Below are 120,874 nucleotides of genomic sequence, written 5' to 3' on the forward strand. Positions count from 1 at the left end.
GGTCTGCGCTGTATTTCTGGTGTGTGATTCAAGGTATTTTTTTTCAGTCCTTGTGGGTAGGAAGCTGTAGTAAGTGCATTTAGAACCCAAGAGGAGCATTGGGGTTTGTATACAGCCATGACTTGGTGTTGTTCTTGTTCTAAACAGTAAGCGCCCCAGGAAGATCACTCTTCAATATTTGGGGCTGAAGCTGTGAAAGTTTTCAACAGCAATTTAAAGATTTTTTTTCTTAAAATCAAAAGCAGAGATGCATCTATCCATACATTGCTTTAGCATTCATATACTGCAAGAGGCTCAGCTCCTGTCTTAGGAATGACTGTCTACTATAAATATAGCCAAAATGTTGCACGTTCATACTGAGTTTACAGATAAATACTCCTATAGTTAAATGACAGGAAATAAAAGTGGATGGTAGTGGATCCATTAGTGACGCTCTGTAGCTATAAATGAGAAACATGCTTTCATACATCACCTTGGGACATACTGAGACAAAGGTGTATTTTGTTTCCTTGTCTGGCGCTGGGTCAAAGCAAAAGAGTAACAGCAGGTATTTGGTGACTGTGTCATGCATGCATTTAGTTTTCCAAGGCTGGCTTCATTAGAGTTAGTCTGTGAATAAAACCCAACCAAATCGTACAACAACAACATCAAACAACCAAACCCCAAGCCAGAAGAGGGAAGCAGTTTCATTTGGTAAGCCATTAAAATGATCCCCATATGGTTTGGTTATTGAGGCCTTAAAAATATTTTTACATCATTTTAGGTTGTTTGTAATTATGCCAGTCGAGCTTCCCTCCAGTACTGCACATACAGGTCTCGGTCACTCCCTGAAGCCAGCAGCTGGGACCGAGGCAGCCCAGCACCCTTCCTCCTGCCCTGGGTGCTGAGCGCTGGTCCCACATGTGTCAGACGGCCTGTGTGACATGTCCTCTTGCAGACAGAACTCTGCTGCAAGATGGGACCCAGTCTTAGATTTTTCAGTAACCAAAACCTCCAGTCACTTTCCGCTGCTGTAACGGTGGTGATAGCTTGAACAAAGAAATTAAATAAAATGGAGAGAATAAATAAGGAAAAAAATGATTGAAAATTAAGAACTACCCCATTCCATGTTCATGATGGTTTTTAATACTCATCTTGCTAAGATGCAGAACAAGGACTATTGAATTTCCATTCATTAGCAGCCAACAAGATATGAATGAGTATTAACTTCAAACAAAAACTGATTTACAACATCAAGTTGTGCACTTAAAAAAATAATTACAAATCATTTTAAAAAGAAAGAGTAATAGTGGAAGCAATAATGAATATAAAACATGACTGATTAGGCTTAAAACATAACTTCAAGTATTCTATGGCATTTCCTCAGACATTTGTCTTGAATTTGTTTGTGCAATAGCCATCTTTGCATAGTAAAGAAAAATAGGTTAAACTCCAGCCTTAAGTAATTGGTTTCTTTTAACATGCACCTAATACAGCTGTTAATTTGCCTAGTAGACTTCTCTTTTAGGAGGATCAGATCAAATCAGTGAGATCATGCAGCAAACTGGAACGAGCTATACAGTTACCACAGTTTCTTGTCCAGATGATTAGATAAATAATGGAGCAAACATACAGTGAACAAAATGGAGGCAGAGCTGACCAGGTCATCATTTGATAACGCTGTGTAATGAACAAATTAACTCTAAATGGATACGTATTTCCCAAAGCACAGCAATGGTGGGATATAGAAAATCAAGACCCCCTAAACCCGGGTTTTTTAATTGTCCACTGCCCCAGAAAACACTTCAGACTGCACCTACTCTGAGCTGTGTTGTTACTTGTGTTCTGTACACGCAGGGCAGAAAGCAAATGTGCGGGTGGTGAAGGGGGAAGCATAAATTCAGTCAGGAAATCATAATTCCTATGAAACTGCTGGTGTAAATAAAAAATTACCCCAGCACTGAACATATGTACAGAGTAGTTGGGGACCACATCACATCACACGCTAACGATGTTGTTTGTGAAATGCTTCCCAAAGGTTTATTACACAGGTAGTTTATATCTATATGTACCAAGTTGGTTTAGTTTTTGCTAACCACTTGGGGGGGGGGGGGGTGCGCTTGCTTTGGAAGCAGAACCCTAAGAATGTTGGGAATTATGTTCCCAAGCAAAGTAATTGTAGAGGACAACAACGCAGTTGCAAGTATTTTTGGTTTGCCATAAATGTATTCTTACTAACAGGCAGGAATTTTTCAGAATCAGGTTTATAATGTATTGATGTTAACTACCTGTGTGCAGCACCTTTAACTCCTAACGCAGTACATGTGATTATTAATGACATGTTAGTGTGATTAAAGCTATTTAAAAACATTGAACAATAACTGTCAGCCAAAACCATATATTGTAGTTCTCTTCTGAGACTGTTGGATCCAACACTACCACAGTAAGAAGTATGATTGAAGTGAGATTTTGTAAGTCACAGGAAATCTGCAGCATTTAATGTTTGGCTTTTAAAGCTAACTTGGGAGGTGGCTTTCCCCTGAACAAAGGTAGAGTAAGTAGTGTAACTGGACTGCCCTTGTTATTAATATCCAACCTTTAAATGAAATCCATAATTACAGAAGTTTAGGATTCTGATCAGATGCAGCAAGGACATTTTCAGGCCACTTTCACTTACATACACTGAATTACCCAAGTTTTAAATCTAGGTGAAGAGGATGAGCCAGGCATCTGCATGCCTTTCAAGCTAGATGCACCCAGGCCAGCCTCATTCCTGGGGCAACAGCTCTGCTGCCAGCCTGTCTCTGCAAAACTCTGTGTTTGCACACGTGGAGCATCTAACCCTACCTACACCACTGGAAATCTGCACACTTTGTGGTGGTAGCCAAGGGGCAAAGCATTACTCTTGCAGTGTGCTTTGAAGAGTGAGATGCACCAAAGAGCCACAGGGGCTGCGTTAGAAATGTCAGTCGCCTTTACAAATTGGTTTGGGGACCTGGGCTGAAGGCAAGAGAAAAATAACTCGTTCCAAGCTTTTAGCATTTTCTGAGTATTTTAAGGCTTATTTAAGTTTTTATTTCACAAGATCTAAACAGGAAAGAAAAGTAGCTGTAGTTTAAAAAAATAAAAAGCTTGGCACTTCTGTGATTAAAGACGGTGTTGCTTATGTTACATTATATTATGGAAAACCTGTATAACAGCCAAAAAAGTAACCCAGACTTAAAGTCAGTACATAGATATGCATTTATACATTTTAATTGTTTTTGGTTTCAAGCATACAAACTCAGATCACATCTGTTTGGTGTCAGAACTCCCTGCATCTGCATGCTATTACCTGCCTTTTTTGAGCAAGCCCAGAACATCTGCTGTACAACATGCTACAGAAAAAAGGGGAGCAAAAAAAACCCAAAACCAAACCCAACATCAAAAATAGATTTACATGAAGAATAGAACCTTTTTCTATGGAAATCCTTTTCTCTCATACATATATATTTATATATAATCTGTGAAAATGATATGTCAAAATCTTATTTCTGTATTTACACTTTTTCCTTCTTGGAAGAATTGCATCCATCACTCGATAGCTTCCATCAGACTCCTGGCCCAGGAGACCAAAACAAGTTGGACAGTGAGCTCACAGAGCAGGGAGCTCTGAAGTCCAGCAGCAGAATGTACTGCCTGGCTGGAAAAGCTATTGGAGCCTGGTATCGGCTTCCCGGTGGCTTGTGTTTATTAGGCTGCAGATTCTGCTTGGGGTCAGCTCGCTAGCTTGGTTGGTTGTATGTGAGCCATGCAGGTTACCCTTTCAAATTTAGCTCCTCATGCCACTGGAGTTTGATAAGAAAAAGGAGGTCATGCGAACTCAAGTGAAGTTAGAGTGCCAGCAGGCTGGGAAAAAAATAATAATCTTCTGCTATTTTGTTGGTTTGGAACAGTTCTCTTATTGCACTTGGTCTGTGTGTCTCCTCCTTCATTTGAGGAAAGAAAAAAAAAACCCACCTGATTTTGAAACAGTTTGCTTGTAACACTTGTCAGGTAATGTTAACAAGAGAAAGGTGAATGGAGGAAGTATTTCCAACTTATCTCCAAAAAGGACAGTCTTCTACCACCTCAAATCCTAACATCCCAACTCTGTGTGTATGGCTACTGTTTCTCATGTTCCTCCTTACTGATTGAGTTCCTGTGCCACTACAGCAAAGACATCATACCCAAAATCCAGTAGTGCAAGAAGAAGCTTTTTGAATCACGTTTCTTCAGATAGGGCCTTGTTGACTTGGATCGAACCTTCGTTTTTTGACATTTCTTCCAGGTTGCATCAAAAGGAGATGAAAAGAGAAAAATGCAAGATGTTAGTTAGATATAACAGGAACAAAGCCGTTGCCAAGGTCATAGTAAAGTAAAAGGCTCACACTGAGACACTTTACCACGCAACTTTTCCAAGGGGTAACAATTCATGGAATTTAGTCGCATGCTTTTGGTAGCACAGTATCAAGTGTTGGTTTTTTAATGCCGTTTAAAGATCACACTGGCATACAGGATTCAATTATTTCTGTAGTGCTTCGAGTGGTGCTCCAAATTTGTAGAAGACTTCAGCCCCCAGTAACATGTGTGCCCGCTAGGCCACATGCGTGCATGTACCTAAGGGGAATGAGTCACAAGTGCCAGTACTGGAAACACACAGGCCTGTGGACACTTGAGTGCTCAGCTCGGGCTAAAGCACAATTTAGCTTACGCGTTCCAGCATGACAAAAAAGTGAGCGCCTCAGTGAGCTCTTACCATACTACTGACCATAACTGCTGTGAGTCTTAGTAAGGTGCAAAATCTAGCAACAACATTGCATTCGAAGGAGACTGGACAGTTTTGTAAATTGTGAATTTAATGTTAAGAGTGGGTAGCAAGCTGGTCAGTGATATCCAGTCTCCTGCGATACCGATATCCTATGTCAAACAGCAAGACATTAGGAAGCGACAACAAAAGTTGGGTGCAACCTCCCCGGTATCTGGCTTCATGTGGGGCATCAAGCAAAGGGCTCATGCATTTAGTTTGTGTCGTTGGGCATATGCACCACTACCGCCACCAGACTGACATGCAAGAACTACAGAACAGGAATTGGTACATTCCCTAAAGCTACATACCAACCCCCGGACTTCCTGTTTTCTGCAGCCCTGCCAACTGCTGCCACTGCTACAACAGTTATTGATACTGCCGGGTAGTTTAAGAGACTAATGGATGAATACTAGGGCAACTTCTTTTTGAGCAGACTTCCAGAGACTGGTAATTCTTGGGCATTCTTTGTTTTGCTTTGTTTTTCCTTGGGTACCAGTGCCCTATGCTTTTACAAGGTGAATGCTAAAGAATTGCTGGGTTCTGAAAGATCACTGCATTCATCTTTCAGTCATTTCCCCTGTATGGGTACTGTACTACCTCTCCTTTTGACCCAGGCTGACATCACTTCAATATCCCCATCCATCCTCCTCTGTGCTACACGTAAATTTGGATAAATTATCTCTTCAGGCCCACTTTAAGAGCTGCACGATAGCAAGTAGGAGTATAACAGAACTTGGTTAAAAGCGAGTTAAACCTTGCTTTGTGTCTGCTTGTCCTGCCAGGCTTAATGAGGAAGGGACATGTTCTGCTTATCTTCCCCTTCACGTGCACCCCACCCCCCCAATACTGTCTAGTATACTTGAATTCAAACACTACTGATGAGCAACTAATTAGTCAGTCCCCTTAAAACAAATCATCAATGCATGTAAAAAATCCAGATGACGTAACTTGTCCTTCTACTCTAGGGAAAGTACTGTATTCCAGCTCGCTTGAAGAGGACAAGTCATTCAAACATACGCTGAATTATGTTATCTGAGCTTATTTTAATTAAAGAGATTGGCTTTAATTAAATAAAAGGTACAGAGGACAGATGATCTGCTAGCTTCCCAGTACAACTCTTGAAACAAAACTCTTTTGACTTTTTGTCCTGTCTTTACCTGATCTCACCAGCAGTGTTCCAGGGAGGACCACCCGCTGTACTACAGCTCAGCCAGCATCTGTGCTATGGAGCAACAGGCAGGCTGCTGCACACCCACCATGCAATCTGGCATCTGCCCAAACCCTCAATTTCCTCACTCATAGCTTTATCCAGCAGAAAGACAGGCTTCAAGGAATAAGATACTAACGAAACCACTGCCTTTCCTCACTTAGGATATTCTGCTAACAGTGCTGCATGAGGCAGAAAGGTGAAGAACTAAAAGAACGCTTAACACACCCGCAAAGCACGGACAGCCTGCAGCGTGTCTCAGCTGCCGTCACAGCGCTTCACAGAGGTAGGCAGTCAGGTGTTACTCTGCAGTTAATTCTATTCCAATTCTCTGGCCAGCTTTTCACAACTTAACTCCAATTGCCAACTATTTTAATACTAAACAACTGCAGACACAGTAGTCTTACTTATATCCACAAACAAAGCAAGTGTCCCTCTTCCCAAAGAAGATTGCAGTCACTTCTGCATTCTGGTATAACAAGCAGCAGCTTTTCATATGCATTTGCACATCACTTTTACTAGCAATGCTCCTTAGCAGTCTTGCTTTATTACCAAAAAGTGTTTTTATACACTTAAAGTCAGCAACAAGGTGAGTAGCAGGTCCTGGACACCTGCACCTCTCTATAGCTGTGTGTTACAGGAGTTCAGGGTTCCTTTCAGTATGCTGCTGTGCTGCACTAAGGTGGGGGCAGAGGAGAGGAGTCCCCTACACAAGGACACATAGCATAGTTCTATGTTGTCTACATGGAAGATCTCAGAACATCCAATTCTTTTTGCATTTAATATTTTAATGCTGCCTTAAATTATGAGAGTCAGCCTTCCAGAAGAAGTGTCTCTAACAAAAGTAAAATTACAGGTGATTCTGATGCAAAAAAGCACACCATGCTACAGCACAACACTGTCTCTGGTCATCTGTACAGACAAAAAATACTGCAGAAAAGAAACCTGGCTCTAAAATGGTTGGATGCATATAACAGATACCTTGCTGCAGTCCTCTGCATTTTTTCCCAAATAACAGGAATGTGGTTATGCAGTGTATCACCTGCAATCCTATGCTTTTATCTGTGATCACCTAAGTAAAGCTTTGTATGTAAAAAACCCAGTATTTTAACCACTTCAAGTAGCCAATGTTTTCATAGGCATTCCTAAAGCATTGTTCAAAGGCTGAAGAAGAGATTAATAAATGTCCTGTTACTACAAAGCTGACTGAAATTAACATGGGACTAAAATTAGCAGCTTAAAATAAGCCATTAACTTGCCATTTATTCCAGTAGCTTGAGGAAAGTGAGAAAATATCTGATGTTTGATTCTAATGCTGATGTTTGTGCAGCAATGACTAAAGTCATGAGGCGTGCTTTATGGAAGAGCTGGTAAGGGACCGAACTGTCCTTCCTCACAGAGTCACCATTAGCAAAAACTTCTGGAAGCTAAATGCATCTGCACAGACTTAGTATCTTTAAGGATGAGGTAAATCTTTGGTCATCTATTACTGGGACAGAAAACCCTGCAGCTCTTCAGCTAAGAAGCAGTTGCTGGAAATAGAACTGTGCCTACAGTCAGCCTTTCTCTGTCAGTCACTTCTGCATTCTGGTATAACAAGCAGCAGCTTTTCATATGCATTTCCACATCACTTTTACTAGCAGTGCTTCTTAGCAGTCTTGCTTTATTACCAAAAAGTGCTTTTAAAGTCAGCAACAAAAACATTTGTCTGCTATCACTGCAACAGTTTTGCAAGAGTAAGAGAATATACGCTAGGGAAACGGTGAGCCTGGCTCCTGAGGCTGCAATTGCAGTCACTGCCCAGACCAACTCCTCTAACAGTGAAACTGTCCTCCCCATAGAGGTCCCCTATTACATGCTGTATACTGAAATCTTGCTTGGACTTGCTACATCAAAACAGAATTGACATTCATGAATGCTGTACTGCTGTGCATTACCCAGCAGGGTTCAGGAAGAAGTGTGTAGGACTCCCTTACTGCAGCCTGAACACCAACAGCTTTACAAGTAGCATGCAAGGCTCAGCAGAAGTAAAATCTTCAACCTAGCAAGGTTTCCACCCACAGCCTTTAACTCTAAGCCACCTGAAACATGTAGTGAGGCTCTATACCTCCTAAAATTGTCAGTTTGCTTTTTTTCTTTCTTGTTCTATCAACACATTGACTTGGTTAGGAAAATTAACCTGGGTCGTTCCTGAAACTGAAAGTTGTTGTTTTGTGTTATTTTGGGGGGGTTCTTTCACTTTGTTTCTCCAAACTTGCATCACACCTTCTTTTACACTTCCCCTCCAACCCCCCACCCCCACCTCAGTTCATGAACAAAGTTTGCTTAGTTGCAGCTTACGTTTGACATGGACTTGACACCACAGTACCGTATGTTCATATGAACATCTGATAACCTGTGAAACAGAAATCACATCTCCCAGTTTGTAAAGCATTAGCTACCTTCTCTCATATTCGCAGAGACTAAACACATCACTTGCTTAAAGAGGATTTCAACTTTTCTTTTTTATCCTCCTCATCTGTCCCTCCAAACACATCTGAAGCAAAGTATCAGAGGGTCTGTAAGTGCTAGCCCTCTTTTCTATACAAGCTGAAAGCCTTTTCAGTTCCCCTCTGACCCCCAGAAGAAGCATGCACTTCAAGCTGTGAGCTAGGCCAGGCCAGTGTATTTGAGGTTCTGCTACAGAGTAAGTCTTTGTATCTTGCTTGCTCTTTTGAGGAGAAGAGACATTTCCAATACAGAGCCTCTAGAGGGGAAACAAACTCTACGTTTGGGAAAACAAATGACACCAGGATGCAAAGCTGAAGGAGTAGTTTGAGAGCTGTGGAACACAAAGGAGAAATATGCACTCCATTCAATACTGCCGTTTCAGACGGGTGTTCATGCAAGGTACTGAGCACAGGTGTCCCCAGTCAGCAGCAGATGCCCATGGAGCTGCTAGCAGGTGCTGCAGCACTGATGTGAGGCACAAGACAGATTAAAAAGACTCAGAGGATGAAACTACCCAAAGTTCTTACTTTTCAATCACTTGTGCTGTGCTTTCAACAACTTACCTTCTGCAATATAAAGGTGGTGTTTAGGGCTAAGCACTCTGCGTCTGGAAAGCACGTGAATTGCCAAGTAATGGCCACATGTCTCTGACAGCAGAAAACTGGTCCAAAAGGAAAATCTGACATTTTTTCTAACAAAATCTAGCTGGTTAATTCCCATGGGAATGTCCACTGTCCGTGTTTCTACATAGGTGTGCATTATTACACCCAATAAAACAAACACTTTAACAGAAAGGTTAATGCAAGGCTTGCAGAAAATTTGGCTGCATTGATTCAAAAAGCTAATTGCAGTGAAGCAGAGGGGAAAAGCCCTCAGTTCTGCAACTAACTGAAATCTTTCTGTATTGCTTATCTGCTTTATTTCAGGTATGAGACAACTCTCTCCTGTAATTCTGCATCTAGTAGGAAAAGGTAGAAAAACTGTACCTGTGCTTGGACTGATGCTATAGAACATGCCCAAGTAACAAAGCATTCTTTCCAGACTCTGCCCTTACACAGAAACAGTCTCTCACTCCATCAAATGATGTATCCCAGCCAGTTCCTCCTTGTGTTGCCACCACGTGTGAATCCACATCTGGCACTGCATAGACACCTCATCTGAATTTGCCTTTGAACGCAAATTTGATAGAACACCACAACAAACCCAAACTGAATATGGAAAACACAAATTTCAGCCATATAGGACACAATGCAAACCATACAGGACTGAATTAAACTCTCTTGTTTAGAGCTGCCCTGTAGTAACTTAACAATACTGAGGCTGATCTAGGGGTATTTATTGTACAAATAAGTGGATTTAATTTAACAGAGGAGCTGCTGTAAGAAAAAATAATATTGCAGCTGAAGGTAAGTATCAGCAGGAATGAAAAAGGCTTATAAAGATCACACCCCGTGCTTTAAGATAGATGTTCTGATACATTTTGTACTTGATCTTTTCTTACCAAAGCAAATGCAGAGCACTGACTCCAACAGCTGGTGCCTGCAGCTCAGTGTCAAGGGGAAGTGCAGGCAGTGTCACTTCCCTCCAAAAAAGCACTTAGAGAGAAGTTAATGTGGCAGGAGCTGAGCCAGCAGTGCAACAGGCAATCACCCGGGCCTTGTCCAGAAGAAGGGGAAAAGTCTGGGTTTTGTTTTTGGCAGGGCTGCTGTGAAAACGCAGTCTGAACCAGAAGTAAACATCTGAATGTGAATTAACACATAAGTATGACCTGATCACTACATTCTACTTTGGTATCTGCCTTAATCAATTAGGAATCTTTTTTTCCCCCTTCTCAGCTTAGACAGGGAATATGAATCTGGGCCATATAAAGTATTTTGCATTATTGTTAAAACCTGATTGGGGAATTATGGCTTATTGGTTTATCAGGGTTTGATCTTGGTTTCTGTTACTGACAACAATTAAGGTTATGAACATTGATTCTAAATTTAGATCCTTTCTACCAAATACTGAGTAGCCTGTATGTAGATTTGGCACCTCAAAGGGGCAAGACCTAAATGCTTTTGTATTAGACTCCGCTTTAACAGTCACCAGCAGAATGACTGGATGTTGCTCTGCATAGTTCTAAACCACACTGAACTAGAATTGGACAAGAAACATTTTCATCTTTCAGGAGACAGTGCAAGATTTCTAAGCGTTGTCTCTAAACCCAATAATAATTCACTAACCACAAGAGTTAGCCATGGTGCTTCTCAATGAACTGTGTCAACACATTTGTTCCCCAAAATGACTCAGCTACAGCTGTGTGAACTTACTGTTTACACATGGGGTGTTTTAATTATAAAAAAGTTTACCTGTTTGCATTCCAGCTATGTGCTCCTCAGGACACCTCTTGGGGGTTTTAACCGCTGCAGCCAATTTCTGAGAACAATGCTACTAACTGGAGGTGAAATAGAGCCCTTGCTCCCTAAGCGTTAGTGGGAACTCATGGCAGTTACATTCATTCTTTTATTGTTCTTCAACTTTGCACCCTGATGACATCTGCTAGCTTCAAATCCATTTCCTCCTCTTGCTCAGTGCATGCATCACTCTTTCTTTACAGCAGTTTGTTGCAGTTTGAAGGGGAGGGGCGGTTAACTTAGGAGGTCTTGTAGCAGGAGCTCAAAATTTAGTGATGTAAGCAAGAAATAGAAATGCCATAGCCACTGAAGAGAAGACATGCGGCATTGCTTACTTAAAGCCCCATCCTGTCCCCCCAAGGACAATAGCTGCTACCAGGATGGCACCAGCGATGGAGCCTATTATAAGATTGGTGGCACTAGGACCTGTGATAAAGGATTATGGTAAGAGATGTAAGAACCAACCACTTTATCCACATTAAGTGACACAACTGAAGGGTCATCAAACAATTCAGGGAGGAGAGACAGCACAGAAGGTGATGTCTCTAGACAACTTCAGCAAGCCCAACTTTTCTTTAACAGTCGTACTGAACAAAGCTGTTGGTCTCTGCGTTGTGCTGTGCTGATTGCTACCACAGAGAAAAATCTAGTATAAAGGCAGTAAATTCCACGGTGAGTTACTCCATTACTTAGTGAAAGAACCATCAAGTGAGGACACAGGCATATTTGTAATTCCTCAACTTAAAGGAAAAAGTCTGAATGCAGACTACAGACAATGAGAAGAAAAACAATAATCCAAAAGCTTAACTTTTTGCAGGGACAGGTCTGAGAAGTGGTAGAGATTGTAAACTGAGCTGAGAACATCCAGCACCACTTGCTAATCAGAGTGCAGACTCCCTGCAGTTACGCCAATGCTAAATTTACAAACCTGCCTTTGACAAAAGCAAAGGATTGCTACACAAGGAACAAAAGTTGAAATAAAAGCTGTATTCCCATTAAGCTTTCCAAACATCAAAGCATCTCTCTGACATCCTCAAGAAGCTACTTAACAATAAAGTGGGGAGTGGTGGAGCAGGAATAAAGAGCAACAAAAAGCAGCAGCACAAAATACATTTGTGCAATTTTCTGAAGAGTGCAAGAGAAAACCTAAAGAAGATATTTGTAATTGACCCTTAAGTGCTTTATTTACACAGGGTGGAGGAAACGGACAATAGTCTTGGGTAACATTTTAATTGCTCTATACTAAAGTTTCCTATTGAGCAGTCTTTGATGTAAAGCTAATTGCACCTGAACTCAAGGCAAAATGAAACCAACCCAACAACAGATCTTTGGCAGGATATTGCATACTTTTTGTTTAAACATTTACCTGTTTGGGAATAGCCTTCAAAACCCACTCTTATCTCCTATCCCAGTTTCCCCAACCCAAGCAATTGAAGTTTTCCTATTTTAAGTGTTCTGAAACTGAGTTTGGAAACCTGTCGATGGCTAACGTAAGGAAGGAGGAGCAGCCAGAGAACAGCAAAGGAAAGAGCAAGGGCATCTGCAACAACTGAAAGTTTTAAGTTGTTTAGCCAGTAGCACAGACCCTTCTGCCCCGTCCCAGACCCTACCATAAGTACATGCCCTAAGTTTTAAGATTTCCCACAGTCGCCTAATTTCATCGCATTCATTATGAGTTTCCCATACCAGGCTTTTGGAGATCAGATTAGCTAAAAGAATACCAAACTTTTAAAACTGCTTTCTGTGATTCCTGCATAAAGAATATTCAGGAGTATTAATAAAGACTTGGACTGAAAAGAAATGCAGTGAGTTTTACAGATACAAGCAGTGTACCACAAATTTTATAATTCAAAGCTAATTTTTCACAATTTAGAAGTATGTAGCTCATTTGGACTTACCTTTAAAGTCACACCTGGCTCACACCAGGAGTGAGCATAGTGCTTTCAACAGCAGCCCAATGAGCTGCTGTATCTGACACAGCTCTACAGCTTACTCTGTATTTTATCACGGTTGCACATGAGACTGAAAACACGGCAAGTAATTTATCTGTAATAAGTTTTAGAAGCCCTGAAATACTCTAACACTGCACAAAAGAGGTACAGAGTTAAACTGACAGGAAAGAGCGATGACTTCGATAGGGAAGTTCCAAGTGGCTGCTATTCTACATCCCTCCTCTTGCTGTGCTCCCTGGTTGTCCAGTGTTTGGAGCAGGGGAATACAAGTCTATTTCATAGTGCAAATCCGTTCAGCAAATGCAGTGTGTTCTTTCAAGACAGAAAATCAATACTGGTTTAATTTACTATAAATACAGAAGAACTAAACCAAAGTTGAAACAGAAGAGGATAATGTATGGCTGTGGATAAAGGCATGTCCCTTCTACTGCAGTGGTTTCAAAACTGTTCCACAGTAAGCTGGAAGCGGCAGTTCCTACGCATGCAGAGAAACAGCCCTTTTACCTCGTAAAGAGCCTGGAAAGGCTACAGTCAAGGTAAAATTCCACTGATAATCATCAACAAGGCTATCATCTCATTTCTGACTTCAGTATAAACCCAAAGCTGGAGGAACCCTTGTGATTACTAAACAGCAACCACTTGTTTGTGAGAACGGAGTCCTCCAATTAACAAGATCCAGTTTCTCAGTACAGAGATTTAAGAGGATTATTGGTGAGCTGTTTGTAAGGCTAACAAACCCTGCAGATAAAAGTATGCTATTACTTTACCTTAAAGATGTATGCTGTGTTTTATTAAGTGTTATCAAGGAAATTGAATTATTAATAAACCAGAATTTTGCTACAAGAGTGCAGCCCACTTTGCATCAGCTCATTTTAGTTAGTGACATTTATGAAGAACAGCATAAATCAGGATGTTTCAGCTAAATAAGCTTCTCCAGTCACTGGACTCGGGTGTTTGACTTACATATGCACAAGCTGAAAGTCAGAGGAAGGTTTAAAACCACCACCATACTGTGGGGGTCATTTCCCATCCAGGCTATCCCAAGAGGCAACACTTCCCGAATACTTGTTCTTTCCGCTGTACAGCCCCCTTTCCTAAGGCACCACCTGCTTTGGCACAGCTATCCTACCATCTCCAGTCATCTTTTAGGATTCTGATACAAACAAAGGGGTTAGAACACACCTTTAATTTCAGTGGGCTTCAGACTATTCCCTAAACCTTCATCAGTATCAGGTAGCATCTAGAAGAGTTAAGCTAGCTGCAGATTGTCATCTTGCGGGTAACAACACACTGGTTTGATGTTTTCTTGCCTGTCACTTTGCCAGCCAGACCCTTTGATTTAAGTTAAAGCTAAGTACCCCTTTGGGAAACAACTGCTCTGCCATTTTGTCCCTCATAATTTCTGCAATAAATCCATGAAGTATTAGGAAAGTGAAGTTACTTCAGCACTTTGAAGAGAAGTTTATAATTTGCAAGTGAAGTGGCAAAGAAGTAAGACGGGCAGAACCTGCCGTCAGGTTTTGATGAACGCAACCTCCCTTGCAGCCATTGATGGACGAGCCCGAGAGGGCATTTGTGTTCCCCCTCTGCTTTCTTGAAGCCAGGGAACAAAAAGCAGCAGCGGCTAGCCTTAAGCATACCTTTGCATCTGAAGGAACCAGAGGAGAGAAACAAAACAAAGAATGAGTCAGGTAGTGAGAGATGGGAGGAGAGGACAGATGAAGAAAAGCTGGAGCTGGAGCAGAAGGATATAGGAGCCAGAACAAATGGTAAGAGACATTGGTCAAAGCCAAGTGGACAGCTGGCAAGGGAAGATAAAATCAAGGGTGCAAGGCAGAATGTAACCAGAAGGCAAAATCATCCTCAAGCTGTAGGTGAATTCTCTGCTCCAGAAGCTGAGTCCCAAACCTCTCAAATCTTCAGTGTCTTTAGTTTTTACCAACCAGCTGTAAAAGCCACCAGTAAAGCACCAATCCGATCTTTCTCAAGCAGATAATCTAGTACCTTCTTCCCTCCACTTGTTTTTCTATTAGTTGTGCTCTGTGTGTGCAAAGGTCTCCACTCTGCTGAGAATTTGTGATGAGTTTCATGTAACAGCCCAGCTCATCGAAAGCTAAAAAGTCTCTGTCTGGGGCTGCAAACTCAGGCACACAAAGCACTGCCTACCAGAAGACCGCCTGTGTGGCCTGAATAAGAACAGCCTGACTGCTGCTTCACACAGCCTGACTAGAAACAACAAACTGCCTGGTTACGGTTCCCCCTTCAGAGAGCCGATACGCAGTGCTAGAAACACGGTGAAGTTGGAAACCGCAGAACAACAGCAACTTATTCAATAGCTTGCACAGTGAAGGCAGAGTGAAGAGAGTTCTTATACAGGCATTTATCTAGGTGTACACATACACACACACAGAGGTAGATAAATCATAGCCACTATTAAAATTGAGTTAGTGGGCTAGCACTTAATATTACAATTTCCTAAAACTATGAATAGAATAAAAATTGGTTGTACCTATTCTTGAAGTATGAATTCTGTACTTCAGCATTATAGTGCCCTGAGGTAACAGAACACACAGAGCTTTACTGTAAAACTGGCTGTCTATACCCTTATCATCAGCTTTCATCTTCCTGCCTAGATTGTGTGACGTACTATTAGACTGAAAGCCCCACAGACTGCAATAAACAACACCTGCATTTTATGAAATAGTCCAGGTTACTCCGTTTATTTTGCAAAATAATCAAACTTCCATTTCCCCCCATTATTTTTATAATTTGGTGTAATGGAAACATTCAGACATTTATTTTTACTGTGACAATGTAGAAGTTCACAAAGTTATTGGTATATGCCCCACATTATCCCAGACAGGAGAAGGTTCAACACTGCATGAGCAAACCACATGACACAGACACAGTCAAATCACACGACAAATACGGTCACCACATGACAAAGCTAATGGGGTAATACACAAGAGGGCTCGGGTGCATACGGTTACCTCACACACTAGGCACCAAACATAAAACTCAAGCTAAGAAAAATGCTTACTCTATTCCCCACCCTGTGCCTCCAAAAATCACCCCCAAGGCCAGAATGGTCCCTGCCACTGCACCTATTAGCCTGTTAGTGGCCATGCTCACTGTGTGGAGGGAAAAGGGAAGATTTTTTAAGGAAATGATCACATATACGTCTGAAATGAAAACATGAAGTAATTCCTCAAAGGAGTATTTTATGCTGTAACCCAACATTGGACAAACAATTCAAACCTCCTGACAAACCTTTATTTACCAAATACCATGGTTTTAAACATTCTGAAACGAGCTGTATATTTGGTTTTTTTGAATGCTTGCAAACATTTCAATGAGAAGTTTTCATGTAGATGTGCGACTATTCCTTTCAGCCCATCTCTATTTACTTTAAAAGGGAACATCCTCAACTTCCTGCTTACTTAAACCAGCCAAAATGTAAGTAAAGCACCAATCAGAAAACATCCTTTTGATCATCAGAAACTTACTGTATCCATAACCTAACTGAGCAAATTAAAACTGTTTGGAAACAGTTCCATTGCAGGGAAGGAAGACAAATGCAACTTTGTAATTCATTCCTTTTCTAGCTAGCAATACCTTCCTTTGAGAAACGCAGAAACAATAGCACCCTCTATTTATCTATATGAGCTAAAGACCTGTTAACAGGAAAAACCTACCCTAGAAGTGTGCTCCAGGTAACACGTCAGTACGTTCACATAGTCTCTCAAAACATTGAGCCCTTATTTTTCTTTTTTTTAAGGAAGCTCTTTTAAGGAAAACATCTGTACATTTCCTGTGTTTTAAGAGTAAAAGTTTGATAGGTTCATTGAGTCATAACAGACCACAAGCAAGCAGCAGAATTCCTGTCTAACGGGAATTTTTCCAAGGGACAGGAACTTTACAGTCTTCATGCTGAATAAAGCCTCTCTTGAAATGGTTTCCTATTCCTGTTTCATAAATATACACACACAAACACACACACACACACACTTGAGACATAAGTTTTATATAAAAAAAAAAAAAAAAAAAAAATCAAACAAACACCATTCCACTAGTCAAACAAAGGCATAATTCTGCAAATGAAATTGCAAAGGAAGAGTCTTGCGTGCATACGGAGGCCTGACGATTTCAAAACTACTGGCCAGCACTCTGAAGTAATTCAGAGTTTCTGCAGTAGCTAAAAACTAACAGCAAGAAAACTTGCTTCCCAGAACTGGTATCACAGTGCGGATGGCTGCTAGCACAGGATATAGCAGGTTGCTAAGTTTAGAGTAATTCAAGGCTGAGGTATTCATACCAACATAATTAAGGACCACTATTTTTTTAAATCCTGAAATACAGTATGGAGCCAAAAGCAATTGATGGATTATGGAAAGGTCTGAAAAGTGCAAGAGAACCAGTCATAACAATATATAGATAAATAGCAATACTTCCTAGCTATACACACACTAATTGTAGTAAGAAAAATGCTTGGCTTTATGGTGTGAAAACTCTTGGTGGTTCTGAGTGTTCTGTTTCTGAAACACAACAAATTGCAAACTTAGGTCTAAGGAAAAACAAGTATTTTGTTTTCTGTCTCAGACTTGTAAATTGACATATGACATAGGAAGCACTACTGGTAATAAGGGGAAGCACTACTGCTAATAAGGGGAAAGAAAATAATGGAAACTACTTGAGTACATTGGATCTTTACAAAGCAGAAAACTACCTCTGTGTTATTCTGACATTTTCTCACAAAGGAATTCCTCTAGCACAAAGAGATTACAGCAGCTGCCAGTGCTATGGCTCCTACATTCACTTCTGGGTGATTCAACATCAATAAATTACTTTAACAACAAAAGTAAAAATCAGTCTTTTGAAATCACTGAGGCACGTTGTACAAAAGCATTTTCTGCCTTTTTGCAGAGGACTCCGTTGAAAAACGGGATCTAACCTTTTTGTGTGAACCTGCTGGCAGAAATCCATGCACATACTATTCATTTAAGAGCTTTTCCCATAATACGTCAACACTGACACGTGAATTTTCCTAAAGGCACTTCCATTCTGAATTAGATGGGCTAATCTGAATTACAAAATTCTAACAAAGATCAGTGTTGCCTTTCCTATAGAACAATTTCCTTCCTATAGGATTTGAATGAGCACTGTAAAATTAATGTACTCTCTAACTGTAAATACTGTTCCCATCCACACACAAGGAGAAGTAACCAGCTCTATACTGCTGTCCTCTGTTAATTTTTTTAAGTCCCTGTAAGCAGCGTTCCACAGACAGAAACAGAAAGGCAGGTAGCTGTGTGAGTCAGGGTGCAAACCACAGCTCCACACTCAACAGTGATAGGGGGTTAGGAGTCCAGAAGCACCTGCACTGATTCTTCAGTACAACTCTGGAGTGTTCTAGAAAGCCTCCTTCACAGTGCCAACTTGTTTTAAGACGATCTCTCCAATACATCTTGGTAAAGGTCTACTGGAATCATCCCACTAATGGGCAAAAGGATAAGGCACACAGGAAGTAGTAGAGCCATACACCAAAATCTGGTCCTCCCTTTAAACCTTGGATATGAGTCTGAGCTCTAAGGAGTACTGCTTTAAATAACTCTATCAAAGAACCAGGAGCTGTGACCCAACAGAAAAAAACCTGTTTGGGTTTCTCAGTTGTTTGTTGGGAATCTTATCTGTGAATGCATAACGCTGGATACTATAGTCTGATGTTGGACAACTACCCGATGACAGAAAAGACATGAAAAAAACCCAGACAGCATAATCCAAAGACATTCTTTGGAAGAGAAGTCAGAGAAAATCTCAAGTGCTTTTCTTCCTCTTTGAAAGACCTTTCTGATGAACTCTTTCCTCAATAGCTTCTCTTTGTATTTATACTTCATATCCAGTGGAAATACCTACTCAGTACATGACAGTAAGTAATAATGATTGTAAGAATAATATAAAGACCTTAAAATCTTAATGTATTTATTTTTTCTCCCATTGAAATCTTGATTTCAAGAAACCATAGCTTTTTTCCCACCAGGGACATTCCACTTTTCTCTTTTTTATGCCACAGCTTCCCGAGAACAACACAGAGGTACAGCAACAGTTGAGAACAACTAAGAGAACCAGAATTTCTAGTAAAGCATAAATACTCAAAATATCATAAATATTAAGAGCTACGCTTACTCAGATCCCCATCACAAAGAAAATAATTGTAAAAATTGGAGTATAAAGGATGAAGGAAAAACTAGAAGCATATTCCATTACTTATTGAATTTTTCCCTAAATTTAGGTTAGAGAAACACAAGTTTCATCAATTTTTGAAGCAGAAAGACCTACATGATCTACACAATGCAGAATTTTACTGTCTGAGTCTATAGAAAGTATTCTCTTTCTATATGCTAATTCTACTACCATGTAGCAACAGAAAAACTTATAAATGTTTGAAAGAACATCAAAACTGAAATCACACAAACCCTTGGGTCCTTCATCCTTCTTGCCACCAGTATCCCTGATAGGATCATCAATGCTGCAGTCTGTCCCAGCCCAGGAGAAATTACAAATGCAAGTGGCTTCATTACTACAAACCTGGAAAGAGAAGAAATTACAACAGTTGTGCGTTTTAGTCAGTTTGTTTAGCATGCAATTCGGTATTGTATTCACAGTTCAAAACTTAACCATTTATATGCTGTAACAGTAGCACTGAGGCTTTAGAACAAGTATAATCTATCAATAACCTTAAAGTTGGCTTTAACACTCTAAACATACTTAGATGCTAGGAAATCAGAAGGATTCCCAGTAGTTCCATCATCACACTACATGCCTGCATCAGATGTAAAAAAATATCAGAAATTCTTATCTTAATTAATCCCTACCTAGACTAATTAGATCTTCCCTAACCAACTAACTGGACTTTGAGCCTGGATGTCCTGAGGGAATAGAAGCATTTGTGTTTAAAATGTTCAAGACATGGTTGTGGCTTTACAACCTCTAATTTACAGCTTGCTCCCACACAGAAAAAAAAAGTAAGATTTTTATTGGTTGTGTTGCCATGTTTTCCTAAGGGGCAGTGAGGAGCGCTTGCTTATCTTCTAGAGGAGAGGAAATAGTTCTTCTGAAGCCTGCGGTCAGTTGAAATGTAAAAAAGGATTTAGGACTCACTGAAACTGGCAGTACATTTATCCAATACAGGAAAACCTATCCAACTGACAAAACCCAAATCAAACACATGAGTTAACAGCTATAAACTTTCCCTATGAATAAGAACATGGAATGTGTTGCTAGAAGAGGCTACTAAGGAAAAGGCTTGATATAAAACAGACATAAAGAATAAAGTTTTGATTATGGGACTAGAAACAAAATCAGTCATTAGGCATCAACTAACAATGTCTTTTGGAGACTGGAACAGAATGTCAAGAAACCCCAGAAAATAACCCTCACACTGATGATTACAAGCAAGTAGTACACATGGGGTTATTATTTTAACTTTTATCTCACTGCTTCTCGCAAGTATTCACTGAAGAATCTTATCTAGGATGCTGAATATAAATACATCCTGTGGCAGGTTTGATCAACTGAAGCATTCTTTGAAAATTACCAACTGGAATAATCCAAAGCAAAACAGAAAGGTAACACTACTCTCACCATCCATGCCACTCTCCCAAAGCACCAAGATGATTTCTAAATCTCCTACATCCTTTACTTTCCAATTTATTTTTTTTCTTCTTGATTTGGAACCTAACTCTCTTCCTCAAGGCACTCAAATTCATCTTTAATTGCACATATGGAGAAGAAAAAAGAAATATTTCTTGCATAAAGTCTAATCTCTTAGGCAAGTGTCTGTCTACTGAATCCCACAGTGGAAGGAGTTAGAATATGGAACAGTGAACGTGTTAATCAAAACATACCTACCATATTCAACAAATAGCCTTACAGCATATATACATATACAAACACACACCAGTATGTAATGTGCCTGAATGTAGAATGCTACACTTTGCATCTGTTAAAGAAACACCTACTATCTCTGTTGAGGGCCAACAGTTTAGAATTATAATTATGTCATGAGATATGAAGGCATTAGTGTGCTGGGAAAAGTTTAACTGAAGATGGCAAGTAGTTTGAAACACAGGTAGTACATTACAGATGTTGTTACAATAACCAATGTCAAAGCTCTTTCTTGCTAGTAAGAAAAACACCACTTTGGATATATAATTGCAGAACTGATTTGACAACTTCGCTTTCTAAAATTTTATCCATGCTCCACAGAATAGCAGTCTTCCCCTGAATCCAACATCGGTGTTTTCAGATCAACGGGTCTTAGGAACACCTTCAGGTAGAGACTCCACAGGGTACATTAAGATCAGAGATAGCAAAGGTAGCTGGAGAAGCCTAGCTGCTGATCCCCAGTACAGACTCACCCCATGACCAGAACAGACTTTTCCATTAGAACCAATGGGACAGCTGCTTATGTTCAAGGACTGAATTGGCAGGCACTTTTTGTCCAGACACATCATTTGAGGTCCACATGGAGCTCCATCCTCCACATAACCTAAATCTGTATCATCATCTAAAAGAACATGAGCACCACTAGGAGAAATAAGATTTAAGATACTATTAGTATTATGACTGGAGTCTTTTGAAAATATTAAACATGCTAGTGTAGATACTAAAAGCCTCCTATCTTTCTCTTATTCAAGCATATAGACAGAGTGAACAAAATTATAAAAGTTTTCTGTCTGTTCACAACGCTGACAAGTTGTTCCAGTTGTCAGGCTAAGAAGAAATCTAGATAATGACTTAAATACTCAAAAAGGGGACATTAGAGTCTTAGAAGGACTGTGCTTCCTCCCTCCACCATCCCCCCCAAATGCTGTAAAATACTATTGCTAAAAAATAACAAAAAACAAACCTCACATGTGATGACAAATAAATACACTAGTGGAATAAAAGAAGAGTTAAGAATCACTAATCACACTCAGGATCTAACTATGTAAGAGAGAATTCTTGGCACGACAGTAGCATTGTCCATTGTCAATGTCTTTAAAATAGAGCGCAGTATTGCACGCTGCAGACTAAAACCCATATACCTGCCCTTTAACTGAACTGTAGTCTAACATCTTACCCTGCCACAACTCTTCAGTTTCTTCCCTCTCAGCCCTCACTTCCTTACAGCTATTTATCTGAAGATATAATACTCTAAACCACTATGGTTAATATATAGGTATTTGGCAATTACAGACTTCTCTCCCACACAAAGACATAATGCTGAGCATTGAACTCAGACTGTGAAGTTCTGCTACTGGAGAGATCAGATAGAATCAGGAGATAACACTCACATATCAGGAGGATATCAGGAGGATAACACTCACATTTCACTGTCTTTAGATGTGGAATATTAGGCTGCTTTTTTAAATATAAAAATAAACACTGCTCATAATAATGACTTTGCTGTAAGATATCAATTACCTAGAGATCATACAACTGTTTATCTGAATTCAACTGGGTTTGACAGGAAAATCACATTGGAATGCTGCATTATCTTTTACCTGCAGTCCACTATTCGTCCTTGATGGTAAAAGGAATTTGGGATAATTTCTCCTTGAACTTGTCCAACTCGTGGAACTTTAGTAAGATTAGTACAGAGTAAAAAGCCACAGAAAACATCACTGTAAAATGAAAACATAAATCAAAAAGTTACTGGAATAATATGAAGCAAGCTTAAAAAGAGAAAGACAGGCAACGATGCCGCTGATCACATTAAGTGATATATTACTATAAGCCACATGACAGAATTCCAGAGTACAAGGAAATAAAATGTTATTTGATATAAATGATAAGAGAGTAATTGTCCATTCAAATGCACCAGTGAACATTCACATGACAAAATAATTAATCTGTGCTCTAAATACAATACAGTACAATTAAGAGGAGCCAAATTATATGACAGAGCTTTGTCTTATCAGGCTAAACTATATTTCCCCTCTTTCTAGCAGCTTGGATGCCATATGTTAATGTGAAGTTTGAATTTTTAATTGAATTTTATTTCCCTTGCAGGACAACAGGAACCATAGTAACATCCATTAGCATGCAGTGTGTGTGCCTGAATTTTGGTAAAGAATCTGCTTTATTTGATGGTATCTGTGTGATCTTCAACAGAAGAATATCAGAGCTTAAAACTCTGTCTCTTACTCGAATTGTCCTAAGTCACAGGGGCAGCTGGATGAATGCTGGAAACTGTATTTGTCAAAATTACTAGACCATTTTTCTGTATCTTTCTATTGACCAACAGAATCTTTCATTCAAATGAGGTTTTTAATATATTTATCAGAACAACACTACTCTCACCTAAATATATTTAAAAAAAATACATTAAACAGCTCTTTTCCTTATGATCCTATCTGAAACGTGAACCATGTCCAGAAACAGGGTCACTTCCCAAACATCAAATAGTCAAAGGGAAAGCACAGTTCTGAGACTCAAATTTTTACATGCATACTGAAAAGTGACAAAGCAGTAACTGTATCAGGACAACTTTAAGTCTATCCACTAATGATTGTTAACTTGATAAGTAAATTTAATCAAATATCCATCTAGTGATGATCACATGCAAATGAATATAGTATCCAATATATAGTATCCAAATGTTTACTTACTGGTCCCCTCTGATCAAAATAAGGGTTGGGACAAATATAGCATAATCTGTTACTAATCCCACAGCAAGCAAAAATGTGTATTTACAGCCTAATCTAGTCCTACCAAAGCTGAGGTGCTTATGACTTTCTGCTGCCTGTCCCCAGCTCCTCCAAAAGAATTAAAGTCACAGTACGTTTTTCTGAGAATTTGGAATTCTTTACAACTGTATTGCTGAGTCACCTGTGGATTTTGTCAGAATGAGCAATGGAATTTTTTCAAGATATAAATCTTATGAGGGAAAGAAGAATCAAAATAATGCAAACCAAGCTGCTGAAACATTAATGAAAAAGCAGACAACATTAAACCAGTATTAATCTATTTAAATTACAAATCATCTCTACCAAACTGTACTTACTGTTTGCTACACTGAATCCATCGGTCTCCATCCTTTCCACAGTTTCCTTTCTTTGTGCCTTCTGTGTTAAGCTTTTCATAACAAAATTTGTCTGACCCTGAAGACTCTGTTGTGGAAGAAAGGAAAAAGGCATGGACGTTCCACTGGCAACATGAGAGCTGACTATTGCAGCAGTTACCTGTATGTTTTAATACAAAATATACATATCTAGCCACACATGTACGTACACAGATGGTATTTTCCAGTGACTGCCATGGGAACCTAGCACACTAAACTTCAATACCTAGAGGTGCCTTTTCTGAAATAACACTGAATGTTCCAAATTTGCTCTGTACTTCTTAAAAAGCAGTCTCCACAGTGTCTGTATCAATGTCTGCTTTTAAATTTATCTGTGGTCTAATTTTGTTCACTTTGTAACACCTGCACATAGATTTAATCTAGTAGTTGTTAACGCAATTATTCCTGATCTGTATTTCAGGAGATTGAAGACTTTGTGTGTGACATAAACCATAAGGATATGTTCTGACATCAACTCAACGTATGTTTTATTTTTTTAGGAGTTCACAGGGGAAATGTTGAACAGCAAGATGTAGTTTCTACTGCTTTTTAGGAGCAGAAATCTTGAGTAAAATATTTAAACCCGTCCTGTCTCTCAATCACGGCACAGTATTATTTACAAACAAGCTTGATTTTTTTCCTATTGATTTTTAGGAAAAAAACAAACCACAATGATTATAAAGAAGATAAAAAAGAACAGTAAATAAGACAGAATAGTTTCAGTAAAATCACTTGTACAGAAGACAAACCCAGTACTTTAAACTAAGTGTGTAATAGACAAAGAAATTAGTTAACAAAAACATCTATTGCCTTAATATTAAATGTGAGGTTGTAACATAAATGTCAAACAGGCATCAGAAGATAAAGAATTGAATTTTACACTTAGATAACATCTTTTCTAATGTACAAGACAATAAATGGTAAAACTATATCCTCCCTTCCGATCTACCCTAGAATAGAAATATTCTTCTGCTTCAAACTATCAGTGGCAGTTATTATTAGACAAAATGCACAAGAAAACATTAAGTGTTAGAGAGTAACAGGACATCCTGACAGTTCTGCTCTGCTGAACTGTCTCAAAGTCATCACACAGAGCACTTAACCCCTCTCAGCTGCAAGAAAGATCCACTGCAACTGCATTTATATTTTATGCAACACCCCTGGGCTTAAATTCATACTATATTTATTCAAATTCACACTAATGTACTAATTTTCCTGACTACAGGATGATATAGCAAAAAGAGGCTAGGTGGAGAAGCTCTAGCGTGAACCACTGCTGGGATAGTGGAACTGATGACTGTCATTAAGAAACCCAAACACATCTGGTTTCAACTATTAAGAAAAATAGGGCCCCCCGCCCCGGCCCCAGTAACTCAGAGTTGCCCATTCTGCATGTTTTCTCACCTAATTCCAGAGCCAACCATTTGCTACCAACCTACATCTGCAACCACATCATGTCATAAAAATCTCAGTGTCATCACTCCTAACATACAACTCAAAATTTTGCTTGCCAATCAAGCCAGTTTCTCACTACAACCTACTCTACTGAGCTGAAAACTTTAACTTGCTGTGGCAAGGACTAAAAATACAAAACAAAGGTAGCAATGAACCAGAAATACAATTAAGGTAGTTAAAGTCAACCTACTAGATCCCCAGATGTATTTGCACTGATTATCTCTTGTTTTGCATTCACCATTATAGCAACGACCCTAAACAAAATACAGCATGTTAGTAATGAGAACAGAACATCATTTCATTGCCTTCCCCTCACCCAACAGATGCCTCATTTTGATTCTTCACACACACATGGGGAAGTATAATGTTTTTTATCAGTTTGGGTAGATGTCCAACATTTCAGCACCTGCTTTATACTTCTCTCTTAAAAAGCTGTAAAGAACATATTAACACGGAGTGCAAAGATACCAAGTAGATGTCACTAAAACGAAAAATTTTTAGTATTCATAGAGTGCACAAAGCACAAGCAACATCAATGTCCAAAAGACAAAATTTATGAAGAAACAGAGAAATCAGGATTAAAATAAAAAGAAAGCTCGTATTTGGTTGATTTCTATTTGCTGATGTGCAGGGATTTTAAAACATTGCATACCTGATTAGAATCACAGGCATATCCGTCTTGTTTATGAAGATTTGGTGGACACTGAAAAAATATAAGACTTTTTTTATTATGAGTACTGGAATAACACATCAAAGGATCACCTATGAAATTTTCCCAGTTTTAAAAGACAATTGCCCAACATATAAAGGGGGCAGATAACATAATACGTGCAGGAATCTTTATAGCTACAAATACAAGTGAAAAAATTACTATCTTGAGCCATGAAATATAAGGTTTGATTCTAACTTTCTGCATATTCCAAGCAGAAATTAAGGAAGGCAAAATAAAAAGTAAACCAAACCTGTTCAGTAACAGGACATTTGGTAACTAATACTAGGGCTTGTTTGCAACATTGCCTTTGCATTCATTTCCATTCCACTGAGAAAGTAAGCAAACACCTATATTCTAAAACTGATATAAAATGAGTGCACACAAACATGGATAGTGTAAGCAGAGAAAGCTGCTGCATACATACCTGGCCAGAATCTCCAGTGCAGAACTCTGCAATATCACATTCATTCACTGCGTATCGACAGTCGTAGCCACGTGGGAAAAACTAAAAAAAAATCAAGAGTACAGTTCAGGACTAATATTATGTAAAAGCAAAGCTGGAATTACTCTGTAAACATTATACTCACACATATTGATCATTTTTCGCTTGGCTAACAACAGAACACCACAATCTCAAGTTATATCAAAGTGTTGAAAAAAAAATTCAGTTTCTTGATCTTTTAATGGCTAAACTGAAGTATATAATACTTTGACAAGTCAGTGCTTTTTAATTTCTGATATATAAATGCAAATAAAAGCCATTTTAGCATTAATACATATCCAGTGCAAGGCATTCTCTTTGTATTTGGGGCAATGACCACATTATTGCCTGGAATCTTACTCTACATAAACTACTCCTTTTCATTCATCAGAAAGCAGACTTTGAGCTATACAGGCTGCACGACTTCCACAGACAACTGAGAACAACAGACAGATGGCAGCAACACTCACAAGACATGATGTATTACAGCAGGGTCCATCACTACAATGAGCTCCATTAGAAAGAGAGCACTTCTTACAGCAGTCTGCATAGCATTCCTGAAGAAAATATTGACATCTTTAGCTTTCCATTTTAAGTAAGTTTTTTCTTCACAAACATTCCAACAAACTATTGTATATCAGCAGACAAAACACTCAATTCCATACTGATGACCTCAAATTATCAGCTGGAAGAATCCTTTGCAATGCTCAAATATCAAAGTAAAGGGAAATCGGTGACATATATGCCATAATAACAAGGGGATTCTGACTTTCTGATGCCTCTTTCAGGTGTGGAATAACAAATGCATGCTGCTTATTCAAATTGCATTCAAAGCAGGAAAAAAAGGTCAGGAAAAGTTATTATGGGTGCATTCAATTGTAGAACCAGGACTGAAATCTACAGGGCAGATTTTTGCAAAAGCTTTATGGAATATTTCTTCAAGAGAGAAGAAACCAACAGTTTCTTACTCTGTCCAAATGCAGGCACCTCTCTCCACAGTATAGATAAGGAGTCTATTACACCAGGCACACCATCCAGGAAAAACAAGGGTATAAGCGTCTCTACAGTGTAATTCAGAAATTGCTGGGAAACAGCTACATCACTCCCTGTCTTCGCACTCATTCTCACTTGAAAAAATGTTTTAAAACAGTCCTTTAATTAAAGCTGCTCCCTAACAACAGGCAAAACACACTGTTTTCTTGATTATATGATTGTTACCAATCATATAATTTATCTTAATATATCTTGTAAGAAAGACTTGTGGAATATGTAACTCTACTTGCCATTCGGAAACCACAATCACATTCTTCTCCTGCTTCTACATATCCGTTTCCACACTCTGTGGTTTCAAAGAGCTGAAAGCAAAAAAAAAATCCAAACCAAATAAAGAATAAAACTAGTATCAAATTACTATTCTGTCACAAACAGCCCAGTTCTCCTCAGGTATCCATTCTTGTTCATGCAATCAACTACTGTCCAACAGTTCCAAGGTACCATGTTTGTGCATGAAAATAATAAGCATTAAGAAACACTGCCAAAAGGAAATTCTTATTGGAAGTTCTTATTAAAAGGAAGGTGCCTTATTAGTACGCTAGAATAACACAACCATATATACATAGTGCTAAACAGTTACTCCTAGGACCAGATGTATACAATAAAGAGAAATTCTGCATTTCAGGATTATATAGGTTCTATACTGGTTTCACATGGCATAATTTTGATTAAAAGTGACTTAAGATATTTTTCACTCTCATCACAGAAATAATTTTGCAAAAACCACCTCTGTTTTTTATAGAATTCTGCTTCAGAATCCAGTAAGAATATCAGGAATCTCCAATTTAACTGGGACATCAATAGAAACACATTCATCCCTAGAATATGGACAAAATTAGAAGTTAAAAGTTAAGTTAAAATGAGAAATCTACAGCTAGATGAGGGTGAAAGATGTGAGTAAACATGTTCATTCTTCATGGATTAGTTGCGGTACAGCCAATGAGGATCATCAAGATATGAAATGTCACACAGAATACAGTATAAATTGTTTATAAACTTGGATGGAATTATTCTTCGGTACCTGGGGTGGGGAGGGAGGGGAATCATAATGCTTAATAAAAAAGAAAACATGATACATTCATTGTATAAATGACAGAGGTAATGAATAGCATCTACTATTTTTGGTGCCAAAAGCAAAACTACACTAAAGCAATGCCCGTACGTATTCTCCTTCACCAGCTATATCAACATGATGTAGAAAACTGTTATTTCTTTTTTTCCCCTCTATAAGCCACTTACTGCTCTGCATCAGTGGCAGCAGTGAGGCCTCTTATTCTGAACCTGAAATTCAGGTCTCCATCAAACAGACCTGGTTATCTGACCACGAGCTCATGCAAAACCAAAAAGGGCTCAACCTGAGAAATGCAAGAAAATAACAGAACACACAGAGATTTCCTACAGTCTTAATCAGGAACTATCAAATGTTCATATACATACAAAGTTTGAATTAAAACTGACATCACAGTGGCTGCTTAGCAGATCCATGTCTCATTACATAAAGTTTACACACATTTTTACCTTACCTTCCAACTTCCAAATAACAGGATGCAAAACACCGTGATATTATTTTGCCCCTAAAGGACTTTAACTTCAAAGCTGTGAAACACTGACATAGATAATGTATAAAGATAATTCAACTGTTCTCCTGAGAGCAATTGCACAAAGTAAAACAGATTTTTATTCTGTACACAGTCTATTTGGCAATTTGTTCACATTACCTTGCTAGACAATCACCCTCAAAAAATGAAACTGTGTTTTTCTTTCTTTTTATTATTTTCTGTAAGAATTCTTACATGCTTCTATAAGACAAGATTGCCACCCTGGGAAAGGATTAAAAAACACTCTGTAAAGCAAAATTTTTGTGGTTAATTGTGCAAGGTGGCAGCTTACCAAAGGATACAGCACAGTAAACAGAACAGCCCAATAGTCTCACGTGGTAATAAATTTTACAAAGACAGCAGGTTTGACAACACTGTGGTTAAATAGAATATTAATATTTTGATTGATCTTACTTTGCAAAAAGAGCCAAGCAGAATATTTTTATAACACTCAACTTCAGAAGGCTGTGATGCTAATATTGCCTCAGAAAAATATTATGACCTTGATAAGTTTTTAGAGGGAAAGAAAAAGCAATGGATGGTACATGGAAACAGTTATATATTAGTTTGCTAGATGTACCTCTAAAATGAAAATAATTTATTTTTGAGAACAACCACAAACTGCTACTGTCTATATGAAGCAAGCTGCTGATTTCTAATTCCTGATGTGGTAAATGGCATTCTTCTTAACAACCTTGGATAGTCCAAGAATTGATTGTATGTGGAGCACGCACTATGATCTTAATTCTGGATTTGTTCTGCACTACTTCCACCTTAATAAGAAGTGCATTTATGCTGAATGGGAATGTATCTAGCTGTGAAAAATCAACTGCAGTATTTGTCATTATTTGAGCAAGAAGAATTGATGAAAACAAGATGCATTCCTCTTAAGATTATTTTTAAATATTATGGGAATGAACAGTCATCTAATTACAAGCTGCCCCAAGAAAATACCCACATAGACATGTGAATAGATTTGAAAGCAGATGGCTGTTAGTGAAATTATTACAATTTCATTAAAATGTTTAGCAGAGGTGCTATTTACCAACATATTTATTACCTTTGTTGGCCTGTTGAAGAGACAGGCACCTCCCCCACGAAGTAAAAATTCTTTGTACTCTGCAATGCTGCATTTGGAGAATTTCCTGGAATGGTATACCCTAAAAGAGCAAAGAATTAGCTGAGTAAATGCTTTGAAATACCAACAGTTACTGGAAGGGGACAGAAGAATCACAACATTTTTTTAATACTGTAAATCCCAGTTTCTTACAACCACTGAGTGCAACAGTTTGTCAGCTCAGTCGCATTCGCAAACAGTAAAATCAGAACAAAAGAAAAAGTTTTTAAAGCTTTTGCATTTTTATATTTCTATTATATGGATCAACAGCACATGAAACTGAAGTCTCCTGATCTTCTTAATAACGTGAAACCACTTTATCATAATAGGTGCTATGGACCCTCTCAATTAGCATGGCTAATCCAGTGTTCTCGGGTTTCTTTCCTCCACAGCTTCAGTTTAAAAAAATGGATTACATTCCAGATCCCTGGTACCAGGCCAGGGTCTTAAAACTGTTCAATTGATCCTGGTTATTTTTTAAAGTAAAACTAATTGCAGCTGTAGGAACATCTATAGGGTCAGACTAAAAATCCCCTTCACACAAATCCCATCTCTGATTTTGGCCCTGAGACTATGACCAAGGAGTAGTAGTAGTACTACTACTACTACTCCTGTACTACTACTTGTAGAATATTTTTCTGACTTCCAACAATTTTCAGCTCAATTACTTCCTTGGAATGCCTTGTTTTGTATTTATTAAGTAATCTTCATTGTATTTTCTCCCATGAATTTTTCCCAAAATCTTTCAGCTTCTACAAGAAGCTATATCAAGATGTTTCATAGCTTAATTACAGACTGGTAAAAGAACAATTTCATTCCATTTTTTGTCACATATTTGCTGGTCTCATTTCACATCTCCCTTGTTCTTACACTGGAATAAACATTGCACTTTTCCCAGCCTGATGACTACTTTTCTTCCAGTCAATTCTCACACAGAAACTGTCTGATATTTTTATTAGTCAAGTTTTGAGACCTGGGAATGAGAACTTTTCATATTATTAAAGATAAGGGTAACCTTGCCATAAGAAGATTCTCCATTCCTTTCCTAGCAGCTCACTGCTTCCGAGCTGACATTCCACCACTGAATTATTCTAAATATAAAAAATGTCATCTGATACTGATGGAGTTATGTGAAAAGGCTTTACACAGCACCTAATTAGACACTCATTTCACTAGCCAGACCTTTTTCAGTTTCTGGGTGTCTATCATCTGCTCCTGGCACTTTCTTACTGTTACCTTAGAAGTTCATTCCACAACCTCTTCTACTGGTGTTTCCAAGACTGATACTTTGATGGAGGAGTATCTATTCTGGATTCCAGAAGCAAACATACTGAATAATTTTCTATTGCATTCATACAGTGGCTAACAGTTACAAGTCTACAGGAAAGCTGCACAGTAATTCCACCTAAGAACCCATTTCCAAACACCATATAGAGAAACTAAGCTCCTTCTGTCTTATTTGTAGCTAATTTTCTCCATGTCTTTTGCAATTGAGCTTCCACAGTGAGCAAAAATTCTGGCAGGAACTGATTTCTAGGACTCAAAACCCCATGTTTCAGGTGCTCTCCTTTTCTAATGAATTGCTTACAGTATAAAGAAAAGAATCTTTGGCAGTGCATGAGGGAAGAGGGCAACGAAACATGGTTTCCTCCCATGCAGATGTGCTTCCCCCTCAGACTTCACAAGCTATTTAGCTAAGGAATGAGAGCACTTGCCGAAAGCTTCAGCTTTCAACTTTTATTCACTGGAACAAAAGCAGAGATATCTGTTCAAAATCAGAATTTTGAAGCAACTGGGGTGAAAATATTTAAAATTAGGAGGAAAAGAAAAATCACTTATCAAAACTATATCAACATTTTTTCCAACTGCATGTAATAAGGATAACTGGATTTATTTAATGAAAAATATACATTCTTTAACTTTCAATCATTGCAAGTATAGCAAAGCATTCTAAATATAAAATTTATTAATATTTTCCTAAAAGGGAATGACTTGCTGAATACTTAAGTAATTGATCTGTATTGTTTGGGTTGTTCCAACTGGTTTAGTACTAAAACACATGGTTAAAACACAATGCATAAATATTTATGTCATAATGTAAACTATGAACTCATTCCAGAGCTCTCAATTACTGATAGTTATGACATACCCTGTTTCCTCCATGATGCAACCACCCCAGGATTCAGTGCAGTCACACTCTTCTCAGACAAGACCAAAATACAACAGAAAAGGAAAGCAGTTATAAACATGCTTACAATAAAATACTTACTATAAAAATGGACCTTGACTAATTATGGTAAGATTAGATGGTTGCTTGGCTGTACAGACTCTAGGCCTAAAAAGGAAACCAGCGGCACTTTCAAATTACCATACGTGCATGCTCTTTGACTCAACGCAAAGTTTCAGGCAGTACAGAAAGCTAAAAATAGCTGACAATGTTCTCCCCTACCTGCTTTCAAACCAGGCAGCACAAGGGTATGTGCAGTACACATGACACTCATGATTAAACATGTTCATATTTCCTCCTCCCTAAAATGTGTACAGAACACCTTAAAGAATTGTTACCGGAGAGGCCTTTTGACATAGAAATATCAATAGTAATATGTAAGTCAGCCAATAGTAGTACATGAATGAGCCAATCAAATATTTAGAAAAAGTAGTTGAGTGAAAATGGATTTACAGTTTACTTACAGCTATAGCATGTAAGTCAACAGTCACCAAATTAATAAAATAACCAAAAATAAACATTTTATGTTCATAAAACAGAAGTTAGAAACTCTCCATAAAAATTATAGTAGTAATAGTAGTATAGTAGTAATATTTTCAAGAAGATTTCTATTTTCTAGTTACTACAGCAAATCCATAGTTTCTCCACAGATAATATTCACAGATTATTTATATAGTTATTTCTGCTCTACCCAGGTCTTTCATTAATCTTTCTATATAAAGGGTATCCAAATAAAATTTTTAAAAAGCTATCATTTCAAAAACTCCTCTCCTAAAATTTAAAAATGTATTGATTTCCAAATTACATGAAGACTGTTTTACCTGTAATCAGAAAACAATCTAGAAAATATTTTAGAAATTTCCAAGTTTACACAATTCAAAAGCAATGCTTTACAAAACAACATTCCATGAACTTTTCCACTTTTTTTTCCCTAACTCACAGATTTCGGAAGTGGTTCCAAAGTAAAGTCACCATTATCACTAACATTTTAAAAACAGAATCAAAGAGTGAAAGTAGCCAAATTGCTTACAAGGTGCGAGTGAAAAAAACCCAACAATTTTTGTTAGCCCCAGAAGAGGCTTTTGCAGCCATTTTTGTACCTACACTCTATGTATGTTAAGGCCACATCAGTCTAATCTTCTGGCTGTGAAGCAGTAAGATACGTTGAGCAAACGTCACCCTGGCCCAGGTTAGAGTGCCTTACCATTTCTTCAATTATAAATCAGGTATTGCTGTACTTTAATAATTTAGTTTTAGTTCTATAGGAATTCCAGATGTTGTTATAATAGACAATGAGTTCTGAGTTAAATTAATGTAATTTTTACTGTTATACTTCTAAATATTGGTTATGGCTCTAACCTCCTGACACAGGACATTACTGACATCATTGCAAAATATGTGCTAAACTGGTGGTTCTTATTTTTCTTAAACTTTAGATGCATACATTTCCAAAAGCAGCAATTCTTGTTCTACAGTTGCAGCAAGTTTCGTGTTGGTTTCAAATACCACAAAGGAAGGGTTTATATTTTAACTGAAGAAGACAAAAGAAGACTCCATGCCCATGTACATACTCGGTTTCCTGGAAGCTGGCTCCCACTGTATTCCAAGGTTCTGAGCAAGACTTTGTGCCAGTTCCTGTGCCATGGCCAAAGGGAGGCCATACTGCATTTCAAGAGGAGTACAATTAAAAAACCAAAACAAAACAAAAAGTTACTGCAGTGAATGCTACATTGGCTCATTCTGACTTACTACATACCTACTACTTCAGTAATTCTGTACAGCCAATCACAATTGCATATAAGGAAAAGAAACACAATCAAGTACAACACACAGAAAAAAAATTACTCTCTGAACCCGAGGGAATCCCTGTCTGCTGGTTAATCTACAGAAAGGAGTCTGGTTGAGATATATATACACACACACCAAATATATTTTGCATAGTATGACTAACTCATGTTAAAAGAGGAGACTTTCATTAATGATTTCACACTGTACTGAGGAAAATTAATAATCATCATCATCATGACCATCAGACAGGGATTACATTTTTCTAGTTTTAATGTTAAAAGAAAAATAAATCAATAAGAATTACATGTCATCAGCACCTCATAAGATCAAGCTTTGTGTGGTTAGAAGACCCAAAAGGATGTTCAGTTCTGTATTTCAAATACTACTGATTTTTTGGGGCCTAAAATTCTGTTAAATATACTAAAAGCCAATTTAGGATCTTAAGAGAATAATGCAGATAGAAGGAATGCTTTTTAAAGAGAAAAACAGAGCAAGCAGTAGCTTCCCAATGATATAAGAAGGCTGGCTCTAAGAATCAAAAGTTTTTATGAAGTAGATTATCTTTAAAGCCCTGAATAATGAAACATGCAAACACCTAAGTACTTAAGTTATAATGTACAGTTTCTAATTTATTTCAGTTTAGTCATTAAAAAGAAAAAAAATTACCTCATTCACTCCTACTCCTCTAGTCACAGAGCAAACACCTCCAAAGTAACTTAAGCTGCTCCTTTTGTAATGAAAAGTCACATTCCTTACAAACAAATAAAAACAGAGAAAATGGAACACATTGACCTTGGACACCAAGAACTTACATGATACACTGCACTCACATTACTCCTCATCTATTAACTGCAAGTTTAGAATCAGAACACCAACACTGAGTCAATTAAATACAACCTAGTCTTATCTTCCAGAATCAGAATCAGTCACAAATCACAAACAGGGTAAAGAAAGCTAGAATACTATATTCCTAAGAAAATACAAGGATAACATTTCCTTCACAAGATAACAATATATTCCAATTTATAATCTGTCAGAAAGGAATTCTGTACTGAATGCATCAGTGTTGAGAGTTTTTTTAATCATGCTCTTAATCCAGACCTATTCAAGCTCTACTTTCAACTCCAAATGAAAAGACTGAGAAGTATACTCAAAGGAAAGCAGTTTAATACTGCTTTTTAATCTTTCATCCTTTCATTTATTGTTAATCACTGTGGGGGGGTTGCTGAACAACTGATAAACCGCATGTTAATTTTATTTAAGAATCTCTTTTCTTTTTTAAAAAAAGAGCAGCTAAACCCCAAATACTTTAGTTAATGTAATCTGGAAGACGTAAATTATTCTATAAAATGTCTATAGACAATTATGGTTTATACCTATTTTAACTTCATAGGCGTAATAATAAATCCATGCAGCCTTGGGCATGCATAGCAAATGATCCTAACCTGTGAAAATTAAATCCTTTTACAATAGCAGAATTGATGGGCCTTTTGTTTTTTTAAAATTACAGAATACTCCAGACAGGTAGGCATTTATTTTTTTTTTCCCAGAGCATTCTAACAGTCAACTTTGAAACTGCAGCATAACTAGGATAAATGCTTAAAGTTGGATGCTTTAGAATAGACAGAACTGCAGTAAGGGCTGAGGTTAGAGTGTCACAGTTTTGCCTGGCTGGATCCTGGTGGAGGACCACAGCCACACACTTCTGTAAATAGTCTTGTTCAACTCCCTCGTTCCAGGGAGGCTTAGCTGGAGCAGGCTGCTCAGGGCCATGTGCCAATGGCTACGAAATATCTTCAAGCACGGACACCCCACAATCTCTATGGGTAACCTGTTTCAGCATCTGACCACCTTCACAGTGTAAAGATTTTTCCCCTCATGTTCAAATTGAATTTCCTGCATTTCAGTTGGTATTTGGTGCCTCCCACTGCACACTACTGAGAAGAGCGTGTCTGCCCACTAGCAAGCTCTTCAGCAAGTGACACAATACATGCATAAAAGTAGTTAAAAGTGCACATAATCACCACTTTGCATATGTTACAAAAAGCTCATTTAGCATTGTGCTGTAGTGCTTGTATTATGGCAGTACAGCTATGACAAGAGGCTGGAGGAAATTCTGCAAAGGAAGACGTAACAGAGGATGAAGATTATGAATGATAGGAGAATTTATGCTATTTATACTATGCTACACAGGGGAATGTACTCTTCCTCTTCTTCACTTATAATGCCATGAGGTAAAGAAATACTGTTCCTCAAGGCTGATGTGCGTAATGATGCAAGTGGAATTTCCCCTCAAAATGTATCGTGTCTCAGGAAACCATGGCAGCTCTAAAGGAGGAGATATTAACAAATTAATATTAACAAATCATCAGTGCAGCTTAATGTGTGAATTCAGTAACTGGAATGTTCTTGTGGCAACACATAACACTGTCCACTCTGCCCTCTCCTGCTTTTCTCTGGGAAAGCAGTACATTACACACCTGCTTAGTGAAACTAACCTTAAGGGCTCATCAGAACCCATTTCAAACATGTGACACTGTCTCCAGGTTGCAAAGACATTAAAATGTCATTATAGATAACTATTAACATGACCATAGTATATACTATGCCTGTTAAAAATAGACCAACATGTTAAAAATAGCATTAGCTTTGTAAGGAAGGCAGATTTTGGTTGGTGTAATGACTACCAAGCAAAAAAAGTAAACAAGAGGAGACAGGAAGACAAAAACAGTAGGCAGAAAAGTGTGTAAAACTGTAAGAGTCTAAGCCACTGTATAAGGGTACATACGAGAGCAGGTGCACAGCATCAGCGTGCTGTTTGATGTAATGCTGTCGATATTTGGAGAAATCATGAAGCATCTGCAGAGGGTCAGGGTGAATATTAATACGATCTCTGTCTGTCCAAGTTTCCACAGCAACAAGAACCACCCTGGTGTTCAGCTGTTCTTTGTATATCTGAGGGCAGAGACAGGACAGGCACAGGAGTAGAACACTGGGTCAAACATGCACAGTTAGCCAGTAAGACTAAAGCGGAAGGACAAGAGGGGTAAAGGAGGAGGGAACATGGGGAAATAGTTAGCTGATAATACCTAGTTAATATTCTGATCAACTTAATTTTTGTTTTAGAGGACAAAAACCACTTGCTGCTCCTTTTTTGAGCTACTCCCTTTAGTTTAAAATTCTCACATCAGTTAATTTCACTACTGAGTTTTGCAGAAAACCTGTATAAAAATCAGCAAAAAAGAAATAAAAAGGTATACCAAGTGATCTCAAAGACGACAAAAAAGATCTCAAAGAAAGAATAGCCAAAGTAAATTCCTAAGTGAAAATTAAATAATTTCACAGTTCCCCAATACATTTAAAAATTAATTCACATGATGCATCATTGTCATTTACAGAATGAAAACTTAATGCTACTCAAGTAATGTGACAAGTAAGAATATTAATTTTCCTATTAATTTTAGCATCACTGTAGCAAGAGACAAGGAAATTGTGATCAGGCCCTAATAATTACAAAACAGCTTTAAAACATCCTTTTTAAATTTCTGCATAAAACTTAATCCTGAAATAAAACTGCTATTCTCTTTAGGTTCATGTCATAAAATGCCAAATTTTATTAACAAAAGTTATTCAGAACTTGCAGATCTACAGAAGATGCATTCCTTTTTGCAACAGTCTGCCCATCAAAAGTCTTACATGGGACATGAAGAACACTTACTGATCAAGCTTAGTTATGATCTAAAAGCACTGGATAATTAATCCATCATTTGCCTAATGCATAAATACACAAAAGGCAAGTTATTTGGTCACTTCCATGAGACGTCATATTAAGCACATGCTTTTATTATCTTTTTGCCAAATTACACCTATAACATACGACATGAATTGAAAATATCCTCCCACAGTTACGACAGAGTGAATACACTACACTGCACTCAGCTTAGAAAAACAGGCAATGAATAGAAGAACAAGATAGAGTAACCAGCTAAAACTGATTTTATTCAAGAATTTGAAGGAAAAATATTAATATGCTTTAATCTGTGGGGGACAGGCAGAGGACATACACACAAAATGGTTAATGACATCAGAAAAATCAATAAAATTAAACCCCTTGAAATTACATATAGGTGTATCATTAAAGTTTTTACTTGCATTTGCTGAGAGGAAAACTATTTCCTGAAGTAAATGGGAAGAATGGAGGAGGGAGCATAGAACCTTTGAAATTCAATATCCTTTCCCCAATACTATAGCACTAAGAAATACAGCCCACTCCCTATTCACAAGGGAATAGCAAGGCAGAAATGCCTGCCCCTTTTCATGCTTTGTTTAAAGAAAAGACCATTAAGATGTCATTTTGCAAGATCTCCATGAGGGGACTGAATTCTACACTGGAGAGAAGCTGAATGTTTCTCTATGCACACATACAGCAAATAAAAATGGAAAAAATGAAAGAATATTCAGAGAAAGGAAAGACAGATTAAATGGCTTTTGTTAAAATGCAGAAGAAATACAAGACAATAACGATAAGAAAAAAAAATTAAGATGCCACTCTTTCCTTGGGAATGTCCAATATAAATTGCAGAAATATTATTTCAACCATTTGTATTTTTGTCTGCTCTTGCAACTTTTCTTTAGACTACTGGCATTTTCAGACCACTACACAAAAATACTCCAAAACGCTTCCAGTATTTCATGTCTTATAAATATATTCACCTAAATTTTCAATGCACATACAGTATACATAATACTTTATATACAAGATACTAAGAACAAATGCTGTATTGCTTCATCCAAACTATAAAACCCGTAAATACTGTTTTGCACTGAATTGTATCACACAGTTCTGTTGGTATCATGTGGAAAGGTCAGAATTTTACTAGACTTTGTATTCATCACTACTAGAGAATCTATTTTGTTTTCACCACACAGTTCTGTGTTTGGTCGTTACATGGATGTCAAAGAGAAAAAAAGAATCACCACAAATTTTACTTTTAGTTTATATGCTTTATGTCAAATTGTTCTAAATTTACTCACATATAAAAGTATGGCTTCTGTGTCAGTGTCATCCATTTATAATGTACTACTGTGGGATTTTCTTTGGTTTTAAGCTATGACTACAGATTTATAAAGGGGAATTTTTAGTCACATTCTCCTTTTCTCCCAATATACCTTTGTATCTTTTGTGAACTAACCTCACAGCTTCAACCGCTTGTGATTGGATTTGTTACACAACTCCAAACTTGATTAAATCTCATTCTTAGGCAGCAAGAGATACTGAAAGCTCCTTCAGGTTTGATGTTGTCCCCCTCCTCAATCTGGCAGTTGCAAGCTTTGAGAAAAATGCCAAGGACAATTTAGTGGTTTTCTATACATTCACCCCAGGCTATTCTGCCAAGGAACTGGAACTGAGTTTTAAAATGTAATTTTTGTAGTTGCTCGGGTTTTTTTATCCTGGTAACTGGCTAACATTAACTTTTTAAGTGCAGCAGTGAAAGGACAAAGTTGGTGATGCAGTTTTCAGAAGAAACATTGATACTCACAGCATCTACAAGGTTTACCACAGACTTTGCAAAATTGTTTGTGTATGCATTTGAAGAACGGTGCTTTTTGAACTGAAAGGAAAGCAAAAAGTAGAACATCATGAGAACTTTAGTATTTATTACTAATTCTTTAGTTTTACAGCAAGAAAGGAAAATTAATATTTTAAGAAAGAGTAAGGAAAACCTCAAAAGCTTTTCAAGCCACAGCTCATATCTCATGTTCAAGAACCCCTGGATGATAAAGGAAGCCATATATGCTAGACAGCCTTTCACATCTATAAAAGGAGGATTTAGCCACAAGAAATACCCTATTTAGAATCATTGTGTGTGACAAATTTACAGGTAAGCATTAACATAAACATGAGGTCAAAACTGAAAATGCTGTACCCACTAAAACTGTGCTTAACCTGATAAGTTAAATATCAGACTGTACTAGCCACATTCCATGACTATGAGGCATGAAGATGAAGCGTTTGCCACTTGCCCTTCCTGCAGCCCTTTGCAAATCATTGTTTCTATACTACAGCTTCAGACTTTTACGACAAGTAGCATTAGTTATACCAAAAGACAGAAAGGAAGAGGGAGTGCATGGTAAAACTGAATATGTGTTTGAATGTTGAAAGAGTTAAGCTGAATATTGTCATTTCTAAGCTGTATTACAAATCCTGCTTCCTAATACCTGTGCACACCATTACAACTGTTTCATGTCTTTCCTCATCCTGCCCCAAGTCTCCTCTGTTCCAAGTCAAATTTTCCAAAGACGCTGCTATGGTATCTGAACATGACTTTCATGACTTTCATGAAGCTCTATTTTTTTTTTTTAATTTCAAATCAAAATTCCATTACACAATGTGACTTGCAGGCAGGAAAATAAGTCTTCAAAATTTCACAGAAAAGGCACAAAAAATTGCACAGAACACAGAGGGTAACAAACCCTGACTTTAAAGCTCATACTAATTTCAACTACCGGTTAACAGCAACAAACCTCATCACCTCATAAGCAAACATTATCACGTTCCATGAAAGTGTCAGCTCTTCCCACTCTGAAACACAGTACCCAAAGAGGCTTTGAAGCGGTCTGATGCTTCTCTGAGCAATTAAGTATCCACTCTTATCAAATAAGTTAGATGATTAACTACCTTCCCAAATTAGAATAACAAAATAGACAAATTCCCTGTTTTCCAGAATTATGCTTTGTGTGAAGGTGAAAATAAAACTGGAAGACACATATGCTTTTAAAATAAAAGAATCTCTTTCTGATGTTGAAATTCAGAAGAATGACACACACTTATACTATTAGATAACAATTTTTCCATCTCTCTAAATTCCAGTTATTGTTGTATAAGCAATCTAGTTTTATATGGATGGAAATGCCATAGAGATTAAAGTCCAAACTTTATGATAGCCGTCATTCATTTCACTGCAGGAAGAGAATTTTTTTTACATATGCTGTTACTCACCAAATTCCACATGCACAGCAGGTTTTAATACCCAGAGATCTTACAACACAGGTTTTCAGAGACTACCTCCCCCATAACTATTCTCAACAAAGCATTTTCAGCTACAGTGCTAGTAGGCACTTGGGCTGTTCATGGAGTATCCATATCACAGGACTGGTTTTGCTCCCTAGGGAACCACAATACTAAAATAAAATAATAGGAGAGAGGGAAAGAGTGACTTTGGTTTTGTTTTGGGATTTTGTTTGTTTTAAGCCAATCCCAAACTTTCACAGAAGTGGAAAGGTAAAATAACATGCTTCAGAAAACGTACTTGGTTTTCATGAAAGTATTTAAATGCCAAAATCAGCAGTAATATTTGACAATGTGTCTAAACACAGCTCCCTAAAAAAATATTAAGCTAAGTCAGTACAACGTGCAACAACCTAATTAAATATGTTTAGCTGTGCATTTCATGTCACAGGAAAAGAAAGTTTTGTGAAAATACATAGCATTAACCACTTAACAACACCACAGCCAAAGAGGTTTGAGATATTTTTTCCAACACAGAACACTGCTGCAGGAGAAAACCGCCCTCTGTTGGTAACCAGAAACCGGTGAAAGCACATTTAGTGAGCTCCTGCACCGGCAGGCTTTAACTCCTAACTGTGAATGCTGCCTTAAGTATATCCTTTTTATTCCTTGGGGAGAATTATCATCTGCTTCTAAGTCACTGACAACTGTGAAGTAAAAATCCTGAATGGTCACGGTCAAAAGTTTTAACAAATAAAGCCTCAGGAAAGATAACAGTCAGTGCCTGTAACAAGGGTAGTGAACAGGATTTGTGATGCTTTTCAAAAAGTGTCTGTAGCACAGTTGTTTAGGTTTACAAAACTTACTACTCTCTTCTGGTTTTTCATAGGGGTAGCACATGGACACTTAGATAGCCTTATTCAGCATAATTAGTGGAAGTAGCAACATTTAAATAATAAATGTCACTCGGTTTGATTTTTTTCCCATTTTTTTTTTTTTTTCTTAAGGCATTACAAATAGGCTTCCTTCTTCCCCTTTTTTTAAAAGAATAAATCAAATGACAAACACTTTCTGAATTAAACAAACAACTTATCTTGCACTTCATTATGAATCCTGTTTATAATTGTGGAAAAGCCAGAAAGAACAATCAAGATAGTTTTGTCTGTATGCTTTGTTAAATTAAAATTGGTTAATAAAAATAAATTCAAAGTAGCAAGTTGGGACCTCTGTTGCTTTAGGAATAGGATGTAATTCTAGATTTTTTGGCATGTTTGTTCTGGACAGAAATGTTTTGTTGCTTCATTTTGTTGGTTATGGGCACATTAAAACATCCATATGATACGAAAGTGTTGAAGATGTATTTTGAATATCTTAGGTAACATTAAGCATTATTAGCTATTATGACCTATACTGTGTTTTACAGCTCCTGATAAACAAAATATCTGACCCAAATGTAGCTGATACAGCACAGTGCTGTACATCAGCCTACAAAAGGAAGACTACCAAAGAATTGATACACTTACCATTTTATGGTCATTGACTATCATGAGCTCCAGATACTTCATCTCTTCAAAGACACCACGAGATACCTGATAGATTAAAGAAATTATTTGAGAAATAATGAAGATTAAGCAATTTTCAAAAATAACTGCAGCTGATTTAATAAGATTACCCAAAAATATTATGTAGGGTCAGATACTCAACTACAGCAAACAGTCATTACTCCAGGAACTTTGTGAGTTATGATAGACACTGGCTTAGAATATGAGTCACATCATTAAGAATACTTACAGTCTATCCTTTTTTGTTCAATACAGAAGCCACCATTGCTTCTCTCCACTCTTATTTTTAACAGAGGAAAAACTCTTAGTCTATTGTACTATTCATTACAGATATAAAGAGGAAGTTACTAAAAACAGTACCCTCAAAAAAGATGCTGTGGATTGTGCTACTCAGTGAAGAAATACCGACTAAACTCCATTAATACAATTATCTCTTGCTGTTACTTTAGAATATTTGGAGAAAAGTCATTCTGTTTTTAAAGGAATAATTACAGATTCACAGAATTGTAGGGGTTGGAAGGGACCTCGAGAGACCATCGGGTCCAACCCCCCTGCCAAAGCAGCTCCCTAGCTCATTGCACAGATAGGTGTCCAGGCGGGTCTTGAATATCTCCAGAGAAGGAGACTCCACCACCTCCCTGGGCAGCCTGTCCCAGGGCTCTGGCACCCTCACTGTGAAAAAGTTCTTCCCCATGTTGTTGCGGAACTTCCTGTGCTCCAACTTGCAGCCATTGCCCCTTGTCCTGTCTCTACAGACCACTGAAAAGAGGCTGGCCAATTCCCCCTGCATCCCACACTTAAGATATTCATAAGCATTAATTAGGTCCCCCCTAAGTCTTCTTTTCTCTAGACTGAACAGTCCCAGCTCACTCAGCCTTTCCTCATACGGGAGATGTTCCAGGCCCTTAATCATCTTCGTAGCCCTTCTCTGGACTCTCTCAAGGAGGTCCCTGTCTTTTTTACACCAGGGAGCTTTTATCATTTGATAATAGTATTACGTGTCAACATTTAATTACCAAAAACATTTGTTTTCTAAATCATATGTTCTCTCAACATTAAAAAAATCTGGAAATTAGTGGGTTTAGTTTTGTCTTTGTATATGGTCTTCATTCAGAGTCACACTCCTACTCACTGCTCTCTTTCTTCTCTTTCTTCTCAGCCACTGTAGTTCAGACAGAAAGGGCCATTCAGAACTAGATTCAGTCTCTGTACAAATTACAAGTTAAGAATTTCATGGCATTATTTTAAATTACTTATGTAGGCTGTTCAAAGCAAAACATTTTATACTGAAAAATTAAATTTAAAAATACACAAAATCTTGTATCAAAACTCAAGTCATTTAGATATCTAAAGTTAGAATTAAAGCATTGAAGGAGAGGTGAAGATAGTAACCTGGGCTTAGAATACTGTATTCTTCTATTCCATGGCCTCAACGGCATTAATACCATGATTAAATTAAATCCCTTGTAGAAGGAAAGCTAAATACACACCTTCATGAATGGAAATCTGTTTAGCTGCTTTTTGACAACTCTAAATTCCATTGCAATAAAGGTGAAAAGAGTTGCATTAGTATGTATTTTTCCAGGTTTTTTCTTAAATAATGATCAATTGTATATAGACTGTTAGCTAACATTCACAGTTTTCAAGTTATTTACACCATTATTTCCAATATAGAAAAACTTATAAGCAAAAACATACCAAGGTCCTGCAACTGCTTGGAAGCTTGTGTTCCGTAAGTCCTTTGGATGATATGTGGCCTACTTTTACTTTCCTGATAAGAAAAATGTGATTTGTTTTTTCTAATTAATAACATCAAGAGAAAAGTGAGGCACTTGTTCAGTATTTATTTTTCTTGTAATTTTTCCATAAAATGCAAGCAACCACATACCAATTTGGCATGGTACTAATTTGAAGCAACTTGTTTGCAGTCCTGAACAAATCATGGAGCCTCTCTGCTTCAACATATTCACTGGCTTACAAAGAGATTACATGAAAAAAATGTTTTTTAAAAGCCTTGATGTTAGAGAACAAAGACCATTCATTCCAACAAATCAAATTAGAGTATATATCTAATTGAAACCTTCCTTCAACAGAGATATTACTAAAAAAAACCCATATCCTTTCTAATTGCAACAAAATGCAAGAAACTAATTAATACATGCAGGATTATTTCATCCTGTTTTATTGGTATGTTCAAACACATATAGGCAGACATCTTTTAATGAATATTTTCTTCTGCAGTCTTATACCCCAAATTATAACATTTTAATATCTGCTGTAGAAAACAACTATCTTTTCTTCTGTAACACCTCCTCTGCAGAGCCTGCCAAAACAAGCAATTCCTTTCAAAGGGTAGGATGCTGCTGTTTTGTAACTTCCATAAGAAATATATAACTCATTGAAGGAAAACACCACCTACTTTTGCTGTGGGGTGGTGGTGTGGGAGAAAAGAAAATGTTTTACACTGTATCTACTATAGTGAAGATCAATCAAGTGGAATAAACTAGATGCTGGAAGGAGGTGTCCAAGATATTTCTCTCACATAGCACAATAAAGAAACGAGCCTCTGAAAGCTCTCTCTAGCTGTATTATTTTGATCTTCAGTAGTTTTGAGAAAAACATCCTTTGTCTTCTTATCATTTACAATTCCACTTAAATCCTGAGTTGGCAGATGGTATGTCACTTTTATAATTAGAACTTTTGCTCTACTTCCAATTTTTAATAAAATAGACAGACATCCTGATTTCCTTTGTCCAGCTAAGGAAGAAATCAGTTTATTCAAATTCTCTGCCTACTGCATGGATACCACTGTATTAATATAATTTCCATTAACTTATTGTATCTGTGCTGCCAGTTTTCAGCCCCACAACCTTTATGAATGTGTGTTACATCAAAATCTATTACATAGCGTAAGGCAAGTAGCACTGTTCCTGAGGAGAATGAGAAATCTTTTTGGATTTAACATTATCCCCGTGTCTTTATAGTTTGTTTTACAGCTCAATAACTGACCATCCAAATGACACTGATTCCTCTGAATGGTGATCAAGTTCCCTTGAAAGTGTCAGGAGTCAAAGATTTTACCGATCTTTCTTTGGACAGTAAATTCAGCTTCACAGTCACTAAAAAAAGCTTCAGTTCTGCAGCATTAAGTTATTTATCATATACTGTTAAGTACTAGACCAAGACAAACTTGATAGCTGTGATATTGTGTCCAGAATACATCCTACAAACCAAGCAGAACACAAAGCTTAAGAATTCTTTATCTGACTGTTGCAAAATAATTTTGCAGAAAATCCCTTGAATCTTTGAATGATTCAAGAGGTACAAATCTACCTGATTTTACGACAATATGAAATTGAGTCAGTTCTCTTAACAGCCAAAGTGTTAGGAACAGCTGTATTATAATACTTCACGTAAAGTACAAAAATAATAATAGGAAGACATTTGCATAAATGCAGTCCTACATGCTGACCCAGCATAGTCATACATTTGAATACGCTGGATCAGAATTATTTAAGCTATACGGTGACCACTGACTTAACACATATAAAGTGTAAGATACACAGATATAAATAGCTATTTCTTCAAGCTTTGCGGAAACACAGTAGGTCAAAGAGCAATCTGATCCAACTATTCAGAAGGATAAATAAATGACTTACACAAATCCCTTCTATGAATTTATAAATCCTTTAGTTCAAGTACTAGAGCAAATTGATACACACTTTCTAACAGCCCATAACCACTTCATATGAAAACAGTAGTCTACTCCCAACATCCAAACCATCAACAATAACTAGGAAAATAAAAAGAAAAGCAGCAAAGAAATTAAGTAATTCATACTTACACATTTCTTGCCTTGAATTCCAATCAAATGTTTTAAAATATTCTTGTTATTCATATGAATGCATGAAAGGGGGCCCTCATTTATTGATTTATCCTAATACTTTTATTTGTTATTCTTTGAGCAATCTCTTCCCCAAATCAAATACATCAGATAAAAATAAACTTACTGAACTGTGGGTCAGTTCCAATGGCTCTATCAAGTACAAATAAGTGCTATCTTCGAACATGCCACTAGAACAGAGAAAAGGAATGAATATTTAGAATTCCATGGCAATTAAGTTGACTCCATGATATGTTTTTTGACAAGACATAACCAAATTTAGCACTGAAAAACTGATCAATATTAAAATAAATTCCATATATATTCATTATTACTTCCATGTGGCTAAAGCTAAGGTGCTGGATTTGGGGTTCTTTTTTAAGAGATCAGACACATTTTAATGAGCTAAGACTGAATGTAATGTCAATGTAATGATAAACCAAAAAGAGTAAAGATTTGACCTTGGAAAAAGGAAGTCCTAAGACCCACATTAATATGCAAATATAATAAACAGCTGAGTTGCACTTAACAGTAACTAATCCTATTAAGGACTAATTTCTTACATCTTTTTTTTCTTGCACAATTTAACAAGAAGATCAATTTTTCTATTGTCTGACAGAATTATACATGATTACCGAGCATGCAAACTGTTAAACTACAATACTTCCGTGTCCTTTACCATTGTATGTGATCTGGTGAAACATTTATTTGTACTTACCATGTACATTTATTTGTATTCAAAGGTTCCATGATACAGCATCAAAAGACTTCAATCCCAATGGCACTAAAAAAACGTGCTAGTAGTTTGTCATAGCTGGTACTGGCATTTCCAGTCATCAAAAATTTGGGGGCATGTAGGGTTTCAGTCCCTCGCATATTAAGAAGTAATAATATTCAAGAGTAATGATCAGTTAATAGCCTTATTTGAAAAAATGAGAACGTGCACTTACTGAAGTCCATTACAAGTTGAAAGAGCAACTTTGGAATCCTTGATACCTCTGATATTTCCATGGTAGTAGCAATGCTCTCCACCCTAATAACATTTGCAAATAAACAAAAAAATCACACACAAAATTACCCTGATTTAACATCTGTTACTTAAAACCAAGGCAAAAAACATCTAACACAGAAAGCAGTGACTGCTAAAGTAAAAACCAATAGCTAGCACTAATTGCTTGTAAAAAAAAAGCTGTGCCTAGTAAAGACTACTTTATATAAGTTTTCAAGCCATAATATGGGTTATTCTTTTGTTGAAGTCAGTGTTCCTGACCTTTTTTAAGTGCATTTCTTTGCTGTCATTGATTCTGTAAAATTGTTACATAATTCAGGTTACTTGAGTACTGAATTTTTTCTTGATGCCATCCAGGTCTGTTGGAACTACAAGTGATACAGTGTTCAATCAATCACCTGGCATGTATTTGGCTTAGATCTGTATTATACCAATTTTGTCTCACTAAAAATGTATCAATTAAATTGTTACATCATTAGACTGTAGGTACCAGTATCACTAATTATGAGAGTAACTCCAGTTAACAACGCTACCACAAACAGTTGCATTTTTACTGTACATACCAAAAGAATACTAAAAGTCAACTCTTGGTTTTACCTGCATAGAATTCCAAATAGAAGCAACCCCCAAATTATTAAAAAAATGGGAGGATTTTTGTGTTACTTAAAGTTTTAGAAAAGGTCCTTCCTTTTATTTAAAAAATAACATTTAAATTGCCTACAAGCATGTTTTAACATTAGAGACTATAAAAAACAAAATTTAGGCAAACTACATCCAAAACTGTGGTCCAAATCCTCAGTTTGCAAAGGCCCAGTGACATGAGGTAATGGAGACCCCGCTGAATGCTGTGATGCATTATTTGAACACATCAGTTGATGCAGGGTTTAGACTGAAAATAATTAGTGCAAAACGTGCTACCAAATAAGCATACAATGAAGCTCTGTATGTAGCCTTCCACTTCTCCATAAGAACATAAGGGAAGCTGCAATATGCAAATATATGAGGAAGGAAATAATGCAAAGCAGAAGACCAAAATAATCTTAAGGTTCTGATCCAAAAAAGCTTTGCTTAGATGCCACTTTCCTCCAAATTAAAAGTGCATAGTAGCTAGACCTGTCTGGTTTTCGTTACACAGTGAGCTATTCTGAGCTTGCCTCTCCACTCCTGAAGCAAGTAGCTCCTGCTTAAGCTCTCTTTAAAGCGGGCAGAGAACTTCAAGCCTCTCTCCGGTGAATAACTATGGCACACATAGCAGGTTACCCAACTGGTAAACAATATCCCAGGTCACCTTGAGGAGAGTCAAGCCACATCTCCCCACCTTCTAAAAGTACACTTTATCTCCAAAGCTGCTGCCTACTTTGTGTCAGAGGACTCGACATGAATCACACTAAAGCAGTCTCATTTTGTAGAAAACAGAGACTTATGAAGTCAGAAGGAAGGATCATGATTCTGTACCCTAGTCACTAGGCAGCTTCTAAAAGGAGGTCTTAACAACCAATTACAATAAATAATTCAGATGAGAAATTCAGAAACAATTGTTTTGTCAACATATCAACTATTCACATATAACAATTACTAGTGTTAAAATAATTTCATAAAGATATTTTTGATTTTTTTTAACTTTCTGTAGCTTCAAAAGTTGTCTCTCTTTCTCTAAAAGTTCTAATTTTCTTTCATGTACTAGATTTGTGTGATTTAAGTTCTCCATGTAACGGAAGTAGAGTTCTACTGCACTATCAAGAGTTTTGTATTATTTAATTGCAAATAGCTAAGTGAGTATAAAACCCTAAAATATTTAACAAATGTGTAGGGTTGAATACTACAGGCAGCCACGTGGCACATTACAAAATACTTTATCTCTATTCTGATACAGAAATTAATTCTATTGCTGTTGTGGGACATAATTGCTAATCCCTAGAATTCCATAAATCACTGAGGAATAAATTGATCAGACTGTTAGAAGCTTACAGAGCTGCTTATCATAACTAAGGGTAAAATAAGATGACTTTGTAGTTATGATTCAGCCAAATAAACATGAGGAGTGTATTTGTTTGCTATCAACAGAAACAAAGCATCACGAGTAACATTTACAGACTGTTCAAGCCATGAATGTTTAGAAAGAAACCAAGAATTATTACCTTTTCTAAAGGAAAAGGCCTCGTGAATTTAGAGGATGTTACATACCAGAAATTCTGCTGCAATAGGTCTATGAAGCTAAAATGAAGCTAAATGAAACTTATTTACCTCATTTACATAGTTGATCTTCAATGTCTATCAACAATAGCCCCAGCTAAACTAAAGAAAAAAGTATTGTCAAAAAGGTTTATTAAAAACCCTTAAATTTAGTTGTCTTTCTCACACATTGTTTGGAAAAGGTACCATTCATCATCAAAATATTCCTAGTTCTGGTCTCAGGGGTCATCTGAATTTCAACAAGTATATTAGATCTTATTCTTCTACAATTTTGTAACTTGAGGAAGTACCAAAAATGTAAATGCTCTTTAAGTATGCACAGCATCACTTCCATTTTGTAGCTTATTTAATGAACTATTCAGAATCTGAATGAAATCCCTAACAGACTATTGTGTATAATTAAAAAAAATCACTACATATTTACCTTTCTATTAGTGAGAATGAATAAGCAATGCTTTTTGACACCCAAGTCATCTGAGTAAAGAAACTATCTCTTCTTTAGAAAATGCAGAATTTTTCATCAAGATCTTACTACTATACATCTACAGAAGGAAACAAAAACATCTTTTCCTTAGTAAGGTCTAAGAAGGATTATCTATTACTGCAAAAGACCAGGATACAGTCCTTAATTGATCTACGCAGATTGTCTGTGTATTGTCTGAAATTAGAATGACTTTTACAGATTAATGTGACCTCAAGAGCTCTATTATTGTTTCTAAATAAATCAGTTCAGAAAATATCCCCTAGGAAGTTTGGATCAAGTTACTGCAGCATGAAAAGGTAGTCCATTTGCTGAGTCTAAAGTTCCAATATAATTTTCCAGTCAGATTCATGATTCAGCAACCGCAGTGCTCAATGCTAATGCTGCAGCTGACAATTGCATGAGCTTGTCTAGATGCCAGAGGGAATTGGTTTTTTGCATCATTTAGCATTTTTGCCTGTTCTGCAAAGTACTGAGTCTTAATAAAATGAAACAACTTCCATAGTATGTTGCGCAAAACCATTTTTCTTCAGTAGAACAAGACAGTATATTGCAATAATTATACTGCAATGTAATTGTTTAAGTTTGCCCTTATCTGCAATATATAGTTTGAGATAATCTGTAACAAAGGCAAAATAAGAGACATCTCAAGGCATAAATGCAACTTGCTTTCCTCCACTCTAATTAGAGATGCCTTTCACATGTAATGAGATCACAGTGAATATTCCAGCATTCATACCAAATATGAAAAAAGTTATTCCTTGAAAATGTAATTTAGAACCTTCCTAGGAACATACCAGTCCTTATTTTGTTACTACAACAAACAAAAAGACTGATCTCATTTCTTTAGTCAGGGCTGAACCATATTGCATAACTTTAATCTCTTTTTCTTTGGATCAATATCCTATGGCACTGAATTTAATTTGGGAGTTAGTTTGACAAATGTAATTAACTGGCTATCAAGCAATATTCTGGTTTTGTAATAAGTGAAATGTTAACTTCTGGAGTTAAGTCCTTAATTTTCTGTTTGAAAACTGTATCATTCTTGCAAAGAAAAGTTACTGCAAATTTTTTGTTTGTTTGAATGTCTTATATCCCTTCTCCTCACACTCCACACTAAGGGCATGTAAATAATTAAGGAACACTACAGTGATGGTGACTTCAACCCTTCCACACACTCCCCTGCATTTTACAGGATGTAATTGTTCTGGCAGTATTATCTGGATCATCTTCAATACTACCACCTACCACTGCCTACCCCTCACACAGCTTTACTTTTTTGTACAATTTTACTTGGAATACTGAGGTAGTCTTACAAGATGAGATCACAATAACCCTGTTTGCGTGGAAAAAGACTTCTGTCTTGCAAAATTTTTTTTTTTTTTAATTTTTAAAACATTTTATTGGCATTATTCCCTCAGAAAGACCATTCTGACACATTTTAAGAGCACAATACCTTAGAAAACTTTGGGTTTCCATCTTCATAGTGAATCTCCACATAATTGGAAGATAGCAAGTCACTGTAAAAGAAAAAACCAAGATGAAGAAAATTTGAATGTTCTTTCTACTGCTATGAAAGGGTTTGGATTTTTTGTCAGAATTTCCAAACAACTTTTGAAAACTAATTTAAAAAGTCAAGCAGCTTGCACCCAGTAAATGTTTTGCTGGTTCACTGGGAATTATACTGTGTTGCAGGATGAAATTCCTCCTCTGTAATCTCGTCCCTGTATTTTAGCTTTACAATTTGATAATAAGCCCTTAAAATATGCAACAAAATATTCCATCACTTTAAAACTTTGGTTGCTGCCGTAACTGGTACTGACAAAATGTATGTTTGGTTCATTATTATTTGTAAATAAGTTTTATATATTATGTAAAAATTTGTTTAATGTAAAGCTGAACAAATACATACACAACTATTCTATAAGACAAGAATGTACAGTTTACCTATATCTACCTGCAAACTCTCGGGTTTTTTTTTGAAAACAGTAACATTCTTCAGAAAACAAACTGCCCCTTTTTTTCCTTTCACCACTTCTCAGATTCTTTTTCCTAACTCTAGTAAAACAAATTTCTGAAGCATGAAAATTCCATGTACTGTATAATTTGGAGTTCAATTTTTATTTTTTAATGTAAGACTAGCTAGCCTGTATATATCCTAGGATAACTCTAATGCCTGTTCAAATCTTCCCCTGTTATAATCATGGTTGCAGCATCGTGGCCCAGGGAGAGCAAAGCAATTAAATGTGTTAACTGACCCCATAGTATATGCAAGATAAGTATTGTAGTTAATGTGATTCATAATACTCAACAAATCTTCAAACCTCCAAGATGCTGTACCCTTGCTGATTTAAAAAAATTCAAAAATTGAAGGGTTTGATTATGGTACAGATATCAAAACAAAAATATTGTTCCAATGAATAAAACCACCATCATTATGGAAGAGTGGTCTGACAAAATAGCTCTGATGGGAAATCACAACTAACAACCACTTTTGATAATGCATATCTCAAACTTGGATTAGGCTATTAGCAATCCTGATAACACTAACTCTTGGACTACTGGCTCATAAAATCAATTCTTCATGCTGCATTTATCAGGCACTACATTTATCAGAGAAGATCCTGCAGAAGACAGTTACCAGTGATTTTCTTAAAAGTGCTTTTTCATGAAACTGAGAAACCACATTATGGGCACTCTGTGCCTGCAAAACCAACACTAATAGGCACGAATAATTATTGAAGTCTCATCATTTGTCTTAACCATCATTTTGATAGCAATATTTAATAGATATATTTTTAAATGCAGAATTAAAAATAAATTCAGCTGCATAAAATAATTTTAAATCTATATCATTGCAAGCTATAAATTTTCTGCAAAATAATACAAATGCTTTATAAATAGTCAAAGTGCTTGACTACAGTGCACTCACAATTTCATTGTGGCAAGGTTTGAAGCTTCTAAAGAGGATTATATATGCAAAATAATTAAACTTTAGTGTGTTGATAATGTCCTTTTCTTCCTTTTTCAAACTTAGAAAGTACAGAGACTGCTGTCCTCAGTACTTAACGGTACACACAAACTTTGATGTAACACACAGGTAGGAATATGGAAAATTCTGATCAGATATTGGTGTAAAAAAAAAAATCACTGGGGATGACTAAACACTGGAACTGTACTCATTTGGAAGAGCCTTTATCACATTCAGATTTTTGTAGACACTTCTATTGAATTCAGACACTGTGTGGCTTCCTCAAACGAATTCCGGGATCAGTATACTACCTTTTTCCAAATCAAGCTCACACTCTCTCACACTGTTTTTTAACCCCTCAATCTTACATGATTGTTCTCAGAACTACTCTCAGTTTATTTGTCAAATAAACTGCAGTTTATTTGTCTCTTACATTTATTCCATTTCATAAGAGCTTCTCAACATTTCTTTAATCCAGCCTTTGCAAAAATCCTTACAGAATTCACTGGACTTTTGGATTTTGTTTGAGCTTCTGATATAACCTAGTTGTTTCCATCTGACAACCATTTCCATTATTCAGCTAATAAATACAGTGTCTCACATGCTTATGATGGAATATTCCTATATATATGTTAAAAGTACAGAGGAAGGATGCAGCAGACAGCAACTTTTTCACAGACTCTACACTTTTCTCATGACTAAGTTTCCAATGCTACTATCCGCTGGGATCTGCTAGATACAAGGCACATTGATGAGACTCTCAATACTGAACAATTTCCCTCCAAAGCAAATCGAAGCATTCTATTTATTATATATTCCCCAAATACCATTCTGTAAACAAAACCTTTGAACCATCCTCTTGTCAAAGGTAACTTGGTATCTGCCACCCAGAAGAGTAGAAAAATCTTTTATAAGGCTATTGTCTTTGACAAATCTGTTCTCAACCCCAAGCTATAACAGTTTCTGATCATTGTTATCTTCTTAAGCTTGCCATAAATAACCACCAACATACTGCAAGGGCATTTTCGCCCTAATAATCCCCACAGGGCAGCAAGGATTTTGAACTTTCCATTGAAAAAACAAACAAACAAACAAACAAAACCCCAAACCAAACAACAGTCAGCTTCTCTTTAAACTGTATGTGTCTACCTTGGTAGGTACGTGATTTTTGCCAGATACCTTGTACCACTTATTCCTATTTCAAGTATCTCCCTAAACGCCTTACTTTCAACCATCCAGAAATCCCTCAATATATACTGCTAATCTGAGACAACCATGATCTTATTCAGAGGAAGAGTGGGGGATAGGAGGGGTACAATATGTTTGCAGGCATTTTACAATATGGTTCTGCTAGTACACACAACCAGTTGATTCCTTAATAGAGCTAAATCTCAGTCTTGTTTTCTATACTCATACCAAAACCAGTACAAGCACGTTCATAACCCTGCTTATAAACGCTTATTATGGAAACGTGATACTCTATAGAGTAGTCTAGGATTGAAAAATTCAGCAGTATTATTCCACTACTGCTGCAAAGAAAAACACAGTATTTGGGTAAGGGAATTAGTTCTATATTTTGTTAAAGCTCCAGGAAAAACAACAGCTGTAACAAGAAGCATAAAACTGTTACCGCAAATTTTCCCTACCAAAACTTTTACCTGTTATTAACACTGACAAATGTGACAAAGGAAAGGAGAAGTTATTTAGGAAAAAAAAAAAGAACAATTAATCATAGTAACTTTCAAACATTTTTTCCAACGTGAAAAAAATATACACAGACCACTGTAACTTCACCAGTAGGTGAGATGGGATCCTTTATGCAAGTGGCATCATAAAGAATGGTCTGGAATACACTGAGTAAGAGCTCATGTAGAAGTACAAGTACCTGAGGAACGAGATTGAGAACTCATGCATGAAGTAGGAGTCTCCACATCACAAAATAACTCTTCTTCCTTCATTGTAATTTACAGAATGCCTAAATTTACCTCTGAAAGCCAACCCTGAAATTTAGAAGATACATTTGTGACTCATCTACACTGGACTATGTTTTGTCACCTTTCAGTTGATCTATTAACATTTTGATTGAGTAGAAACGCATCTAGTACAGCAAATCATTTTTTTCAATATCTGAGCATCAGAAACAGTGCATGTTTTAATTGAAAAAATTGTGCAAGTAACAATGTCATCATACAAAAACATATTTAAGCTAATGACACATTAAGTATGATGTCTTACAATGAACACATTGAATCACAGTATGCTGAAGTAATGCAAATTTTTGTTTGTTTTCTATGTACTTTTCTATAGCTCTTCCCACATTTTTATTACTGTCCTGTATCATGAGCTCTTCTGTGTGAATTACATTTACAGAAGCAAAATAAGCAGGAAAGGGATATGCCATTCCCAAGAGCTGTTGCCTAAAAGACATAGACCAGCTGTTAAAGCAAGCAGCAGATGCCTTCTGAAAAACTCACATCCACTTGACCGACATATATTTCACTGCTGCTGTTTTCATTAGCTGGAGAGCTGCAGTATGAAAAGTAGCTTACCTCAGCAGGCATCTAACTATCCCAGAGGAAAGAACTGATTTGGGTAGGTAAGAGCTACGAAATGACTATAAGATAATCTCACATGCAAGTAACCTAGTTAGGTTCCAGTAAGCTAGTATACAGCCTGCAGAAAATCAGACTACAGACAAATTATCTTTATACTAACCTCTTACCAATCAACATTTTTAAGTATCCTGAAATAATTCTAGCTCAGTACCAGTGTCTGAGCAAACCAGTGAAATTGCTTAACAGAACTTCTGTTAGATAGTTTTGTCCATTTGACAGATACAATTTAGTAGCACATAAAAATGCAAAACACAAACTGAAACCTTACTCCAGCATTTTGTTCATCAGCAAGACAGTATCATCTAATGAAATGGCCATCTAGAACCTTGTTTCCTTGTTTCTATTGTTGGTTTCAATTATATCCACAAGCTCATTGAATCAACTGTACTTAGTAGAATGTATTATTAAGTTTCTAGCATGTCTTTACTTGGCTGTGGCCTTTGAAGCTGCTCTGACAAGAGTGTCTCAAACGAATAAATACACTGCAAACATTCATTGTTAAGTTTTAAAACAACACAATAAGGTTTCATTAGTACTTCTTATTTTGAAGGAGCTTAAAAATCAAAAATGATGCTGTGGATTAAGCATCTGTGTTTAAAAGCAATTAAAAGAAAGAACTGATGATGCAGGTGTAGAGATTAACTACTTCATAACTATGGAAACACTTTCCCACTCAGTTCTGCTATTAATACCATAACACCATAATTATTCAATAGCAGCAAACAGTCCAGTTACTTTAAAAAAAAAGAATCACTTCCTGCATGGTCTGGATCTTGCTGTTCATTTCTGTTTAGGTTGTTTTTCAGGTAGAGAAAAGGAGAACTTCACAACAAATTTATTAAACTGAGAGTACCTAGGTTTTACCTGTTATTAACTTTAGGTATTTTTAAAGAGGTACTTAAATAGGGAAAAGATCTCACTGGTGTAAAAGAATGTTTTGAAGTCAGTCAGGTAGCCCTGAGTCAGTTCAAATTAGTTCAGACAACACATTCCTCACAATCCTTTCTTTAGATATGCCCTGAAGCCTTCCATCTGAGAACAGAGCATGCTAAATTTTAACAGCTGCTTCAGAAAGCATTTTGAAAGTAGGGGCTTGAAGCATTGTTTAGAGTATTAAGAACAAGATCTTGCTCAGTTTCCACCATATTTTCCCGTACTGTAGCACTGAATATAACACTTTAAGAACTGTGGTGTAAAAGGATATGAAGAAATGAATGGCTAGCCAGCATTACAGATAAGTACTGTGTCATGGAAAATAACTCAGTGTAATGTGTGATGATAGAACACCTGACAAAACATTTTAGTAAAACAACTGCTCGAGTTCATTAAATCCTGCATTTTAATTCATCCCTTTCTGCCATCACCAGCTTAGAAAACAGGTAGTTTTGAATTATCAATAAGAATTTTATTAACCTGTAGCGTAAGGTGGAGGGCTGCTGTATGTCTTTGCCAGATGGTCTTATTCAGTGGTAAACATAATTCCCAAAGCCTCCTTCCTTTAAAGCAAACTTTTTATATATAGAAAAGAAACGGGTTTCCTCTGCTCTCAAAGAATTCAGCAAATGTTGGTATGTTCTGATACTTTGTGTCTAATGCTAACAGCCTGATTTAAACCAACTCTTTCTAGGGAAGAAAAATCCAATCAGATGTGGCCATGGTGGTTTGTTGGGGGTTTTTTTGGTGTGATTTTATTTTACTACTAGTACGAAGACTAATGAAGTAAGTTTATTTATATAAATATATAAGTATATATAAATATATACATGTTATTTATATAAATATTATATAAATGTATTATAATAAATATATCTATATCTAAAGTTATAAAATATAAAGAAACTTATGAGATACATAAATATAAGTTTATTTATATAAATATATATTTTATATTTACATATAAATATAATATGTATTATTTCTAAATAAATATATTATTTCTATTTATAAAAATATACATTTATATGAATATATAAATGTAAATATATTTATATATTTATATAAATAAACATATTTCATTATAAGCTGACTTGACCACCTTCAGATTAGACTGACCGTAGCTGAATTTGAGATATGTTTTGGTACTCCAGCAAACTAAAAGTTTATTTTGGTTCCCTTTATCCGTGACTCCACTTTGAACTATATTCAACAACTTTATCTCTGGCATTGGATCAAGTTAAACTGAGTGATATTGTCCCTTAGGAACTAATTTGATAAACTTCATTAATCATGTGTCAAGCATACGCAGACTTTATACTAATAAATGCTCCTATGTGAAGACTTCCACCCAACTATAACAGAATCCGAGATCCCAGTAATTCACTTGGGCATAAAGATCTCACTTGACAAGACTGGACCATCTCAGCACCACAGTGAAAAATCTACTTGATTAGAAAGATAACAGTTCTTCACCACTGCCAGGTCACAGTGAGCAAGGAATAAAAGAACATAAGCTAAAAAAAGATACATTCAGACAACTGCTTAGTATTTTTTCAGAAAACACGTGCTTGTACCAGTTGTCAGGGAGTTTTCTCACCATCTAGTCATGTATGAAACCAGGATTTTATAGTTATTTTCAATGGTCCTCTATAGGTTTCTCTCCTGTAAGTTCTTCCAATCCTTTAACTCATGTAAATAGTTTAATATGCACAATATCCCATAACAAGAACATCTGCATTTGAATTGAGACACTAGACAGAACATACTAGAGAACATAGAAACGTGATGCGTACATTAATACTATATGATACACAGTTCTACCATAAGCTTAGTGACGGGATAGAGAAGAATACCCAATCAACACTTAGAATTACAGAAACAAAATACAACGAGAAGACAGAACAACTGAAATACTTTCAATTCATGCTTTTACTTTATGGCTGAACACAGTAATTGACAAGGAAGCTTCTTCACATTGTCAGGTTTTTATGATTTTTAAAACAACAAGAGAAAGCTTTTTTCACACATTAACGTGTCTTGGAAAATATGGAGAGGTCTTAGTATCTGTCTCAGTCTGCCTCAGTTCCGGGAGCAGCAAATGAGGCAGTAAACTCTATCTGCAGCAGAGACACTCAAGACTGCAAGGAGTCGACATGCACCGCTGCAAAGTATAAACACTGAGTTCTTTACATCTCACCTGTAACAAATTTTTGTAAGCAGACTAGAGTTAAACTTGCCCAGTAATATTATCACGTGTAATATATGCAGCTTATTAGGATCCATTTAGTACCATAAATGCTTAGCCATTTGTTTATGAAATGTTATAAATATTTGAAGTTTCCTTCTATAAAACTGTGACTAGTTTTCCCATTTCCATTAAAAAAATCAAATAGAATCTCAAATAACTCAGTTACTGCCCTACTGTTTTTTAAATTTATGCTAACAGTGTAATCTCTTCTGGCACTATTCTCAAGTTAGATTCAGCCCTAAGGAAACATACAAAGGCTACATGACAATTATAAGCTTTAAACTGATGGATAAAATTAGCTGGAATAAATTAGCTGTTGGCTGTACTTCACATAAAAGACTGACAGCTCACAAGAGTCATCATATTTTAATGTCTAAAATATTTAAGTCCTATTACAGACAAGTGAGGCAGGGGTTTTTTTCAGTTCATGCCAAAGACACCAGATTTTTTCCGTATGATCTCTTTATTGAAAAGAAGAAAAATCCATTTCCAGAAAAAGGTATTTTCCTGGAAAGATTAACATCTACAGGAAAGAAGAGAAAAAGCTGAAAAATCTAGGCTGGGTTTGGGGATTTTTTTTCCTCTTCCCCCAAAATCCTAAATTTTAAAGGAAGTTTTCAGCAGGAAGGGAGAGAAGATTTTGGCTTTTATCATCAGTTTCTCTCCAGCTCAGTTACCTAATTTCCCAATCCTTGTATAGACCTCAACCACCATGTTCCCAGGGGAGAAGGTCCCAGACCCCAGTGCTGGAGGAGATTCCTTTATTGAGAGTCTGTTGTTAACCACTGGCTGAAAACTAGCAGAAAACATAGCCAAATTCCCTCATCCTAAAAAAAAACCCAAGCAAAAAACCAACCAAAAAACCCAAACCTAAACAGAAAATGAGCAAGTCAACTTTTTTAATTCACTGCTTTTGGTAGCATTACTCTCTAATGTTTTACAACTACACCGGCACATAAAGACTGCTAAGTTTAAACAGAACACAAATTACCTGCAGAAACACTTGTCCTTCAACAGAAGAATAGCAACTTAAAAGCCTTTTACACACTGATGGAAAAAGATACCACTAAAAAGTATTGTTAGCACCTCACAGATAATTGTTTACGTAATACCTAAATTTAAAAAAATACATTGTTTGGTTATACTAGGATCATTGATTACAACCTATTTGAGTAACAAATGAATTTACAATCTTGTTTGAACACAAAAATATGAGTTTATTGAAATTAATGGACTCTTTTAAAGGCTTTTTATATAAATTGGGTTTTAAGACATGTTGCATATACTACTTGGTACATATTACTTGTTGTCTATGGAATTTATCAAGCTTGGGTAGACAATCATAGTGGAGCTATAAAATGTCTGTTTTGAAACGTGATTAATCGTTAACCCACTAGTACCCTATAATCTTTCATTTTTGTACTAAGAACATTAATTGAAACCATTAATTAATCCATTGTAGATTAGAAAAAGTGCTCCATTTTGCATTAATTTCCATAATCCACATATCTGCAATTACTATGCATCGTGACACCAAACTAGCAGCCTGAAACTGGTCAAACATTCAAGTACAGCAAGGGGCAAGATGTCTGAAACTTCAGAGTAGCACACCTTCTTGGAAAGTTCACAACTAATCTTTTTTCCTGAGTCTTCGGGTCAGAAAGACTGGCCAACAATGAACTTCAGTATAGCGAATTATATTGCATCTGGTTTAACACCTTGTGTGTAGGCCTTGTGCAACTGAAAAGTTGATCAATCATTCAAATACCCTAGAAATCTTACATTTCAATTGCCTCTGCACACTGGATTTAAAAGCTTCTATTGGACATCTTTTTCCTTCAAGCTGTCAGTGCCAATGCACTACAGCAAGATTTATTTTAACATTCTCCAGAAACTTTCAGATTGCCACCTATTCTTTCAAAATCTTGACAGTTACTAGTCTAAGTGAACATCCAATCTTACTTAACTCCGGGTTATAAAAAAAGCAACTGGAACACAGAAGGTAGCCAACTGCACAGATTCCAACAAAAATAAAGAAAACTTAAAACTAGAACCAGTTTGTAGGCAACAACCATACTCTGATTTTAGCTTTATATACTTGAAGGACTTTCCTGAAAAGAGGCAAGAATAAAACAGAACAGAAATACAGACTAGGCAACAGTAACTCCTTTTAGAGTAACTGATATAAATATATGCTCAACTTGGTATGGTATCTAAATTGGTACAGTACCATACCGTACCATGGCATGGCACAGTACCATGGTACGACATGTATGACATGGTATGACAGAATGGTACTCTGAATACCATGCTAGAGCATCCTATTTATCTAAAATGGTATTCTGGATTTTCAGTATGTATTCCACTTGCAAGTGGATTATTTTGGCCAATAGCACATAACAGGTCAAGTATGTGGCCCTGTTCTTGTGTCTTTCCTTCTAACTGATTTGCCAAATAAAATTCACTGTATTCCAACAGTGTATTCCAACCTAACACTGTATTCCAACCTAATGTATAAAGAGGTAAGTGGTTGGGATACATGTAAGGCCTTAACACCCTGCACCTTACAAGTAGCCAGTAAGAAATTTCTTGATATCCCAAGAGCAGAACTTCTTCACATAAGGTACACAGCAAGTGATCTCCCCCTATTTTTGCAGAGATTGCATATCTTCATCGCTGATAAAGCAACTACATCTGGGAAAAGATGTACGTTTACTTTCTTTATGAACCATTTTTTGTTATAAATAAGCAAGGACAAAGAGCAGGGCTGGTCAATGGGTAATGCTGCAAGAATACATAGACTGTAAGGCTACTGGGTTTGTGAAGATACTTGGTTAATAGCCATTCAGCATAAAAAAAACCTAGGACAGGAAAAGCAACCAACAGCAGACACACAAACCTTACTGAACAGGAGGTGAAATTTCTGGTCTTTGTTATTATCCCTGTTCGGTCACTGACTGATAGGCCACAGAAGAAGCCACTCAGACATGGCCTTGAAGCGGTTCAAAAAGAACTTTAGAACACATAAGAAATGGTAAACAGTGCCATCATGGGTCCCCTAGGAAAGAACAAGCTTATTAGAGGATGTCTGCAGGGCTTGTGGAAATGCACTAGCATTTTTATGGGGTGTTCAGGAGAAATGTCAAAGGTAGGGAAAATGAATCAAAACGGAACAAGTATGGGAAAATGTAGAGGAACTGGCATAAAAAGGAGTCATTAATGTAAACTATAAGCCAGTAGTGTTTGTTTGGCCCAGCCCTGCACCTGATCACTACAGTCTGTCCTATGTCTTTATTGGATCCTACGGTAATATTTTCTACGGACTTTGCTCTCTATTCTGCATAAGCGTGATTTGTAAGTAAACTTCAGGATCAGTCAACAACTATGAGAAGACCTGTATCTGGAAAGACACACAGTTTAAGCCAGTGAGCAAGGAATAGACCAGAGGACTGATGCATGTGTTTCACCAGCAAACTTCCAATTCTCGTCAGTTGGAGAAAGACTTTATCAGGCTGTCCATATTCTTGTTTACTTGAGTGCTGTTTGCACTCAAGTATATGTGGTGCTAGTAAAGGCAATGGGTTTTTTTCTGTGATGGTCTCTGGGATCAGCCATATCCTAGGTACAGTACCATCTTATGAATGCATGCTCAGTTTCACTACTGTCTGGACACGTAAGCAAACCAAGAGGAGAAAATTCTTGTAGTTTAAGAGGCCACTAGATAATGTTCCCCTCACAAACAAATCATGATTATTGCGCTAGAATTACTCTGCACGGGTTCAACTCCAACTCTCATAAAAAAAAAACATAATCTTGTACTACATTACAGTTCTTCCAGCAGCTAGAGAACACCCAGCTATCTTCAAGCCTTCTTTCTCCTTCCGTGTGCCATTCCCTGACTTTGTACTAACTCATCTCTTGCCAGCAACTTGAGAATGTGTCACATTTTAAAAGATGGAGCTGCAAGAACAATCTAACTTCAAAATCATGCATGGTGAATGTATGTTTCCTGTTCACCATTACAGCAAAACATCTGATAACTAGTAGGCAAGCAGAAAATACATGAATGTAATATTTCAGCAAATTTTAAAAAGCCATTGCTTGATGCTTTGAAAAGCTATTAGATTTAATAAGCTTGCATTTTTCTCCCCAGCAAAACTTCGTTACATGACAGTTAAGAACAAGGTAAGACCTCATGACCAGAGGCACATGTTGGGATTTTTTTAAACCAATACGCAATTGTTTCTGAAAATTTTTCTCCTTTAAGTGTTCTCAAAGGCAGCAGAAGGGACAAGTGCACTTAAATAACTGTACATAATATTACATGTCCAGTAATTAGTGATAAGTTTATCCTTTTACCTTATTCTTAAACTTTCTCAGTGTAAACTTTCAGCAGCAAAAAACTTAATTAAACTTTTTAGAAAATCACATAGTTCCATTTCTTCATCTGCAGATATAAATAGATACAAACAACAAAACCACCATTGAAGTGCATTACAAGTCTGACAATTGTATATAATCATCAGCTCTAGAAGACCTATATTACTGGTAAACAGACTACCTGCACCTTTCAGTACAGCAAAACAAGTTAGGATTCCCACCATTTTAGGAACTTCATGACATTTATAGCGACAATAACATGTTTTTTCAGACCATTAAAGATGAGCCATCCATACAAGTATTTACAAATATTCCTACACGCCAACTTGAGCAACTAAAATATCTTCTGCATTATAGTTCATCAATAAATTTTTTAAAATGCACAAGGAAATCCATACCTTTCAAGCACTGTTGATACTGGAATCACTCTACCATGATTTATTTTATAATGAATTATAAAATTTTTAGGTATGCATGTTATAGGCACCAGCAAAGGTAACAGCTGTCTTGCTTAAAAAAGGCTAAATGTTATTTTGCACTAACTTGGGTAACTGCATATTTTCTCTTAGATCTTGGGATTGTGCCCTGATCTGGTACCATGAGTTAAAGATAACTAGAGCAAGAAATAAATAAATGAATAAATAAAGAAACCTCAGATTGAGCACTTACTTATTCAGTGTGAGGTCAAGGATGAATTTGGTGCCAAAGGCCTCAATCTGGAAACTTGCCTGGGCCAGATGTACAGCCTGTAAACATGAACACACAGGAGTACTATGCAGTTTTGCAGAACATTTCAAGTTGTCAAAAGAATCACTGAGCTTTATATACAACAAATGCATGAAAAACACCTGTGAAAAAACAGTAATGGAAAAACATGCTTATTTTCATGAATGTCATTGGCATATGAAAAGCTTTGTCCTTGTACCAAATTCAGATTCAAAAAGGATTTGCCTTTTTGTGGGGTAAATGAAGAGAGAAGTAAATGGTAACTGAAAAGTATGCTTTCAAATAATATTTTTTCCTTTTAAGGAATAAATATGTCATATAAATGTCTGCATTGTGCCACAACCAGATGCCTAAATAACAAAAACATAAGTAACATAGTACACTGTTCTTTTAACTATGTTACCGCATTCATTCACTTTAAAAGGCCTGAAATAATTAAAACATTTGTAATGCACACCTTAAAAAAGGAAAATCATGGCAAGACTTGTATCATAGAACCTCTTCCCTCATCATGTTCTAATAAAATCATGCATACTTACATAATAATTTGATATAGCATTAATAATTACATGAGGTTGGAATACTATGACAAAGCCCTTTAACAAAAAAACCAAAAAAACCCCCTCTATTTTTTTATTAAACAGAACAATTAATCTTCAGTATATCACAGAAACGGTATCACGTTCTAGCTAGTTCAAGCATCGCTTAAAATCACAGAATCACAAGGTCGGAAAAGACTTTTGAAGATCGTCAAGTCCAACCATTCCCATCCTAAGATAAACCATATCCTTAAGTACCTCATCAACCCTTTCTTTGAACACATCCAGGGAAGGTGACTCAACCACATCCCTGGGCAGCCTGTTCCAGGCCCTGACAACTCTTTGAGTAAAAAACTTTTTTCTAATATCCAATCTAAACCTGCCCTGGCACAGCTTCATGCCATTTCCCCTTGTCCTATCTCCTGTCACCTGGCTGAAGAGACCATCGTCCACTGCTCTACAACCTCCCTTCAGATACTCGTAGATGGTGATAAGGTCTCCCCTCAGCCTCCTCTTCTCCAGGCTAAACAGCCCCAGCTCCCTCAGCTGCTCCTCATAGGATTTGCCCTCTGGCCCCTTCACCAGCCTGGTTGCCCTTCTCTGCACTCGCTCGAGGACCTCAATGTTCTCCTTATGGTGAGGAGCCCAGAAGTGGACACAGCACTTGAGGTGTGGCCTCACCAATGATGAGTACAGGGGCACAATTACTTCCCTAGACCTACTGGCCACACTGTTTTTGATACAAGCCAAGATGCCATTGGCCTTCTTGGCCACCCGGGCACACTGCTGGCTCATATTCAGCCTGCAGTCAACCAACACCCCCAGGTCCTTCTCTGCCTGACAGCTCTCCAGCCAGTCTACCCCAAGCCTGTAGCGCTGCTCGGGGTTGTTATGTCCCATGTGCAGCACTCTACACTTGGCCATGTTAAACTTCATGCCATTGGTCTCAACCCATTGGTCCAGTCTGTTCAGATCCCTCTGAAGAGCCTCCCTACCCTCAGGCAGATCAACACTTCCTCCCAGTTTAGTGTCATCTGCAAACTTACTGAGGGAGCATTCAATCCCTTCATCGAGGTCATTGATAAAGATGTTGAACAAGACTGGACCCAGGACTGAGCCCTGGGGAACACCACTCATTACCGGCCTCCAGCTGGATTTAGTTCCATTCACCACCACCCTTTGGACCCAGCCATCCAGCCAGTTTTTAACCCAGCTGAGGGTCCACCTGTCCAGGTCAGTTTCTCAGTCAGAATGCTGTGAAAAACGGTGTCAAAGGCTTTTCTGAAGTCCAGGTAGACCACATCCACAGCCTTAGGTCACCTTGTCATAGAATGTGATCAGGTTAGTTTGACAGGATCTACCTTTTGTAAACCCATGTTGACTAGGCCTGATAAGAAGAAGGTTAGATTTTACAGCCCACAAGGCCTACAGTTTTGTTCTTTGGAAATTTTTCCACAAAAGATTAATTCTTTGTGTTCTTCTTCCATTCTGACATTACACAGAGCAGCAATGATTTTCATCTTATTTCTCAGCAAAGGCAATGATCATCCTTTAATATAATTTTCATTATTTCTACAAGTTGCTATAAGAGACTAAAACCAGCTGTGATGTTTTCTTTGCCCCCAGATTTATCATCTGCCTCCCAACAGGGTCACAGAACTTTGTTGTCAAGCTTCTTTAAAAAAAGTGTCTAAATAGAAAATATTTCAAAGTTCTTTAATATCATTAAATACTCTCTTACTTAAAGCCTGTTTCATGTTTATTAAAAAATATAATAACTTTAAGCAAGGTGATATCTAAAATAATATGGAAGCAAACTAGCACCAAGTTTCCTCTCCGTTACATTTTTTTGTAAATTAATATTAACAATTGTCTCATCAGTTCACCAGTCCACTAAGTAAACACAGTGGCCTGGCAAATTGGGCTTACAGCTTCTCTGAATCACCAGACTGAACTGGTTTAAGTATAATGACAAACAAGTGACTCAATGGAGAGAATCTGCAGAGATGAAAGCTAGAATACATATATATATATGCATATATATATATAAATATATGTGCGTGTATTTATATATTAAAAACATATCATCTCAGTTTAACTGCATGCATAGTAGAACAAGCTTTTCAGCCCCTGCTGCACTTTTTTGCACAGTGAAAACACGGAGCAAGTGCCACGGTGCTTTTCAAGCACCTGTGACAAAAACATTATGTTTTCAACATGCATATGTGTTAATTTAAAAAAAAAAAAAAGTAGGAAAAGGGTTGGAATTAGTTTTATACCACAAAGATTCCACCTAGAGTTATTTACAGGAGCTACAGCTTTAAGTCTCCTTCTAATGTAAAAATGTATCTCAAATTACATATCTTCATATACCACAAACCAGACTTCAATATTAACTACCTGGAAACTTTAAAAGTGCATGTACTATTACATTACATTAATTCTAAAACAAAAAATGAGAACTATAGATTTTCTTAAAATACCTAATTTTATGTTGGTTTAGATATAGATATATATCTGTATCTAGCTCAATCAGCTTGGAAGTTTTTCAAAACATCTTTTGCTTGAAGATAAATGTGATTTTGAGTACATATGAACCATGAAGATTGAGGCTTTCTTTTAAAGCAGGATTATACTTTACAGACACAATACTCCTGCAACACATAACATGGCAAAACGGGACAGTGTAGTATACCATTAATGATGTTTATAAGGCATTTTAGAAGCAATACTACTAGCGATCCCAAACATTGTACTTGGCTAAGTTGAGCAAAAAAAGTAGCATGAAAAGTAACTATATACTTTTTTCCAGGGTTAAAAAATAAAAATACACTCTTTCTTTCCAGTTTGATACAAGTACAGCATTTCTTTCACTTCTCCTAACAGACTACGCATTACTTAAAATGCGTGCTCTTCAACACGCTTTAGAACAAGGTCAGCATCAAGGCTAAATAATTGCCCGCAAGAGAAAGAGATACTCAAGTACTGTGTCTGCTGCTTCTTTTGATTTTGTCACTACTGTTGTTCTGACTGCCAATTCCAAACCATCTAAGTACATTGAGCTCTTTATCTTGCAAGCATATTCAAGTTACTTAAGCATTTTCAGTTCAACGTGGTGGATGACATACCACCTCAAATAATAGAACACACTTCACAAGCAATCATGGTGTACTGGTAAGTGTCTTCAGCTTTTGAAACAGTACAAGACATCAGATATACTAAAAATGTGTGTGCATTTAAAAAAAAAAAAAAAAGACCTGGATAACATCAAGATCAGGAACTCCCATCAAGGGCATTAAATCCAAAAGACGGGTTCCTATTCCCAGAAGACTTTGAGTGACAAATTGCTTGAGTCTGGGAGATCAGTCTAGGAAGTAGCATCCCATGACTGTTATGGTCCTATATCCTACACATATACCCCACCCATCCAGGCACTTGCTACTGACTGCTCTCAGGGACACATAGAGGGATGTCTAGTCTGACATGCTATAGCTACTCTCTTCTCCAATCAACCTCATTTGATGATACATGTATATCAACCTTTAAGTTTCTAAGCCACCAATGATCTAGTCTTTCTCTTTTTGCAATGCAAAATTATATAAAGGAACTTTTATTCTTAGTCTACAGTATCTATAAGAAAGTTCATCAATAGGATCAGGTATAGTATCATAGCTATTTCTGAAAACAATTACTGTGCCTCACTTTACAGTGAGACTTCTGGACTCAGAAGCAAATGCTGCAAAGTGCTGACACTGCTTTGCTGCCCTGTAGTAGGGGTTCTCCTCCAAACTCAGATCAAACCAACAGTTATACAAGAACTGTATGCGAAAACACTATTGAATTCAGGTGAACCTGACACATCACAATTGCAGCAAAATACAGGTTTTGTTAAGACAGTTTAATCATAGAATCATAGAATTGTAGGGGTTGGAAAAGACCTCGAGAGATCATCGGGTCCAACCCCCCTGCCAAAGCAGCTCCCTAGGTCATATCACTCCAGGCGGGTAGGCGTTCAGGCGGGTCTTGAATATCTCCAGAGGAGACTCCACCACCTCCCTGGGCAGCCTGTCCCAGGGCTCTGGCACCCTCACTGTGAAAAAGTTTTTCCGCATGTTGGTGCGGAACTGCCTGTGCTCCAACTTGCAGCCATTGCCCCTTGTCCTATCCCCACAGACCACTGAAAAGGGGCTGGCTGATTCCCCCTGCATCCCCTGCTTCAGATAATTATAGACTTTAATTAGTTCCAGCCTTAGTCTTCTCTTCTCAAGGCTGAACAGTCCCAACTTACTCAGCCTTTCCTCATCGGGGAGATGCTCCAGGCCCTTAATCATCTTCGCAGCCCTTCTCTGGACTCTCTCCAGATCCCTGGCCTTTTTATACCAAGGAGCCCAGAACTGGATACAATACTCCAGATGGGGCCTGACCAGGGCAGAGTAGAAGGGGAGGATCACCTCCTTTGACCTGCTGGCTACATTCCTCCAGATGCACCCCAGGATCCCACTGGCTCTCTTAACCACCTGTGAAAGCCATAAACCAGACATCAGGTGAAGGTAATGAGTATTTAAACCTGAAACTATTTTTCTTGCTATTTTTCTGTAGCAAGTTATCACAGAAAGCTACCAGTGAGCCATCACCAGATGTTTTAGCTATTACAATCATCATGTACCACCATGACAGGTGGAAATATTTAGAAAAGCATCTGTGGAATCCCCTTATACAGCTTCTCATTTCACAGTACTCTCTTATCAGTTACTGTGTAATACAACAATGGCAAAGCAGCAAAGTTACATTGTTTTTCTACAGCACAGACTTACTGATGATACATGGAGGAGTGGGTTGAAAGAGGGTCTGAATCCTTAAATTTTTTCCCTTTTTACTGATCTGGAAGTTCAGATTACTGGCATAGTCGCTGTGAAAAGAGATTCTTCATACTAGAGACATTCTTAAGAGTGCTGTAGCTGCTTATGCGTAGTAGTAGCTTTCAGACTTTTTTCCAAGCTAAAACTCCATATACATGAAGAATTAACGTTTCTTTCGTATTAGTCATTAGCTTACTGTAAGTTTAAAGATAAAAATGTAGTAGAATGCTATAACTGCAGTCTGATTTCTCCTGATCCATGTCATAACTCAAACACTTTAATTGTTTTTATTACTGTGCTCAGACATCATTTGTCCATATCTCACTTTTTTCAGGAATTTTACAACCATCACCCAAAAGTAAAGCACTGGATTGGTTTTACTTTCTTCACAGTAAAGCTACACCAGATGCAACAGCATGTTATCCTTACAACAAATACTAATGTTCTGTCACAAGTTTTTAAACAAAATTTAGAGCATTAACTGAGTGATGATACACCTATGGGTCTTTTGTTATGTTCACACAGATATGATCTCCAAATGACAAGGTTGTTGCTTCTAGAAATCTCTTTAAATGTAGTTCTGCCACCTAAAATAACGGCCAAGTAGCTGAGCAAGGGGGTTTCATTACTCCTGTTTTGGAATTAGAAACCCAAGTCAGATTTAGATGAATTTTACACCATTAAAATGGTTTTCGATCTAGAATTTCATTCTGATAATAGTGTAAGTTCTGTCACAAATCAACGTGACTCACTATGTATTAGCTCCTTACTCTTCTCTTAGCCTGTCTGCCTATCCTCAGACTTCAAACAGAAGCCATCATTCTTTAGCGTTTGAAAAACATCTACTATATGGCACGTATGCTGACACAGCCTTCTGCCATTTGTTGGAAATAACGCATTTCATACACAAGTGCCGCAGAATGTAATCTCTTATGTTTAAAGCATATAGGATCTCAGCAAAGTTTCTGTTGACATTTGGTTTCTGGTCTTCAATGACTAACAATAGAGAAGTTACTCTGATGCACTTGAGCCTCCAGCTTTGAAGACAGGCAGATTTGTTGTCTGAATGTGAACAAATGCTACAGCCTACCCCTGAAAGCAATCCTGCTCTTGCTCTTTATCCCCAGGAGCCAGAACTCACCATTCTCTCCCAATATGACAATACTTACATACCCTCCTGTAGTGCCAACACTGGACCCTAAAATCATATCCCTCTCAAGGGTTTTTTTACAAGACTCTACAAACTAGTGCATCCGTATCTTGCATCATTTTCCTGCAGTGCCCGACTTCCCATAACTGCTAGGCAATCTATAAAATATGGGCTTCTTTTTTCATTTCACAACAAGGCCTAACAAGTACAAGGGTTGCACTACCTAACATTTAGGAACAGAAACCTTTTTTTAAAGAAAGAATAATTTGAAAAGTTTTAGAAATATCATGATCCATATTTTAGCAAAGAAAGAAAGATGTAGATCTACTGAGTAGAATAAGGTAAAAGGAAGATGTTCCTCTACTCCCAGAAACCAAAAATATGAAGATCAATTTCAACCCTTGTGTTAGTCTGTAACTACTGAAGAAGCAGAGTTCAAGTAAGTCTCTTGCATTAATACAAGTACAGAAAGAAAAAAAGACAAATGCACACAAAAACATTCATTTGCAAGTAGCGTAAATTAAAGTTGCACCACAGAAAATCCTGGAAAAGAAAGCAAAGCCAGATGAAACACAAAGATTCTCCAACAGTCTAGCTCATACACTTAAGCCACATGGAGTTAATTCAGTACTTTAATCAGTTTTCATTATATGGGGATTAAAAGTAAAGACCTGGCCTAAGACAGGGAAGGTAATAATAATTATCTGGATTTTAGTAAGAATTCATGTGATGCCACCTCTTAAGGGATTTTTAACCATAATTTTTCATCTTTACAAAACAGACTTGCTTTGTCCTCAATACCTTCTTCTTTGCAATTGCAGCAATACAGTTATTTTCCTTTCGTCTTAAGGATGCTTTCCCTCTCAACTTTGGTATGCTACACAGCAAAACCTGGTGAAGGACTAAGACAGCACAAAAAAACCCCTAGAAAGCCTTCCTTCATATGTATCTACTTTAAATTATTTTCCACCCAAAATTTACCAAGGTTCCCCTGGCAATCTTCTTATACTGAAATCACATCTTGCATTGTGGGATCTAATTTCTTCCTCTACTGGCTGCCATAAAGGCTTGCTCCTGACCTTTTGTGACAGGTTGTGTCCCATGCAGTCTTCCCACTAGGTCCTAACAATCTTGTATAAACAGTCTGCAAAAATGAAACAAAGTACTGGTTCAATAAGAAGACTACCAGTTCATTCAAAATTCTACATCCATCTGCAGTCTACAAAGACAGAGCCGCAGGCAGCTCAGACCTCTTCAGCAGGTTTAAGGATTCTTGTGAGCTTCTTCAGTGTGTTTCTATAAACAGATGCTCACTTTTGAGCATTTCATACTAAAAATAAACTTCACAAGAACTCAAAACCAGCCAGTCTTAATCTGACTATGAGGAAACAGGTATACAGATTTTAGAGTCTTCAAGCACCAAGTAAAAAATAAAAAAGGGCATTTTTTTTTTAAATAAGATCACAAACTGAAAATAGATTATACACTGGAACTCTGTCCACCTTGGAGACAGACCATTTCACTTAGTCAAGACTATGGTGAACATCCCTTTTTTTCAACAGTAAAAAAAAGCTTCTTAGAAGAATAAGGAGGCATGAGAGAGGTTCAACAGTTCAGATCACATATACCCTCTCATTACAATGGTGCTTCACCAAACTGAAGATAACAAAGAGGATCAGTGCTAAGAAAACAATTTATTATTTACATTTTTGATTCTCTAGTACAGTTTTCTCCCCCAGCCCTTTGTGAAGAATGTTGCAGACCATTACTCCTAGGAAGAGATTTTTTAAAAATAAAATATTTTAAATCATTTTACATAGTTATATTTCTCTAGCTTTACCTCTTTCTTCCCACATGCAAACAGCTTTTTCTACTCTTCCCCTCTCCTTATAGTGACTCAGCACTTCTTAGGTATTCAGGCCTAATAACACTAGCTATTTATATGTATGCTTCTGGACGCTGCAACGAAGTTCCATAGAGAGGGGTCTACTGAATAACATCCATAGGTAGAGAGTATATCGTCATCATATGGCTATAAATGGTATAGTAAGGCTGACAAGAAAATACAGGTTAGAGGATGTATGGTTCCATGAACAGTAAAAAAAAAAAAGAGAGAAAACAAACTCAACACATTTTTCTTCCTTAACTGTACGCTGTCTACATATACCAAGTCACCACATCTGTCTTTACTTCTTTTACTATGTGAAAAAACAAGCTTAAATAGAGATGTCTTTCTTTACCTAAATACAAAGGTATTTTGGTTCTTTCTTTTTATCAGCAACGTGGGAGACAGAAAAAACTTACAAGTAGGAGTTAGTACAATATAGTACTTACTTCAATTCTGAGAAAGGATAAAACCCAGTATTAAAGAATCCAGGCCCCCACCTTCCTCCCCGCCCCCCCAAAAAAAAAGAAAAAAAAAGAAAACCTTCATGTGTATCTTTCACAATTCAATTGCATTCTGGGTTTTTTATGGGTTGTTTTCATTCTACGTTCTAGGCAGACTTCCCCTGCTCAATTATTGCTCTACAGAGGTAATCAAAGTGTTAAACAGAACAAAATGACCAAAATATTGTCTGTTAGATTATTGGTAAAATAAATGAAAGAGGAAACAAAAGTTATTTATTTCATAAAAGGAAAGACACAAAATGCAAGGTGGGGAAGAGAGGAAGCCCTCTATGGTGCTCTAGAAGCAAGACATGCAAAAATCAATTGAGAGAAGAGACATAATCAACCCTTTCCTTCAATTCATTGCAGAAGACTGCAGTCAACATAATGTCACTCTCCACGAAGCCCCAAGCCTAAAGAACCATTCTAGAACCCTTCTGTGGGAAGAACCTGCAGTGTTAGCATTCTCTACACTTAAAAGAGATATGGTGAGTAGAAAGGAGATCCACTTTACACAATACTCAGCAGCAAGCATATCCAAAGAAATCAATACCAATTCTGTCAGCACGGATTTCTGCAGAGCTTTCTCCAACAGGTAGAGATGGTAGGGCATAGGAAGGATAGGCAAAGGCAGCAATGTTCTTGTGGGAATTCTGGGTAAGTAAAGAGATTGGCAGACATTCCCCTCCATATATTCCAAAGAAAAACCCCATATAAAACCATGGAGAAAGTACTAGTCCCAAAGGCAGGTCTACAAGCATTTGCAAATCCCTTTCTTCCCACACCCCTCTCCAAAGCGAGGAACACAAAGTCCCTAGTGTGTATTTAAAAAAGGTGTCTCACTTTAAAGGGGTATTAGTTTTGAAAGTAGTAGTCTCTTAATAGCTCAATTTTCCAACAATCAAATAGTTTTGTGAGTGCCATCCATAATCTATTGCAGTATTTAGGTGCATCCAAATGCACATACTGGTATCCAAGTTCAGTAAGCTAGGAAGCAACCTTTCTTCCCATCAAAACTATTCAACTATCTCCCCCTCCTCCCCCCAGATTATGCAGCAACTCCATATTAACTCCATATCTGAAGTGGCACATAATCAGTATCACCAAAGCATGTATGATGCATAATAAATTCACTTTCTAAAGTTTTAAAAGAAATGTAATTCAATAGGTAGAAACTCCATTATAGCAAAGTCCATCAGTAATACCATACACATGGATTTGTTTTTGCTGTCTCTTCTCTACCATGGCCATCTCTTCCTATACAAACCATCTCTACCTGCACCTTACCATTTTAACCTGTGGGAAGAAATTAATTTTCATAATAAAAAGTTACAAAAATAGGATGAGATAATTTTAAGGAGTGCCTTTTAAGTAATATAGTTTAGAATGGGTTTATTTCATTACCAAGCTGTTACATAAAACCAAAGTTTGTTCAATCCCATGCAATTTCAGAGAAAAAAAATACTATCTGCATCTATACAAAATGACATATTGAAAAATACAGGTATTCAGTTTTTGACTTTAAAGTGGTCTTCACTGGTCATACACTGGCAGGAAACCTATACTGCATTTATTTAGTGCACAATACACTCAAAGCCAAGTAACTCAGGCTGTAAATTCAGGATTCTAAAGAAACTCCCTATGCCGTTATTTCTGTCATCTAGAGCTATTCTGGAAAGAGCATTTTGTTGATGATAGCATAGCATAAGTAAAGACACTAGAACCTACACTGATCAGGCAAATCAACTTTGTGTAATTCCCATTTTTTTTTATCTATAGTTCAGCTTCTGAACCTTCCTGAAATTCAAAATAATTATTTCTGAATTAACAGGAGGGAAATTACATTCTTGCTTAATTATATGTCCTCTTTTAATTCCTAGAAGTGGTGGGTAAGGACCATCAATAAATCTTGAAGATCTACACAATAACACATTCAAACACAGTTTCACATCACATATTACCATTTTGAAAATTCTGCAGATGAGCATCTTTTTACCCTACCTTGTCGTGTTTCTGCTGGTGCCTTGCCCTAGTATCCAGGACATGATAAGGGGTTTCAGAGTCTTTGTTGATGTAATAGATTAGTCTTGAAGGCAGTGTAATTTCTTTCTGGATTGCATTGCTGTAGCTGTTATTTTTACTGTTACTGCTTTTATTCTGTTGAAATGCATTCTCTTCATCTGCCAGTACTCCCTCTATACCGCCTGCTGTTTCATTCCAATGCAGATCTGAGGAAGAAAGATATGCTAGCCATAAGTTAGATGGCAAAGGCTACATATTTAGCGTGCAGTATTCTAATATTTTATTAATCATGTAAGCAAACAAAAAGATAGCTTACTCATTGAGCTAGATGTGATTCATTTTTCACACAGAAAATGGTTTCAGAAATAACATTATTTATTTAAATGCATATACATTTTCATATGCAGTCATAGATTATAAATATCTTAATGCCTCTCAGCTTCCAAAAGGAAAAAAATCCACCAAAACCCACACCTTAATAGATATATAGTTACACCCTAAACGCTCTATGATCACCAAGTTCTCTCTTCTCTCTCAAAGACACAGACAAAACCCAAATATACATCTGCAAAAGACTAAGAATACTCCCCAAGTTCCTAAGACAAACTGATTTCCAAGTCCATGCGCACTGAATGCTAATCAATTCCCTTTACATAACAAGAAGTTTTCTACCTCTCTTTCAACTTTCAATAACAGCTTTTCAGTCAAAATCCTGTACCCTTCCTCATTAAAATTTGAGGATACCGTCAACAAGCAATGTAACGCAATGTAACGAACACGAACAGTTCGTATCGAGTATTCCACACATCATCTATATGCAGTCAGAAGCAAATAAAAAGCACACACAAAAATCCAACCCCAAACAAATTCGCTTCCCAGTCAGACCCCCAGTACACACGCACCCTAACACACACAAAAACCATCTATGCCTTTTTTTTGTCGCATACCTGACCAGCGTTATTTCTACGCACACCATCCTCTATCTAAAACACTGCAGCACTGGCTTCGGGAGATGAGAGAGGGCAAACGCCACATTTCTTTCTTGCAAGCAAGCAAGCCAAGGAAACATTTCCCGAGTCCCATTTTTCTATACGCTGAGACAGACACGTACACAAAGCTGGAAGGGGCGGAGGAAGAAATCGGTTTGAGGGGATGGCTGTTATGGGGGTTTATCACCCATGGCGGAGGCGGGGGGACAGATGAGGGGGACCGAGGAGCAGCAGGCGCCTCACACACACGAGCACACACACAAAACCCATCATACCCACCGGCGGCCGCTGCAGCCGCGTGGGCCCGGGGGCAGGAGGAGCCATGGAGAAGCAGGATGAGCGAAACGAGGCGGCCGAGGAGCGGCAGGAGCGTGAGGCGGCAGGCGGCGGGGAGGCGGCGGCCGCAGCGAGACTGCCGCAGAGAGATGCTGCCGGGTGGCTTCATGGCTCATAGCGCCCCGGGGCGGCGCGGGGGGCGGCCGGCCTGGGGGCAGCGCGGCGCCCTCGCCCCCAACGGGCTGCGCCCGCGGAGCCGAGGGAGGCCAGGGGGCCCGGGCGAGCAGCGTGCGGGGTGAGGCAGGCGGCTCCCCAAGGCAGCGCCCGCCCGCCTGGCTCTTCTCCCCACAGTTACGGGAGGCGCGAGGGCGGGCGGTAGCGGCGCGCGCGCACCTTCCCTTCCCCCCCCCCCCCCCCCCCAACCTTCCAACCGCCAACCCCGCGGCGGGCGCGCGCGCCGGCCTCGTCCCAGGGCGGGTACGTGCGATAGGCGGGGCCGCGCGGCCGCTGTCCTTTGTGCTGCCGCCGGGCGCGCGCCGGGCGCGTCCCATCCCGCTCGTCTCACGGGCCGCGGAGGTTGCTGCCCCCGCGGGTTACCGCCACCGGCCCCGAGGTAGGGCCCCGGCCACAGGCAAGGCTGCAGCAGGTCACGGCCTCCGCGCTGCCCTGCACCTGGGGCAAGCGGGGAGCGAACGTGTAACGTCCTGCCGGGGGTAGCACAGAAACACCCTCTTGCAGGGGGCGTGGATACAAGAAGCTGCTTTTGGGAAAACTCAAATTCGTTTAAGAACTTCACGCAGAGTGAAATTCCCCTCATAGGAACATGGATTACCAATTTTCAAGGGACCTCGAGAGCTGTCTGGTCCAACGTTTCTCGGCAAAAGCTGTGTCCAGACAGGACAGCCCAGCTCCCACCCCATCTAGTACATCTTAAAAATGTGCAATGTTGGGGAATCCACCACTGCCCTGGGGAGATTATTCCAATAGTCAATTGTTATCATCATGAAAAATTTTCCACTCAAGTCCAGTTGGAATCTCCCCCAGAGTAACTCACACGCATTAGCTCTCATCTTCCTGTGTAACTCCTTTAACAAGTCTTGAAAGCTAGCAGCCCAGAGCAAGGCTTAAGAGGCTTCATGGGACAAGAAGAGGAAGCCATGGGCCAGTTGGCTCCCAGGAAACCTCTGCTCCAGCACAGATGAGGCAAATGAGCTATTTCATAACTCACAGTAATACACTGCGGACCCTTCCCATGAGCCCTCCTGTTACCAAAAGAGTATATTGACAAAGAAAATTGAAGTATGTACAATAAAAAGAGGAGCACGAAGAAAGGTGCAGAATCAGACTGTGACCTGGTATAAATCTGCTCTGGCACACGGCGTTCAGCAGCGGGCTGGGCTGTGAACAGAAAGAAGTATTAGCGCGTTTCTGTACAGTGGGATGTATCTCTCATAGTTCAGTCCAGCATGCCTGGGGTAAACCACCAAGACAAAGAATATTTGCAAAGATAAAAATAACTTCAAAGAGATATGAGAAGATCAACCTGCTGCTTTGCGTTCATTTCATGGCTTCAGGAGTCAGAAAAACCTGGAAGCTGAGTTCAGAAACAAGTTTTGATATTGAGTTCTTAGCGACATTTGGCCCAGCAGACTTTTAATATCCAAGAAGGAATGTTTTATTGTGCAGGTCTAACTGTTCAGGAAATAAAAATGTTTCTCTTTTTGGTCTGGATGTTTTTTCTCTGTCAGCTTACTCCTTCCAAACCTTGTCTTGGTACCACATGGATTTTCAAAGATATGAACTTGCTTCACATAATTTTCTTTAAATTCCAGCCTGAATTCATTATCATTGTTAACTCTAAAAGTATAAGCAGTTTTACAAATCCTTTCTGTGCAGACTACTTAATATTAGTAGTGTTCTTACTTAAAAAAAAAAAAAAATCTGAATCCTCATACTGGTCAAATAGGTTCTATGCTTAAAATCTAAGGATGTAACTGCAAACAAATAGAAGACACAGACCCACAGGATGACCAGGCATGAAAAATACCAGAAAACGCACCTGTGCTCTGGGGCTAGGGAAAAAGCTGTGCCAGTTTTCTACATAAAATGGTCTTCCATAATGCCGGTGCTCCCAGACCCTTTCATGCAGCCCATCTGGCCCAGCTGTTCCTCATCACTAGAACATTTCAACCAACAGCAGCTCCTGTTTCTCCCCAGAAACATATGAACAAAGGACCAGGTACATCAGTGCAGCTAGATCTAAAGTAAATACAATTAAATATTTTAGGAGCAAAGAATAACAAACTAAAATTACTATATTAAAAATAACATCCAGAAGTGAACTTTTACCACACAACAAAAAAAAGTCTAGCAACAATGAATACTAGAAACACCTGCACTCCAAAACTACCAGCCCTTGTTTTTGCTAGATTTCTCTTTGCACAGAGCATAATCAACTCAAGATGAAATACCTCACCAGGAATAACAGCTGCTTTTTTATTTTTTTACATCTGCTTTCATCTTTGAAGGATGCTATGAAATAATCCCAGATAGATTGAACTGCAGCTGTCTGAAAACAAAATACCTGAAGTATGGATTATCGTAGCAGCATCTGTACCAAATGAAAGAAGTTGAAACATTGATGTTGGAGGCTCACAGGAAACCACTGATAGCCAGTCCTTCCAGACTGGCTAGGGAGCAAACACATACTACACAAGGCATGTACATACTTTCAATCTGGGTGGTAAACAAACTTTACATCACATCTCAGATAACTGCTCAGAGCTTTCAAATTCCTCCCTCCTTTATCAGATGGGGGAAGCACATGGGGTGAATTTTTTTAATGCTACCATTCAAGTTAAAAAAGCCTCAGATGCAGAACTGCTGATTCTAGCCCCAGCTGACAGCCAGCTGACAGCCAGTTGATCGAGAGCCCAGGCTCTCTTAAGCCCATGGTAAAGATAACCTTCTGATGTGATCAAATGCCTTTTCTGGTATCACCTGAAAAAAGTCAGCATAGTTTGACTTGGGAAAGTCTCTATGTAGAGCATGTTTTTACAGAACTTGCTCCTTTCCAAGGTACACATAATATTGATCTCACTGAGTCAGCACAACAAAACTGTGTCCTAGTAGAAGATAAATTTCATGGATTTCACCAGTAGTCTCTTATTCCACACTTATTTTCAGAATCCAGCTAGGTCCCATAACAAATAAGCAGGTGGGGTATTCCACGATATTACCCAGAGAGACAAACTGGTTTAATAGAAATAGGAATTATTTCTGTTGCAGATGGAATACGAAGGAGACACGTTCAAGAGATACAAACGTGGATGACTAATTTATCAAAGACTCTTTAGAAGGATACCAAAAGAACACTAGCTACCAAGTTTACAATAGTGATGATCATTACAAAAGAGCAACTGGCAATACCAAATATTCGGTGTAACAGGAGGTTAAGCATGGGGAGACTAACATAATCACTTTGCTATTAACAGGCAGTACCAGTTGGGAAACTCAAGACTGGCATTGGGTGATGAAGGGTATAACGCCCTAGGGAACAGGTAGTGGAAGCAGCAGAGCAGATGCAGCCGTTGCTCAACCCTGCTGTCAAGGAAGCACAGCAAGTAGTCGAGTATGACTGATGTGCTGGCAGGCTCAGCCCTAGGCCCACGTCCCGCTGTGCGCCATGTTGTATGGACACAGGACAAAACAACAGACCTCTGAGAGACAATTCCTTCTGATTTGCAGTAGCAATAACCCAGCCAGTGCTGCACATAACAGAAGAAATCATGGCTGTAGAAGGGGTACCAAGTGCACTGCAGGTCTAAAAAGCAATTGCACCCAGGACACGGAATAACAGTAGGACCTCATTAGCTGGCAGGTAACTAATCCATACCACTTGGCATTTGCACGTAAAGAAGGTGGTAGCCATTCTCTGTTTCTCAATGGAGTTAACAGCTAAGAAAACTGTACTGAATCTTGCTACTCCTATTTCCTTACTTTATAATCACACACAATGTAGGTATGGATAATTTATGCTTAGAAAAAAAGCGGTAATTGTAATGAACAATGCATTGCATTAGTATAGCTTCTTTTAATCATTTGTGTTTGAATACTCTCTGATTCTTTATGTTCAGCTATTCTCAAAGAGTTCCTCAGCCATTAGTGTCAAAGAGAATGTTTCTATAAGAAGGGCTGTTATGGAATTTTTTTATGGTATGACCTTCTTTTACTACACATCCAACCACCTAACAGCACAGTAGCAACCCAGCAGTTAGCCAGAAAAATAAGTACTTTCCATTTATTCTGTTTCTTTTAGCTTCTTTACTTTTTAGCATCTGAGAAAAAATAAAATAACTCAAGTTTTGCAGTAATGCGACAGACAGATTCTGGAAACAGAGTATTGGCTTGCATCACTTTCCAAACTGTAGATCTATATAGAACAACATTTCCACTGCTTTTCACTTTTCCACCTTAATTTCAACCTTACATTCTTCAGGGGAAGAATAAATTCTCCTGTTGCTTAATTCATAGTTCAACAGAGTCCTAAAACCAGCTTTCCCCTCCACATACAATAGTGGAACAATGTACAACATTGGGCACAACACTGTTTTAAATACAGTAATAGTATAAAATAGAATGCAGTAAAAATGCCATTTTTCCATCAGAGTTATCACTTGTTTACCAAGCTCTACATGCATGACATAATTGCTAGCCACTACTCTCACCAGTGGTACTGCACAAGTGAACTCTTTATGAGGACCATATGTTCCAGCTCCCCAGGTTAGAATACACACAGTAATTAGGATATAGTTGCCAGTCCTCTCCCTCAACACTACAAAATATTAAGGGTAAGATCAAGTAAAAACAATAAGATGCTGAAAAGATCATACCTTACCAGCATTCAGCAAGGAAGGTTTGCGAACATAGCTCTGCCACCAATAACAAACAAGCTGGGGGGGGGTGTGTGTGTGTGTGATATAAATTGCAGTTCAATTTGTATGCAGATGAAACTTAGCATCAGTAATCTACTTTTGACTGAAGGAAAACTGATTTTGAATAAGCCACACCAGACACTAATTTCATTATAAACTCTTGTATAATTATCTAAGCATTCATAGGAAAGCATTTTGCAAGTTGTTTGGTAGGATTCCTCAGCAACCTATAAACAACTGCACATAAGTCATTGTATGCAAGACACTGCAGTGAGGTATTTTTTGCTGTCAATGGAAATATTGTGATACTAAAGGCTCCAATTATTCACCATATTGTCCGATTTACTAACAAGAGACAGAGCTGCAGCAGAAACATGCTGGTCAGTGATGCTATCTAGAACACATTTGCCAGCTTTCTGATACAGATATACTTAGCAAGCAAAACATACGCTACCAGCAAGAAAAAAAATGCTGCTCTTCCAATAAGCTGTGGCTGTGACATCAGCCTGCTCCTTGCTAGCTCGCTCCACTCCTGTGATTTAAAATGTAGAAACAGTGTCAAGAAAGGAAGATGGGGTGGCAGGGGAAATCTTACTTAAATACGTACTTTGATTTGTATTCCCTTCAAACTAAATACATGGAGTTCACATCCCAAGGATTTGCCACAGCTGATCAAATACTTCCAACTGGTAGGTTCTAAGAAAGCCAGAGTGCAGCTATTCATTCCAGTGTGATTTTGCAAAGGGGTGTGAAGATAACATTGCTCTTTCGCTGACCCACTTGCATAGGCACAGAGGAGAAAAAGCCTGTTAGGGATCTCTGGAGTCATTAAGTCCAGCCCACGGCTACCACTGGCTATTCCATCACACTGTTCCTTTCGTACACTGCATTTAAAAGTAATTGGGGGTTTTGCCCTCCTCCTCCTACCACTGAAGGCAGTTCCAGAATCTCATTCTTAGAATCACTATGTAAATCCTCCTACTTCCCAGCCTAAATTTATTCATGCCTAACAGAAACTCATTTGTTCCTGTGCCAACACCAGCATTAATAGCTCATTCCCCCTGCTGGTAGAAACAACCGGACTCTCAATGCTACCAGCATCTAAGCCCAAAAAGAGATGGGTGAAAATTTCATGAGACTGTAGTTGAAAACATTAAGGATGTTATCTTCGGCACAGAGATGCCCAGAATAGCAAGGACTGCATCAGCTTGAGAAGCAGGAGCATAGCCATGCCAGCACAATGCACGCCTGAGCTACTATGCCTTACTGGGAAAAAGAACTTACCTAGCTACAGCTGCTACTGCTTGGGCATGGACATGCAGCATTTAAAGGTGTTCTATCTGCTTTTGTTATGTTCATCCAAAGCTACAAATTAAAAAAAAATAATCTTCCTCCAATAATTTGCAGATGCTGAGCTAAGAGACTTCTGCACAGTCCTTGCATTCAGCAGATGCCTGTGCTGCTGCCATCACTGCTCTCATCCTGCGCTATAAAAGGTAGGTAAAAGTGCTGAAAAGCAGCAATGTTAGTCAGATGGAGAAAATGCTGGCATTTTTGTAAAATGCAGCTTTACAAAATAGGAAAGAAAAAAAAAAAGAAACTGTTATATCCAACTAGGCATCCTGCCTTTTCTCCATAGACAAACTTGGACCAGTTTCCCTGCTCCTTCCCTAATTAGGCATAGGAATGAATCAGACATGAAGCACACTATCCTGCAAGATTCCTGTTTGAGGATGTATCTAGGATTTGGCACTGACTCCTCTAAGGAGACTAAAAGAGCTAACCATCATTTCTCTAGAGAGATGGTGTGAAGTTTTAAGAAAAAAATCAGTGCAAAGTAGTATCAGTGTTGCACTGGAGTCCTACCTCTGCACATTTGAGTTACTAAAATATATTTTTTGTCACATAAATAACATTTGATGTGTTCAATGTGGATCACAGATTGGTGTGTTATCATCCCCCCACCAAAGACCTGCTAAATTAATTTCCTTACAGGCTTGATATACAACCAAAGCTCTCTTTCAGCTTCTCCCCACCATTCAGTCTGGACATATGGGTTCCCAAATTCTAAAGAGATCAGTCACAGATTTGGTGATTCTCATGGCCTATCTGATAAAGACAGCAGCTGGTAATGTCAATGTGGCTAGTTTGTAACATTGCCTCAAAATTATGCACAGAACCCAATGAATGCTTTGCATGGTTTCTTCTGGTAATTCCTTGAGAATGTTCTTGCTTCCTAAGGAAGCTCCAGGAAATGTCAATCTCCCAAAGCACAGCCCAACAGTATTTCACTAGCTTACTAGACTTAAATTGCCAGTGCCATAATGCAGCAGATACTTGAGGGGATTACTTCTGCTTTGTCAGCTTGGTACAAAGGCAAATAAGACCCAGACAGTCTTTCCTGGTGAAGTGTGCATCCCTTGGTCTTCTTGCTAATTTTCTGGACAAAAAAAAAAAATCAGCTACAAATCTCTAGAGCACAAAAAAAAAAAAAAAAAAAAACAAAAAAAACCCCAAACCCCAATTCCTCACAACCATGGAAGCAGATACTCCTCTCTCACAGCCACAGGAGCCACACACAGCCTGGCCATGTGGACTGTTGTGCCAAGAACCCACACTTGGGGGATATGAAATTATGCCCTTTACTCCACTGCTTCCATTCTTCCTCTCGCCTACATGAACTCACACTTAGTCACCCTTCAAAGATCTTATTACTTCTCTGCATGCATATGCTCCCCGTGATTTCCTGGAGTTGCTTATCCCACAAGTTAACAATAAGTTTAAGTACACATTATTATTTGTGGTTACTATGGAAATATAGTAATTTTTTTAAGACTTCCCTGGAAATTAAAATAGCATTATTTTATCCTGCATGGAATATGTTAATAGCATACATGACTGATAAAGCACAAGTCTTCCTATACTACACCCCTCTATAATGACTTAAAAACTACTTCTAATGGGAAATTAATTAAGCCTCTCTCAAATTCCATCCATATCTTATGGCTAAGAAATGCTTTAACAGTCTTTCAGCTTCTCAGCCTCTTCATCCTGTTTTTCACATGTGGCCACCAGAAACCTCATAATTAAAGGACATCACTTGCTTTCTCAAGACTGTTGCTCTGAGAAACCAAAGACTTCAATACATAATGATCCCAGAACAATTTAATGCTGCAGACGAGCTGAAGTGGCATGGCAAACCTGTCTGTATGCATACATGTGACAGCTACTGCTTGAAGTGAAATATCGCCAAAAGTGGTTCACACCTCCAATTAAGGTTAAATTGCATCAACTACATTATAACAGCTAAAGAATTTCACATAAATATTAAGAAAACTCTAAGAACACAATAACTTGCAGCAGGAAATATTTTCTTATTGTAAGCAACTCCAGAAAATTAGCTGCTCTTACTGTAGCTGAAAGGGACTGGTTTGCTAATAATTAAAGCAATGAATCAAGTGCCTGTGCAAGAACCTAAATCAAAAGAAACTGGGTCTCAGACTAAACCCTCTTCCCATAACAGATACATACACAAAAATTGGATGATGCGGATGCAAAATAAATAATTTAGTCACAGGAACCTGAATTATTCTTAATCTTCATTACTCTTCTCATGTTCTGCTACTGCTTGTGGAGCTTGGAGTGCAAAATAATTTCTTAACAAAATAAGAAAATACACTTCAACCGGTAGAGCTTGGTGGACTGTAGCATTAAGCAGCAGGGGAACATGCCCAAAGGTATAAAGCAGATTAACTGCACACTCCAAAAAACAATCTCACCTCTAGAGTTCAAGGTCCTTCCTACTGGACAATGCTTTCCTGACGTTATTTTTTTTAATATGTTTTTAACCCCATCCCAAAATTTATGTCGCCCTCCAACACAGCTGCATAATCAATGAAACTTCCATTTAGCAAAGAGATCCCGCTGAGAACAAAATGTCTCTTTTTCCTCATGCTGCCTATAGATAAACTGACTTTTCTTCAAGAAGTGAAAACTGCTGCTAATCAGCCACAACCATCCATTGATTCAGCGGCTGTTTAAGCAACACAGCAGTCTTTCACAACATTATACATGTGCGGGACAATAAGAACAGCTGAATGGATACGGACAAGGAGCATCACTGTAATTAAAAAATAAAAAGAAAATATTATGTTTAGAATGACAGCAATGCAAGCATCATCTCTTTTGCATTTTTGCATTATTATGCCAAGTAACAACCACAAGAAAGCCATGCAATTCTATTTCTGCTTTGGGAAGGTTGGCCACTCAGCCTGTTTTATGACAGCTAAAGAATCACTCCATGCTCTTGACTCCAATTGTTTTAGATTCAACTTTCCCTTTCTGCACTGCAGTGAAGCACCGAGACCAGTCTAAACTAGCACTGGTTACCACCAAAGAGCTACCAGCTTCCTGGTTTCCAAGTGCAGGTACAGAATACACGGATATGGCTTTCAGGCTTTTCACATGACCATGGATTCTCTGCCGCCCTATCTTCAGCAGCATGGCAATCCTATACCACCTTCATTGCTTTTTTAAAGGTCCTTTTACAGAGGCAGATTGCTGGGCAGAGCTCACATGGCACCTCCTCTTCGCTGCTGGGCTACAGGGAAACATGCCTTGTACTTAGTAATCCCTACTACCAGGACAGCCTGCAGAGATGTGGCCGTATGGTAACAGCCCTTGGTCTAGGCTTAGACAAGCACATGAATAGGTTTAAAGTGACATTTAAATGCTTGTTTCTGGAGCCCTTTTTGGTCCCAGAAATATGTGTATAGACAACGAGCTGCAGAGCCAGAACTAGAACACATACTGGAAGACCTAATGTGCTTATCCAGTCACGGTATAAAATGTTATTTGGCTGCCATGCAGAACCCAAATTTAAAATATTCATGATCAACCTAGCAATCTTTCCCCTGCACCCTCCAAGAGAGCAACAAAGAAGGAATCTTATATTTTCAGATGTAACTATTTGTTTTACAGAGGGAACATCTTTTGTTGGGCTGCCAAGGCTGAGTCATCCCTACAGACTCATTTCTAGAAGCAACGTGCACATACAACTGACAGCTGATGACAAGCTATGTCCTAACTTCCATAAAGATCTCATAGGTTTTAGAGCAACCTAGTGAAATTAAGACACAGTAACCTTTTCTTTATAATAGCAAACATTAACAAAATTCTCTCTTGCTGCAGTTATGAAGAGGGAATACTTTTATTATTCATAAAACTAGGTCACTGAGGAAGTAACATGCTCACACAGCAGGGGAGGGCACTCTAAGTGTGTAGATAACATATTTCCCAGCTCACTACTGGGCTTGGGACTCCCCCATTTGCCTCTTGGCTGCTCCCACCATGGCTCTGGTGCCGGATCTCACAGTGCCCCAGCAGCAGCCATGCAGGCCAGGAGCAACAGAACCCGAGAGCTTTTCCACCTGTACTGGCATGAGTGCAAATGGGACCATCTAGTGGAGAGTGAGAAGAATCAGCACAGAAGCTTTAGCAGCTGGTATATTAGAATATCAAGATGGCAAATAGAGATGGCAGCAACTTGTAAAAAGCACAAATAATAATAATAATGAAGTAAATTATAATCTTCCCTTGGGGATTTTTTTTTCCCGATGCCACCATATCAGCCAGAATGGGTCAGTATTGTCCAAAGAACTGGTGGGCAAGGGAGATCACCCCTAGCTGTCTTACTGCTGCAGAGGAGGCTGGAAGAGTGACCTCTGTGAAACAACGCACCACATCCCTGCCCAAACCTGTCTCCAGGAGGTAGATGCCACATGGCAACCCAGCCTCTGGAAAGACTGAGAGATCCAGCCTCTGGAGACACAGTAGAGGCTGGGTCGCCATGTGGCATCCACCTCCTGGGGATAGGTTTGGGCAGGGATGTGGGGCCTTGTTTCACAGAGGTCATCTTGGTAAAGTCACTGGGCAAATAGCTCCAAGAGTGCAGAGGGAACAGGGCAAAGTGTCACACCTGAGACCCGCAGTGCCTGGCTTTTGCTAGAAATACAAGACAAGGAGGCCCCCCAGGTGACTGGTCCCCTCCTAACAGCCCAGGAGGGTCCCCACCATGCACTCACAGTAGGTGCGTGGGTCAGGCGCTGAGCTCTTCTTCCTTCCTTCCCCACTGCCACCTCCAGGCTCTTCTTCGGAGGAAACCTCACTGCCAGGTGAAGACACTGGTCAGGATCTCTGAATTCCCTGTCTCCCTGCTGCCAGCCATATCAGGCACCAGCAGACCCCACAGCAGACTTGCTGCTTCAGCCAGGTCACTTTTCACACTTGGTGCCTTGCTGAGTGGTGGGGTAGGGGCAGAGAAGTGTTGGGTGGCCATAGCAATTGGCGAAGGGAAGCCAGGTCTCTGCAGGTGCCTTTTGTCTTTCCAGTCATATTCCTGTTGGAAGTGAGGCACCTGCAAAGGAGGACTTTGGGTCAGCATTAGGGGTCCCTCCCCTCTTCGAACAGCTCTGGAAGGACAGGAGCTCTCCTGGTTGCTTTCAGGGTGGACTGTCAAGTTTCATTGAACGATTTTCCTGTGTCAGGCAAGCAGCATTTTTCCTGGCCTCTTTCTGGCTCCTCTGGTGCCATGCTACATTGTCACTTCAATGGAACTGCAAATAATGAGACAAGAAGTGCTGAACACTCATCCAGTGACCCTCATACCACATTTTTCACAGGTCTCAGATGGCTGTGTCAGGAGGAGACAGAGAGATCCTTTGCTGCCTCCCCTGAAAATTGACTCTGTTTTGATGGAAGCAGCTGTAATCTCTTCCCACTTATCCTGTCAAACTCAACCTCCACCCAGCACAAATCCCTGGTGGGATCTGAATTAGGCTGACACAAAGCCCTGTTACTTTTCCAATTGACATTTGAAGACAGCAGAGGTTTGGGGTTTTTTTTTCCATTTCTACAGGAAAGATGTCCTCAAGGAATTTACACAGGGATCTTTCTGTTACCTTCCCCAGCTGACATTTCTGCCCCAGTAAGAAAGGTGGCTGAATATCTAGAAGGCTCTTTGCTCAAGGTGCGTAGTAATTAGCATACCTTGTGCCAGGAGGCAGAGGATTAGACTCTCCCCAGCCATCTGCTGAATATGCCTTGCCAATGTCAAAAGAGCATTTTGCTACATAAACTGCACAAAGCAGATACTCATGTACAGTTTTGAAATTTGGTAATTTTCCATTGAAAACAAGATCTGGTTTTGTGTAATGCAAAAAGGAAAAGTGGAGATGCAGCACAGCATAACAAGACACAGGCAGTGATGGTACTGAATCTTAAATTTTAACTTTGGGCACACTGATAAAAAAAAAGCTCATGTAATGCAAGTTCTCAGAGATTTTGCAGATCATCTTCATGACATCCATACTTAGCAAATCCTTACATGATTAACTGGCTGGATGGGAAACTGTAACAGGTATGTGACATTTAAAACAGCGACTTTGAAATTTACTTGGACAAAGTAATGCTGTAGGGCCTAGCAGGAATTGGCAGCCATGTTCTCTCAATTCTCATTTGTTACACCATCCATCACTGAAGTATTTTCAGTTACAACAGATAAATTGTACTCTGCAGAAAGATTATTCAGTTTTCTAGTTGACTTTGATATATTCTTGCGTTTTGTTTTGTTGCAGTCTGGAGAAAGACAGACTTGTTTTGTTTTCAGTGGCCTACCAAGGAGGATGGAGCTCCAGCTCTGGAAGAGCCTTCCCACTCCAGAAGCTGAGCTGCTCAGCATCTGGCAGACATCAATTGCAGACTTCTCCTTGCATTATGCCCTTCCACTTGCCCAGGATTTAGAACTGCTGGGCAGCAGGTATATTGATATCCTTCAGGCAAATCACGGAGAACTTGGGAGTAATGATTTCCCAATATTTAATCCACCAGCTATGCCCCTACAGATGGGCCTTTCTCCTTGTAGGCCTTCAAGCAAAATAGGAGCTGAGTGCTTCTCGACCCGCAGCCCTTAATGCAAATAATAGAAGCAGGAGAAGAGAGAAGACAACATATAGCCTATTGCCAGTAAATGTCTTAATGTCAAGGCAGAAAATGCTTACCAGTAAATTAAGCTTTGAATACCAGCTTTCTCCTTGCTTCAATATTCACAGCCTACTAGCTGGATCCTGAAATACGATTAAAACTTCCCAAGAGTTGCTGAGCACCCTCCACATGCACCAATTACAGAAGCAGAACATAAAATACACTGTAAGGACTAAACCTGGATGGAGCTTTATGCCTAAAAAGACTTTTTTTCTATCTCAAATTATTCTAATTCCTTTAAAAGCCATACAACAGCTCTGTTATGCTTCACGAGCCTTGTCACAAGTACAAGCCTTCATGTTGGCACATTTTAAAAATAACCAGTGAGTAAGATCTTGTTCTCATTTCTATAAAAACTCCCCTACTGATGATAAAAACTGGTTAATAATTTAACAAAGTAATCTGAGTGTTCTAAAAGTGGCACAGAGCCGTTTATATTTAAAGAAAGTGCTTAGTTATAGGAGATTAATTTGTGAGAGAGGACTATTATTTAATACAGAAAACACTTCCAAAATCATTTGCATAGACTCCAAACATCACCTGCCTATGGTAACTTAGGCTATTTGTTCCTCCCATTGCCTGCTCTCATGTTTATAGAGAATGGCTCCCCCAAGAAAAGGCTGGCTACTTACAGACTAAAATATTGCTCCACAGGACATTAACGCATTTTGGTGCATTACGATGAAGATCTAAAGTCCACTGCTTCACCCAGGCCCCAACAAAGTCACAAGAAGAGTTGAACCTCTGCAATACATTTTATTGATCTGAAAATCAGAAAGAATTGGAGGGTTTGTGCTTCTTTTGTGGGTTCCAGAAGGTTGTTTATCCCCACATTATGAAGGATCTCTATCTATGCTGAATGCTATTTTTATTGATATTCACTTCAGGTTACCTAGGGTCTGATCCTCATAACTAACTAGCAAAGACTCAGACCAGCATCGAGGCCATTCAAGCCTTATTTGAAACTGAAGAAGGTCAAAACTACCTAACAAATTTAAAATTCGCATCTTAAGCATCTCACCTCATTTTTCCAACCTCTAAAATAAGCATAACACCAGTTCATCATAAAAAATATTTTCAAGAGTAACAACTAATTGGAAATTACAGAAAATGGAAAAAATAAATATGCATTTTCTTTATTTGGTTAGTGCATCCCCAAATCATATTTCATCTTGCAGGAAAAGGTACAAAAATATATTAAAATAATTTATGACTGGTATCTGTATTGCAAAATGTTAATAATTTAACAAGGTTCTTTTTGTTTTAATATATTATTTTTATTCTTCACACAAGTAGATTTTATAACTAAATTTATGAATATAGAATCCTGAGCTTCTGGATAGCAGAAAGTGAAGCCTGAAAGAAAAATTACAGTTCCGAGGCATTTTCTAATTTGGTTTATAAATAGATGGCTTTGACATACCACTCACAAAAACAAAGCTATAGTTAGCTTGCCTGAGGCAGCTGCGCAGCTGGGAGAAGCCCGAACACTGGCAGCCTAGCTGTGTAGTCGCCTGTGTTGTGATATTTGCTATCAAAACACCAGTTGAGAACACGGGTTTGGCTTGAGGCAGAGTGATAGGAAGTGGTCTAATTTTATGTTATCCAACATGTAAGCCGTTGATAAAAAGCACGGTAAATAGATTCCCAATGGGAAGCAGCAGGTAAGAAACTCTAATGCCACTAACCTTCTTGGGTGCTTTGGTACAACGCAGGTATGCTTACGTGAAAAGTGCTGTTCCCTGTAGCTGAAAAGCTTTTTTGCCATGGATAACTGTAAAATAATTAATACATTTAAGTCAAATGAATGGCACAAATGTTCCTGGAGTAAGAGTAGTGAAATAGACTGTCCCTGTATGGGGACTGACCCAGGCTCGTGTCTGTCACTGGAGGTTTTGCATTGACACCAGCTGATTTTAGCCCAACCATGCAGAGGAATACTCTGCTATACCTGCAGTGTTCCAGCTCTGAGTCAGCACAGTACGTTAAAGATTTCAGCTGAAGCTCAGAAGTAGGTCCCCTTGAGCTGACTGAAGCTTGCTGGTTATCTCTTAGATGATTTGAGAATTTGTGCCCTATCCCCCTCCCTTGAGTGCAGCAGATACAAAATGAACTTTCTAATTGCTGTATTTATGGAATTCATGTATTCAAACTGCAAAATTAGGACCCACATCTGAACTTTCCAAAATCTCAGCTACTTGAGCATAATATTGTTGCATACCTATCTTTCAATGAAAAACCTTCTAGCTGACAAATAAGCCCAGTACATGCACAAGTATGAATGGATAAAGCCTTGATACCACGCAGTGAATGCCATAAAGACCTTTCATGCTATATGCAACATTTTTAAAATCAAGAAGTATTCCCTGCCTCTTTACTTAATACTTCTTCCATTATTTTTCAGTGTACTAGACATCTGTATTTTGCAATCACAAGGGAAAAATTCTATGTGCATTTAGTGACCTAATACCAAGAGGCCAAAAAAGAGCTGGTATCCTCCCCCACACTGCTTACGAAATGATCTCTAGAAATCTGAGATGCTACGTGACCTTCACTTACATCAAGTGTGTTAACTTCAAACATTTACTTTAAATAAAACTGAAGACCACCACAACTTTTCCTCATAGAGCAATCCACACTTAGCATACAAATACCATCAGATTAATCATTTGGAAACAAAATTCTCCTTCTTTGATAGTACAAATGTGAGCTGATATAAGTGGTAGTCCTCCTAAGTGTTAGAAACATGAAAGTTAAAACCAGGAGTCAACTCATGCTTGAATTTCACCACTCAGTCCTTTCAAAGCCACTTATAGCCTGAGCACTTCCCCTGTCGAGACATCGATGAAGTGCAGTGTAGTTGTTTAAAACGGTGCTGAAGAAAAAGAAAGGAGAGGAAAAACCCAGATCTACCACAAGTTAAATACTCTACATATAATTTCCAGAGAAGTCTGAGTGACTTGCAAGCTCGTGTCTCCCCTCCTCCTCCCTTCAGATGCAATTCAAGAATTTAGCAACGTTCATACAAACTGGTGACATTGGAGCTCAGATTCACGAGTCACCTTTTGGCAAATGTTAATTCTTTCCCCTTGTAAACTTGAGAGAAATTACTACATTTACAAAGAAAAAATACAGCACTATCATCCTAAAACGGACTAAGAGAAATTAAACTGGACATGTGCCACAGTACTCAAACAAAAAGAAAAGAGAATGCCATCTTAAAGATAAATTTAGGTATAAAAGGAGACAAACAATACAAACTCACACAAAGGGAGTGTTTGTAACCTCAGGTCTCTGATACAAATTTGTCAAGTTTTTGTTCATAGCAAATTTAGAAGAGACCTGAATGGCAAAACGTGCCTCTCTCTCCATGGACTGGAGGCAGACAGGTGTGGATGCTTAGGTCTCCTTTACAGTTTCCATGAAAAGGCAATAGATACCTATGAAGACATAGGCAATAACCACATAATTGCATAAAACTGTCTTCATAATACCACCAAGTGACACTCATCACACCCTACTCTGAGAAAATAAAGATTTAGAAGTCTGCATTGCAGATGAATTCTTGTTTTAAAATTGGGGGGGGGGGGGGGGGGGAAGAAATTTGCTAAGCACAGAAAAAGTGAAAAGTCTCTGTAAAGTTGAAAATAAAAATATGTAAAATATCATTTCATTACTGCGTCCTCTTTTAAGCTCTAAAAAAGTACGGCGCTTACCAAAGCATTTCACAAGAAACACTGAACACTTATAAAAGAAGAATATAGAAGATAATTCTTGATAATATTGAACACTCAAGAGTTCTTTACATCCACAAAAAGTGCTGTATGAACACTAACTAATTGGGGTAGGTGCAAATATGCTGACTTTGACTCCAATATTATCCTGACCCCAGATTCAATCAAAACTACAGTTATGTTGGCAATAACTCTGGGAATGACAGTTTGCTAGAACAAGCTGAAATATTGAAGTATTATACACATTTGGAAATCCATAAAATATCTGTTACCAAAAAGTGATTATTTTTAATTGCATGCAGATTGAGTCTAACTCCATTAAAAAGACAAGCACAAGTGTTTCCGTCATCATTTGGACAACTGATTGATTAGTCATCATTAGATCAGAATTTTAATAGAGCCCTTTTCAGTGTTCAGAGAAGTCTGCTAGTAGCCACATGCTGCCTTGTAACCTTTCTCATCAGCCTTCAAAAAGAAGCAGGTGCACAACATTTGTTATAATAATTTTTCCTCTCTTAGCAGTAGCTGAAAGGATCAAAACAAGCAGTAGTAAAGCAGAGAGCAGTAACATCCTCAGAGAAAGAATGATGTAATCTGAGCTGGACCACCACAGCAAGTAAATGGATTTTGACAACCAGTCACAAAAGTTCAGACAAAACAGAACTAAATGCTAAAGAAAACCAAAACCTGAACTGAATATCAATCAGTCTAGCACCAATCAACACTACATTTTTAAGTCATACACCTAATGTCTACCTAATATTTTGCTAATACTTGGGAAGAACTGGGGTTTTTTTTCAGTTTTCTTTAAGGAAGGAACACTGACAAGGAAAAAGCCGAAGTTTAGAATTGTTGATATGTTGCAGAATGGCTTGAGAAGCAAGGCCATGAGCCTATGAAGCAGCTGTTCAAGCAGTTGCCTGTGTAGTCCAGTAAGATTAGGCCCCACACCGTCATGGTGAGAACAAAAGGATCAACAATCGGTCAGCGTATTCTTGTGTAGCAAGGCCACGGGATGTGGGAGCAGGAGGTGTGATAAGGATTCAGTGCTCCTGGGACTGAGAAAGAGACATGATTCCCAGGCTGCAAGATGGGTGGAGTATTTACTGTAAATGTAACTTTAAGTTAAGAGCCAACTAAAATACGATAAGTATAACAGGTGGTAGGAACAGTGTAAAAGGAAGTGTGTGCTTGCAATAAAGTTGAAGTGCTTTATCAATCACAGTGATTGGCAATATTCTTCCCTCTCATCGCAGCACTGACACTGTTAAATCACATAAACTGTAATATGACCTGTGCTCATACATTTCATCAAAAACAACGCTTCTGCACTTCAAGAAAATCATTATGACTTCCAGGACCACGAAACACAAGCATTTGGTTCATCAAACCACTGATGACTTACACAATCCCAAAGCCAGCTAAAAAAACCTGCTCTTTATTTCATCATACCTCTCAAATATTCCAGCATCGATTGTAATTGACTGTATAAGCATATCATTAACTGCTTTTATTTGCCATGAAAGATGTAATCACCAGAGTTAACCAGTGTCAGGTTTGTAACTCCAGTTTTTTATGGCTAAACGATAGGTCTGTAATGAATTATTATTTGACAGGAAAGTAGTAACTTCGTTCAGCCAACTACATAATACACAGCTGTCCTCAAGAAGGGGTTGAAAACTGCAAAGCACATCCTGAAATTTTATGATGCATCGAAGCCTCAGGAAATAGTGTGCCTTTCAGCCATTTATTGATCCAAATTGACACATCTGTGTGAGTCACTCCTGCAAAATACCATGCTGGTTTTGAACAGGCAAATGGCTGCTAAATTTAAAGAGCAAGGTATTCGACACAGGGTATGCTAATGGTTAAGGTATCCCAGTATCCTATTTATCAGAAATATCACTTTAAGGTATTTTTATGTTCAGCTCTGAAGACACTTGAGCATTCGTTGCAAAATCATAATCAGGATTGATTTGGTATGATTCCAAAGAAGCCAATCTATCTTGTGTAAGGTAGAAAGCTACTTAACATTGTGATCCTGCCAGCCACTACCCTCATTCATTAAATGCATGTTCTGAAAAACCTGGTCATGAGGAAACGCTGCAGGGACCAGACTTGCCATATTGTTGGTGGTTTTTTGTTTCCTGCTGCCAAAATGCAATTAGACATCTAAAATATATACAATGCTTTTTACAACACCATCCTAGGGTGTCATTGCTTCAGTTGCCACAGGATGGGATAAATCTTGGTTTCACTGAAGTCAACAGAAGACTTCACTGGGCCAAGATAACAATACAGTTCTGAACAGCAGATTAAATTTTGACTAGACTTCTTCAAAGTACAAAGCAGTAGCTTGTTCCACAGCATTCTGTGGTGGTCTTTCCACAACAAATTCTAGCAAATAGTTTAAAGTTAAATTCTGCTTCAGGAATAAAGAAACTACAAAAACGCAAATTCAGTCTTTATTTTATTAAGACAAGATTTGTTCTGCTGAAGGAATGAATAAATACATAGCTGAAAAACATAAGCAAACAAGGAACAAAACCTTTGCTTCTGGGCATGCTCAGACCTATGCTACTACAAAGTCTTCTGAAAAGGATTATTAGGAATTCTGTAATTTATAGCCGATAAATCATTAAAGACAAACATTCTTGGATTTTAATTGCATTAGCAAGTGTGATGCATTTTACTTTTCTTATCTGCTCCTAAAACATCAACAGTTGACACAATGTTCTATTTGCAGAGTATGAACTCAGATCACTCCATTCTCAGGCCGTTACCCTCAGGGAAAGAGAAAGGAAGACAGCTAAAGAAATCAAGAAGCATCATCCCGCTCCTGCTTTGGCTACTTATTGAAGTAAGAGGACTCCCAAGCAAAGGATCACATAATTACAGCTCTACATTCCAGATCAGGACACCATCCATTTCTGTTACCTGTCACTGATTTACTTCCAAATGGAATAACCTGTCCTGTAATTTAAATCTTCATAACATTAAAAAAAATAAATGGAATGCATGACTGAGGAAAAAGATGGAAATGATAAAACTGAAATTGAATGAGCTGAAGAACCACAGAAAGAACATCCAGCAATAGCACTGGACCAGTCTGTAACATCGTTGTATTCTTACAAACTCACGTTGTGTCAAACAGACAGTAGAGAGCGAGAAGGTGGAAAAACACGACAGCATCAAGCACGAGTACTGCAAAACACATTATAAATGACAAGAACATGAAAACCACAAAAACATGTATTGCCATTCGGGCACAAATATAGCATGAAACTTAAACACAACTTTAGATTAAATCAGTCTCATCATAAATACAACTAAGTACCTCATTTTAGTGGAGTCCTGGGAAGGAGCACTTTCATACCACATTTACAAGAACACTGGATGCAAACTTCTCAGAACTAGAAAGCAAAAAGTCCTAACAGAGAAGGAACTGGAGAACTGCTAGGTGCAAGTAACAGACATGTAAAGTTTTGGAGGTTTGCTAGTCTACACTTGGTTAGCACCTGGCACAGCATGAGTCTGTGTCACACCCAAGGTTCACGATACAATTAAGTAACAAAAAAATCAACCTGATTAGCATGAGATTACCAGGCTGAATGAGTACTTTGTAGGGTGAGACTTTTGTAAACCCTAAGTATGAACTTACAGAAAGTCAAAATTACATATGCATAGAAGAAATTATAACACTTTTTGCAACTATTACAAAACATCCTGCATCTAGCTGCTGCCAATCAGATCCAAATTTAAATTCAGATTTGCTCCTCTTTAATCCAGTTCCCTTCTTAAAGGCATACAAACGTACTGACAGCACCTTTGTACACTAACCTTAAAAAAACAAAAGCCAAGTTTAAAGCCACCCACCCCAGCCCAACCAACCCTCCCATCAATTTCAGCAAGAAAGTATTTCAGCTCTGAAGTTCCCCACTGGCATAGACTGTACAATCATGTTTTGAAGTTTCAGCCACGCTGCTAACAAAACAACGTGCTATTCAATAATGGCACCAGAATCTATGTAATTTAAATAGCAGAGAATTGTTTGACCAGTTCTTCAAGACCCCAGCAAACTCTCCTTTTCTTCATGCACATGGTATTTTGAATGTCTGCAATGTTGTGTTTTGCACGTATCTTCAACAATTCTCTTTCCAAAGCAGTTTCTATATTTACTTCTCATATCACAACTCCCCTCTTTCCCAGTAGTGATGGAGCATGCACAGAAGAGGTTTCTAAACAGACAGAGATGAGCCACAGAGTAACATCTAAGCTTACAGTAAATCTCATTTTGACACTGTTAACAGAAGTGTTTCCAGACTTGTACTCAATGTTAAAAAAACTGTTGCATTTCATACTTGTTTTTTTCTCTTTCAAGGAAAATATATAGGTATGTACACTTTTATTTAAATACAGTTTTCTTTTTAAAAAACCCACCTAACAAGGAGGTTTATTATTTACACAAAAAACAGAAGCAACAGAAAAAAAATTATAGAATGACTAATTGTTTGGGGTTTAAGTCATGTGCTATATAAACAAAAGCTTGCAATGAATGTGTCTGGAAAACAGCATTTTTGGCTGTAAACAAACACTAGTGGATCTTAAAGTACAATGTGCATTAAACCTTTTTCACACACAAAACAATCCATGCTCTTTATGTGTACAATATTGTGACAAGTAAGATAGAAGAAGTTAGATAGGAAAACATTCTGGTATCATAAAAATATGTTAGAATGGGTATTTATGTATAGAGTTAAATTTTTGCTTTAAAACAAACGATTTAAAAATCTTCTTTTGCTTTATCTAAAAATTACCCTTTCTATAAAAAACCATTCTTTTAAAACTTTGCTTTAAAAAAATTAGTTTTATATTAGACAAAATATTAAATTATACAGGCACAATTAGTTAAGAGGGCTATAAGAACTCATAACCCTTCATTTTCCAGTGACTTGCAATACAGTCATAAGATTCTGTGTCTATGGACAACCATAAGAAAATTTATCCATAGAAATCAACTTTTATTTAAAAGATAAATAAATTTAAAATAAAATAAAAATAAATCTGTCAAAGCATATGACTTGTAAAGAAACTTAGTTTCCAGCTGGCTTAAGTACAAGCACATCTTATTTATTCTGGGAAATATTCACATAAATTTTTAAAAAAATTAAAAAAAAAATTAATAAGTGGTTTATGATGACAGCTTTTTTATTTCCTACAGATAGTGCTTATCAAAATAAAGCATTTCAAAGTCCATCTTTGTCTTAATCTAAACCAGTGACCCTTGACACTTCAGAAAATCAAGAATCATTTTGGTGTTTTATGGGGAAAATGTAGATAATACATTCAATGGCAGAGAGTGCAGTCTTTTTTATGTTTTTCTTGTGTTCTGAAAAGTATAAGTACAGCTATAATGTGTACAAAGACCTTGAAAGTAAAATAGATTATATAATGTACCAAACTGCAGACTTACAAACCAGACCCCTGACTGTGATGTTTAACTATATGTTTAACTTAACAGAAATGAACAATTAATCTTGGATTTTAAAGCATAGAAACATCCGAGGTTTATGGCTCCCAAACACAATAAATAAGCTGTCATCATAACAACTATAAAAAAAAAAAAAAAAAAAGAGAGAGAGAGAGAAAACACTAAACCAGAACAGCACACTACTTTTTGCCATAAAATCACAGTAGCTGTGGCATCAGCAGCCAACCATGAATCATTATGGAATACATTTTCATTCAACTAAGTATTTTTAAACACGTATTTCAATATCTGTTTAAACAGATATTTGAACCCTAATACATTTAGATGGATACTGCTTCAGGTTTATTTAAATATTTCACTGAAAGTTTAAAAAGAATATTTCAACTTTAGCACATAAAAATGTAACCAACAGTAAGCCCAATTACAATAAAAGAGCACAGAAACTCAAATTTAAGGTTGAAATTCTAGAATAATTCACTGCTATTTGCTTGTATTATAATGTCTCTACCCCCCCCCCCATAAGGAATGTGAAATATAACTTATGTATAACTTAATCAAATATATTAAAAGAATAAAACACAACAACAACAACAAAAACACAACCGAAGAACAAACCCCAACCCAATATCTAAGCCTATATTTCTTTTGGAATTTGAGATTCCAATTTAGCCACCACCATTTGAACAGAGCCCTAGGGTAACATATTTCCTACCCAGCATGGTCCATTATTGCTTGATGAGAACCCAGAGTGAATTTTTATCCAAAATAACTGCTTTGGACAAGTTTTCAGGAAAAAAGTCAATATAAATACATGTACAATTGTGTTTCATTTCAAGAAAGCACTGCATTGATCTGAAATGTATCATACTGTAGTAATTTTAATGCCACTCCACAGGCAAGTATATATTATGTGTTGAAGGAGGTGTGCATATACACAAACACAAAATACATACACAGAATTCAGCCTAGATTAATGTATCTTCATTTAATTCCTACCGTAACAACCAAGTCATTTTTTGCACTTTAGAATTGTGTGGGGAGAAAAATAGAATAGGCACAATTAATATAGCTTTTATTTTACCCTACTGTAGTGCACTATTATGCACTGATATTACCATAGAAAGAATATGATACTATTCAAGCTCATTTTTCTGATGTACAGGTGAAGGTAAATAGGATTCTAAGTGCTTTATAACTCAAACACACAACTTCTGCAGCGTTACACAGTAGGACAGTGCAATACCTTATGTCCCCATATTCCAGGAACAAAAGCTGAGTTTACAAGTGTACTTGTTTCACATTAGACTGGCTTTGCGTGTTCTGCAGCTCCAGCACTTCAACTGCTTCATCTGTGACCTCCTTTTGTTCCCTTTCCTTTTCCATCTCAGTTTCCCAGGCGCTGGCTATAAAAAAAAAGAAAAAAAAATCCCAAAACCCCCCAAACTTCTTTTGGTTGCTAGCTCTCACCTGGTAGAACAAGACAGTTTTGAAGTAATGGTACAGCAGAAGTTCTTCTAGAGAGCTGGTTCACAGTGCTAGGGTGACCCCGATCTCCACTTACTTCCCAGTTCCTAACTCTGGAAGAAGCTCATTCTGCCTTCTTGGGAAAAGATTCTGATGTGACCTTCTGTCTCTTTTCAGGAATCCCTGTGACAACTGATGAGTTCAGAAAGGTCCTTTTTGGTTTCCTCCTTGCCTTCAATTTTTTAGCATCACGTTTTTCTTTCTTAAGGTGCTTTCCCACTGTAGTCTTCCTTGTCTGGCACCTATGGATGGAGAAAGCAGATTTCTGGGCACGAGGATGAAGTTTCCTTCTCATCCTGTCTTTTTGCTGTTTTTTAGTTCTAGAAGTTTGTTTGCCTGCGGTTACTCTGTTTCCTCTCCTCCCAACACTACATCTGACAGACATAGGTCCTGCAACCTTTCTAGAGAAAACCTGTTCTTTATTAGTGCCTTCTTTTCTCTTCCATATTGCCTTTGGATTCTTCTTCTCTAACCGCTCATTCCTGATGGAGGTCAGAGGAGTTTTGGTAACTCTGTTAAATGGAGTTAATCTAACATCTCCTTCTGCTGCAGACAGGTGAGAGTTCAAAGGTGAAATGACGAGGTGTTTAAAATTAGAGTTCTCAGAGTGACCAGATATCAGACAATCTGTTCTTTCTGTGGAAACAGAAGATCCATCTATCTTTTGACATAAGGATGCGTCGTTCCCTCTACCTGGATCTGTCAGGAAAGATGATGAAGATGAACTACAGAAGTCTGGCCAATTGAGTGAGTTTGATGGCGTGCTTTCTTTCTGTGCATCAGCTAGCTTCCTCATATTTGCATCAAAGCTGAGACTTCTAAAAAGCTGTCGAACGTGGGAGGGCTTTTTGGCCTTTTCTCCAACTGAACTCTTTGGAGGTGTTTTCAGAATTCGATTAGTCAGAGGGTCATAATACTTCAAAGAGCACTGTTTGTATTTATACCTCACAGAGTCCTTGCCATCTGTGGAGCTACGATTTTTCCTTATTTTGGGAATATCTACAGGTTTACCTTTACACTGTTTCATCTCTGGGCATGAAAGTACATACACCACTGTCTTGGGTTGTACAGGACTCATAATCTTGCTATAGGACTCAGGAAGTTTAAGGGCACATAATCTAGTTTTCATGTTTGGAGTCTTTTCATTCTCCAGCCACATGGTGCTCATTTTCTGATCAGTTGGATCAGATTGCCTTCTCGACATTTTTCTTTTTGCCACAGGGTAGTTCAATAGACTTGTTTGGGTGCCATGGCTGACTTTAACCACCTGGCATCTTGAAGCCAAGCGCCATGTCCTTTTCCTAGGCATTTTAAGAATTTGGGGATTGCATAGTGTATCTGAGGCTAAACATGGGTTATCAAAACCAGAGCCACCACTTAAAGCATCATTAAAGTCTGGCAGTGCTTTAACTGATGCACTTTCTGTTCTATTACCCTCAACATTATTGGTTTTTTCATCCTTCTTTTTTTTCTTCACTCTCTTCCCTGTAAAATTGGCTGATTCACTGTCAAAGTAGCAGCGAAAACGACCTTCCCTGAAATCACGCACAAGTTCTTCGATTTTTATATCATCTTCATACATTATTTGAGACCAAGTCTTTCCCACAAAAGAAGGAGGCACATGTGGCAGAGCTGGAAGAACTGGTTCATCAGTATGAGCTACAACATCCCGTTTCACTGCTTTTCTTTTCTCCATCGACTCACCTTTTAAAACAGAAGAGAGCTGTGTTCCATAGCCTTTATCTTGCAAACTTATTTGGACCTCTTTTAGGTATTCTATATCTTTTACAGCTGCCTTGGGCAAGTCTGTTCCTGCCTGAACAGGTGCATCACAGTCAAAGCTCATTTCAGAACCCTCTAAATGAGTGTGGTCCAGAAGTGATGAGAAAGTGAAACAGGGATTATTTTCTTCTTCAAAATAAGTCTCTTCAGCTGTAGTTCCATGGCAGTATTTCAGAATAACATATTCAATAGTTTCTTCCACGGAATTTTCATCACCTCTGTTCGTTGTCATGTTTTTGCATCTTGCTAGTTGTGGGGACGTCCCAAAATGTAGGGAGCTGCTGACACCCACATTATCCCTGAGATGGAAATCAGACACCAAAGTTTCATCCTGAGTTCGTAAACCATCTCGTTTCAAGAGAGATTGACCTGAGGTAATACATAAAGAATTGCTGTAGCTGCACATAGGATTCTGATGAGAAACTGAAGGGAGTTTTGGATGTACCTGTGCTGGAGCAGGATTCAAGCAGGGGTTCAGTAACACATCACTATTGCATACCTCCATTCCTGTTTTATCACATTGACTATGCGGAATCAGATTAGATGTTGTCCAGTTCCTGACATTTTTTCCTGGTTTAGGATTAACAGAAGAACTATGGATCAAAGGACTGACAGGAAAATGCTGAGGTACAGGGCTTACAGCTGTAAACTGGCCTTCATGGCTATGTTTTGCAATTTGAGCATCTTTCACGTTATCCCACTTCTCACTACTACAAATGCCCACAGATTGCTGTGATATTCTTGCAGCATGTTCTTGCCCTTTTTCTAGTTTTTGATTAAGTGCTTGTGTTACAGAAGCTTTCTTTGTGCCCACATGAGACAGGTATGGAGCAGAAGAGTCTATTTCACCAACGGACTCCTGGTCTTTGCTGGAAACCTCCTGTCTTTCTCTGTTTCTATTTTTCCTTGTTTCCTCCGGTGACAGGCAAGCAATCCTAGCAGCCTCTGGAGTGACAGGGACTGGCATGTCATCATAGGTTGGTCTAAAAGGGAGAGGAAAAATAACCCTTATATAAATACTATAAATATGCTTAGGATTTTTCAAACAATGCCTTGAGGCTTTTTAAAAGTTACCTAGAGTGCATCACACCTAATCAAAAAACTCAAGGTACAAGCTCTGCTACTTCAGCAGACATACTCCATTTTTAAAAAAAGGGCAGAAGACAAGGAGGGGATGTTTCAAAAAGCTAAAGAAAATATTCCAGGCATTAGTCAGTTGCCCTCTTTATAACCATCAGTTAAGAATGGCCAAACATACACTAAGATCATTTTATAAATACAGCAAGGTAGGAAAAAGTAACAATACTGCCTTTGAAGTTGCAAGCTTATAAAGAGGGTTTCTTCCAACTGGTAAAGCTACCAACTAATAGTGAGCTTTTATTGAGAAATGGAATATTATAACCTGGCACAGTATAAAAATACTAGAGTATAAATGCCCCCTTCCCTACAAAACGTGGTTGCCTGACAGCTACATATTCATTTCATCACCACTGAGTCTCCAAACACATCTTCCTATGATTGCTTATAGGCCTCATACAAGAATGTGCCAAAAGCTGGGCTTTTGAGAGATGGCATAATAAATGTGAAATGACAGATGGCACTAAGATGGATGATTCTCTTCCATTCACAAGGTCTGTTGTCCTATCAAAGAAGGAAATTTGGATGGCCTGGTGTGATTTTTTTTTTTTTTTTCAAACTAAATCATCAGTAACCATTGCTCATCACTTCACTGTCTTCTAGCTTCTCATGAACATGTCAGTTATTCAGTTCTCAGGGAAATACTGTAATTTAAACAAAGTCATCCATAAGCAGATCCTTTCTCTGCCCCTACTGATAAGTGACAATCACTACATTTGTTTTTTCCCAGTACTTCTGAAGTATCACACATTTTCCATGGCCTCTCAGAATCATTATTAACAGTTCCTGGACTGCTGCTCAGAGTACTAAGTATCATGAGTGCTGAAAACCCTATTTACCGAGGTCATGTGAGGAGAACCATAGAATCACTAACAGTCATAAATGAAAATACTTTTTAATCCAAAGTAGCATGGGAATAAAAGTTATCAGAAGACCAAGACCTACAAGGTATTTCACAGTGCAGGGCCTGAAACACGATCTATCAAACAAAAAAACAGAACCCAAACCTTTCAAGGAAACACGGACATCCTGTAGATGCAAATCCCCTCCAATCATTGCAATTCGTAACAAAAAAAAAAATCACAGTGGCTGCATAAAGAGTGATAAAGCACTGCATACTCTTCATAATCAAGTAACTTATATTTTACTTTGGTATAAATGGACATGTGTGTTAATGCAAGCTGCATTAACACACATGTCCTCAAAAACAAGACTGTACAGTTTACCATTATATCCACTGACCCATATATTCCTCCTTTGTGCAGGTCTTTACATTTAATTACTATCAACAGTGCTGTATCATATCTTCAATTAATGAAACAAAGCTCAGAAGTGCAGAGACAACACAAGAGCAATATGCTTGAACAATGTTGATCTAAGACAATTTGGAAAGGAGTGTGTTAAATGTGGAAGTTTCACCTCAAGTGGGCAAAGTTTACAGCTCAGCAATTGAACAGAAGTAAAAACTCACAGTACATGCATTCTATCAAAACACATGTTAAAAAAACCCCAAGCAAAACCAACAAAATGCATACGTATTATACCTGTTGTCATGGTATCTGTGGGGATGATGATGTAAAACATCTTGCAGGAAACGTTCCATCAAGCTGCTGGTACCCATACGATTCCTACAGTAAGTGGTGAAATGTCTGTGCTGGGAGCTGAAAACATGCTGGTGAAAGATAAAACAGGTGACTAGCTTTGTTCTGTTAACACACCGGCCTGTTCCTAAAAATTTCTGCCCAGGTTAAATGTTATACTGTTGTTATGAAAATACTTGAAAAAAAATCTTCAGCCTTTTCTATTTTATGGCTTTGATTCAATGGGATTTAAAGCAAGCTTAGAGACTCTCAAATAATACTAAAATGTTTTGAGGCATCATTCTGAGTTGGAACATAAATTAGCAGCTCTGACAGCTGCTCATATATCTTTTGAAACTAGTACGAATACCCTAAATGTAGCTATAAATGACTACTAAAATATTCTTGAACTTTGTATGAGGAAACATCCTGTAATTCACTTGAATCAAGGAGAACTTTCATAAGCACAGAAGATTTAACAGGCTTCTACTTTCTAATTTAAAAAGTCTATGACAGGAGATTGATGGAGTTAAAGAACAAAAAAGAAAATAATTGATCAAGTATCTTCATCATTAATATCTAAGTTATTAGTCCTAGTACCTTACACTATATACAGACCTCAAGATTAAAGCCAGAGAAATAAACCTAACAGATGCAATGCACAGCAGTGTGCCACCTCAGGAAAGCAGACTGCAGGTACCACTCCACTCACATCTTTTTAACAGTTAATGGATAAGAAGGGTATCTTCTTCTCAGGGCACACATTGTGCAACTCAAATTGTTTATTTTTCATTCAGTATTGTGTTTTCAGTGTGGAGACCGGTATTTTATAAGCCTTTTGGTACTCCTTGCTCTCTGTTGCTGAATCATGCAGAAGCCTTCCCACCTGTTCCAGATTGCTGTAGTGTACATGGCAACAGTTGCAGTATCCTTGTTTATTCTGCACAGTGGATACTCCAGGCCCACCACGCTCTTGCCCTCTTGTGTGTACACTGAAAGAAGCAGGTAATATCACCAAGACATTTCAGTTAAAAAACGAGAAGCATCAGGTTGTTTAATTCACGTTCTTAACATGGAAATTCTAAATATCTATTTACTACAGAAACAGAGTAAACTTGCAAGATAAATGTTCATACTTCAGAACTGTAATGGCAAGTAGAATTACCTATTTTAAGGTATTACCCCAAAAAATGTCACTAAAAATTTTTCTTACATGCAGAACAGAGGATAACAGGTTGAAGGCAAAGCTAATGCAAATGCTCCTTTCAGCTGGCTGAAATCCAGAGAACTCTCTCCAGAAAATGGCAGTCATCTTTTCATTCTTCTGGAGTTTTGTTTTGGGTATTTTTTTTGTTTGTTTGTTTGTTTAGGGGGTTTTTGGGGGGTGGGGTGGGATGGGGTGTGTGTTTATTTTTGCTGCTGTTGGTTTGGTTGGTTTGTGGGGGTTTTTTTATAGACCAAAGACAAAGAAATGCTGGCACCCACACATTAGTTTTGGGCACTACAATGCATCTTAACACAGTTCTTAATACTACGTGGGTACAAGATAAAAAGGACTCAATCACTGGATCAAGTTGACTCACACTTTATCTGTATTGCATGACTGACATCCATTATGCAAGATAACAGATAAAATTGAGAAACAGATTTTTTTCTATTTTACTTTCTGCAAGCAGTAAGCTAGATGCCAGTTAGATCATCACCTAAACTTACCTGCTATTGCTATCCTGCCGTACAGAGCCTTCAACACCATATCTTTCTATAGAAAAAAACCAAAACAGCATATCAGAGAGATGGAGGAGTCTTGCCTACAATTAGTTACTTCTCTTACACTGCATTTGTCAAAACTACAATTTCAAAGAAAAAGTTTGGTAAGTTCAAGAAAGCATGTAGATGGAGATCTTTTTGCCCTCAAAGTTCCTCTAAGAGCTTCATAAAATGACCTTTGCTATTTTATGGTTGAAGTGAGTGGGAATTTTTCTACCAATGTGTCTGGGACCAAGACTAGGCAATCTCCAATTACAGTATTACATCCATGATCACTGAGATAAAATGCAGCTTTACTGCAGGATGAGAAAATTATGTCTACATGGAAACTGTGGACGATTCAGAAGCCACTTCTTCCATGATGACATTAGGAAAACAAAGTATGCAACTGAAACTACAAGCTGAACTCATGTTAATTATGACATTAAAAAAAACCCAACTTGCAACAAAAACATCAACTTCTCACCTTGTGCTGAAGAAGCAGAAGCTTCATCAGATGGCTTGATTCTGTCAAACATCTGCAGGAAAAAATAAAGTAACTGAGAATAAAAACTGAAAACCCTACAGTAAAGCCCACCCTCAAGTTCAGCCTTCAGTCCAAGCTCCAAGCTGTTCAGAAGCACTATATCGTTTCAGCTATAGCCAAACACTTACTAGATTTCCACTTACTAGATTACCCTAATATTATATGTAACAATGCATGTTAGCTTTGATAGAAGGAGCTAATTTCTGATCTAATTAACTAAGTCAAACACTATCCTTATGAACACAGCTTAGGCTCTGTTAAGTTATTAAGCAATAACCTTGTCAAATTAATTTAATTACTTAATTTCCTTAAGTTGCCTTTATAATAAAGATGAAAGATGTATGCTAATAAAATCCATAGAAGATCTAGACCACACAAAATAATTATCCAGGCTGGAAAAGTAATCCTTATTGTTCAGAAGACCTAAAAAACCAATACTGCATCACACAACTTTTAATTAAAATATGACTGCAGCAACATGCAGTTAACATGCTTTAGGGTGCTCAAACCCACAGGGCTTCTGAGTTTCACACAGTCCTTTTACATTACAGAACATGAGCATACAATCAGCTTTCTAGTACAAACCTTAGGGTCATCAACCTTCTTCATCCACCAAAGCCGACTCCAGACTAGCAAACAATAAATGTCGAACAGGAGGCCATTTGCAGTGTAGAACACTTAGCTTTTCTCATCCCATCTGGCAACAATGAAGTCAAAGAGCCTTTTAAAATACAGTTAATAATGCATGTTTTCCATGCCTTAAGGCATGGACATTTTTCTGTACCACTTTGCAAACACATCACTCGATAAAATGAATAAATCTCTTTTTGAAGTCTGTAGTACATCCTTCTTTTTTATTATGGAAGTTGTTTTGACAGTCTTGCCTACATAAATGCTAACTGTTCCTTCTGGAATAAATGTTTCTTCTTTCTTCCTCATAGTCCCTATGTATTAAAAATATTGCTGTCATTTTGGACACTAGCACTCATGAAATTAAGTAAACTTCTCCAATAACAGACACAGAATTCCTCAATAATAACCAAATTGAAATTAATCTATTTTGAGCATCATTCATGAACCTGCTCAGAAAAAAAATACTTTATTTTGCTTATGTTACATAAAACAGTTCAATATTGCAATAATACATTAACTGGAAAATTCACAGTAGTTTGGATGTTCAAAGCATTTTATAAATTAACCATTATACACTCAATTAAGTCTTATTATAAACATTACAAACAGGAAGACATAAAGGCCAAAATAATTTGCACAATCACTGCCACCAGTGTCAGAGTGAAAGTACCACATCCAGTCTCAAATCTCTGAACTTAGCAATTCCTAGATCTACTCTTGGCTTACCTTTTATGTAACCGTCGGATGACAAACTTAATGTTTCAAGTCAACTACTTTTACTTTCTATCCTCCATAAACTGTTTTACAGTTCTCCTTTCCTGCTCTCATATGCAGAAAAGATCCTCCTATAAGAGGCTACGTACCATCAGGGTTGACAGATGCATGGTTTGTTGTTTGTTTTCTTTAAGCTTGTTTACTCTTTCCCTGACTGTGCACCCTTTCTTATAAAACAGCAGGGCCATTACAACAGTTATGGTCAGAAGGACTATCTCAACTGAAAAAAAAAACCAAAACCAAACAAGAACAGAAAAAAAAAAACAAACCAAAGCACTCAATGAAAATACTTGTTCTCCTTCTCATAGTGTATCAATTCCTATTACAATATTCAAAGAAAAAAAAAAGCCAACATAAAACCCCAGCTGCTCTTATAAATCTCATTGGGCAACTAAGAAGTTTTTTGATAGATCAATTGATCTCAGTCACCTTGTTCTGTGCTCTATAAACAATTGGAATCTGAAAGAAAGTGAAGGAAAAACCCACAAGACTCTCTAATGAATGATGCCTTATGGAAAATAAGTTGCTCCACATGTCCAATGTCAACTTACCAATTTTTTAAGGTCTTAATATACACACACATATATATATATATTGTTAACATAAAGCTATAAATGCTGAGCATAGCAAGTAAGCCTACTGACAGGGTGGTCACTCAGTAGCAGGGAGCACCATGAACATTTGTCCCCATCCACTGCCCCAAAACTGGATGAAAACACTTCGATATACAAATATCTAGTTTCATCTAGGAGATGCCAGGCAGCGACAACAGCAATATTTTGGACGACAACTACTGCAATGATTTGTTACTTCTCATGGGAGTTCCCTCATCTGCAAGTACAATTCTGTAGGTTACACCCACCCTTAGGTCGAGACACACTCATGCACATTTAAACCGAGCTAGTAACTTTAAACAGCACAGGACTACAGAAATAACTATAATGAACTACTCTGGTCTGCATCTCCTTGTCACCTCTCTACAATCTGCAGATATTTAGCGGACAAGGTTTTCTCACTGGAGCTGGGTAAAACTTTTAAAGCCTGGGTATGGTTCAGTAACTGACAGAAAAACATCAGAGGAAGATCTTTCAGAGATATGCATGTACAAAGCTGACAAGAGAGGAAAACCTATCCTCTTTATCTCTGTGTTTTATGAGACCACTAGTGTACAGGACAAAGAAAGAATCTTAACTCCAACTACACACAGCTTGCTCACCATCAGGCTAGCCATGCAAAGCAAATCTGCTCTGTAGATGCCTTGTTTACGTTGCCAAATTCTGGAGAGCCTCACTGCAGTCCCTACTTTATCAAAACAGAAACTACAGCTGTAAGTCCACAAAAGATTTTTTCAGATGTCCAGGCAAAGTGTGCAACATTCTAGCTTAGTTAAAATAATTCCAACTGTAAACACCTTAAACTGTTGAATTAAAAATGTAAATTATATCTGTCCGAGCTTTAGTTTAAATGTTTTACCACTAAAAATCCTGTAAAATGTAACAAATGTAAAAACAACTAGCTACATACAGAAGAGTTCGATTTGGTAAATGTTTAAGATGACTGTGTTAGCCATCGCTAACACCAGTGCTTCTTTTCGGTTCTGTCAAATCATTCTGCATCCGCACAGCAGCCAGAGGATGGAAAGCCCCAGAAGATCCCATTTAACAAGAGACAACCCAAAACTCATGAAATGCATACGGTAAAAAAAAACATCGGTGCATTCTGACAGCGCATAATAGTGCCAAAGGCGTCAAGGACACTCCCCGGACAGTCTTACTCCTGCCCTGCGTGAGATAAGATAGAAAGACATAACATTGCTCCTTCCAGAACGCTTCAGGAAAACCCTACTGCCCCTTCACCAGAAGAGGTCAGTGCTGGGTAGACAGAGAGAGAACGAGGGGGAAAGTTCTCCCTCACGCCGAGTAACTGCTTTCCGCCAGCACTAGCACAAGCAGGGAGGCAAGAACGCATTTCAAGAAGTTTTTGCCCCTCGGTCACGCTGCACCAACTCGGGCTCCGGGTCGGGTCCCGTCCCTGCTGCGCCTCCGCGGTGCTCCGCTTGTCCCGTTTCGCCGCCCAGCCAATGCCGCCCGGGGCGGAGCCGGCGGCAGCTCGCAGGGCCGGCGGCTGGCTGAGCGGGGCAAGGGCCCGCTCTGGTTTGAACGGGCTCCGGCCAGCACGGCCGAGGCGCCTGGCCCTGCTGCGGAACCCCCTCCCTGCGCCTCTAACAGCCCCCCGCCCCAGACAGCCAGACTCTCTTCTCCCGCCTGTCCCACCGCCCAGCTCCCTCTCCAGCGCCGTCTCACCTCCATCACTTGCCCGTGAGCTCTTCCGTGCCACGCCAGGGTCAAGAGACGCCATCCTCCGCTTTCTGCTTCCTGCTCCGGGTCGTGTCGTGTCGGCGCGGCAGGGGCGGAGCAGAGGGCTGCGCTGTGGGAGGGATCTGTACTTTCCCGCCCAGACCCGAGTGGCGAGGTCACCTGCGCGCCTCAGCGCTCTCCTTTTTCCTTCAGCGTTCTTCATCGTTCGCGTCCGGGGCCACTCGTGTCCGCGCCGCATTAGGAGAGCCCATGCTGCCGGGCGAGCCGTTCTGTCACCCCCGGGGAGCCTCCCGCCCCTGTGCCGCCGTTACCCGGCGCCCTCGGCCCTGTACGGGGTGGCAGCAGCAGCCTCCCGCCCTCTTGGCCCGGGCCGTTCCCTTCCCCTGCGGCTCTGCTACCGCTGCTTGAGCGAGCCCGAAAAGCTGGAAAGCTGCTCCAACAAACCGGGGCATCCGTCTTTTTGTCAGCTACGGTCGGGTTTTTCTAGTTTGGGAGGTAGCGCCTTCGCCAAGTTTTATTTCGACAGCCGTGGTAGCTATTGTCTCCTTCAGAGCACATGCTTTTGCAGGCATGAGAGCAGGCAATAGGGTCTGCACTTCTCCCTTTTCTGCCATTAAAAATAGGCTGTTTTTCATGGTGTAAGTTGTTCGGGTAGATTTTATCAGAAAGTGAAAGGTCTTGTTTGGACTCCTTGCCAGAGTTAATGCTAGATCTGTTTGGGTGTGTTGGAATTTTTTTCCCCTTCAGAAATGGGTTTAATAATACAACCGTAATTCAGGTGTGTTCCGTTGTAGCTCTTTATAGCTGCTCTCCCGCGGGAAACCAGCTATCACCTATCTCATTATGCTGAAGCAGCAGGACTTTTTTAAGCAATCTGGGCTGACACGAAGGTAGTCAACACCCTCGTGTGAAGACAGGTGCAGATACGCTTAGATTGTGCAACGGGGAGAAAAGTGTCTTGAATGCACCATAATACAGAAAGTTTAAACAGAGGCTGCCCTATAAAAGACGCTATTGTGTGATTATGAAACCGTAGCTTAGAAGTGTCCACCCACGCTGAACAAGTAATTTAACACAAATTTCAAGTGGAAGAACAGCAGAAGGATTTTCTTTAGGAAGGACTACTTAATTGCCGCTGAATGCTTTCAATATGTGCATAGGCATGAATATATTTTTGCTGCCAGAAAAAGTAAGTGCTTAATACAGAACTAACTTTTCCTGGTGATATTTTGTTGCCTAGTATAATACAGAATTTGGCAAAACTGAAGCTGATTTTAAAAAAAAGGGGGGGGGGGGGAGAAGAATGTGTGTTTTTAATTGTTTAGGTATGCATAGTGAAATGTTTCTGCCATTTAAGGCAGACAGGATTCCCTAATTATTCTACACTCATTTTAGCTACATGTATCTTGTTGAACATAAATGAGTAAGTTAATAATGTAGTTGGGACATCTTGGCAGATAAAAGACTTCAATACAAGTATACATGGGAGAATCAATTTGGTAACAGGGAAAGGATTTCTTTATTTTTGATGATGAACAAGTGGAAACCTAGTTTTAGATGGAATTTTATGGGTAGGAGTGGAGTTTTCTAAGAAGCAGTCATAAAATTTTGCAGTATTTCTGAGGAGAAGATCTACATAAGTGAAAGCTCAGGCAGATGCCCAAAGTACTGCATGTCAGAAGAACTACATTGTTTAAATGCATGTACTCCATCTGTGGCAAGCACACTTTGAAACATTTTAGGCTGATGACAGTTTATAGCAGGCTAGACCAGTTAGCAGCGCTCAGCTGACCCTTCATAACTTGTTGAAACAAAGTAAGCTCGAGTACACAGATGAGGTACTGGCATTTGTTTTCCAGAATGCCTCATGTTAAACAGAAGCCGTAGCTAGCAAAGAAAAGACTATAGAGTTGTCTTGTAATGCTTGTCCTTGGAATATTTTTGCAAGGATAGAATAGTAGATCTTTTGGACTGTCATTCAAAGACAGCAGAATTTAAGTCTGTGTTTCCAAGAATTTACTTTCGACTTTTTCTGTGTTTATGAACTTGAGGATGCAACTTGATTCAAGCTCAGGTAAGCTATTGAGAGATACCGCTTTCCCCCAGTCTCCTCCCCTAGGAACAGCAGACCTACTCCCTGCATATGTGCATGAACACAGAGCAGGGCTGCCAAACTGCCTTCCTCTTCTAAAAATTTCTCTCCCTCTTGGTCCTAATATCTGACTTTTCCCTCTTTGTTGATATCTGTACTTGGTTTCAGCAAACTGGCCCATATAGCTTTCACAGCTTTGCTTTCTACTTTTGCTTTGACTTGCCATGCTTCTTCACTCCCATCACCAACATATAAGACAAGAAAAAATAAGAAAAATGGTGAAAATTAGCAATTTTCCTAGAAAGAGTTGCAAATTTCTTCCAACAGTTGGGTTCAGATTGTAAAGAAAGAAAATTGGGGTCAGTGAAACTAGCTGGCAGGAAACTCTTGTCTACATTTTTATTTGTTACATATGTGCTGTGTTCACTTATTTTTAAGAGCCTAATTTATCCTTAAATTGTTGTTTTGGTAAAATTCTTCAAAGGATCTGAGCTAAGTGTTGGCTGACTGACAGCAGTTGAGGGCTGGCATTTGAGCCATATTGCCAAGTGTCCACAAAGATGGATGGTTAGATCAGGCCTGGAATCTAACGAGCACCTCAACTTTCAAGGCAGTCCAAGTACTTCATTAGATTTTAGAGATCTCAAGCTAGAGCGTTTTGTTTTCTTTGGTCTGCTTTACTTAGACTGTTGCTGGGGCTGACATTACTATCACATGTTTGTTTTAATGAAAATTAAAAAATTAAAAATATATGGGTTTTATAAATAAAAATCATCTTGTACTTACTTTGGTATGGCACTGGAATGAAATGCAGAAAGACATGCAAGCCAGAAAGAAAACCACATTTTTATACAGTTTCTTTTTTTATTATTTATTATGGCCATTCTGCTCACTTTCCCATTATCAAAACCAGAGCATTGTTGTTGTATTTTACTTAAAGTTTTGTAAATTTTTTAAAAAGAGCTTTACCTAAGTTAACAATAAAACCAGCTCTGATATATGGGATATTATCTTAACTCCCAAAATTAAGGGGTAGTCTAATTTAAAGGTTGTTGTTTTGTTTTTCATTCCCTTGACAGAATTACCTTCATAGCATTAAAGAATGGCAACTTTAATAATTAAGCAATCAAAACTATAATTTAAACAACCAAAAAGTTTAACAGTAGTGTTAAAATTGAATCATGATAGGATAGGGACCAAGCAACAATTTTAAAGTACCTTTTAGAAGTGGGAGGGTTATAAACAGCATTTATTTAAACATGTGGACCAATAATTTTCTCCACAAAAATATAATTTTGCTTTCACATAGTCAGATATTTTATTTTTAAAAGTTTACATGAAGTACTTCACTGTTTGAATAGTTTTGCATATCTTAATAGAAACAAATCCTTCCTAAGTCTTTTTTGTAACAATTATTTTAAGGCCGTGATATTGTTTTCATTGGCTTAGTTTTCAGAGTTTGTTTGGGTTTTATGCTTCCTTTTGTGCACTAAAATTGCTCTGGAGAGTATATTTCTGTATCCTTATACTTTGGAGAATACAAAGATTTTTGTTATAAAATTGCTGAGTAAATTTCTGAGATTTTCATGCAGGTCACAGAGAGTATTATTACTGGTGTTACAGCTCGTGTTTGTTTGCTGGTAGGTCATACAGAAGGAACAGATGATGAGCCAGCTTTAAATGTGTCACTTTAAACAGCATGGCTAAAAAATTTATCCAAGTTCAGTGTTTTCAGAAAGTTTCTGCATGATATGCTAATAATACTTTAAATTGCATTTCAAATCCATACCTAGCACGGCTGCAATTGTTTTGAACCTCTTAGCTTAAATTAATGTGTTTTTAGGATTTTCTGGTCCAAAAGAAAATGCAAAATAATTAAATCATCAGTTGAGAGCTTTGTATGCCATGGCTCTAGTGCTCCAAGAAATTCTTCTTTATGGCACAGAGACTAGCCACTCTGTGGATCAGACAACATGGAGAAAATGTGGACTGGGTGTCCAGACAGCCTTCTCATGGAGCACAGCAAAATTCACACAAGTTAATGTAACAGGGAAACTTGTGTCTGCATCCTTTCCCTCTTTGTAATCTGAAAGAGCATCTTTCATCATAAAATGCTGGATATTTTACTGTTACATTCACAGTCATTTCTGTTTTCTGTTAGTGACTGTTCAGTCATTTCATCTCTCTGAAATAACTATGCCTGTTTTCCTGTTTTGTTTTGGGGTTTTTAGGGAAGTGGCAGAAAGAAAAGGGCTAGGTCAGGAAGTAGGTTGGGGGTTGTATGTAGGTGAGTGCTTGTGAATTACAGGATATTGTCTGACCTTCATGCTGTGCATGGAATTTTTTAGTTTCAAAAATAACAGTCCCTTAGACTTTCTTGATTCTATTGGCAATTGTTTCTTTTTTCTTTTCTTCAAAAATAACACTGATTTTAAAATTGTCTAATTTATATAGTCAGATTGACCCTTTATTATTGGCAACATTTTCAAGTGTAATTGTTTGTTACCAGATTACTTGGAAATACATGATAATTTCTGACATGTACATGCTGGAAAATGGCATTGGGAAGTCATAAAGTGACTCCAGTTCCCCATGCTGAAGAGAGCTCTACAACCCAAGAGCCTTTGATTATGAAGGGAACAGAAAGACCAATAGTTTCTTGAATCATCCACAGTCAGATAACATGACTGAAATAGAAAAGAATTATTCTCATCTGCATGGCAAAATGTTTCAATTAGCATGTTTTAAATAATTTTTTTAATAGGTAAGTTATAAAATTAATGTTTGTTTTTTAATCAGATACTAATGTGCAAGTCTTGAAGTATCTTAAATAAGTACAATAAGTGACCGTTACTCCCTTCCAGCCTGCTGTGCATTCTATCATACTAGGGACTCCAAGGCAGTTTTGCAAAAGTAAATATTAATTCCTATCCTTCCCCCTCTTCTCTGCACTAGTGAGGCCTCATCTGCAATATTGTGTGCAGTTCTGGCCTCCCCAGTTCAAAAAGGACAGGGAGCTACCAGAGAAGGTACAGAAAAGGGCTATGAAGATGACTCAGGGACAAGAACATCTTTCTTATGAAGAGAGGCTGAGAGACTTGGGAATTTTTAGCCTAGAAAGAACGTAGGGGTATCTTACCAATACTTATGAATACTTGAGAGGTGGGTGTCAGGAGGATAGGGTCAGTCTCTTTTCAGTAGTGCCCAGTGACAGGACAAGAGGCAATGGGCATAAACCTGAATATAGGAAATTCCACCTAAACATGAGGAGGAACTTTTTTACTGTGAGGGTGGCAGAGCACTGGAACAGGCTTCCCACAGAGATTGTGGAGTCTCCATCTCTGTAGATATTCAAAACCTGCCTGGATGCTGTCCTGTGCAGTCTGCTGTAGGCAATCCTGCTCTGGCATGGGGGTTGGACTAGATGTTCTCCAGAGGTCCCTTCCAACCCCTACCATTCTGTGATTACTCAAGAAGGGAATAATGTATTTCTGATACAAAGAGCCAATTCTCTCAAAGCTTCTTGGAGGCTTAATAATGTTTTTCAAGAATTTTCAAGCTTCCAGAAGTTTAGAACCTGCCTTGACCCTTCAGAATATCCCAAACTGAATGTTTATATCAATCGATTTTAATGGAACTCCTCTGGATTTAAATAGATGCAGATGAATGTAAAATCATCCTGGATGTAATATATCTATGCAGCTTCCTTGTCTGTAGTGTAATTTAAAGAAGTCAGAGATTTCCAAATATATATACACTATTATGTTGAGTCACTGGATGTTCTGCAGTCAATTTAAGGTGGGGTCAGAAAGTATTCCCAAGGCAGTTAAGTAAGCGTTATTTTCCTCTGCACTGGATGTTCTAAATCATGTTAATTTTTTTAATGTTCCCACAATAAATCACACAAGATATTTTTTTTACATATGAGAGCAAGCAGACTTTCTACCTTGCTTTACCCTGGGAATAATTCAAAGATGTCTTTATCCTATTTGGGGCAGGGGGATAACAGAAAGTTAAACAAGGGAAGTTCTGTTTTTTTCCAAGGACAAAAGTTAACTTTAGGCTAGGAATGCTGATGAGCAAAGACATCAGCCTTTGAAAGACATCTCTCTCATAGTTTGAAAATATGAGACCTTTTAATGGAAAACTAGAAAAGGGAGAAAAAGAACTTTTCAACAAAAAGACTTTGATTTGTGTCCCTCCTGCAGTTCCAGCAATATTGTGTGAAATGCTGGAGTTCTTTGGATCAGAATTTATTCTCTCTCTTTTCTGGTTCATTGGTAAAACCAGAAGTCTTTTCCAGATTGTTGGATGTTTTATGTTTCTGATGGTAATCAGAGTTCAGTTTCTGGTTTGCACGCAAGCTCCGTGCAATTAGTGCCATTCTGCTTTGCCTGGTTTCTCATCTTGAAATGAGAAGTGGCTGTTCCCTTCTCTTCAAGCTCCCTTCCCTTCTTTTCAAAAGAAGGCAGCCTACTTGTCGTGAAAAGACAAGTAGCTGCTTAAATAGTGTGCAGAGTAAGTGCTGCAATCCTAGTGTCTACATTCATGTCAATTCCATGTGATACCTTGACTGACTTTTCCAGTAACAAATGCTCAGGTTCATGCCAAGTTCTAAATCTGGGGCACATAGTCATCATAAAAATAATGGCAAAGTAAGAAGTATTTAAAATTAATCTTTTTGTCTCTTGATACAGCTGAAGGAGTAGCATGAGAATGGACAAGTACGTATTAGGGCTTTTAGCTGCCCCTATGCTTAGTCTCATTTCCTTCCCCCAGCTCACTGTCAGTTTATTAGATAATGCTCATTTTGCTTTTATTGAAGGCACTTGAAGAGTTAATATTGACTATAGAGACCGAACCCTCAAGTAGCAAAGCATTTTTCAGCGCTTCTCATAATTTGCCTTGCTTGTATCATGAATAGCGGGTTTATTGTGATTTCTCAGCTCCCATCTCATTAGGGAGGCTGAGGGGCTGGGAAGGGTTTAGAAGCAAAGCTGTGTTTTCTCCCATCAGTCTTGGGGAGGAAGGCAAATGCAGAGCAGTAAGCAGAGGCTTGCACTGGTTCTCCCTGTTTCACATTAATCGCTGTGGATAAATAACTTAAATCTCTGTGGAGTCGAGGTCTCCTGGCACCTTTCACAAAATGCATTTATATCCACTAGGCAGAAAAACAATCTGGCAATTGTAGCTGACTATAAAAAGCGACTTTAAAAATACCAATACATGCTGAAACCACTAACCACAGATTGAGGGTGATTTGGATTTGATTTGTACCACTTTGCACTGATATTCGGGAACCATTCTCTGCTGCAAGGAGCTTCTGTCCTATTTATGAATCCTAAGGAGAGTCAATGGCTGGTCAGTTATAAAGAGTAACCAGCAGGCTCCATGATTCAATATGTGCATAGGTGTCTCTGTTAGTTAAGACTGTGAGTAGTAATGCAACAACAACCTTGCTTGATGACCTGTAAGTTCTGTATAGGCACCCTGGCTATTGGTGTCTTTTTTCAGGGAGCTGTCCTTAATTTTGTATTGACCCTCAGCTTTGCTTTGTGTCCTTTGCAGGGGCTTAGAACACCTTTTCAATTCCCTTGTTTGTAGTTTGCTCCTATTTAAGCCCAGCTTTGTCACAGTGAGCACAGTAGCTGAGCACAATGAGTCTAGCTGCAGAATAGTGAGGGACTGGAATTTACAATTCTCTCCCTGCAGATCTCCTTGTTTTGTGCATCAGTGTTCATCACGACAGGCTTCAGCAACTTAACTGTGGTTTGTTAATAGATGAATGCATAGGTGAAACTTTAATACTTCACTGAGTCATGTCTATTGTATGTAACACCATAATATCATCTTATCTGAACTGTGGATTTGAGGTTTTAATCAAAAGACCTATTACGTAAAAGACGGATAATTGACTCTCTAGAGTTTATACTTTAAATGGAAAATAATATGTGTAGGCAGCCATGTTGATAACTTGGATCCTAAGTGGATACAGGCAGCTAAAATCCTGAAGAGGTGTGTTTCGAGTTCATCTCTGTGCTTTGGGTTTCTTTGAACCTAGGCTGGTTAGGCTTTGTGGGGGTTTTGAGACATCCAACTCAAGCCATGTGTTGTAGGTTAGATGCACAACAGTAAATTCTGGCTTATCTCCTAAGACCTCCCTAAGTCACTGTAGTTCCTGGAAATTTACGTGAGGTGAAACAGTGCGAGTTGGTTAATCCTGAGCAGTACTAAAGATTGTGAAATACTACAGTTATTTTTGTTTCTGTAATCTCTGTAGTTCTCTCTGAAATTATTTTCCCAAACACTGGCATTCCTTTGCATGGGAGGAGACAGCGCTTGGGCTAAAATGGAAAAATACTGTTGTCAAGTTGACTATTTAGCTATTCGATGACTTTAATCTTTAGCACTCAATGACATACTAGAAATGTTAAAACACCCTCTGAAAATTGTGTGGCACTCAAGTGTTCTCTGAATAGAGAACACAGAGCTCTTATTTTATCTAAAATAGTAAAACAATAATATTGAAAATATTTCAAATATTGAAAAAATTTGAATAGCTGTGGTCTGAAAGTTATGTAGAAAATAATTCCTACTTGTGAAAAATGAGAAAAAAACACAAGCATAAAAGCACCCCGGCTATTTTTAATATTATTTTTCCAAGTATTATTCTTCATGATAAAAATATCTCTTTTTGTTTTCCTTCCTTGTAAATTATCCTCCAATATCCATGACTTCACAGACTGTAATACTCTCCTCACTTTGTGTGCAGGAGTCCTGCTTGAACTTGCACGTATATGCATACATAGACGTATAGCAGTTCACTTACATGCTTGTGTGTTTTGGCCTTACTAAAGTAAGAGCTAGATGAAGGTTTTTGCCTTCTGTAGAATATACTGAGTTTCTTCAACACACATTTTGCATTAAAACCTTCAGATTTCTAATATCAGCATAGAAATAGGATGTGGATCAGCCTAAAAGAGCCAATCCTCCCTTCATCAGGTGGTTTGATTTAAATGTGTTGCTGAAGAATTTGTCTTAGTTGCTGACTGTGGTATATAGTGGCAGTTGAACCACAAGTAAACATCACAGCTTTACCAAAAGGAAAAGCCTGAATAGTCACTGGTTTCACAGGAAGGGAGGAAATTGCCCTATTCCTGATTTGTCAGGTAGTTGAACTCTGTTCACAGAGAGTTTTAATCAATGAGATGTTAACTCAAGCCTTGGGGACAAAGGAAGAGTGAAGAATTTTTTTTTAAGACCCGAACTGTAAACAGCTGAATCCTTAAAAGGTAAGTAATTTCTTTCTTGTGTTGTTCAGTTTAAATTAACGCTGAGAAAGGCTAAACGTCTTTTGTTTGACCTAATTCACAAACTCTTGGTTGGTACAACTTAATTCAATTAGAGCACATTGAATTTAGTCTGGGGTGTTGGTTAGTGTTGAGATTAACAGCACCTAATAATAAGAAGTTTAATCAAATCCAGTGGTCCCAGCAGTGGCAAATAAATACCAGAACTATCAGGTAGCTGTTGGTAATCCAGGTAAATTACAGCTACTTTGAGTCTGTTTAATGCTTTTTAATTTGTGCTTTGGTCAATATTGACAATGTATGTCTGAAGGCTTTTCCCCTGTATCTTTTTTTCCATCGTCCTTTGTTTTGTTTTACAGGGTCTGAAAAAGAAAATAATGAGAAGTGTTTTTAAAATTCATTTTCAGTAGACTAGGTCTATTCACTGCTGAACAACCAATATCTATTACTGGTATGAAAATGCTCTCCTTTGTTCTTTTTCCACTAGGTATGAAGTAATATTTCTCTGCTCCGCAAGTCTCACATGTGCTGTATGTTGATGAATGCATGTCCCTCTTCAGTATAGCTCTGGCATATTTCTGTATTTAATGTAGAATAAAACCTCCAAGA

The 120,874-nt window shown here is 38.1% G+C and overlaps 1 protein-coding gene across 1 annotated transcript; it reads right to left on the minus strand.

The window, feature by feature from the left end:
* Positions 1–4,167: 4,167 nt before the first annotated feature.
* On the minus strand, positions 4,168–76,792 carry ADAM23 (ADAM metallopeptidase domain 23; the record flags this gene model as incomplete). The annotated part of the gene is made up of 27 exons (XM_084264486.1): positions 4,168–4,281; positions 8,355–8,409; positions 11,236–11,326; positions 19,326–19,437; positions 21,270–21,438; positions 22,398–22,517; positions 23,900–24,005; positions 25,602–25,665; positions 26,064–26,114; positions 26,548–26,628; positions 27,075–27,161; positions 27,888–27,959; positions 30,316–30,415; positions 32,522–32,570; positions 34,171–34,261; positions 35,054–35,138; positions 37,176–37,342; positions 39,928–39,999; positions 42,920–42,985; positions 44,091–44,164; positions 44,657–44,729; positions 46,969–47,032; positions 47,792–47,874; positions 51,981–52,044; positions 64,344–64,420; positions 75,338–75,564; positions 76,627–76,792. 27 exons carry the CDS (start codon positions 76,790–76,792, stop codon positions 4,168–4,170), a joined length of 2,580 nt encoding a protein of 859 aa, XP_084120612.1.
* Positions 76,793–120,874: the final 44,082 nt, after the last annotated feature.

Source organism: Gallinula chloropus, assembly GCF_964237585.1.
Source record: "Gallinula chloropus genome assembly, chromosome: 5".
Lineage (NCBI taxonomy): Eukaryota > Metazoa > Chordata > Aves > Gruiformes > Rallidae > Gallinula > Gallinula chloropus.